The sequence below is a fragment of the Salvelinus namaycush genome, chromosome 5 (genome assembly GCF_016432855.1).
Source record: "Salvelinus namaycush isolate Seneca chromosome 5, SaNama_1.0, whole genome shotgun sequence".
Lineage (NCBI taxonomy): Eukaryota > Metazoa > Chordata > Actinopteri > Salmoniformes > Salmonidae > Salvelinus > Salvelinus namaycush.
This window is the reverse complement of record NC_052311.1, coordinates 64628633-64769072: the sequence shown is the minus strand read 5'-3', so window position 1 is coordinate 64769072 and position 140440 is coordinate 64628633. Positions and strand designations below refer to the sequence as shown.

General features: G+C 44.3%; 10 protein-coding genes across 18 annotated transcripts; 3 read left to right on the top strand and 7 right to left on the bottom strand.

Annotated features, from left to right (window-relative positions):
- Window positions 1–9265: 9265 nt before the first annotated feature.
- LOC120048731 (U4/U6 small nuclear ribonucleoprotein Prp31) lies at window positions 9266–14161 on the top strand. The gene is made up of 13 exons (XM_038994911.1): window positions 9266–9374; window positions 9911–10114; window positions 10400–10460; window positions 10711–10794; window positions 10894–10991; window positions 11101–11207; window positions 12189–12358; window positions 12443–12600; window positions 12691–12780; window positions 12862–12989; window positions 13097–13169; window positions 13286–13585; window positions 13760–14161. Exons 2-13 carry the CDS (start codon window positions 9911–9913, stop codon window positions 13874–13876), a joined length of 1590 nt encoding a protein of 529 aa, XP_038850839.1. The 5' UTR covers window positions 9266–9374; the 3' UTR covers window positions 13877–14161.
- A 1809-nt stretch (window positions 14162–15970) lies between these two features.
- On the bottom strand, window positions 15971–26874 carry LOC120048728 (CCR4-NOT transcription complex subunit 3-like). 7 transcript variants are annotated; one of them, XM_038994902.1, is made up of 19 exons: window positions 26795–26874; window positions 26042–26096; window positions 25800–25867; window positions 25626–25700; window positions 25402–25491; window positions 22335–22463; window positions 22084–22179; window positions 21253–21550; window positions 20850–20983; window positions 20670–20726; window positions 19661–20549; window positions 19447–19552; window positions 19216–19357; window positions 18574–18687; window positions 17818–17917; window positions 17441–17639; window positions 17213–17345; window positions 16985–17110; window positions 15971–16849 (listed from the first exon to the last, which is right to left on the bottom strand). In XM_038994902.1, exons 2-19 carry the CDS (start codon window positions 26064–26066, stop codon window positions 16751–16753), a joined length of 2880 nt encoding a protein of 959 aa, XP_038850830.1. In that variant the 5' UTR covers window positions 26067–26096; window positions 26795–26874; the 3' UTR covers window positions 15971–16750. The 7 variants fall into 7 exon arrangements, with proteins under 7 accessions (XP_038850830.1, XP_038850829.1, XP_038850828.1 ...); XM_038994901.1 differs by lacking the exon at window positions 26795–26874 and adding an exon at window positions 26624–26754 and having other exon boundaries at window positions 26042–26133; XM_038994900.1 differs by lacking the exon at window positions 26795–26874 and adding an exon at window positions 26624–26754.
- A 45-nt stretch (window positions 26875–26919) lies between these two features.
- LOC120048729 (TCF3 fusion partner homolog) lies at window positions 26920–29925 on the bottom strand. Of its 3 annotated transcripts, none has more exons than XM_038994908.1 (7): window positions 29816–29925; window positions 29216–29317; window positions 28825–28971; window positions 28361–28431; window positions 28161–28230; window positions 27747–27899; window positions 26920–27470 (listed from the first exon to the last, which is right to left on the bottom strand). In XM_038994908.1, exons 1-6 carry the CDS (start codon window positions 29822–29824, stop codon window positions 27774–27776), a joined length of 525 nt encoding a protein of 174 aa, XP_038850836.1. In that variant the 5' UTR covers window positions 29825–29925; the 3' UTR covers window positions 26920–27470; window positions 27747–27773. The 3 variants fall into 3 exon arrangements, with proteins under 3 accessions (XP_038850836.1, XP_038850835.1, XP_038850837.1); XM_038994907.1 differs by having other exon boundaries at window positions 27747–27905; window positions 29816–29924; XM_038994909.1 differs by lacking the exon at window positions 29816–29925 and having other exon boundaries at window positions 27747–27905; window positions 29216–29729.
- LOC120048730 (NADH dehydrogenase [ubiquinone] 1 alpha subcomplex subunit 3-like) lies at window positions 29882–31903 on the top strand. Its single transcript, XM_038994910.1, has 4 exons — window positions 29882–29975; window positions 30754–30828; window positions 31537–31614; window positions 31703–31903. The coding sequence occupies exons 1-4, from the start codon at window positions 29969–29971 to the stop codon at window positions 31792–31794; spliced, it is 252 nt and encodes an 83-aa protein (XP_038850838.1). The 5' UTR covers window positions 29882–29968; the 3' UTR covers window positions 31795–31903.
- Window positions 31904–36522: 4619 nt separating this feature from the next.
- LOC120047266 (brain-specific angiogenesis inhibitor 1-associated protein 2-like) lies at window positions 36523–41893 on the bottom strand. Its single transcript, XM_038992793.1, has 15 exons — window positions 41846–41893; window positions 41583–41658; window positions 41273–41359; window positions 40647–40708; window positions 40412–40483; window positions 40133–40270; window positions 39406–39558; window positions 39132–39308; window positions 38402–38914; window positions 38269–38347; window positions 37949–38153; window positions 37727–37792; window positions 36917–37118; window positions 36739–36779; window positions 36523–36595 (listed from the first exon to the last, which is right to left on the bottom strand). The coding sequence occupies exons 1-15, from the start codon at window positions 41891–41893 to the stop codon at window positions 36523–36525; spliced, it is 1992 nt and encodes a 663-aa protein (XP_038848721.1).
- A 14387-nt stretch (window positions 41894–56280) lies between these two features.
- Window positions 56281–70426, top strand: LOC120047265 (neuronal pentraxin-1). Its single transcript, XM_038992792.1, has 4 exons — window positions 56281–56967; window positions 58025–58687; window positions 69032–69211; window positions 70217–70426. The coding sequence occupies exons 1-4, from the start codon at window positions 56281–56283 to the stop codon at window positions 70424–70426; spliced, it is 1740 nt and encodes a 579-aa protein (XP_038848720.1).
- Window positions 70427–75538: 5112 nt separating this feature from the next.
- LOC120048727 (cytohesin-2) lies at window positions 75539–83706 on the bottom strand. The gene is made up of 12 exons (XM_038994899.1): window positions 83530–83706; window positions 81763–81913; window positions 81244–81310; window positions 80954–81072; window positions 80780–80860; window positions 80504–80616; window positions 80279–80427; window positions 79890–80001; window positions 78736–78812; window positions 78513–78584; window positions 78274–78428; window positions 75539–78160 (listed from the first exon to the last, which is right to left on the bottom strand). Exons 1-12 carry the CDS (start codon window positions 83594–83596, stop codon window positions 78073–78075), a joined length of 1251 nt encoding a protein of 416 aa, XP_038850827.1. The 5' UTR covers window positions 83597–83706; the 3' UTR covers window positions 75539–78072.
- Window positions 83707–90563: 6857 nt separating this feature from the next.
- Window positions 90564–121524, bottom strand: LOC120047263 (sphingosine kinase 2-like). Its single transcript, XM_038992791.1, has 8 exons — window positions 121448–121524; window positions 112899–114621; window positions 107144–107293; window positions 102256–102350; window positions 102046–102161; window positions 95277–95480; window positions 92837–94427; window positions 90564–92422 (listed from the first exon to the last, which is right to left on the bottom strand). Exons 2-8 carry the CDS (start codon window positions 113359–113361, stop codon window positions 92360–92362), a joined length of 2682 nt encoding a protein of 893 aa, XP_038848719.1. The 5' UTR covers window positions 113362–114621; window positions 121448–121524; the 3' UTR covers window positions 90564–92359.
- A 416-nt stretch (window positions 121525–121940) lies between these two features.
- LOC120048726 (60S ribosomal protein L18-like) lies at window positions 121941–131453 on the bottom strand. The gene is made up of 7 exons (XM_038994898.1): window positions 131369–131453; window positions 130548–130634; window positions 130207–130314; window positions 124719–124817; window positions 124222–124345; window positions 123867–123936; window positions 121941–122073 (listed from the first exon to the last, which is right to left on the bottom strand). The coding sequence occupies exons 1-7, from the start codon at window positions 131369–131371 to the stop codon at window positions 121998–122000; spliced, it is 567 nt and encodes a 188-aa protein (XP_038850826.1). The 5' UTR covers window positions 131372–131453; the 3' UTR covers window positions 121941–121997.
- Window positions 131454–135228: 3775 nt separating this feature from the next.
- LOC120047262 (mpv17-like protein) lies at window positions 135229–136356 on the bottom strand. Its single transcript, XM_038992790.1, has 4 exons — window positions 135936–136356; window positions 135588–135658; window positions 135450–135479; window positions 135229–135363 (listed from the first exon to the last, which is right to left on the bottom strand). The coding sequence occupies exons 1-4, from the start codon at window positions 136354–136356 to the stop codon at window positions 135229–135231; spliced, it is 657 nt and encodes a 218-aa protein (XP_038848718.1).
- Between the last annotated feature and the right edge of the window lie 4084 nt (window positions 136357–140440).

The window sequence follows — 140440 nt, the reverse complement described above, 5'->3', positions numbered from 1 at the left end:
TGGGGCCAGACAGAAACACACAGATGTGGACAGAGGTGGAGAGGGTGAGGAAAGGCTCCATCCAGAGAGATCTATTCCTCACTGAGATCACAAACACAGGAAGGATGGATGCAGGCATGGAGAGAGATCCGGTGAAGTTCCTCCACCCTCCTGGCTCCCGATCGCGTCTCTACACCTACACCTGCGCCCCCGGCCTCCCGTCCTACGCTGAGGCCGAGGAGGCATACTCCAGGGGCATGAGGAGATCCCGATCCCTCCTCTCCGAAATCACAGTGGGGAGGCAGGAGTCGGAGTCACAGGAGACAGAGAAGGAGACAGAGAAGGGACAGATGACCAGAGAGGAGTTCCTGAAGGAGATCCAATCAGCAGAGACCTTTTTGACGGAGATCATATCCAGACAAAATGCAACCGCCTCCAACAAGCATTGCGAGGACTTGTCTCAGTCACCCACTCCAATGTCACCAGAATACGAGTCAATATGCATAGATCCTGACTCCTCTCAGACCATCCGTTTCCAATCAGAGAGTTCCATACGTACATCAAACAGAGGCAAAGACGATGTAGCACCGGAGGCCATTTACGCCCAAGTGACTAAACGGGCAAAAAAGAGTGAGATAAAGGTCACTATACGGCCTGAGATTCCAGTACTGCAAATAGGATCAAATAAACAGTCTGTCAAACAGGAAGAGGAATGTCCCACAGACACGACCTGCCTCAAGGACTCACCCAGCTCACTCACAGATCCCACCACTGACACCAACTCTCACCCAGACTCTCAGCCCCAGCCTGGTGACTTTGTGTTCTCAGAGATAATGCCAAAAAATGGCCTCCTCCTTTACCAAACATTCCCCAGTACAAAAACAGAGGAGAACGTTTCAGAAGGTCCAGCCTTACCTGTAAGAGAAACACAGAGAGTCAGAGAAAGGGTCGAGCTCTCAAGACAAGCTCAAGTTCAGTCTTTATCTCAAGACAGTGTTACTGGAGAAGTGGAAGAATCTGAAAAGAAACCCTGTGATGATGAGTCACCTATTTCTGTAGATGAGAAAGAGAGCAGGGGTCAGAATAATGTTGGGGAAAGGAATTGTGAGAGAATGAAAGGTGATGCTGAGGTCAGAGATACAGGGCAAGGATGTCAGAAGCAGGAAGTTGTTGATGACATTTTACATGACTTAACAACAGAGACATCAGAAACAGATAGAGCATGTCAAATTGAATCTAAAGATCACAAGGAAGAAGGGTCAGAGAGTTCAAAAGGTTGTGACAGTCAAATGAAGAACGACACATCACATTGTTCTACTGCTCAGTCACATAACCCAAATGTTGAAAGCTATTTACAAATCAACAAACAGAATTCACAGATCAACCAAAAAGGAAGGTCAGACCCAAGTCAAAAGAGCCCTGCAGCCGTTCCCACCACCCCAGACTGGGACCCATCCTCTGACCTCTCTCTCTCCACCATGACCCCCTCAGACTCATTCCTTTCATCTTTGACCCCCAGTTCAGCCGACTGTCTGACCCCAGGTGACCCGTGTGTTGGAGGTGAAGGACCAGGTGGTTGGAGGGTGCTGGGGACAGAAACCCCCCACAGAGACTCCGCCTACTTCTCTGACAGTGACTGGGAAGGGGATGGGCTTAGCAGGAAGGGCAGTGATGGACTGAGCGTGACCAGACCCGGCAGCGGACGAGGCGGAGAGAAGGGGACGCTGACAGGAATAGAAGAGAAGACAGAATTAGAGGATGAGGGAGAAACCGGGGGAAAGAGTCCCTTGAAGAGGATTTCAAATAAGGGAATTGACATTGAGAGGGAAAAGGAGACAGTTCTTGAACAGAATGCTCATGTGCAGGATATCTCTCAAAACAGTGATGGTGGATATAAAGACATGTCAAGTATTCAGGAGAATGATCTCAGTCTGAAAGAAGTAGAACATAAAACAGGGTTAGAATCAGAACAGAGAGAAGATTCTGGAATGTTCCACAATGAGAGTGGAGAGTCAGATGAAAAAGGCCTAGTCCATCCGGGACTACTGTCTGATAACTCACAGACCAAGGAGAACAATGAGTTTATAGCTAAGCTGTTCTCTAATTTAGATGATACACCTCTCAAAGGGTTCTCTTACAATGATGGAACTCAAATTTGTAATCATTACACAGAAGGTGTGATTTCTCATGTGGAGTCGAATGATTTTAGATTCCATGACTCCACAGACAAAGACTTGACATTGCCTTCTAATAGTACCACTAAGACAGATTGTTTGAAATTAATATCTGCCATTCAGACAAAGGATAACAAACTTGAGAATGAAGAACTCCAAGGTATTGAAGAGAGAGAAAATGATAATTCCATGAAAGACACTACGGAACCAGTGACGGCGTTACATGGCGACCATGATAACAGAGAATCCAGGCTATCTAGGTTCTACGGTATTCAAACCAGCGAGGTCAAACTCAGTGAAGATATTCCAGTAGTACTGGATCCCAACGACGGAGAGAGCACCAATGACGAAGAGAGCAAACTGGCCTCTTCTTTCTGGGCCGAGGGGGACACTGAGGGGACTGAAAGAGAAGATGGGCAAGGTCTAGAGATTCAACACACAGACGCCAATGAGCTTGGCCTGAGAAACTTGTGTTACTCAGAGGAAAGCGAAGACGAGAGGGCCAAGGCCAAATCAGAGACAGGGAAACAGCTTGCCGCTGGAGAGCTGTGTAATGCCATGAAGGAGAAATCTCCTCAAAGAGGACCAGTGACGGGGAGCCAGAGTGGGTCTTTGAGCAGGGATGGGTCTGCTGAGACTGTGGACAGGGAGTCGCCTGAGGATCTGGAGTTGAAGGCTAAAGAGCTGTGGAACACTCTGGAGGAGGGGGAGGGGAGTGGGGGAGGAGTGGTGAGGGGCGAGTTCGACTGTCACCGTTTCCAGCAGGGAGACCTGCACCTGTGGCCATCGGAGAACGACCAGTGGGCCTCGCCGGAGAACAGAATCCAGGAAGCTGAACTCGGATTGGAATTCTTCTCAGCGTTCGGAAAGACCTGGGAGGAGAGGGAGCAGCTGGTGGTAGGCCGGGAATTCTGGGAGGCTGAGGAGAACGATGAACTGGCGGGGAGTGAGCCTCATCCAGCCGTCCTCCAAGATAGTGAAGATACTTCTAATGACGAGAGGCAGGGACGGGTAGCCTACCTGGAAATAAAGGGAGAGTTGTCCCAGAAACAGGCTCTCTCCAGTAGCATTGACAGCCAACTATCCCAGGCACTGGATGTACAGCAAGAGGAAAATATAGAAAATCCAGATAGGTTTGATGATAATGATGAGCAAAATGTTGAAGGTGATCAGCTAGTGGTTGAGGTGGAAAACCGAGAAATCCCAGAGCATGAGACCTTTGCAAGAGGGAGGCAGTTCAGGTCACTCACTGAGACGGGTGGAGACAGTGAAAGTCACACTGCATCTCTTCTAAACGACTTGGACGGAAACATTGCTCAAGATGAGGGAAATCAGAACTTCAACAGGTTGAATCATCTCAGTGAAATCCAAATGGAAGAAGGGGCAATGGCCGAAAATAACATAGAAAAAGAACAGGACTTTGAATTAGACAACCATCTTGCTCCCACAGTAAAGAGTATATATTTGGGTGTATCTATCTGCCTCACTGGAGTACCACAGGTAGATTTGTCAGGATTACAACATATTGAGCCAAGCATACGCATTGAAGAAGCTGACTCTACTCGCCAGCTTGTGGGGGAGGACAAAGAAGGGGGAGTAGACATTGTAAACACAGGTGAGGATTTGATAGACATATCTCTTCTATGTGACCCGGTGTCTTATCCCAATGATAATGACTTGGAGGATATAGCCTCTTGTACAGATCTGTCTGGTTCACAAGGAGACAACTTTCAGTTCAGTTCTGTAGACTTTCCCAGCCCTCCTCCTAGTATAGATATTGATATGCAAGAAGACAGGTTGCAGAGTTTAGATGATTCTTTTCCTAGTCCCCCACCTTCTGTCATAGAAATAGACGACGATCGCGGTCTTATAAACCTTGATTATTTAGGCTCAGATTTCATTACCAGTGCTGAGAGAGACCCAAAAATCGACCCCACTCCTCACACTGACATCCCAGAGCCGCCCCCCTTACCACCCACCACAACCCACAGCAGAGGGATCTCTGCAAACCTCGACCTTTCACCTGTACATCCAACACTTCCATTATTCTCAGCTGAAAGCCAGAACCAGAGCCGCCTTACATCAAACATGTCCGAGGATGACAGAAATAACCTGTCCCAGAAAAACACAACCACCACCTCCACCACACTCCCGTCATTCCCCCAGAGTCCCCTCAACACCATCCCAGAGCTGTTGATCTCTGAGTGGAAGGATTTGGATGAGGAGCCTCTGGAAGATTTTGAGAAACTGGAGCAGCTGTGCTGCATATCTGGGGATGAGGAGGACACCCTGGGTGACCTCTTCCTGGGGAATCTGGAGCTGTTGGAGTCTATGAAGAAGATGCCTGAGCAGAAAACTAAGGGTTCTGGAGAGAGCGATAAAGGTGAAGAGACCTGTGGGACCTCCATGCCTGAGGGGAAGAGGAGAGTGGAACTGAAAGAGGAAGTTGACGGAATCTCTGAGAGCGCTGACTGGCTGGCCAGGTCGGTTCCATCGGCGGTCCAGGACATCCCAACTGGGGCTAAACTTTCACCTCAGGAGGAGAGGTGTGAACTACAGTTCCCATCAGCCATTTCACCATGTCATTCTCCTGACTCCAAGGAGCAGAGGTCGCTTTCCAAGATGCCCACTAAAAATGGCCTAATGATGCAGGTGAGCATTAGCCTTGCATTTTAACCCCAAGTTGCACAACTTTGTAGATGTATGAAAGTATAAGCCTACACAATTTACAATATCCATTATCCTGAATATGTTTAAACATTCATACACCTATTATCTTCTTCTGTTTCCCTTTCTTCAGGTGTGTGAGGAGAGACTGCAGTTCTCTCTCTGTGAGAATGTTAAAACGAACGTCCTCCGGGGGGCGACAGTGAGCGACAGCGTCATTCTCCGCCCATGGGGGGACCAGCCCTTCGATGGGGGCGGAGACACAGTCAGTGTGAAGGATGTAGGAAGGTATGCTCTCTCTATCACAGGAGGTTGGTGGCACCTTAATTGGGGAGGAGGGGCTTCTGGTAATGGATGGAACAGAATCGGTGGAATGTCATCAAATACATCAAACACATGGTTTGATGCCAATCCATTGGCTCCGTTTCATCCATTATCATGAGTTGTCCTCCCCTCAGCAACCTCCACTGCCCTCTATGTAGTTTGAGATTTATCAAACTGTTGTGTTGAATGATGGCAGGCAGACAGATAATAAAATAATATATCTTTTTTTCTGTTCTTAGCGAAGAGGAGCCGGACACCGAACCCAATTCTGAACCCCAGAGTGAGTCTGATGCGACTGACAGTGAACCACTGACTGTGATCCAGCAGCCAGAAGTTACACCCCCTCAGCCTGTGGCAAACCAAGCAATGAAAGGTACCTCCAGACTTTTTTCTGTGTGAAAATGTGTATGAATAGGATGCAGCATTGTTCACATTCTCCCACTCTGCAGGTGTGTAAATGACATGTTCTAATGGATAGATTGGTGCTTTCTGACACCATCTTTCATGTCTCACTTTATCTATTCCTCTCTTTTCTTTCACAGCCAAACTGGCTCGCCTGTCTCTCTCCCTCTCCCTCCCTCCTCTCCCTCTTGCTCTCCCTCTCTCCTCCAGTCCCAAGGGAGGGTTCAGAGAGGGCGGGCTACACCGAGACAGGAGTGGGAGACGGAGGGGTGCGTCCCCAGGAAGTGACCCCGATGAGGATGAGGAAGAAGAACAGGAAGACGAAGGCTCCAGGAGGGTGATTGTTGTCACGGAAACAGACGTTGGCAAAAGGGTGGGGCTCAGGAGTCTGCTGAAGTCGCCAAGGGAACCGATAGACAAAGAGAAAGACAGAGGGAGAAACGTGTCCTTTTTTGATGATGTCACTGTCTATCTCTTTGATCAGGTGTTTGTTTAGTTTCCCCCCCCCTCATATATTGAGTCCCATGTTACTCTTGGGATTTTATCACTTTCACTATATTGGATGTACATGTACTGTCTCTGCTCCTTTTCAGTCCCTGACTCTTCCTCTCTGTTTCTGAAACAGGAAACTCCAACCAGTGAGCTGAGTAGTTCCACCCGCACCAGTCCAGCTCCAGCTCCTAACAAAATCACTAAATTTGATTTACATGGTACGTACTACGTATGCATGCATGTTGCTATTAGAAACCATATAACGGTCCTGTACATCATTCCCTTCTGAGAGCCAATAGAAAGCTTTTGATGAAATCACTACAATAACAAGCACCCATTGGAAAGCTCCCATCTGATCCCCACTCACTGAAATTGAGAACCCCTCACACCAACCCCTTTTCTAAATATGCACCCCCAAAATGTATCTCTTGTAATTATCCCCCACACGCTGTGACATGGGGAATGGAGTGGGGACATAAATCTGGTGCTCAACAATGCACGTCTAAGATGTGTTTTCCACCCTATCTCCAGAAGCCGTCCGCTCTCAGTCTCTCCCACTGATCGCTTCATTTCACAGAATAATGAGAGTTTTGGCTGATCCCCTCTGGGTGTTTTGAATAGACTGTATATAGAAAAGCATCAACACCAAAATAATCTACTTTCATGATCTCTGTCAGCCTGCAGAGTTGAACAGTTCAAAGCTTTGCAAGGAGAGAAAGTTTATTTTTAACTTGGGAGTGTGGGCCTTTTTCTGCTTCGGTTCTACAAGAGGATGTTTGTACACACGTATAGAGTATATTAACTAATGATATACCATTTGTGTAATGTTTTTATCGTACATATATTTTTTAAATAACATTTACAGTTGTATGCTTTTGTTTATGTCTTGTGCCACAGGGGTCAATTCGATTTCATGAAATGTGTTAGAATGTATCCCCTGAATTCAAATAGTATTTACTCCAACCCTAGTACAGTATGTTTGTGTATGGCATAGTTGTAGTATAGTAATTCCTTAATTCCCTTACTTACACCATGCTCCTGTCTTTCTACCAGGAGCAAACAGCAAAGGCAAAGACTCCAAAAGAAAAGGGGACTTGTCAGTCAAACCGAGGTCGCCCGTGGGGGCCAACCCAGTGACATCCTCGCGTTTTACAGTCAGCCCAGCCGATGACCCCCACTTGGTGTGAGGCAGGGTTCCGGAATCCTCTGAGTTGTTCTGTAACCCTCAGAACAGGAACCTTCTGAGAGTGGCCAGTGGATTCCCCTCCAAACATAACCATTCTCAGAGGCTATTTTTTTATCGATCAGGCAACGGAAAGAAAAGACTCCCGTTCTAAAAGCTGGACACATTCCAGGTTTAACCAGCTACCAGTCCTTGTACGAGAAAGGTTGTTGATATAATAACTCCTCCCTGTATCCTAGGGTCGATTTATAGACACTGGCTGGAAGTGGTTGATGGCAAAGTCAGTTTGTCCTCGGCGAAGAAGAATCTGGAGCTTTGTAAAATCTGAAACGAATTTGACGGCTATGCAATGGGAGTCATTGTGTACCAGCTTACCTTCTCTTTACCTGCTTCTTTCGGTTGTCTTTACCCAGTATGTACTGGGGGATGCACTTTCTTTTAGTCATGTATCTGTCTATGTGTAAGCTTGGATTGAAATCTTAACTTTGTAAAAACGATTTTCATTGCAGTCAGTCATACTTGTAGGCAGCAGTTGGGGCCAGAAAACAATCTTAACTCCTGTATTTGAGAGTACTCATTCAACATTTGTACAAAGATAGTGATACAAGTGTATACAATATAATTTTAGAGCTGTTTAATTTAGATGTATTCTTAGACTGCACGAAAAGATGAAAACAAGCTATGTTTCTATATACTTTTATTTTATAGCTATTATTTATTTAATTGATTCATTATTTATAAAAAAATTGTTTCCATGCTTTGTAAATATTGTTTAATTATTTTGTTGCAATTCATTTATCTCTCAGAATTGTTTGGGACAAAATGCATCGAAGTAATAGCTTCTCGATTTAATTATTCTTCATAACAAATAAAGCAAGATATTTTCCCCAACCCCAAAAAAATATTTTGTATAATTTCATGTCTTTATAACTGCCATTCTGTGCTTAACTTGTGTCCTTAACTTGTGTCCTCAGCAGGATTTCCAAAACTCGGTCCTGGGGCCACCCTCTGCGTGCATGTTTTGGTTTTTGCCCTAGCACTACACAATTGATTCAAATAACCAACTCATCATCAAGCTTCGATTATTTTAATCAGCTGTGTAGTGCTAGGGAGAAGATCAAAACGTGCACCCAGGTGGGGCCCCAGGACTGAGTTTTGAAAACCCTGCTCTAATATATATATATATAACATGTTTCATTATTTTCTAATATGATTCAATGTATAGTTGTCTTGTCATAATTTTACTTTGTTTGAGGACAATTGATGTATCTTAGCATGATAAAATGGAAGCTTCTCATCGGTAAATATCTCCAAAAGTTAATGTATTTGTTGATTTACATTCATTTTCTACTAATAGCAACCCATCATGCAGTCAAGCTCCAACTAGTCCCTTTGTTTAGTCTGTTTCAACATCCGTTTAAAACCTGTATTGTTTAAAGAATGGGTTTCATGGGATACTGTATAAAACCAGGGGAAATAAAAACAACATACAAACTGTGAAACATTTATTGAACTGTTTGATGAAAATAAATTGTACTGTCTTATATTCTTAAGTCAGAATATTCCTTTTGCTGTCAAAGGAGACTGGACTGGTGTTCAAAGAGTAGGTCTTCTCTAGATGCTTTATTGCATTTTTTCTGAAATGAAGGATCAAACTACTGTATTATGTAGCTAACAATGGATGGCTCAAGGGATGTTGCATAACAATAGCTAATCTTATTTCCCATCCCCCATCTCTGGTTATGGAGGCCTGATGCTTATTATGAAATTGGGACAAAGGATGGTCAAGGATAGGGTGAATAACTCATCTCCAAAATACTCTACCCAAAGTAAAACACGGAATGACTAGCCATTAAATATAGAAAGCATTAAGACTGGAAATATGAGTGAGATAAAGACCATTCACATTTATCCAGGTCTGATACTGGCATATACTACGGATAAAAACAGCAATTCCCATAAAGCCTTGCTCAAGGCTCAACGTTACAAACCTCTGACCACCCATTGGATTATTTATGGTGATGCCTTTCGTCTGCGACTCGCTATAGAGGCGACGTTGATAACGGAAGCAAACATTTTTAACGTCGAACGCATTTCGAAAGTTGTTGGATTTGTAGGGTTTCTTTTGACGGTAGGAGTTTCGAACTCCGAAGGTAAGTTCTTATAAGTTTGTGCCGTATAATTTCAGCTAACTTGTGAACGTTTCCCTGTTATATTATAGACTTAAGCTAGCTAACTGCTGTTATAGCCACGGTTATCCAGCGTGATTCAACCTTTATTTAACTAGGCAAGTCAGTTAAGAACAAATTATTATTTACGGCCTAACCCGGGCGACGCTGGGCCAATTGTGCACCACCTTATTGGACTCCCAATCACGGCCGGTTGTGATACAGCCTGGAATCGCACCAGGGTCTGTAGTGACGCCTCTAGTACTGAGATGCAGTGCCTTAGAACGCTGCGCCCAGCTAACGTTAGCTAGTTATAAATTAATCAATTAACCATAACCAATTGTTTTTATGGTAAAGATTCTAGATTCTCACATTTAGCCTTTGCTTACATTTTTACTCTAGGTCATTTACACTCGTGTGTGCGCGCGAGTGCGCGCTCAGCTGTGGGCTAGCTAGGAATTGACTTCATATCCATCCCCATGTCACATAGCCTTGTCCCACATTGTCTTCCTTTCCTGCAGATGTCTCTGGCTGATGAGCTCCTGGCTGATCTGGAGGAGGCGGGGGATGAGGGGGAGGATGGGCTGTACCCGGGGGAAGAGGGGGAGAGTGATGGGGAGGGACAGGCAGAGGGAGGTTTGGAGGACATCCCAGAGGAGATGGAGGTGGACTACAGCGGAGCTGAGAGTGTCTCGTCCATCGCTAAACTACGCAACAGCAAACAGGTCAGGGCAGTGTGTGTGGAGCTGCTTGCAGTCAATATACTGGAACGGGGTTTCCCAAACTGGGTCCTGGAGCCCCCCGTGGGTGCATGTTTTAGTTTTGCCCTAGCACTACATGGCTGATTCAAATAACCAACTCTGCAAGCTTTTATTTAATCAGCCGTGTAGTGCTAGGGTGAAAACCAGAACTTGCACCCAGGGGAGGCCCAGCAATGGGAAACCCTGTTCTAGAACATATAAGCTATTTCCAAGGTTTGTTTTGAAAACCCACAATTTGTTTGTTTACAGTTCTCAGAGATCATGGACAAAATTGCAATCTATGTCGAGAAGCAGCGCAAGAACTCTGAAGGTGATTGTTGACTGTTTATGTTTTTGTTGTCACATACACCGGATAGGGTTGTTTTACTGGGTCAGTTACTTTGCCAATGCTCTAACCGCTAGGCTACCTGGCGCCCTATTGAAGACACAGCAGTTCTATGTTTGGATGTCTTGTTCTGTGGTTTATGTTCTACTCTGAATACAATGGATACTGATTCTACTTCAATGGTTTCTGATCCTCCATCTTGTGGTTTTACTGACTCTCTTCCCTTTCTCTTCAGTCTCCGGGCCGGTGGAGGCAGACCCAGAATATAAGCTGATCGTTGCTGCCAATAACCTCACAGTAGAAATTGAGAACGAGCTGAGTGAGTCCACTATGTCCATAAGTGATTGTGTGTCAATATGCTGCTGTAATTTGCTTGCATTGCGTTATGTCTAACGGTGTCTTTGTTTGTCTTTGTCAGACATCATTCACAAGTTTGTACGTGACAAGTATTCTAAGAGGTTCCCTGAGCTGGAGTCCCTGGTGCCCAACTCTCTGGACTACGTCCGCACTGTCAAGGTGAGCTGATGTTAGAGGAGAATTCTCTTCCACATCAAAATGTCTACATTGTTTAAACTCTTGTCTACTATTCATGTCCCTGCTGTTGGGCTGAACACCGTGTGTGTAGGAGCTGGGGAACAACCTGGACAAGTGTAAGAACAACGAGAATCTGCAGCAGATACTGACCAACGCCACCATCATGGTGGTCAGCGTCACAGCCTCCACCACACAGGGGTAAGAGCAGGGACACGTCACAGCCTCCACCACACAGGATTAAGAGCAGGGACACATCACAGCCTCCACCACACAGGATTAAGAGCAGGGACACGTCACAGCCTCCACCACACAGGGGTAAGAGCAGGGACACATCACAGCCTCCACCACACAGGGGTAAGAGCAGGGACACGTCACAGCCTCCACCACACAGGGGTAAGAGCAGGGACACGTCACAGCCTCCGCCACACAGGGGTAAGAGCAGGGACACGTCACAGCCTCCGCCACACAGGGGTAAGAGCAGGGACACGTCACAGCCTCCGCCACACAGGATTAAGAGCAGGGACACGTCACAGCCTCCGCCACACAGGATTAAGAGCAGGGACACGTCACAGCCTCCGCCACACAGGATTAAGAGCAGGGACACGTCACAGCCTCCGCCACACAGGATTAAGAGCAGGGACACGTCACAGCCTCCGCCACACAGGGGTAAGAGCAGGGACACGTCACAGCCTCCGCCACACAGGGGTAAGAGCAGGGACACGTCACAGCCTCCGCCACACAGGGGTAAGAGCAGGGACACGTCACAGCCTCCGCCACACAGGGGTAAGAGCAGGGACACGTCACAGCCTCCGCCACACAGGATTAAGAGCAGGGACACGTCACAGCCTCCGCCACACAGGATTAAGAGCAGGGACACGTCACAGCCTCCACCACACAGGGGTAAGAGCAGGGACACGTCACAGCCTCCGCCACACAGGGGTAAGAGCAGGGACACGTCACAGGGGTAAGAGCAGGGACACCTGGGTTGATTCAGTTGGAGAGGTCCACCAATGGGACCGAGAACTTATTTGGTGGAGTACACATTTACAGAATGTTCCGATAGAAATATGATCAATAGACTTTACATTATCTACACAAAAGGGAACTGTAACATCCATTTAGTTGCAGACCACCTTTCCGTCTCAATGATGTTGTATTATCAACATGACTTGTTTCCAGGACGATGCTGGGTGAGGATGAGCTGAAGAGGTTGGAGGAGGCCTGTGACATGGCGCTAGAGCTGAACCAATCAAAACACAGGATCTATGAATATGTGGAGTCCAGGATGTCGTTCATCGCTCCTAATCTGTCAGTCATCGTTGGTGCCTCGACTGCAGCCAAGATTATGGGTCAGTGATTATAAGGATTTTGTTTTTTATATAATTTACAGGATTCTCACAATCATAAGGTCGTCTTCCTCCCTGTGGTGGTAGGTATTGCTGGGGGCCTGACCAACCTGTCTAAGATGCCAGCCTGTAACCTGATGCTACTGGGAACCCAGAAGAGGACCCTGTCAGGGTTCAGCAGCACCGCTGTGCTCCCACACACCGGCTACATCTACCACTGTGATGTGGTCCAGACTCTACCCCCGGTCAGTGCACCACACTTGGCGCTATGTTCCCAAGAGCTTTGTTTGACTGTGGCTTTACCTAAGCTAACAAGAGCTATCCCTGTGTTGTAGGACCTGAGGAGAAAGGCAGCACGTCTGGTTTCAGCTAAGTGCACTCTGGCATCCCGAGTGGACAGCTTCCACGAGAGTGCAGACGGCAAGGTGAGGACTGGAAGAGGGAAGAAAGAAGGGCTATATAAACGTCTGTTACATATTAACTCTGGTCTTATTCTCTCTGTGCAGGTGGGCTATGACCTGAAAGAGGAGATCGAGAAGAAGTTTGATAAATGGCAGGAGCCTCCACCGGTGAAGACTGTCAAACCCCTGCCAGCACCGTTGGACGGACAGAGGAAGAAGAGAGGAGGGCGGAGGTATTTACTGTAGGGATGTGTAGATAACTGGTTCAGAGTTGTAATGTTTTTCAAAGTGCAATGTTAAACAGTATTGATGGTCTCATCTTTTGTCTGTCCTTGTCCAGGTATCGTAAGATGAAGGAGCGTCTGGGTCTGACAGAGATCAGGAAACACGCCAACAGGATGACCTTCGCAGAGGTCAGAACAGCTAATCTGTCTTTCAGGACAGCTGCTACTATATTTTACTATGTGTAATTACAATAAATATGTATTGGTCTTTTTAACCAACCACCCTCTGTCTCTGTTTCTCTCAGATTGAGGATGATGCGTACCAGGAGGACCTGGGTTTCAGTCTGGGCCAGCTGGGGAAGTCGGGCAGCGGACGCGTCAGACAGGCTCAGGTCAACGAGGCCACCAAGGCCAGGATATCCAAGTCCCTACAGAGGAAGCTGCAGAAGCAGAACATGACGTACGGCGGCAGGTCCACAGTCGGCGGCAGGTCCACAGTCAGCAGCAGGTCCACAGTCGGCGGGAGGTCTACAGTCGGCGGGAGGTCCTCGGTCAGAGACAACTCCTCAGGAACAAGTTCCAGCGTAGCCTTCACTCCACTACAGGTAGGCCTAATTGGTTTTTGTTTTCACATGAAAAAAAGCTACACGTATTTAATTTTATAATTTCAACAAACGAAGCACTTCATCACCAGTAACGTTAGCATTTACCAGCAGGGGTGGACTCCTCGTTTCTGTTTGTGGTGGAATTGTACTTGAACTGAACTCTGTGTTCCTCAGGGACTGGAGATCGTGAACCCGCATGCAGCAGAGAAGAAGGTGGCTGAGGCCAACCAGAAATACTTCTCCAACATGGCAGAGTTCCTCAAGGTCAAGAAGGAGGGAGAGGGAAAGTGAGGAGTACACATCCAATTTATCATACACATCCACACATATACTTACACACAGGAGAGACTGATATACAGACATACCAACTTGTATTTCAAAATGAATGCAGATGGAGTAAAATGCATTCACACTGACTGATTGATCAGGCGTCATTGCATAACCATGGGGAGAAGATTGACCATGACAGTGAAGAAAATATATTTAGATTGTATATTTGTTTTAGAGCATGTTGTGCTTTTTTAAAAACGTTTTGACTCCATTTTGTTCCATTTTAATAAAATGAAACTAATACTTCCTTGTCTCATTACTGCAAAAGTGCTTTCGGAAAGTATTTAGACCCCTTGACTTTTTCCACATTTTGTTACGTTACTTGTTCTAAAATAGTTTCCCCCCTCAATTTAATAAATCTACACTCTACCCCATAATGACAAAGCAGAAATGGGTTTTTACAAATGTATGTCTGTGTACACAGAGTACCAGTCAAGTTTGGATACCTACTCATTCAGGGATTTTCATTATTTTGACTATTTTCTAACATTGTAGAATAATAGTGAAGACATCAAAACTATGAATTAACACATGGAATCATGTAGTAACCAAAAAAGGGTTTATCAAATCAAAATATATTTGAGATTCTTCAAAGTAGCCACCCTTTGCCTTGATGACAACTACACACTCTTGGCGACTTTGAAGAATATAAAATGTTTTGATTTGTTTAATGCTTTTTTGGGTTACTACATGATTTCATATGTGTTATTTCATAGTTTTGATGTCTTCACTATTATACAAAATAGTAAAGAACAAGGAGGTGTCCAAACTTTTGACTGGTACTATATATTTCAAAACTGTTTTCGCTTTGTCATTATGATATATTGTGTGATGAGAATTTGTATTTAATCCATTTTAGAATAAGGCTGTAATGTAACAATGTGGGGAAGGGGTTTGAAAGCTTTCTGAATGCACTAGCATTGGATTGCTTTGTAAAAAAAAAAAAAAAAGTATATTTAACCTTTAACTAGGCAAGTCAATTAAGAACAAATTCTTATTTACAATGACGGCCTACCCTATGTTGCTTTGAGCAACATCGAATAGTGTTTTTTGGAATTTGCTATTTATGAAATAGGTTTATGGATCTTCTAATACAAAATAATTGATGTTACACATGACATTTATAGTCGTCACAATTTCAGAAAAGTATTTTATTGAAATTTTACAATCCTGTTTTTACCCACATGACTTCATTTGATAAAACAGCCTGTAAATAGTTTTTCTTGGGAAATTAAAATTTCAGCCTTCCCTTTCTCAAAAGCCCAAAAATAGAATTTATAAACGGCAAAACTCAACTTCTCTCGATTCCTTTTTCCAAAAATCTTTCAGGAAAAACCTCTAAATGAACTAAATCACCGGAGACCGCTCATGATGGATGAATCAATTGTGTATGATCTAACCACCAAGTTAAATTCACCACCAGCTTTTTCAGAACATTCTAGGTTGATGCATGCTTCATATTTTATGAAAACAGTATTTCAGTAAACAATTTAACTTGGTATCAACGAGTAGTAAATTGAATGCAGTGTTGCAATCAGTGAATGACGCTCTATTCAATCTACCGCTGAAGTGTTACAAATTGCGCAGTAAAAGTAATTCCGATTGATGCGACATGTGCAGCATTTTATCGTGAATGCAGTCTCTGCCAACGCGGGAACATTTTTATTAGACTCTAGCGCTGAACTTTTGAGATACTGATTGAACAGAGCACCGAATAGCGGAATCAGGAGGTTTTGTTTCAATAAGGGTCTTTTGGAAGCGATTTAAAATAACACAGAATAAAATTGTGTTGAACAGATGACTACATGCAAGGCTGAGAACTGTTGACACCCTTTTGAGTAAATACACTGACTCAAAGGGAATTATCCTATTTCTACTGTTCTCATCCTTCCACTAGTAGTTATACTTTGAAGGGCAGTAGTGGCTGGTGCTTCATGGTATAGAAACCAGGAACATTATCAGGCAGAGTTCATGTCAACACAACTACTTCTTTCAGGTACAAATCCTTTATTAGCTAATCTCACAAACATAATGCCCCAATGACGATGCGTTTCCTTTCACAGTTAAACTTTAAAATATTTTATTTGTAAAGAGAGAGGGAGGCAGAGACCAGTTCAATTGCATAGCAATTTAATCCAATGTCCAATAATGCCTCTCTATCCCCATCAAAAGGAAGAGGCCATGTGGTCATTCTCAATCAGCGTTTTATCGACCAAGACAACATCAATAAAACTATTGATAATCACTCACTATCCCTAATAGTGACCTTAATCAACAGGCATCATAACATCTTAAAAGGAGCCCAGTTTGCCCTGTCTGCTGGCTAGCTAGACAACTGTATGTCTCCATTCTAAACCACTAATTACAGTCAATTCAAGCAAGATGGGCTTTTTTCACTTGTAACCAAATCCAATGTATGTTTGCTTGTTGTTTAGTCCAAGGCTTCTATACTCCAGTTGGGGGCAGTACAGTTTGTTGTTGAAACAGAAAGAAAAACAAAAACAACATGGGGAACATGCGTGGAGCTTCCTAATGTAATGCCACAAACTGAGTGCTCAGACAGGCACAGATCTGTAACTACTCCCTACTCCCCCCTAGTACACTACTTCTGACCAGGGCCAGTTATAGGTAGGGGGTTCTATTCCCCACGTACTGTAGTGCACTACACTATGTGGGGAGTAGGGTGCCATTAGACGCAGCCTATACAGACAACAGCCTCCATTTTAGGAGCAGGGTTCTACTACACATCACAATCTCTATCCACAGCATGGAGTTAGTTCAGTCTCGGAATGTCAACAGCAGCACGTTTCTCCTCCCTCTTTCTCCGCCCCTCTGTCACTGCAGGTCTCGGTCTTCCAGGTACCTGTACTCAAAGGTGAACCCCTCCTTCTTCCTCTGACCCCACTTCTCATAGTCAAAGTAGATGTAAGTGCCCTGAGGGAGGAGGACAGTATTAATCACCCACTCTTTATTACTCTTTATGTTGGCTCATCATTGGCTCATTGTTCTATACAGACCCATGGTGCCTCCAACACTAACAGCACAGGAGGTACCAAGGTTCTACTGTACCTGTTCAAACTCATCAGTGATAGTCTTGGGTTCTTCGTGCCTCTGGAACCACATCATGTACTTGGTGTGGAACCTCCACGACTGCTTCTTCAGAGCCTTGGCTGACAGGTACTGAGCTTTAGTGCCCTGAGAGAGAGTAAACGAGAAACACAGAAAGGAGAGAGTGAGCAATTGGACCCCACAGTGGCAAAGCAAGAGCAGACAGATGGGGGATGGTGTGTGTGTTACCTCCAGGTAGTAGAAGATGAAGAAGAGAGTCTCTGTAGACAGTCTCTGGTAGAACTCTATAGAGTCTGAGTGGTGGGGGGGCATCTGATGATGGAATGGCAGGGTGGGGCATGGGTTCCTCATCAGGTATTGCCTACAGGAGAGAGTAGCACGACGTGCATGTTAATATCTCCTCAGAGAAAGCCCAGTGTCTACACCCCAGTAGTCCGGCGGACGGCGTTCTGTTACCTGATCCTCTCGGAGTCTGAGGGGTGCGGCATGTGTGTCCAAGCAGACTCCTGCATGGTCTGCTGGTACACCTGGTCCTTGGAGAGCGGAGTGGGACCCAGGGGACACACCCCCAGGGAAGGGGGGATGCTCACCTCCGACAAGGAGGGCTGGGGGGCCGCGGGTGTGCCGGGGGCAGCCGACGAACCAGAGAAGATGTCTGAGGAGAGACAGGAGGGGATTGGTTGAGTTACGGCTGGTGGGGATATCAACACAGACAGACAATTAGAAATTATGTCACCTGCAACTGGCATGTGCTTTGTCAAATTGCATGAATGTTTATTTGTGTAATGCCTTAAAGATGGGATTTGAAACTTGTTAATTGAGTTGATTCTGACCTCTGTCTGTGAGGTGCAGGTTGGGGATCTCTCCATCCAGACCTGATCCTAATGCTGCTCTCTCAGCCATCGCCTTCAGAGAACTCAGAGGCTCCGGGGCCTGAGAGAGAGAGAGATGGGTGGAGGGAAAAGGAGCGATGGATGGAACAGAGAGAGAGAGAGTGGGGTGAGGGAGAGTTTGGAAGAGCAAGGGGCAAATATAAAAACGGTGAATTTATGAAAACCAATACACCATTCAACAGTTCTTCCACCATGAGATACTAGTAGAAGCTTGGTACTAGTCCACCATCCATTCCCTGTATGGTGTGAAGCAACACACTCCTACCTGCAGCTAGAACCCCCACGGCCAGCCACAGTGACTGCACCAACAATGACCAAATAAACCTGCCAATTCAAGATCCCATGGAGTCCTTACTAATTCAACACTATACACAATCTTTACAAATACAGGCTCTTCAAACATATATCTTGTATGTTCTTGGTGTGTGGTGGAGGAACTAATCCAGCCACTTGGTAATGTCCATTTCCCTGTGACACAGATTTTTTTTCTTCTAGCACTGATATCTGGCTACCTCAAACTTCTTCTATATTTTTGGTGTGTAAGAGTGTCTGTGTCAGAGTTAGAGATTGTGTGTATTTAAATCTGTGTCAACTTTCTGTTTCCTGTTTTAGTGGCTTTGTGGATGTGTTTAGGAGTGAGAGTGTGTGTAAGTTGAGTATGAATGTGTATATTTCCGTGTGTGTGTGGGTCTCTACCTGACACTGCTTTCTCTTTCGTGTGTTAGTGGCTGTAGCCATGGCCCCTGGTGGCTCTGGGGCCTGCGCTGACATTCTGGTCTCCATCAGTATCTGACGGAGGTCTGTAGGAAGCTGGGGACAGAGGGCAGTCTCTACAGGTTATTCTAACCTTATTACAATGCTATTATACATGTTAATTAACTAAGAAATAACAGAAACAAGGTCATTTAGGAGATGCTTCATCATTGGAAATCTCCTGAATAGCTGACAATTTGGTGTGAATGGTGTGGGAGTTGTGTGATCTACAGCACATTTTGTGAATTTATTTTTCTTATGCTGAGAAAGTTTTGAAAATTGTGTTAATTTCCAAACTATCAGTATTTTTGTGAGTTTGTTTGTTTCCAAGTTGTATTCGTATTATAGACAACCACAATTGGGTCAAAATGGCTGCCGTGGAGGTTCTAGTGTTCACTAAACACTGTGTTCTCATACTGTTAAATGGCCAACTGTCTCCATCCATCTGTTGAACTGTATAAAACCTCTCAGAGTCGAAGGGAAACAGTGGTAGGAGAGGAGGCCATTTAAGAACATCAGGACAAAGTGCTCATCTCTTAGCCTCACACCCCTGTCTGTCTGTCCTTCCCCTCTGTCTCCCCTCACCTTGAGGCCCTCAGAGGCCTGTGTGTAGGAGTGGGGTCCGTTGAGGAGACTCCCACCACCGGGGATACTGTCTGAAAATGAGGGGGACGGAGAGCTGGGGGGCAAGGTGATGGAGCTGATGAGGCTGGGACCGTTGTCCATACTGAAGGAGAGAGAAGACATAAGGACATTTTTATCATCTAAAAAAATGAACAGATGATTGTGGTCTTGGATGAATTTGATATCACTTACGGCTGACTGGCTGATGAGGTCAGCGAGGAAGGCTGGCTGCTCTGTGATTGGCTGGGTGTGCTGAAGGCAGACTCTGCTGTGCTCTCTGCCACCACAGCACTGTAACCTGGGCCATGGGAAAGACGGCGGGAAACATTACTACTAATGGTCAATCCCAAATCCAGAAAAGGTGCATAAAGAAACAGACAAACCCAGACAGCCACAGTGAACATACTTGTGCTTCCGTTCTGCTTCAGTCCACTGGGCGGTCTGGCAGGGGCTGCGTTCGACCCAACTACTCCTCCGATTGGCCCCATGCTTCCTCCGTTTCCTCCCATCATCCCCACTGCCCCCCCAGGGGCAGCACCGACCGGGCTGAGAGGGATCTGAGGGGGCCCAGGGATCACACTCTGCCCAGGCACCAGGCCCAGGATCCCCCCAGTCAGGGAGCCGTGTGCTGGGCTGGACCCCAGCAGGCCCAGGCCTGTCCCAGCCCCGTTGGTGGTCACTCCACTGGAGCAAGAGGTGGGGATGGAGGAGCTCTCCATTGAGACACTGGACTGGGTGGTGGTACTCAGACCCAGGCCTCCCAACGCGGCTGCCTGGGCGTAAGGGGCATGGGTGGACCCAGAGAGCAGGCCTGCCATGGTGTTCAGAGAGGCAGACATCCCAGTCAGGCCCAGACCAGACATTGAGTTGGCACTGCTTGTCCCCGTCATGCCAACTTTACCCAGGCCCAACCCAAGGCCTAGGCTGGAGTTGAGGATATGACCAGACGAGACCTGGGGCAGGGAGTTTGGGGAGGCTGAGATGGGTGTAGTGGGTGTGGGGAGAGAGGGGGCGGTGGAGAGGAGGGGGTGGCTGGGTGGGCTGGGGGTGCAAGGTTTTGTTTGGGGTTGTTGTGGTTGTAGCAGTGGCTGCAGGACTGGTTGCTGTGGAGGTTGAGGCTGATGTTGTTGCACGGCGCTGCTGAAGCTTCCTATTAGACTGTTGCTTGTGGGAACCCCAGGGTTGCCTCCGACAACGGTGGCCATGGATACAAGAGAGGAGGAAGAAGAGGACCCGGAATTGGCGGACGAGGAAAAGGACAACAACAAGGAGGAAGTGCCGTTCTTCGCAGGAGACTGAAAATGACAGAGCATCAGTTTAGTACAAACAGAACAGGGAAACAGAGAAACTACATTTCTGAAGAAATCCACTTCTCTATTGAGCTATAAACAGATATTGTAGAAGCTCGGTCTCACCTGACTAACGTCACTGTCTGTCGACCGCCCTCTCTTCTTATCGTCCTCAGAGTTCTCCTGCAAAACACATGCAGGCACAAACAGTGCATGTGTAAGTATCAATGTACTTTATGACACTGATCAAGTAAGTGATTGTAGTTTCTATACAAACGACCAATCAGTGAAGGCAGATGTGCTTACAGCAGTGCAGGTGGCCGGGGATGGAGGGATGGGGGAAGAGGAGGTGGTGGAGGTGGGAGTGCTGCTCGAGTGGAGGAACATCTCATCCTCTATGTTCCCCATGCCCGTCGGAGAGGTGGCCACCAGCGCTGCAGCTAGAGAGGGAGAGAAAGAGGGATAGAAAGAGTGAAGGGCATAAATCAGGGAGAAAAGGCTACTGGTTTATTTCAATGATAAGATTTTCAGGGGAAATCTAATATATAAATGTTGTTTTTTAACAATCATCAACATCCAGAGCCACAGAAACACCACAGATCAAGCTCTTCTAAACCGACAGTCAACCCAGCTAACAGATGTTGATTAAAGAACATCCATCCACCCAGACCCAACAGACGTTCATGAGGGACCATTCATCCAGACCCACAGCTGATAGCATGAGCATCATCATCATGATCATCCCAGGACTCGTCATCGAGCTCCTGGCTGTCCATGGGCGACTCACGGATGTCCTCCAGATCCAGGTCGTCGTAAATGAACTCGTTCTCCTCAAAGTCTGGGTCCTGTGACGACTCCATGTAGTACTCCACGTCGTCCTTGATCTTCTGGATGGAGTCCACCTGCACCGAGTCGTTGTCTAGCATGCGCAGGATGGTCTCCAGCATGCGAATGTGGTACCTATGCCTTTCTATAAACCTCTTTAGCTCCTCAATGCGATCCTGCTTCTACGAGACAGCCAGAGAAACAGGCACACGTGGTTATAAACTGTTCGGGTGACTTTTGTAATGCAGGTGGAAGTCATTCTTAGGCACAGATGTCAGATCAACTTGCCTTCCCCAAATCCTTTTAGGGGGAAATGCAAGACTGACCTTAGATCAGAGTCTAGGAGCAACATCATCCAACCCAATATCTGATTCATTATTATAAACTGGGTGGTTTGAGCCCTGAATACTGATGGGCTGACAGCTGTGGTATATCAGACCGTATACCGCAGGTATGACAAAACATGTATTTTTACTGGTCTATTTACGTTGGTTACCAGTTTATAATAGCAATAAGGCACCTCGGGGGTTTGTGGTATATGACCAATATACCACGGCTAAGGGCTGTATCCAGGCACTCTGTGTTGCGTCATGGCTAAGAACAGCCCTTAGCCATGGTATATTGGCCATATACCACACCCCGGGCCTTATTGCTTAATTAGACTACATACACAGCAAAAGTTAATGTATAGGGAATGAGATGGAAGGAGACTGACCTCTTTCTCTCCTTTCTTCTTCCTGGTTTGAATGAAGAGGGATTCCACCTCACTCTCAAACTGGTCCACCTGCATATTTAGAGTGTCTATCGTATTCTGGGGGAGAAAAAGAGAGAATGGGGGAAAAGAAGAACAGATCACCACCCAGAAAATAAGGCAGAGCCAGTGTGAACCATCCACCCCTGACCCATCGTTCAGGAGACACTACCACTATGCATGAGTCAAAATACCAACGGCTCAGAGGCTGTTACCGTTAGCCAGTTTCCCGTCTCTTCTTTCTCCCTCTGAGCTGGGTCCACTTTCAGGGCGAGCCCCAGGCCTTCTTTAGAGTAGGCCTTCGTCTTTGTCTCCCGCTCTACCACCTTAAACCGCTCCATTTGCTAAGGAGAGAATGTCAGATGTTATGTCAGACAGGATCGCATACCCTCTCCATGAGCACTGAGATGAGTTGAAAGTAGAGCTGTGATGATACCAATATCACAATTTTTCCATGGCAAAAATTTTAAAAAACTAAAGCAGACCAAACTCTTTGGTCAAATCAAATTTTATTTGTCACATGCGCTGAATACAACGGGTGTAGACTTTTCGTAAAACGCTTGCTTACGACCCCTTCTCAATGATGCAGATTTGAAAAATAATAATAAAAATAGTAACACAGGAGGAATAAAATACACAAGAATGAAGCTACAGTAGATGACCAAAAGTATGTGGACACCTACTCATTGAACATCTCATTCCAAAACCACGGCCATTAATATAGAGTTGGTCCCCCCTTTGCTGCTATAACAGCCTCTACTCTTCTGGGAAGGCTTTTCACTAGTGTTAGAACATTGCTTCGGGGACTTGCTTCCATTCAGCCACAAGAGCATTAGCGAAGTCTGGCACTGATGTTGGGCGATTAGGCCTGGATCGCAGTCGGCGTTCCAATTCATCCCAAAGGTGGTCGATGGGGTTGAGGTTAGGGCTGTGCAGGCCAGTCAAGTTCTTCCACACCGATCTCGACAAACCATTTCTGTACGGACGTTAATTTGTGCAAGGAGGCATTATCCTGCTGAAACAGGAAAGGGCCTTCCCCAAACTGTTGCCACAAAGTTGGAAGCACAGAATCGTCTAGAATGTATGCTGTCGAGTTAAGATTTCAATTTACTGGAACTAAGGGGCCTAGCCCAAACCATAAAAACAGCCCCAGACCAATATTCCTCCTCCCATCAAACTTTACAGTTGGCACTATGCAATGGGGCAGGTAACATTCTCCTGCCATCCTCCAAACTCAGATTAGTCTGTCAGACTGCCAAATGGTGAAGCGTGGACTCATCACTCCAGAGAACGTGTTCCACTGCTCCAGAGTCCAATGGCGGCAAGCTTTACACCACTCCAGCCGACGCTTAGCATTGCACATAGTGATCTTAGGCTTGTGTGCGGCTGCTTGGCCATGGAAACCCATTTCAAGAAGCTCCAGACGAACAGTTCTTGTGCCGATGTTGCTTCCAGAGGTAGTTTGGAACTCGATAGTTAGTGTTGCAACCAATGACAGACGATTTTTATGAGCTACGCGCTTTAGCAATTGGCGGTCCCGTTCTGTGAGCTTGTGTGGCCTACCTCTTCACGGCTGAGCCGTTGTTGCCCCTGGACGTTTCCACTTCACAATAACAGCACTTACAGTTGCCCCGGGCAGCTCTAGCAGGTCAGAATTGTGACGAACTGACTTGTTGGAATGTCACTGAGCTCTTCAGTAAGGCCATTCTACTGCCAATGTTTGTCTATGAAGATTGCATGGCCGTGTGCTCGACTTTATACACCTGTCAGCAGCTGGTGTGGCTGAAATAGCTGAATCCATTCATTTGAATGGGTGTCCACATACTTTTGTATATATAGTGTATATACAGGGAGTACCAGTACCAGATCAATGTGTAGGGGTACAGTACAAGGTATTTGAGATAGATGTGTACATAAAAGGCAAAGTGACTAGGCATCAGAATAGATAGTAAGAATAATGAACAGAGTAGCAGCAGTAAATGATGAGTGTGAAAGTGTGTTGTGTTGATATGTGTGCATATGTAGTATATGTGAGTGTGTGTGGGCTGTGTGAGTGTCAGTGTAGTGTATATACACTGAGTGTACAATACATTAGGAACACCTGCTCTTTCCATGACAGACCAGGTGAATGCTATGATCCCTTATTGATGTCACCTGTTAAATCCCCTTGAAATCAGTGTCGATGAAGGGGAGGAGACAGGTTAAAGAAAGATTTTTAAGCCTTGAGACGGATTGTGTATGTGTGCCATTCAGAGGGACAACGGGCAAGACAAAAGCTTTAAGTGCCTTTGAACAGGGTATGGTAGTAAGTGCCAGATGCACCGGTTTGAGTGTGTCCAGAACTGCAACGCTGCTGGGTTTTTCACACTAAAAGTTTTCCTGTGTGTATCAAGAACGGTCCCCCACCCAAAGGACATCCAGCCAACTTGACAACTGTGGGAAGCATTGGAGTCAACATTGGCCAGCATCCCTGTGAAACCCTTGACACCTTGTAGAGTCCATGCCTGACAAATTTAGGCTGTTCTGAGGGCAAAAGGGGGTACAACTCAATATTAGGAAGGTGTTCCTAATGTTTTGTACACTCAGTGTATAGTGCGTATATATAGTCTTGTGAGTGTGCATAGTCAGTGCAAGATAATAATAGTTAACCAATAGCTACCCGGACTATCTGCATTGATCCTTTTTGCACTAACTCTTTTGACCCAACACATACGCTGCTGTTACTGTTTATTATATATCCTGTTGCCTAGTCATTCAATAATTTCAAATATTTTACTAAGCTACAGTTCATATAAGGAAATCAGACAATTGAAATAAATTCATTAGGTCCTAATCTATGGATTTCACATGACTGGGCAGTGGTGCAGCCGTGGTTGGGCATATGCCCACCTATTTGGCAGTCAGACCCACCCACTGGGGAGCCAGGACCAGCCAATCAGAATAAATTTTGACAGAAATACTCCGCAGCCCCCCCCCCCCCAGATAGTCCATAGAACCATTTATTTAACTATTTAGCAGTCTTATGGTTATGGTCCTTTAAAACCCTGCTGTATGTAAAACATTGTGTGCTATAGCTTTGAAAATAAATAAATGTCCCTCTGGACAACATAATGATATATATATATATTATTTTATCCGCTTCGTATTTTGTTTCCTTGCCACAGTATCGCAATACTGGTATCATCCTGGCCCTAGTTGAAAGGTAAACACAATATGGTGGAGACCTATCCGCTCTTTTCTCCTATCAGTGTTAAACAAAGAAGCTATTTTGGAGAGTATTACCGTCTCTATGACCTTGCGATTCTCCACTAGCTGCCTTTTGTCTTTGATCTCATTTGATGCCACCCATGTTTTTATCTGATCCCTCAATCGCTGCAGGAGAGATGACAAGAAAACAACAATTAGAACTTAAGTAAAGACCCATAGCTTTATCAGTGTAAGCAGACAACATGGGATATTAAGACAGCTTCATATATTGCTTACTATTAGTAAGCAATTAGTCTTACCTGTAGCTTTTTAATCTCTTTTTTAAGGTCTGCCTCATATTTTTCCTTTTGGTTGGCATTGGCTGCATTGTGAAGCTGTGAAACAAAGTGACAAAGATCAGTTTGTTTGATAGGAGACAATTCATTGTTTCGTGCACAGTGAATATGCAATGCATAGTGTTAAGGAGTCCTCACCTTCTGCCAAATGTCTTCAAACTGTTCTACGCCTTCAGCGACCTTTTTCAAACATCTGTCAATTTCACCTGGGGAGAGGAAAGAAAGAGGTCATTATGAAAATATGCCATTCTATTTTACTGGACTAACATATTACATTGAATCTCAAAGATTAATCCAATAATTTAAATAACTGATAGTCGAAAGAGTGTGAGAGGTCAGTGTCCAGCCCATTACGTCCATCATCGCTCTTTGCTAGTTACCTTGGAGTTTTCTCTTATCAGCCATGGCTTCACTACGACAATGTCCTCATACCGTCTTTCATTGCAAGAAGCAGATAACAGATTAACGTTAGCTAAAAACAATGCAAACAGACACAATGAACATTGATTGCATTGTATCATAAGTCCCTAGCTAGCTTCCTAGCATCAAGTAGCTACAGATAATACAAACACTTGCAGCGAAATGTACCTCGGTTTAGCAAAGAGTTAACATGCGGATAATTTGAGCGTACATCACTATTTTCATCAATCGTAAAACAGTTCAATAGATGTCTAGCTGGAAATGTCAGCAACATTAGCCAGCTAGTTAACGTAGCCAATTCACATGCTGTTTGGCAGGTTTCGACAACTCATTCCAATGCAATTGCTATTCGATGCATTATTATGCATGAAGTGTATATATTGCGATTATATTTTGGGCACAGTTGACGTTATGTTGATAATTGTTATAATGCTAGCAAATGTAGCTAGCTACTGCAATCACAATGCTAGCTAGCTGGTAATTTATGAAAATTAGGGAAACTGTGTCAACCAGCTAAATTCACATTTGTTTTGGACATTTACCTAGGGTTTGGGCTTTTCGTTTGTCTCTTTCAATTAGAACTAAAACTATTTCCCCAGTCTTCTTTACTTCCAATTTGTGTTTTCTTTTCGTCAATCTGGCTGTACAGTACACTAAAGATGGACGGTAACTAAATCCCACCCACAAAATGTGGATTCCGCCCTAAAACTTACCTCCAAGCTATGATAGGACCAAATTCTCCACCGTCGTTGGACAACTTCCGCAGGTATACTTTCCTGTGATTGGTTTATCAGATGATGGGTCAATGGTAAAATATATAAAAAACTGAATCCTGAAGTTCTGAATAAACATTTTATACGGAACATTTAGTAAGCATCACGTCGACAAACAATCATAAAACATGTTCAGAGTATCCTGATAAAAGGTTCACATCAATACATGTACTGTCAATGTAACTTCCGCAAGGACCGGACCATGCATTCTCTACCCGAGCAGAATGGGTGGATTACCATGGTCAAGACCTTCAGCCATTTCCATAGACCATAGTTGTGCATAAATTATAATCTTATCCACTATGTTTTTCATTTCTATCTGCAAGGTTCTGTAGACAGCATCCACGTAGTAGAACCTTGGATCAGGTGTAGCTTCATCCTATTCCATTATTTCAGAACTCAAGCCCAATACAACTTTCAGAACATCCCAAAGAGCCCTGGCTGTATGTGTTTCAGTGACATCACGTCTGGGGAAGTGGGAGTCCAAGCAACAGAATGCTGCCTCATTTCTCCTCCCACTAGCAGCCGGCCATTCCCCTGGTCAGTGAGACAAAGCGGTTGGGCTGGGAAAGTCACTGAACTGCGTCTCTGCCAACATGGAGATGTCTGCTTCAGTCTGTGGAGAGGAGTGAAGATGGTGTTAACAACAGAACCATTGTAGGGAAACAGACTGACAGATCTGTCGTCTGCCAGATTGGAGAACGCTGCAGTGCAATCTGTTCCATATGCACAGAATAGAATACGCAATGCACTGTCAGTGTAAAGGAGAAGCCGTCACCTTTCTCTGCACATAGTCGCACAAACATTTCACCATTACAGTCTTTGTTCATTCATTCAGTTTGGGTGTGCACGTTAATTTCACACTCAAGGTTTATGAGTGCGTCTCACACACCTGTGGGTCTTTCTCCTGTTTTAGAACTCAATGCCTCTTCTTCTTGGATCCCACTGTGGATTGGAAAGGGACAGAGGGGGAGGAGCTAGGAAGGTCATTCAGCCTATCACCTTCTGCTCCAGGGCAGATGTCTAAATGGGCACCAGACTCTTCCTCTTCCTGAAACAACAACAGTGTTGCTTTTAGTATAAGGATATAGTATGTGGGGGGGGGGAACTCAGTTTCAGAAGAGTTCTCCAGTTTCATGCCAACAGAAAAGCACCCAGTTGACATCTTCTGCATCACCATCAAAGTTAATGGTGAAAGATTGAATAACGAATCGTTGTTACATTTCAATATACTATAAAATCATGGAACTCTGCTGGTTTATTATTAAAGAAACACTTTTTAACTTTTTGAAAATCTCATTCTCACCTCAAGCGATATGGTGAGCTGTGCATTTCTATAGTCATCTCCATGGGCGTCGAGGGTCTTCATTAGGAACCTACAGTAGGAAAGTTCAGTTGCTGTTGTAGTTGAGCTAGCCTGTATTTACAATGGAGAGGCCAATAGACCATAGACTGAAAAAGACATGAACAAATGAAAGGACAGACAGAGCTTCAGTCCTTTTTTACCTTCTCTCTTTCTTCATGCGACGTGTTAGTCTTTGTACCTGGTGAAGGCGACCAAGGATCTTCTCATTCACCTGCAGAGAAAATGGTGAAAGGATTAGGGTGGCAAAATTCCTGGAACGGTCAATAAATGCCCTGGTTTGCCCAAAATCCTGGTTGGAGGATTCCCAGAATCAGGAGGGAATAAGCAGGAAATCCAGAAACCTCCAAACAGGATTTCTGGAAAACCAGAATATGTATTGAACATTTTGCAACCCTAGAAAGGATTCATTACCATGCATTTCTTTATGTTACATGTGTGAACTGGCATTACCAACAGCAAACTATATGTTCACAGATGCACATCCATATAACTTGGTTCTTAAATAGAGCACTACCTGAAGATACGATAGTAAAGTCACAATAAAAATCCACACTTGGCAGGGTCGTACAATCACACACACAAATGATTCCCCACAGTCACTCACCTGTTCAAACTCCTTACACCTCTTGATCAAAGCCAGGTACTTCCTTTTCTCCAATTCTCTCCTCTCCTCCTGCTGCTGCTCTGGCCTTGCTCCTGACCCTTGACCTCTGCCCTCTAGCAACTCGCTGACCCCAGGGCCAAGCTCTACCTAATGATAAAAACTGTCATTTAGCACACACCATTTTTGTTTCTTTCATCGTTCCCCTCTAAGCAGGAACTGATTTAGACCTGGGACACCTGGGGTGTGCAATTCATTATCAGGTAAACAGAAAACCAGCAGGTTCTGGACCTCGTTGAGTAAGAGTTGAATACCCCGGCTCTAGCACCATATTCCATTTCCAACCAACCGAGCCACTGGAATCATAATAGTCAGACTCAGAACTCTTACTTACCTCCCCTGGGCCCAGTTCCACCCCACCTGGCTCCAGTTCTGCTTCCAGGATGTGGCCCCCAAAGAGAGGCGGCAGGGCCAGGCCGGAGAAATCCTCCATCATCTGGGTGAGGGGCGGAAGGAGGAATAAGATCGTTCACCCCCTCATAAATCACGTCCTAGACAGTGTCACGAATCTACACTACATTTGACAAACAGGTAGGGTTACTTTCTTGACTCAACCTGACAGCATATTTTCTTTAGCCCAACACTAAAGGACGCCTCTCCTATGTGGGGCTAATCTTTAGGAATGTTATAGTTGTTACCATAATAACTATTTGCTTGCAGACAGCGTTAGCTAATCAGCAACACCTTCCTCAACCCCAAATAAAACTACATTTAGGTGACCTAAGTTTGATTTGGTTAACGAAATCAGAACTCGTTAACGTGAGCTTTTCTTGAAAACGATTAAACCGAGATGACAACACATTCGACTAGCTAATGTTAGCCTAACTTGCTAACGACGTTACTGAAAAGCATCTAACATGCGCAGCATTTTTGAAGATTTACGACTAACTACTGTATCTGGATGGTCTGACTGAAACTTTAAACATATGTTTACCCGATCCATTGACTGCAGCGCTCAATGCATCACCGCAGATTTCACGCTGTCAAACAACCTTTTTGTGTTGTTGCAACTGGCGCAATAATTATACGACATTATGTAGACTACAGTTCCCATGTTCCCCAGCCTGGCAAAACTACAAACAGCAACATGGCAGGTGGGTGAACTTTGCTATTAGCAAGCTAGCTAGCTGTTTTGTTTTATGCTTGATTCCTCTGTCAAGCAAACATTGGTGTTCTGATAATGCTAGTGTATGATTAATTGTAACTAAATATTGTATTCAACTCTAATTTTGTATGCATATTTTAATTTACCATGCCAAACGAATAATGTGACCTTGGACCAACATAGTGTTAGCCGATTTGTTTTAGCTGCATGTCGCGTCTCCACTTCATTCTTTAACTTTTTTTTTAGGTCAAAGCTCAAATCAAAATGTAATAGTTTGGTCATTAAATATCTCCAATCTGAATCGCTTCCATTCCACAGTCCGCCGCTCTCTTCTGACTGAGCTGAGTGTAAACCTGGGCCACGTTCAGTTGTCGAACTTTGCAGATAGAAATCCCATTAATTAGAGCTGATGGGATTCTTATTCTACATGTCAGAGAGGCATGTTTGTTGTACATAACGTATTTCTATCTGAACGATCCAAAACGTTGTGTCCTGCTTACCCTGGTGTAAACAGAGCAGTTGGATAGGGTTGATCTTCTAGCTTCATCTTCAGTATTTATCTGCCCAATGCTGTCATGTTTACAATACTGTATAGACTCAAATTAATGGGTATATGACATGTAGTTTCAAGTCATATAAGCCCAGCTAGCTATTTGTACCTAGCTATGTCCTTAATACATAAATCAATCACTGGATCATAGATCATGCATAACACAGTGTGCATTTGTGCCACTGTAACTTAAATGTCTGTTTGCTTCTCCTGCCAGGAATTGGAGCTTTCCTGAAGAATGCGTGGAATAAGGAGCCAGTGGTATTGGCCGCCTGTGCAATTGGACTTCTTGGTCAGTACATCTCTCAAAGTATACATCACAGGTTGTAATGCTCATATCTTACAATATGCTAAATTCAACTGTAGTTACACCTTATGGATTCTGACATTACATGATACTGTTAAAGGAATTTTATTCCTATGTTTATCAACCAATTCAATTAAAACACTCTGCCCATAAATAAGAATTTGTAAGATAATTATCAGCATTAAATGGACAGAAACCAGTCTTAAAATCAATCAATCAATAGCGTTTATTCTCGAGAGTACTGATCATAATACAATTTACATCAGGTTATATAATAAAGATGATGTCATAGGTTTTAATGTCCATCCTCCTCTAGAATACAATGGCAGTATAGTTAGCGTTCTCATTACTGTCTGCCACCTGTTAAACTATCTGCAACCAACCCAAGGTCTTTCCCCTCCCTGGGTAGAGACAAAATGTCCTGTAAGGAACACAGCATTCCAGCCTGTCTGAAGATAACTCCATTCTTTCTAATAAGGAACACATAATATTTAGCATTATGATTATAATAAGTTTCATTCATACAGTAACATCTAAGTTAAATGTATACATATTTTAGTCATTAAACACAAAAATCCCATAACAGATACACATAAAATAAACTTGTGTGCACTGCCCTTCAGCCCTCCCTGAATTGAGTTGTGTGTTCACTTGGTGTAACATATCATTGATATTTCATGTATTTCTTCCCAGCCGTTACTGTTCCATTAGTGAGTCCCTTAACGAAGTACTCAGGCATGATGAATGCAGCTGTGCCATACAACTACCCAGGTAAGCCATTAAACCATTATGAGCAAATCATTAAGTCTGGCCCTAGACAGTTGGTGGCATAAACAAAACCTTTTTCCTCTCTCCCCAGTCCCTGTGCGAAACAATGGCAAGATGGACGATGTCCCCAGCCACCCTTGTGACCCTAAAGGACCAAACCTGGACTGGATTAAAAGCCTGTAACCGTCCACATTCCCTTTCCTGTACAGACCACAGCCCATTGTTCCTGTCTCTCTGTGTCTGCTTCTCAGTAGATGGCCCTCAATAAAGATTATCTATTTAATACCACCAACTTTGCTCTTGGATTCTGTTGGGATGTTATTTGTTGTCAATATGATTTGGCCATTTTTATGAATATTGTAGCATGTGTATTGTATTGTGAAACACAACACATATTTCCTTTTTAATAAAATGACTTATTCAAAAGGTATTCACAACCTCATTGGATTAATACACTCTTAATTCAATTAAGAAATTAATGTTAGGAAACCTACTAATTTACAATGTATACTGCATTAACCTATTTTGTACTTTTATACAATAGGCAACAAACTTTAGAACTACAAGCTACTAGCCCTACACACACTTCAGACATTACACAAGAAATGTCTGGCAGTCAAGTGGATTTGAGATGATGGATGACCACAAAAAAGGGGTGGGAAATTAGAATTTTAAATGTGGCTTTGACATCCAGAAAATGTATTAAAAAAAATAAAAAAAAATCTGATTACAAAGCCCTTTGATATCATCCCCCGTTTGGGAAGTATTGGTTAATTATGGCACCTTTGGTCTGTGCTTTGTGTCCATAAAGCTCTCTGCTCTCTCTTATCTATGGGTCTCCTGGGGGTGTCTCTGTCTGTGTTCAGGTTACACCTCTTCCTCACAGGGCTGAGGACCCCTTTATAAACCAACCTCAGGTCACTGAGGAACTCACATAACTTGGCAACAGAGAGAGCTTGAAATTAACACCTGCTCCAAATCTAGAATCTACAATCACTTGTTCTCTTTTCTCCTGGGATATGATGTGGAAAGCAGTGGTACTAGTGTGTATCTGCTGGTGGCTGGGCTGCAGGCGATAGACAGAAAAACATATAGAGTGCCGCTGTGTGGTTGAGAGTTCATTCGAGTGGTCATCTTCACCTGTGGAGGAAGACAGTCACTCAGTGCAGATGAGGCATGCTGCTGGCTGGAGAAGCTTTATCTTAGCTGGCTTATAGCTCAGTGTTTCTAAGTGTTGCACATTTTATTCTAGCCCAGCACTAATACACCAGATTCAGCTAATCAATGGCTGTAAATGTTTAGTTGAGTAGCTGAATCAGGTGTGTTGGGCTGGAACAGAAGTGGTGCAACTCTGGTGCCTGGAACTGGAATACAGTATCTGACTGTACCTATTACATCCTGTTAGAGACAGTTAACTGGTTTGATGAAAGAAGTTTGAATGCCGATCCAGCTAGTTTTTAGTTACGGAATTACAGCAATCTTTGAGTTTTGAGCAGCATGAGAAACAGTCAAGATGCTACACTGTATTTCAGGAGACTTCCCTAAAGACCCCTTCAGCTCCCATGACGAGGACTCATCTGAAGGCTGGAACCCAGACTCGGCCCCACAGGGTCCCTTCCAGCAGGCCACCTCCTTGGGGGCCCCTGGCTGGTCCAGAGAGTTCCAGGAGGCTGGGATGTTCAGCAGTCCAGCCCGCACCCTTATCTTAGAGGAGGTGCTGGAGGCTCTTCGTACATCTGACTTTCTATGTTTCCCCACCAGCCACATATATGGCCACACTTATTAAGAATTAAATATGTTTATGAAATAGATTACATTAGAAAATTTGTATTGTCCATGCAATGTGGAAATTTGCTTTTACACATAAAAACATAATCAGGGCATCAGAATGCTTTATCATCAAGAACATAGACTACTGGGGCCTCCCGAGTGGCGCAGTGGTCTAGCTGCCTAGCTGTGCCACTAGAGTCCAGGCTCTGTCGCAGCGGGCCGTGACCGAGAGACCCATGGGGCGTGGCACAATTGGCCCAGCGTCGTCCGGGCTCAGGGAGGGTTTGGCCGGCAGAGATGTTCTTGTCCCATTGCGCTCTAGCGACTCCTGCGGCAGGCCGGGCACAATGCACGCAGTGTTTCCTCCGACACATTGTTGCGGCTGGTTAAGCGGGCAATTGTGTCAAGAAACAGTGCGGCTGGGTTGTGTTTTGGAGTCCGTACGGGAGTTGCAGCGATGGGACAAGACTAACTACCAATTGGATACTGTAAAATCAAAAAAAGACTACTGAGACTATTGCCTACCGTAAAATTGTACTGATTATGTGCATAGGGACTTATGGATTAAGGAGTATAAGGCATTTGTGGCCACTCAATTCAACTGAAGCCGAGGAGATTTTAAATCAAATACCTGCAAAATGGTTTGGTTGTTCAATGCGAAGATGAACACTGGGTATAGTGATTAACATACAGATACAAATGAAGTAACAAAAAAAGAATATAACAAAACAAATTAAAAGACTGAAATAAAAGTAGGGGCAGAGGCAATTGTTTCATTCTTAAACACATATTTAAGACAATCCTACTAACAGAGGCATCCTGAATATAAGATCCTGAATAGTCACCACAGCATCATTTTTCTTTTGCCTTTTACAACTGGATCCCATTCTCATATAGCTAGATTGACATTGAAAGGTCATATTTTGAAGAAGGTTAGGATGGTGAAAAGAAAAGGTGCAAGGTTAAGGAAAAACAAAGTTAAACAAGATCAAAAACATTTTTTTGTTGTTGCAATTTGTACAAACATAAGTAAACTTCAACTATGTGATTTCAATATACTCAGTATTTAAATCAACAGCAATGTTATTTATTGAGTGTTAGAATTACCATAGCAAGAAAGTCAATCATTTCACAGGCTAGGTTAGAGATGCAACTTAATACGATACAGAAACATGAGAGAAGGAACTATACACTGTAAGGTCCGGAAATCAGAATAAAGATCATACAGAGAAACTCAACTTTCCTAGCCACATATTTCCACCCTGAATCTCTCAACTGCAGTTTTCTAGATGACAGAGACACTAGTGAGATACCAGATGACAGACTAGAGAAATACCAGACATGGAGAAAGCGAGAGAAAAATACTACTTTCTACATCTAGTTTACCATTGACACTTGCTCACACACTGTTCCACTTTCCAAATACTTTCCTCAACACTTTCAAAGTTTGACTTCATAAACACAATCAGTCTTCACCCTTTAAATAAGGTTCTGTACGGTTTGCAATTGGTAAACGTGCAGCTAAAATCTGCTAGATATGAACAATCTGTTGGAGTCAAATTCTAAATCAATCGAGAAGACACTAGTAAAAACAAACGAGCTGAATCCATCTCTTTTCTTATACATTTATCCCTCAACACAATGCCAATTTCTCAAACCTACTTTCCAGGAAAACCCATCCTCCAAACCCTCCACTGTTTCTTTCCTCTTCTACCTGTCCAATACAAATAGGAGTACAGTTCACCCCACAGGGATGCATTGTTAGATGTAATATCTTCATTTTAGCCAGTTGCAGGAAAATAATCCTGCAGCAACAAGAAATGTGAATTAATCTACATTTTTGTAGGGGTTGATAGACACACTTTAGAAGCCTTTTTAAAACTAAAATACACTACAAGTTTGCATTTCCTGCAATGCAGGAACATTCTCACCAACAAAAGAGTGATCAAATAAAGATCCTACATCTGTACTGTTGCTCCTTCTTACTTCTATTAATACGTTTCTGTAGATAACAGAGACTCTTGAAGGTAAACGTTCAATACAATCTACACATCCCAAACTAGCAGCAATAGCTTTGCAATGCAACATATTTCTGTATATAACATATCATATCAATTGCCTTTGTAAAAAGTTAAAAATATAATTCCTTATACAAATCCTACCTCACATTAAAACAAATTATTTAAAAAATATTGGTGTTTAAACTTGATCTATTTCCTACCCAGCATTGTGCTGATGACATCAGTAAGCAACATCAATACACTTTTCTTTAAATCTTCATTCAGAGAACATGTAAATTAAGTTGTACAAAGTGATTGGTAGGTCTGCACTTATCATGAAAATACATCTGCCTAGCTAACAATGTGTTTACACATACTCTTATTGAATCCCAACAATGAAAAAAAAAATATGACAATTCTTCAACATGTTTGGATTTTCCTGGATCATACACACATATCTCTGCACAACTCTTCTCAAAAATCCTCCTCAATGAAAATACTGATAAAACAGGAGCCTGTCCTTTAAGACAATTCCTAATGGTACAAGTAAAGTATGCTATAATTCATTAAACTATTACCCGACTACAGGCTGCTACCAGGAACCAGTCCCTGAATGGGTACAGACAAAAAAACATAATAAACATTTTCTATCAAGGTTACTTCTAGAAAAGTGTTGTAAAATGAAAAGAACATTATACAATTATCAGTAATGCCCAGGGCTCAAATGTTAATGTTGGACATGCCGACAAAATGGCCCTCATCTGTTTGTGTTTTTACTAACATCACAGAGCTTTTCAAATTCCAACTCACACTCATCTTTTTACTCTATAATTCTCAAATACTATGGTGGATTTTTATTCAAGATCTCATTTTGTCCAAAGGGTCACTCAAATTTCAGCTTTGATTCTTCAAAATAACACCACATAAGTGTCTGTATTTTGACTTAGGCCTGATTAATACACATCTAATCAGCACTTGTAAATAACCAACATAAACAGAAAGGTTTACTTAAGGCTTTCTCTTAAGGCTCAACAGTTGAGAACTCAACCAACACAGTTACTGGACTGAGAACAAATTCCAAACACATGAATGTTTCCTATTAACACCTCTCCATTGGTTGCCTGTTCAAGGAGACCATGTCCTATTCGATGATGGGTGCAGAGCGATCGTTGGTCACCGTCTTTCTGAGCCGGACATGGGCAAATGGGTTGGTCCTGCCAGGGAGACAATGTGCATATCAGGCATGACAGAAGCTTAGACACGTTTATCGACAGTCATCTATCTAAAGTGGACCAGGGTTGGTGACTACTGCAATGCAGTATGTCTACTGTTTAAATAATATAATGAATGCATTTACCAGGTTGGGGAGGGTGGAGGAGAGGCAAAGTCTGAGGAGAGCTGTAGTAAAAGCGATGAAGATCCTAGTGTTATTAACCCATTACATATCTACATTATATTCTGTCATTATAAGCCATCTATACCTCTTGCATCAGCATTGACAGAGCCGGTCGGTCAGGGGGCCCTGCCCACTCAACCCCTTCACCTCTGACCTTCGGCCTCAGGCTGACCTGGTTGGAGTCGGCCATGCTGTATGGGCGCGGGCGGAAGGTGCTGACCCTCTGAGGGGGGAATGAGCGCTCCTCCTCGGACTCAGGGGTCAGGGCAGGCAGACCAGGGGAGACCAGCTTATCTAACTGACCCGTACTGGTACTGTTGACCTTAGAGAGGAGCGGGGAGCTGGAGAGAAACCATTGGTAAATGGTTCATTTTCCAAGTGTCTTGCTCAACTCAATATCCTTAATGACAATAGCAGGCATATTGTTCTGACATTTCAGACTGAGGATAAATGGAGGAAAGTGGTCATGCTAACTCATCAACTGTACTGTTGATCTTGGAGAGCAAAGGAGACCTGCGAGGTGGTAGAAGATTAGGACAGAGCTTAGGCAGATGGAAAGAATGATGGTCATTAATTTTTATTCCTCTCTAAAAGCCCGGTCTCTTCGCTTGGCATGGACACATCAAAATGACAATGACACTTAGAGAAAAAAAACAGCATATCTGTGTCAGTGGTCTCTCTCAGCTTCCTGTGAATAAGCCAAAATCACCACTGCCAGTTTGTAGACATCGCTATCGTACTGACAGACAACGTTGTTGGCAGCGCTGCAGCTAGGCTGTTAGATCAGAGTCAATACAGGGAAGGGTGGAGAGCATAGCGGAAGGATTTCTAGAGTTACAGTGTCAAGATTTAATCATAACCCTACAAGTTGACTTCCATTTAAGACAATAACATTTTGAGGAATGAAATGACAATATCATAACAGTTTCTTGTTTCTATGGTGACAGACCTGCTGTCGAGGGGATCCAAGGTGTTGGGGTAGGGCTGAGTGTAGGAGAAAGGGAACCAGCCTTTCCTGTAAGGTAGAGAGAGAGGAATTGTTTTGGTATTATCCGTATATAACCTAGAAAACCCATGGATTGGCTGAAGATGTAATTTCAGAACAGTCCTCAGTTGGTGTTTGAAGAATTGTAGGCTTTTGTACAGCCGAATGGTGGGTTCTAACTCTTACCGTCCCGTCCGTTCGTTCTGGCCATAGTGCCACCCGTCTCTGGGCTCAGAGATGAGGAGGCTGAGAGCGTCGCCTGGCAGGAAGTGAAGTAAGCAGGCCCCGCCCACTCCACTGCCCTCTGAACCCCCAGGAGCGTGGGCAAATATGGCTTCCACACGAGACGGGCTGGAGAGAGGGAGAACTCGGTCTCTGGGCAGAGTGGAACCTGGAAGATAGAGAGGGACAGAGCAGAGAATGTGAAATGAATTAAATAGACATCACATTGGGAAAGAAATGGACAAGATGGCAAATAAAAAGTGAAGGGGTGTATCAAAACCTACCCATAAACCCTCCCACCCGGGCCTCGCTGACTGGTCTCCTAGGCAAAGGCAGCGTAGATGTTCCATACATCTCCGCTGCCTTCATCAGCATGGGATTATGGGACAGCAATGGTGTGTTCCCTCCTCCTAGCACTCCCTGGTGGTGCAGCGAGGGGGTTATGGCTCTGGAGAGAGGTGCACTGTGGGGTAGTGGAGGACTGTGAGGGGCACTGAGGGACAGCGGCAGGGCCAGGCCCTGTAGGGAGGAGTAGGATGGGGAGCCCTGGCTGAGAGAAAGCACAGTGGAGGGGATCAGACTAGGAGAAAGGCTGGAGGTGCTGTTGGCCAGGAGAAGAGAGGTCTGCTGGGCTTGGCTGGAGCCAACCGTGGAGGAGGTGGTGGGAGTGTTAGCAGTAGTGATAGCATTAGCACTTATGTTGTTGTTAGCATTGGGGCTAGCTGAGACACTAATAGGCGTGCTGGTCTGCTGAGGGGAGCCTGCCCCACTCCCTCCAATAGCCCCTCCAGTGGCAGCGAGGGAGCGGAAGGTCTGGGGTCCGGGGGAGTTTTGGGGAGGGGGGATGTCACTCTGGGAAGAAGAGGGGATGGGTCTCTGCTGCTGGGAGCCACCATTCAACAAGGGAAGCACCTCCTGTACTGACAGCCTCTGAAAGAGAGAAATGGTAAGAGAGCGAGATAAGACAGAGCGATGAGAAGAAACAATGGAATTTTGCTAAATGACTGAAAACCATCTGAATGCTGTCTAAATAACAGAATACCCTAATCTTATAATAATTTCACTTTATCTTCTTAAGTACATGTAATTCAGACATTTGTCTGTGAATTCCTACTAATGAACTGAAACTGAAACCCCTTGCCCTCACCTGTTCTGGCTGTGCAGCGCCCAGTTTAGCATGTCGGAGGAGATCAGCTATCCCAGATGCCCCAGAGCCCTGAGGGGCGGTGTGACGCAGCAGGTTGAGCGCCCGTTCAGGTAGTCTGGTTGGCTGGGAGCATGACTGTTGCCATGAGGACAGCTTCTGTGACAGGAGCTCTCTCACCTGGACACAGGGAGGAAGGAGAGGCAGGTTGGCAGATGGATGGGGGTCAGGGACAGTGTGTGTGTGTGTGTGTGTGTGTGTGTGTGTGTGTGTGTACCTTGCAGTGGTAGTTGATGAGCAGCTTGGTGACGGAACACTGGCGGTCCACAAGGAAGCAGTATCGTCTCCTCTCCTCCGTCAGCGCTGAGCGGTAACCCACAGCAACCAGCGTGTCCAGCTCAGCCTGACGACGACTCATTAGCTCCACATACTGACAGAGGTTAGTAAACACACACATAGAAACGAATGCAGCATAACAGAGACAGTGGAGTAGGAGATATGTGACCTTTATAATACACTGTAGGGAGAGAGGCACAGCAGAGGGACCAAAAGGAAGAAGTGACATCATATCCTGTCTGCTGAGCAGCGATAAACTAAATCCTAATCACAAAATATTATCCCTCACCTTCCTTAACCTTTTCTTCCATTGTACACCCCTTCTTATTTCCTGTTTTCTCATTCCTAAGATTTCTCCTCTTTCTCTTCCCTATCCCCCTTTTTTACTTCAGTAAGGACTGGAAGCCAAATCAGCTGAGCCAGATTTCTGTTTAATCTCATCCATACTTCCGCACACACAGACTGTACATACACACACACAAACACTTGACTGTGCCTTGTAATGCTGAGTAAGATGCTTTAGTCTGGTGGTGTTTCCAAGAAAATCCCACACAAATCTCAAGTGTCAAAACACAATTGTAAGTGTTTCAAAAATACACAAATGCATCGTTGAAACCTTACACTCAAAGCACTACTGACACAAAATGGTGTTGTTGGATGCCAGTTACCTGCATCTCCCTATCTCCGTACTTGTTGGGGTGGCGACTGCCCTGGCTCTTCCTGCGCAGCTTCTTGAGCTGTGATTGGCAGCGCTCGATAGATTCCGACTTCGACTTGCGCTCACTCTGATATTTCTTCAACGTGGCCTGAGATCGAGAGAGAACAGGAGCGAGAAAATCCGATTGAGAGAGAGACAGAGCAACAGATAGAAAAATAGTTAGTCAGAAAAGTGGTTGCGCTGTAGAGAGAAGGAAATATGTTAAAGGAAAATGCTTAGATAAACTCACGGTAAGATATTTAATGTCCAACTCCAGCTTTTGCTCCAACTGGGACAGCAGCTCAGAATGGAACAGCTTCAACTGTAGATCATATTCCACCATCATTCATACAGCATCACAATATTTAACAATCAATCATATCACCACACACACACACACACACACACACACACACACACACACACACACACACACACACACACACACACACACACACACACACACACACACGGTAAACACTTACCACGTCCTCCAGTTGAACCTGAATCTGCCTGTGCACCTCAGCCATCTGGAATAACGTGTCTCCTGGAATCCCCAAGAAGACACAGGATACAGAGAATACGTCATCAACACAGGGATACAGAGTGGGATAAAAGGGCTGGGGAAAAAACACTTGTTGTGACTTCACGTTGTCTGTATGTGCAATATTGTGTCTGAGGTGTCAGATCAATAAAGTAGTATCTTATCTCACCTGGAGCTGTTAACTGACTGAATGATTGTATCTCTCAACTTCTCAGCCTATGATGTCAGCTGTGAGTCTGCCAATGAGGTAAAGGCTGTGTGTGTCTCTCTCCCACAGCACAGTAGTTTGTGGTGTCTGGCATCTCTCCCTCCCTCCCCGACTGTTTGCAGCATTACAATGAGATCATGTGGTGTTGTTAATCTCTCAACAATCACCCCACTCTCTCCCTCTTCCTCAGTTCCCTCACGCTCGCTCTCTCTCTCTCTCAGTTCCCTCCCTCACTCACTCACTCCCTACTTTCTCTCGTTCCTCCACTCTCTAGCTCGCTTCTTGTCCCATAGTCCCTTAGTGTTTCTCACCCCACCCACCGGTCTCTCTCACTCTCATACACCCACCCAGTCACTCACCCAGTTCTTTGGACCCTTGGCTGTCGCTGGCCAGTTCTCCCAGTTTGACCAGACCATCGAAGTATCCCTTGGCTGCTACCGTCACTCCTGAGAGGAAAACACCTTTCAGTGAGGGGCACCATGTAACAAAGACCCTCTAAATGGGCTTTAGGATCGGGCCTGTGTGGAATGCAGCTTCTATGCCAGAAACCAGAGAGCCATCATTAAAATGTCTAAACAAACATGCCCTACCAACATGCCCACCCAACGCCACTAGACATACTATACCACACATTATACAGTATACTGTGTACACACCACTCTCTCTCACCTGTCAGGGCTTTCTCATAGTGTTTCCCCATGGTCACAAAGTTCTTCAGACTGGGGTTGAACTGGTCCAGAATCCCCTACAACACACATGACAACAAGAGACAATATTCATGTCTCCTCTTCAACTTACCACTTAGTCACAGTCTGTGATCATTGCTGCTAGCAGACTGAGTTTCAACAAAAGCGTTATATAGGGCACTCGCCTGACTACATCTACAGACTAATTCATTGCTCTTGGAGACAACAAACCTACACACACTGTACCTTATACACGTTTTCTGTCATCTTGTTGACCTCGTCTGAACGAGACATGGTGTTTCAGAATGTTTATGTTTTGTAGTCTCCTCCCCTGTATCTTAGGGTATTAGGCTTTACAACAGCAGACTGAAGTCCCCTGGAAACACAAAGATGGAGAGAAACAAGTGTTGGCAGGTAGCCTAGCGGTTAAGAGTGTTGGGTCAGTAACCAAAAGGTTTCTGGTTCAAATCCCAGAACAGACTAGGTGAAGAATCTGTTGATGTGCCCTTGAGCAAGCACTTATCCATAGGAACATACAGGAGCAATTAGGGTTAAGAGTGTCTGTTAAATAACTGAAATGTATAATTAATTCAAGTATAAAGAACTTCTGAGAGGTCTAACCAGACAACCAAGAGAGGTATTCAGGCCGAGGTGTTTGGAGGTGACCTGGCAAATCAAACTCACCCATACCGAGTGAGATGGAGGGTTTTCATCAGTGGTCTATGATCCATACAGGAGGCAATGACCAGACAGCTTATTCCTAAACTACCACCCTGCATACCCAACATGCTTGTGCTGTGACCCATCTTTTACAGTTGTGTTAAGTCTATCCCCAAGACTTCTAGCCGTGACCCAAGAGGAATAAACCACAGCCCACCAGTGGGTCCGGAGCCAGTCTTTGGGAACCCCGGCTGCTCCTCATCAAGAGGGTGACCTTCCAGAGCTAACGACTGGAAAAGTTGACTTTGTCCTGCTCCATTATCCGATATGGGTCAACATTTTTCATGTAATCTCTGTAGGATAACAAAGGAAGGGGAAAAGCTGAGTTGAGCGTGACTTTAGCCATTTAATCCAGGGGGGAATTCTGTCACCGAACAGCTTGGTCAGTTCAGCAACGGTTCTCTCTCTGTGGTCCAATGTTTATTCAGCGCCATGACACTTGTGCCTGGTGTTGGAAAAGTCCATTGTTCTTATCTGAGGGGTTATGACTGGTCTGAAACAAACTGATAGCAGAAACCTTTGGGTTGCCCTAATGTAGGGTAGTGATAAAGTAATTGGTGGACTCAATCGCAAAAGTTAAGAAGTGCTGTGTTATTCACATCCATATGGAAGCAGGACATACAACCTCAGGGCCTGGAATCAAAGGAGGGTCTGACTGCTGTTTTAAGACACGTTTTGGTAATAATGTTTTATGGGGGGGGTTTTACGTTTTTTTTTTACTTCATAACTCAGACGCAGAAGTAATAACAGACGTCCAGATGTATCACAGATCACATGACCTAAGCAAAATACACCAGGGTATCACTGTATAATACATGGTGTCTGCAGTGGTGGAGCACCTACTGGAAAAAACAGCATTTGTTACTCTAACATATAATCCAATCAAATCAAAGTATTTGTCACATGCACAGGATACAGCACGTTTAAACGGTACAGTGAAATGCTTACTTGCAAGCTATAGCACACTGAGTAACAGGCCATTCTAACTGCTCCACTATAATGCCTAACTTATTATATGACACAATCAGAAGATTGGTAATATAGACCACTTTAGGCAATACTTGTGTCATGCCTATGACACTTCATTACATGGGTTGGTGGAAATAGAGTGGGCAGAATAGACATAGTTCTGATACGGTATTATAGAACGTCTCAGAAATAATTCTAGTCATTCAAGTTCTATTCTGTAAACCTACAGTACTCTAGCCATGATGAATGTACAGTGGCTCTCACACAAGCCTCCTCTCTCTAGTGTTACAGCACGGTGGTCCTCGTGTGGGACAACAACACACACACATCTGACCTCACTCTACACTAAGGCTCACACATGCTCCTTTCAGACAACATCCTGTGTGTATGGCATTCTGCAGCATGTCATGCATTGGCTCACTTGTTGATGTCAGTGGATGGTCATTGGGTAGACAGACATGTGTTGGGTAACACTGACCGGTCAGGCTGCTGTTGAATAGACCTGATGATATCATTTGATTCCACAGATGTATGGGTTACAGCTCTGTACAGTACAACTGACCTCCTATGGACTTTTTGCATTGTTACCAATGTTCAAGGAGGCTCTGAGCTTATGTTAAAGATGTCCTCTAGCAATTTGACGTTTTCCTGTTGAATATCCCAAGTATAAATACAGTAATGTACACACACTTGAGGGTCATTTTTGGGGAGCAAAATAGTTTTTTTTTTTTTTAGACACAACTGCAAACGTCAAGGAGTAGGGCATTCAAGGAGTTACCCTTACAGAAAAAAACACGTGTAAAATCTTGATTTCAAGTGAAATTTCACATAAGAAATCATGTGAAAATGTGTTTTTGGACAACTTCAAATGTGATCACGTTTTCACATGCATAGTTTCATGTTATCACATATTGCTTTCCATGTTGTCACACGTTATCGCATTAACTTCACAATTCACATGTGATCACGTGAAATTCATGTGGTTTTTCCTGTAAGGGTTGGTCTGAGGTGATGTCATTGGACTCCCCCCTTGTTTGAGGAACAGTAGAGGAGCAATAGAGAACCAAAGAGGAAAGGCCCACACCCCACTTGTCATGTCATATCTGAACCACCTATTGAGATGTGCCTTTTGGTAAGTAAATCAGGTGTTGTGTGAGGAGAAAAGGAGACTGGAGTAAGCAGAAGTGCACAAAGAACTTATCAATATCTGAAGAAATCCAATGAAGAATTTCCTTGATCAATATCCTATTGTTGACCGGGCAGAAACACATTTTTTTGGGGTGTCGGGTAGCCTAGTGGTTGGAGCATTGGGCCAGTAACCGAAAAAGTTGCTGGATCGAATCCAGAGCTGACAAGGTAAAAATCGGTCTTTCTGCCCCTGAACAAGGCAGTTATTAACCCACTGTTCCCATGTAAGCTGTCATTGTAAATAAGAATTTGTTCTTAACTGACTTGCCTAGATAAATAGAGGTTCAATTAAAAACCCAGGACTTCTTTCTAGCCAACTCAACACACTACCTCTGGTTCCCCACGAGAGCTGATCTACAATCAGTTATGCTTGTTATGTCCTGATGGTTAGGATTGGGGTTTGGTAAACTGAAAAGTTAATCTGCAGATGGAGGCACATTCTCAAGGTCCAATTTATTTATTAATTAATTTCTTGTTATTCAAACCAGGTTGGTCAATTGGGAACCAATTTTCATACGCAATGACAACATAGCCAAATATAGAATTACACAGCAAAACTATAATCAATGTACTAAAACACAAATGACCTGAAACAGCTTTTGTAATATAGGTATTGAAATACAATTTTTACATTTTGTTGCCAAAGATGTTTCAGAAACAGCTACTAGGCCTACATAACGTCAACAACTGAAAAACTCCTGCAGAGCTTGTCAACAGTTAAGTGATTCCACTGGTTTTGGCAACAATTACAAATGTGACAGAGATGTAACATCATCGGTGAAACAAATGTCACAAACAAATGTCTGTGAAACAGGAACATTATAAACAGATTGGAGGATGTGAGGTTGTGTTTATCACTTTGACTCTTATTGGCATACATAACTAAAATACGAGACATCCTCTCTAAACCAAGTTAAACGAATTATCGAGACGTAAAAGTGGACGAAATGAGAGACATTACTCTCGAAGCAAATCAGTATCACCAGTCAAAAGCCTCATTCAGCAACACCTGTTGATCTCTAGGCCTACATATAAAACTCACCGCAATTCATTCAAAGTTAGATAAGCAGCAAAATAGTTGATACAAAGTGGAATTGTACCTTTTCTGAGCTCATTGTTGAAAAAAAAACAGATGACCGAAACGCCGTTTGTCTTTTGTCTTTTTTTTTCTTTTCTTCTACTGCTTTCCCCTTCGTTAGTGGGGGGTTGTTCACCCAGCAGCGCACTAAATCTCAATCTCCCCCCGCCTTCGCTCTCTCTCTCTCCCTTTTTTAATTTTTACTCACACAAATCGGCGTCAGACTTTTGGTGCTGTTCTGTACCTCTACTCACTGTTGAGCCGATTAGCAACATGCCTTCACGCGCACACCCCGACAGAAAATTCACCGCGAATTAACCCCCTGACCGCTGCATCAAACTCCCTACGGTTAGAAGCCTCAGTTCTCTTCCGTTCTCTGTCTCTCTTTACCACTCTGTCTCTCTTTATCACTCTCCCTTTCTCTCACAATGTCCTCACTCTCGTTCACTCTCTCGCTCACTATCCCTCTCTTTCTCCCTCTCCTTCACTCACTCACTCGGGCAGAATAACAATGAGTAAACGGGACCCGGGCTGAATAGCGGTAGAGAGAATAATGACTTGAAACTTTTTAAAGCAAGGATGGCAGACCCCGCAATCACGTATCATTGGCCTACATCCGCCACCCCCTTCTCACATTCCCTCCATTCATTCTCTTAAGTGGGCAGTAGCCCTTTGGTTTATTAATCACATAATATTAAATATGTTGCCTATAGCCTATTACTTTAAACATGTTTTTGGGTGAGAGTGATAAATCAATAGGAGTAAAACATATTTGGCTAAAACGTTATCATTTTTTTTTTTCTTTTTACAAAAACATTCAATACTTTTCAGGTGATTCATCTATTTGGTATGTCAAGGGGTTGAGCCAGGGTTGAAGATCAGTCTAAAGCAAAGGTTAGTGTTAGAGTTATGCCAAGATTATGGTTAGAGTTAGGGTTATGCAAGGCTAGGGGAGGGATCCCATTTCCTTGTGCTGCCCTCAGGAGGTAATTCCTTGAGTGAAATCCATGGTAAAAAAGGTGAATCATTATGCCAAGATTAGGGTTATGGTTATGCCAAAATGGGTTAGGATTAGGGTTAGTGTTAGGAGTGTTAGGGTTGTGGTTGAGGCTAGGGTTAGGGTTAAACATATAGCTTTGGGTCAGTTTAATTGGGTTGTAGTAGCTACCACTGACCAACAGATGGCAGTTGTGTGACGATAATCAGTGCAGTGCAACAAGCAGAACAGAAGCTGCTCATGAATTGGTCCATTTGGTAACTACAGTGGGAATAGATGTGAAACTGGGTTTGTGGTTCTGTGTCATTAGGTCTAGCTCTATGGAGGTGTTGGCCTGCTAGTATAGGTGGTTGATTGTCTGGTCTCGTGAGCCGGTGCCCTGGCACCTTGTATCTGAGCTGTAAAGCGGTTTGTCTCTGTTCACTTCCTCAGGCCTACTTTAAGACTGATTGACGCACAACATATTGACAAACGGCAGCACTACTGGCCTAATAAACACCAGAATAACTCATCTAGATCTCTCTTTCTCTCGAGGTCTCTCACAGTCTTTCTTTCTCTGTCTGTTTCTTATTCAATTCAGTTCAAAGGGCTTTCTTGGCATGGGAAACATATGTTTACATTGCCAAAGCAAGTGAAATAGATCATAAACAAAAGTGAAATAAACAATATAAAACGAACAGTAAATATTACACTCACCAAGGTTCCAAAGGAATAGAGACATTTCAAATGTCATATTATGGCTATATACAGTACAGTGTTGTAAAGATGTGCAAATAGTTTAAGTACAAAAGGGAAAATAAATAAACATAAATATGGGTTGTATTTACAATGGTGTTTGTTCTTCATTGGTTGCCCTTTTCTTGTGGCAACAGGTCACAAATCTCGCTGCTGTGATGGCACACTGTGGTATTTCACCCAATAGATATGGGAGTTTATCAAAATTGGATTTGTTTTTGAATTCTTTGTGGGTCTGAGTATGTCTCTCTCTCTATCTAGCTCTTACTAGCTCGGAATTATTATGTCTCCCTCTGTCCCTCTCTCAGTCACATCCTGATCGCACACATCCGCTGCATCAGTGTCACGTTCTACTGACGCTGACTTCTCTCTTGGAACTTGAAGGAAGTCTACCGTGTGTGACGCTAGATGTGGGTCACCTAGAGCTGTTTTCCTGGACAATGTCCCAGTGTGTCAAATGTGCACCTAAGGCCAATCTCAGGTATCTTGGATCAAACAGTCAATTATTATAAAGCCACATTTAGAGGGGGGGGGTCAATGTTCAAACCAAAGCAGGGGGGGACTCCACATGATTATTGCATTTCCATTCTGGGTTTCTTACTGTATGTTGTGTTTACATTCAACAGCAGCTAGGCATCACATGATCATGCATAGTGTTGACGTCAGACAGAAGGACCAAGGACACGGATGGTAAACACATGATTCTGCCAGTGTCTGTCGGTGCTGTTGAGTATCTTCGACTAAAATGTTAGACTCAACGTTCCTATTTGTTGATAATATTGGCATCAGACTGCTGAAGGCACATGGACCAAGGACAGCAATGGTTGCTGTTATCGTATCCTCTAACTTCCTGATGTTGTGAGATTCTCTCTGGTGTTTACAGAACACTGGTGCTGTGAGATCAGGATACCAGGGCTGGCTTAGAGAAGCAGTTTTAGCAGTGGTACTTCTGTCCTTGAGCTGTTCTTGTCTATTAATGTTCTGTATTATGTCATGTTTCATGTTTTGTGTGGACCCCAGGAAGAGTAGCTGCTGCTTTAGCAGGTATAAAAAATACTAAATACTCATTATATCACACAATCACCAGTATGCCTGACCCGGGGTGAGAGTTGTATCGAAGGACATGATCTAACAGTCTGTTATTATAAGGTGGAGGGTAAAGAAGACCAAAACAAACACAGGGCCAAATGTAGCACCTCAGACACTATAAATACCACACAGGCCTCAGATTGTGAATTTGACTTACAGGTCAATGTCACCTACTGTCTCAAATCAAATCAAATCAAATTTTATTGGTCACATACACATGGTTAGCAGATGTTAATGCGAGTGTAGCGAAATGCTTGTGCTTCTGGGTTCCGACCATGCAGTAATATCTAACAAGTAATCTAACAATTTCACAACAACTACCTTTTACACACAAGTGTAAAGGAATGAATAAGAATAAGTACATATAAATATATGGATGAGCGATGGCCGAACGGCATAGGCAAGATGCAGTAGATGGTATAGAGTACAGTATATACATATGAGATGAGTAATGTAGGGTATGTACACATTATATAAAGTGGCATTGTTTAAAGTGACTAGTGATACATTTATTACATCCAATTTTTAATTATTAAAGTGGCTAGAGATTTGAGTCAGTATGTTGGCAGCAGCCACTCAAAGTTAGTGATGGCTGTTTAACAGTCTGATGGCCTTGCGATAGAAGCTGTTTTTCAGTCTCTCGGTCCCAGCTTTGATGCACCTGTACTGACCTCGCCTTCTGAATGATAGCGGGGTGAACAGGCAGTGGCTTGGGTGGTTGTTGTCCTTGATGATCTTTTTGGCCTTCCTGTGACATCGGGTGGTGTACGTGTCCTGGAGGGCAGGTAGTTTGCCCCCGGTGATGCGTTGTGCAGACCTCACTACCCTCTGGTGAGCCTTATGGTTGTGGGCGAAGCAGTTGCCGTTCCAGGCGGTGATACAGCCTGACAGGATGCTCTCGATTGTGCATCTGTAAAAGTTTGTGAGTGTTTTTGGTGACAAGCCAAATTACTTCAGCCTCCTGAGGTTGAAGAGGCGCTCTTGCGCCTTCTTCACCACGCTATCTGTGTGGGTGGACCATTTCAGTTTGTCCGTGATGTGTACGCCGAGAAACTTAAAACTTTCCACCTTCTCCACTACTGTCCCGTCGATGTGGATATGGGGGTGCTCCCTCTGCTGTTTCCTGCAGTCCACAATCATCTCCTTTGTTTTGTTGACGTTGAGTATCTGTAAGTATGTAACCAGGCATTCATCTCTCATTATGTAAGGAGATCACAGTGACTTATCGCTTCACACTGGGATTGACTCATTGGGTTATATGTACGAAGTTCTATGACAAAATTCCACCAGGGATATTTTATGGCAGAATTGTCATGGTGTTCCAGAATTCTCATGATGTTCTATGGCAGAATTGTCATGGCGTTCCAGAATTCTCATGATGTTCTATGGCAGAATTGTCATGGTGTTCCAGAATTCTCATGATGTTCTATGGCAGAATTGATGTCATGTGCTTATAGGTGTGTCTCTCTCTTTTTCGGTTACAGTCCTCTGTGACAGTGCAGTGTCGTGTGTGCCTGTTACAGTGCAATGTCGTGTGTGTCTGTGTAACAGTGCAATGTGTATGTCTTTGTCTGTCTGTGACAGTGCAGAGTGTGAGGTATTTCCTGAACAGTCACCCTGAGTGTACCATGTGTTGGAGGATAATAAAAGCTAACCAGGTTGTTCACCACCTCTCAGAGAGGGATTCTGCTTCAATCTGCCTAATCTGATCAAATGGGATATGATTAAGTGTGAGTGCTGGCACGGTGTCTCAACGCCAGCTGGCCTGACCAGATGGCATCTTATATAGTAAGGCATCTACAGAATTCTACTTTCATGTGGAATAAACTCTGTAATTATTAGATACAATTCAACCTTGGTCTCTCTTGGAAATGTGAAATGTGAACTCAGTTTGATTAAAGCACCTCTCCAATTCTATGATTAATTATCATTATAGTTCAATTCTACTCCATTATGTATTCCAGTGAATGACAACAGTCGTGGCAGTCAGGACGTCAACATCATCATCAGTTAGAACTCTAATAAATGTTTACTTGTTGAAGACTAATCTCGGTTAACACAGAGCTAAAATCTTGCGTAATTTGGTCAGATGCACAGTTTGTGTTTAGTCTGTCCACAAGAGATTAGTTGAAGACCAAGAGTTAAACATGGCCAGCTAGTTGAGTGTATAGACAGTCGTATTTAACTACAGTGCATTTGGAAAGTATTCAGAACCCTTGACATTTTCCACATTTTGTTACATTACAGCCTTATTCTAAAACATATGAATACATTTTTTCCCTCATCAATCTACACACAATACCCATAGCGAAAAGAAAAAAACCCCGAAATTCCTTATTTACATAAGTATTCAGATCCTTTACTAGGAAACTCGAAATTGAGCTCAGGTGCATCCTGTTTCCATTGATCATCCTTGAGATGTTTCTACAACTTAATTGGAGTCCATCTATGGTAAATTTAATTGATTGGACATGATTTGGAAAGGCACACACCTGTCTATATAAGGGCTCACAGTTGACAGTGCATGTCAGAGCAAAAACCAAGCCATGAGGTTAAAGGAATTGTCCGTAGAGCTCCGAGACAGGATTGTATCGAGGCACAGATCTGGGGAAGGGTACCAAAAAATGTCTGCAGCATTGAAGATCCCCAAGAACACAGTGGCCTCCATCATTCTTAAAATGGAAGAAGTTTGGATCCACCAAGACTCTTCCTAGAGCTGGCCGCCCGGTCAAACTAAGCAATTGAGTGAGAAGGGCCTTGGTCAGGGAGGTGACCAAGAACCTGATGGTCACTCTGACAGAGCTCCAGAGTTCCTCTGTGGAGATGGGAGAACCTTCCAGAAGGACAACCATCTCTGCAGCACTCCACCAATCAGGCCTTTATGGTAGAGTGGCCAGACGGAAGCTACTCCTCAGTAAAAGGCACATGACAGTCCGCTTGGAGTTTGCCAAAAGGCACCTAAAGAACTCTCAGACCATGAAAAACAAGATTCTCTGGTCTGATGAAACCAAGATTGAACTCTTTGGCCTGAATGCCAAGCGTCACGTCTGGAGGAAACATGGCACCATCCCTACGGTGAAGCATGGTGGTGTCAGAATCATGCTGTGGGGATGTTTTTCAGCGGAAGGGACTGGGAGACTAGTCCGGATCGAGGGAAAGATTAACGGAGCAAAGTACAGAGAGATCCTTGATGAAAACCTGCTCTAATATATATATATTTTTTTATACACTACCGGTCAAAAGTTTTAGAACACCTACTCATTAAAGGGTTTTTCTTTGTTCTGACTATTTTATACATTGTAGAAAAACAGTGAAGACATCAAACTATGAAATAACACATATGGAATCATGTAGTAACCCCAAAAGTGTTAAATAAATCATAATCAAATATTTTTCTTCAAATAGCCACCCTTTGCCTTGATGACAGCTTTGCACACTCTTGGCATTCTCTCAACAAGCTTCACCTGGAATGCTTTTCTAACAGTCTTGAAGGAGTTCCCACATATGCTGAGGCCAGGTCATCTGATGCAGCACTCCATAACTCTCCTTTGTCAAATAGCCCTACACAGCCTGGAGGTGTGTTGGGTCACTGTCCTGTTGAAAAACAAATTATAGTACCACTAAGCCCAAACCAGATGGGATGGCGTATCGCTGCAGAATGCTGTGGTAGCCATGCTGGTTAAGTGATGAAGTACTGCATCAGATGACCTAGCCTCCACAATCACCTGACCTCAACCCAATTGAGATGGTTTGGTATGAGTTGGACCGCAGAGTGAAGGAAAAGCAGCCAACAAGTGCTCAGCATATGTGGGAACTCCTTCAAGACTGTTGGAAAAGCATTCCAGGTGAATCTGGTTGAGAGAATGCCAAGAGTGTGCAAAGCTGTCATTAGGGCAAACGGTGGCTACTTTGAAGAATCTCAAATCTAAAATACATTTTGATTTGTTAACCCTTTTTTGGTTACTACATGATTCCATATCTGTTATTTCATAGTTTTTATGTCTTCACTATTATTCTACAGTTTAGAAAATAGTAAAATGAAGAAAAACCCTTGTCCAAACTTTTGACTGGTACTGTAAGTAGTACTTTAAAGTATTTTTACTTAAGTACTTTACACCACTGGATTTTATTTGGTTTGAGTGTATATCTGGCCTTTGCCTGAGTCTTGTTTGTGTGTGCTGAGCGTGTTCCTCTAATTGACCTGAATATGAGCAGCCATCTGTTGGTCTGAAGGCTCTGTGCTGGACAGGGCTGGGCTATAGGCTATAGGCTGCCAGTCAGACTGCCTGGAGTATACAGGCAGATTAATCAGGCCAATTATCATGTTAAGATGTAGGTGAACCACCCCGTGTGGCAGTGAAGATAGTAGAGTGTGTGTGTATGTGTTAGTGTTTGTGGATGAGTACATGGTCAATTTCAAGGATTGACAATCTGTAAAGTTGACAGCGGGAAATGAAAAATGCAGCAGGTGTCTTCTGAGCATAATGCAATGTATTATCAACACCAGTGTTGTTGGGGTTATTTTCATTTCAACTACAAAAGTTCACTAAATTAATCGTAATTCAATTTCTCAATTGAAAATCCATATTGACTAATTAAATTAAATTGCCTTTTCAATTCCTGGTATGAACTTTCCAGAATTGACAGAATCTAAATGGAATTGATCCCAACCCTGCAGCATGTAGTATAGCCTACAGAGAAAGAGACTGTGGAAAGGTTGGGGTGAGCCGAGAGAGAGAGAGATGTGTTAACACACTCCCCTAGAGTAAATCTCACAATCTGATCAGTGTATGTGGTGAGGTGGATTAACTAACTGACCAACGGAACAGGAGCAGGACACACAGGTTCTCAGGTAAGGACACTTTCTTTCTGTTCAACAATGTGTAGATTATGACCATTCAGGTTGGATTTATTGACTTTCATTCCAAAATGAATTAGATTATTTCAAGTTCAGTTTGATGTTAGATACAGGTGTATTTCTCTCCAAGGTGATGCTTTCTATCCATTACTACAAGCGTTTCTATGGGTCTCTGTCATTACATTCTGACTGACCGAGGGGTCATCTACAAACTTTGTAAACCTGTCTAGTGAAATTCAACTCAATTGATATTACTTTTACCCATTTATCAGATATACTCTGGTTGTGCTGTGTAGAGGCCAGGATTGGGGTCAATTGTTCTTCAATCTAGGAGATGACTGGAATTCAAATTTGTATAAATCCTCAATTAGATTGGAATTGACAACCCAACCCTGAAAATTATATTGTCTTGCTTCGGTGGTCTCCTTCTGGCTTTGGTAAACTCTACTTAATTGCAAACATAGCCACCATATGAGCAGATATTAGGTTTTTGTTGGTCAGCCCTTTTCTAATTAGTGTTAAATGTGCCAGTCAGCTTTAAATGTATCAGTAATCACTGACTTCAATGCACACTTTAACCATATGGTGCCCGTAGGCCTACTATAAAGTTAAGCTCCCCCTCCCACATACACACACACACACACATACACACACACACACACACACACACACACACACACACACACACACACACACACACACACACACACACACACACACACACACACACACACACACACACACACACACACACACACACACACACACACAGCAGAGGAAAATGTTCTTGTCTCTCGACTCTGTCAGCCTAATAAGTATTTGTAATTAGGTTAATTGGAAGATCTGTGAAAGATAATAAAGGTAGGGCTAAAAAGGCCAAAGAATTGAGATTGGGTGAAACAGGGTTGTGTGGCTCGACAATCTGGCTCTCCTCTAAGCCAGTGTTTCCCAAACTCGGTCCTGGGGCCGCCCCTGGGTACATGTTTTGTTTTTTGCCCTAGCACTATGTAACAGTATAACTTTATGGCGTCCCCTCGCCCCGACCCGGGAGCGAACCAGGGACCCTCTGCACACATCAACAACTGACACCCACGAAGCATCGTTACCCATCGCTCCACAAAAGCCGCGGCCCTTGCAGGGCAAGGGGAACCACTACTTCAACTCAAGGTCTCAAAGCGAGTGACGTAACCAATTGAAACGCTATTAGCGCGCACCACCGCTAACTAGCTAGCCATTTCACATCCGTTACACTCACCCCCCTTTCGACCTCCTCCTTTTCCGCAGCAACCAGTGATCCGGGTCAACAGCATCAATGTTACAGTATAACTTTAGTACGTCCCCTCACCCCGACCTCGGGCGCGAACCAGGGACCCTCTGCACACATCAACAACGGTCACCCACGAAGCATTATTACCCATCGCTCCACAAAAGCCGCGGCCCTTGCAGAGCAAGGCGAACCACTACTTCAACTCAAGGTCTCAAAGCGAGTGACGTAACCGATTGAAACGCTATTAGCGCGCACCACCGCTAACTAGCTAGCCATTTCACATCCGTTACAACTACACAGCTGATTCAAGTCACAAACTCATCTTCAAGCTTATATTATATTAGATATTATCTCTCTCTCTCTTTATGGCCATATGAATGACTGTCAGTTGAACTCTGCAGTTGAACAGGGTCAAACAATGTCTGGATTGGGAGCGACAGGTGGCCATCACGGTTTTAGCTGTCACCCCACCTGCCCACACATCTTTATTTACGGTACATTAAAAATACATCCAATGGTGATTAGATGTGATTAGGAGTGTCTGATTGCTATGGTAGACCGTAACGCCTCAATAGAAAACTGTCGATCGGGCTGGTCATAGAAGTAAGAGCAGCAGACGCTTGAACATGCATGACAAGGTGTGAGTGATCATCAAGAGATTTCTTAAGCAGCCAGTAAAAACGACATTATAATTTCAGAACATACTCTATTCTTAATAATGTGAAGGCTTAGATGCTCACTTTATTTCTTACTGATTTACTTATTTTTTGGTGTTTTTGTTATAATGATCTGGTGTGCATGCTATCGGTACTCTGTGATTTTGTTTTATTCCAGGCCAATCCCTTGATTAATCTCTCAAAAGCCAATTAATGCATCAACCCTGCAGATGGAATACTGCACTACAGTCAGGCACGTGCGTGTAAAAAAACAAAAAAACAATGACTTTTTATTTGATTTAGTCTATTCTCTCTCTTGTAACTTCAAATGCAACGAATTGCCTATCGGTTTACAATGAGTACCGCCAGTAGTAGATTAGTAGCATGTGTTGCCTCACGGTCAGGGACAGGGAAGACTGCAGTTTGACTGTTTGTTAGCAGAACAAATTTAAAATAAGACAGCATAGTCTAGCTAACTAGCTGATCCATCTAGTCTACATCAGCGATTATCAGATACTATATAGACCGCGGTAGTGGTTCTAGCAAGATAATTAACTAACTTCCTTTCATCTTTGAGCTGGCTTAGTCTACAATGTATGATGAGTGAGTGTGTTTTGGTAGAAAAGTAAAGCCTATGTTAAAACAAATCATGGAGAAGTTGGCTACAGGAGCAGTAGAAAAATATAAATGGAATGACGGTCATTTTGGAGGGGGGCCCCCTTTTTCTCACTTTGAGACCACCAAAGATCTGTGCACGGCCCTGCCTAGAGTACAGTACTGGCTTCCACATCTACAACTGCAGCCTTGTAGTCTTCCAAACAGCATCCACAGCAATAGAAGGGGAACTACCGGTCCCTGCTACTTTGTGTGCTGTCCTAGACCAAAAGTTACTCAGCTGCATTCTAAACCTCATACTTTTCTTGCAGGTGCTTTCCACAACAGCCCTGGTTCTCCCACACCATAAAATAAGACACTTTCAGAGGTATCAGACCACAGAGCTATTGGAATATAGCTTTTCTGGGACATGCTGCTTTTAATTCAAAAGAGATAAACTTACTCACATCAGACATTTTAAAATGGAGTCTATTTCTTCAACCTCAAACCATACTCAAAGAGTGCTGAAAATGGGACACAAGTGCATCTCTAAACCCTCGCCGTTACAAACACTCATCCTCTCCACCATCCTCCTCTTCATCTCCCCTACCTCTGCCATGCCAGGGCCTGACTATGGAGGCCACCCGCGGTTCATCTGCATTCCCGTCCCTGCCGATACCGACCCTGCCTGCTTCCCCTCTGGGGGGCCAGTCATGGGGCCTAGCGGGGCAGGGCACCACGCGCCTCCTGTAGGGCCCCCGAACAATAATGGCTGGTGGGGAATGACAGAGGAGGCTAAAACCACTATTTTACACCTGAGAGAGAGCCTGGTGCAGCAGAAAGAGACCATCCTGGATATGAGAGAGACCATCAGGGAGCTGACCGCCAAGCTCACCCTGTGTGAGGGCTCTGGGCCGGGCATCGGGGCTCACAACGACCACCATGAACCTCCATCTCATCACGGAGGGGCTGTCAGCCATCTGCCTTACGCTGACAACGGTCACCATGGCAACCAGCAGGGTCACCATGGAAACAACAACCATGCCTTGGATGCAGCCGAACACTACCCTGGGAATGGGGGGCACCGGTTGGACAGTGGGCATAACAACAGGGGGAAGGATAAACACTCAACACCAGAGGATATGATATCATCAAAATCGCCGGAGGAACTGGGCAGGATGCTGCAGGCCCTTAAAGAGAGAATGGATAACCTGCAGGTGAGAGAGAGTTCCGTTTAGTACAGAAAATAGATCATAGAGATAGGATGGGGTCATGAGGAAAGAGATAAAAGAATGACAGAGGGATAAGAGACAGAGACTAAAATCAGGATTAAGGGATTACTTTAAATTGTTTTGGATAAAAGCGTCTGCTAAATGGCAGATTACTATATTATAAGAAGTGGGGTGTAATGTGTTTTCACGTGTCACTTCCTTGTCTTGTCTCAGGTCAGGTGATGCACATGCCATTGGACTTTTTGGTCAAATAAACAAATCAAGCTGAATAAGAGCTCGGGATAATTACATCTGTTAATCAGTTAATCACATGAAAGTACCACCCTGCCATGCGAGACACCATCTGCCACAGGCAGACAGAGTTCTACATCTTGTTTTCTGGCATCAAAATCCTTGATTTGTAAAAACAATCAAGGATCACCATTGTCCCTTTCCTCTGCTACACTGCCAGCCCTGTCTGACTGTCTGGAGCAGAACAGTGGGGTTGGATGATCACCCTGTCAAAGTCCAAATGGTCACACTAGACAAGGTTATTGAGCACTGACGGTTTAAATGGATTCTGCTTGAGTACGCTTGGTAGGGTTTGGTATGGTTGGGTGGGTGGGTTTGAGATGAGCAGGGCAGAGCTAGCTGGGCAAGTTTAAGATTGGTAGAGAGAGTTAGGTTAGCTTGGTAGATGGGTAAAATTAGTGTAGCTGGATGGAGCTGGGCAGGGCACATCATTCCTACCTGTTCTCTCTCTCTTGCTTTCTCTCGTAATCCAGGCTTTGTCGTCCAGGTTTGTGGCCTGATTATCAGGCTGTAAGTGGAGATCATGATAATTGACACTGATCTCAGATCTGTACCCTCTGCTGCCCGTGCCATCTGTCTATCGTCACGGTCCCACAGAGAGACCACAAGTCAACGATGTAGAAACTGTCAAATAGCAATACTTTTCTCACTTATCTCTCAATCTGTTTCTCAATCTCAACCATAATAAAAAAAGAATGTACGTACTGTAGTCAACAGTAAATAAGGGTAGTGTTTGTGTCTCCCTCCCCAGCAGTCACGGAACACCTCCACCACCTACTCCAGCTCTCTGAAGGAGCTCCTCCAGAGGAAGATCAGTGCTCTGGAGCAGCAGATGCACCACACCGCTGCTGCCCTCAGCAGCAGCCCCAATCACCATGACGACAGCGATCACCACGATGACGGGCACCATGAAGACCACGACGATGACGGGCATCACGATGACAGTCACCATGACAATCACCATGACAATGACGGGCATCACGACGACAGTCACCATGACGACCACCCCGATGATCACCATGATGATGGGCAACACGACAACGAGGCAGATAGCCATGGTTACCTGCAGAGAACGGGTTTTCGCATACCAGGGCCCAAGGCTGGCCTGCACTCCAACAACAAACTGGACTCTCTACTGAATAACCTGCACCATACAGGTACCAACAGCAGGAAGAAGACCAAGACCCCTGATGCCTTCCAGATCGGCTTCCCAATGAGAACCAACTACATGTACGGGAAGGTGAAGACGACCCTCCTCCACGAGATCTTTGCCCTCACCCTGTGTCTGTGGATAAAGGGGGGTGCAGGCCCCGGGCTGGGGACCCCCTTCTCCTACTCTGTACCAGGACAGGCCAACGAACTGGTGCTGATCGAGTGGGGCAACAACCCCATGGAGCTGCTGGTGGATGACAAGGTGAGACAGGGAGAGAGAGGGTTGAGTAGAGAGTGGCCATGTCTGAATACCCATACTAGTGTATTACAGACCTAAACTGCATACTCATTTCGGCTTTGGTCTAGTGGAATTCACTCGTCTTTTCATCTTTTCCAACGTGTTTGACAACAGCTGATAATCAGAGAAATTGACGTGCTGTACCAAAATTAACGAATTGTGGGAGTCTATTTTTGAAATGTCAGTCTATTTATAAAACTGTATTTTTTTCTGCATACTATTTACACTGAACAAAAATATAAACGCAACGTATAAAGTGTTGGTCCCATGTTTCATGAGCTGAAATAAAAGATACCCATACATTTTCCATACTCACAAAAAGCTTATTTCTCTCAACTTTTGTGCAGAAATTTGTTTACATCCCTGTTAGTGAGAATTTTTCCTTTGCCAAGATCATCCATCCACCTGACAGGTGTAGCTTAACAAGAAGCTGATTAAACAGCATGATCATTACACAGGTGCGCCTTGTGCTAGGGACAATAAAAGGCCACTCTAAAATGTGCAGTTTTGTCACACAACACAATGCCACAGATGTCTCAAGTTTAGAGGGAGCATGCAATTGGCATGCTGACTGCAGGATAGTCCACCTGAGCTGTTGCCAGATAATTGAATGTTCATTTCTCTACCATAAGCCGCCTCCAACATTGTTTTAAAGAATTTGGCAGTACCTCCAACCGGCCTCACAACCACAGACCTCATGTATGGCATCGTGTGGGCGAGCGGTTTTCTGATGTCAACGTTGTGAACAGAGTGCCCCATGGTGGTGGTGGGGTCATGGTATGGGCAGGCAGAAGCTACAGACAACAAACACAATTGCATTTTATTAATGGCAATTTGAATGCACAGAGATACCATGACGAGATCCTGAGGCCCATTGTCGTGCCATTCATCCGCCGCCAAGGATCTGTATACAATTCCTGGTAGCTGAAAATGTCCCAGTTCTTCCATGGCCTGCATACTCAACAGACATGTCACCCATTGAGCATGTTTGGGATGCTCTGCATCGACGTTTACGACTGCGTGTTCCAATTCCTGCCAATATTCAGCAACTTCGCACAGCCATTGAAGAGGAGTGGGACAACATTCCACAAGGCCACAATCAACTGTCTGATCAACTCTATGCGAAGGAGATGTGTCGCACTGGATGATGCAAATGGTGGTCACACCAGATACTGACTGGTTTTCTAATCCACACCCCTACTTTTTTTTTAAAGGTATCTGTGACCAACAGATGCATATCTGTATTCCCAGTTGTGAAATCCATAGATTAGGGCCTAATGAATTCATTTCAATTGATTGATTTCCTTACATGAACTGTAAATCAGTAAAATAATTAAAATTGTTGCATGTTGTGTTTATATTTTTGTTCAGTATAGTATGCTAGAATGGGTATTCGGACATGGCCAGAGTGCATGCTATATAACGCTCTTGGCTTTAACACTTCAGCTGTGAGAATAAAAGCCATGTAAGCCATGTCTCTGTAGCCAAAGGATTAGCCCAGAAGGCCTGTTGGACTCAGTAGCTCAGATGCTCAGTATATAATAACTAGGCTACACTGAAGAGCATTGTAACTCCGAAGGTTAACCGAATGGACTTTCTGACACCAGTGATCCGTCTTAATGGCGTGACGATGACGTCAGAGAGCAGCTTACTTAGACAGCAGGTGGAGAGAGTCTCAGCCAGAGTGTGAATTACACCATGACTTTCGTGGGTCTCTATCAATTTAGATTTTTATTTTTTATGGGACTAATAATAGACATAATTTAAACTGTAAAAAATGTATTACCTTTTAATGTGACATTAACACAACCAGTCATGATATTTTCATCTGATTGTCAAACAAATCACTTCTAAATGTAGGCTACCTATGCGTGTTCATCCACTCCAAAATAATTCCAGCATCCAAACTGCATGTACAGTTGAAGTCAGAAGTTTCCATACACCTTAGCCAAATGCATTTAAACTCGGTTTTTCACAATTCCTGACATTTAATCCTAGTAAAAATTCCCTGTCTTAGGTCAGTTAGGATCACCACTTTATTTTAAGAATGTGAAATGTCAGAATAATAGTAGAGAATTATTTCTTTCAGCTTTTATTTCTTTCATCACATTCCCAGTCAGAAGTTTACATACACTCAATTACTATTTGGTAGCATTGCCCTTAAATTGTTTAACTTGGGTTAAACGTTTCGGGTAGCCTTCCACAAGCTTCCCACAATAAGTTGGGTGAATTTTGGCCCATTCCTCCTGACAGAGCTGATGTAACTGAGTCAGGTTTGTAGGCCTCCTTGCTCAAACACGCTTTTTCAGTTCTGCCCACAAATTTTCTATAGGATTGAGGTTAGGGCTTTGTGATCGCCACTCCAATACCTTCACTTTGTTGCCCTGAAGCCATTTTGCCACAACTTTGGAAGTATGCTTGGGGTCATTGTCCATTTGGAAGACCCATTTGCGACCAAGCTTTAACTTCCTGACTGATGTCTTGAGATGTTGCGTCAATATATCCACATAATTTTCCATCCTCATGATGCCATCTACTTTGTGAAGTGCACCACACCCTCCTGCATCAAAGCACCCCCACAACATGATGCTGCCACCCCTGTGCTTCACAGTTGGGATGGTGTTCTTTGGCTTGCAAGCCTCCCGCTTTTTCCTCCAAACATAACGATGGTCATTATGGCCAAACAGTTATATTTTTGTTTCATCAGACCAGAGGACATTTCTCCAAAAATTACGATCTTTGTCCCCATGTGCAGTTGCAAACCGTAGTCTGGCTTTTTTATGGCGGTTTTGGAGCAGTGGCTTCTTCCTTGCTGAGCGGCCTTTCAGGTTATGTCGATATAGGACTTGTTTTACTGTTGATATAGATATTTTTGTACCTGTTTCCTCCAGCATCTTCACAAGGTCCTTTGCTGTTGTTCTGGGATTGATTTGCACTTTTCGCACCAAAGTACGTTCATCTCCAGGAGACAGAACGCGTCTCCTTCCTGAGCGGTATGACGGCTGCGCGGTCCCATGGTGTTTATACTTGTGTACTATTGTTTGTACAGATGAACGTGGAACCTTCAGGTGTTTGGAAATTGGTCCCAAGGATGAACCAGACTTGTGGAGGTCTGCAATTTTCTTTCTGAGTTCTTGGCTGATTTCTTTTGATTTTCCCATGATGTCAAGCATAGAGGCACTGCGTTTGAAGGTAGGCAGGTACACCTCCAATTTACTCAAATGATCTCAATTAGCCTATCAGAAGCTTCTAAAGCCATGACATCATTTTCTGGAATTTCCCAAGCTGTTTAAAGGCACAGTCAACTTAGTGTATGTAAACTTCTGACCCACTGGAATTGTGATACAGTGAAATATAAGTGAAATAATCTGTCTGTAAACAATTGTTAGAAAACATATCTGTACACAAAGTAGATGTCCTAACTGACATGCCAAAACTATAGTTTGTTAACAAGAAATATGTGGAGTTGTTGAAAAACACATTTTAATGTGTCAACTGTATACTTGCGCCATTTGATGAATGGAAATGGACATGTGTTACAAAACACCAAGAAGTGCGCCTAATGAAATTCAGCCATTGCCATTGATTAGGCCTACATTAATTGATGCTTCTTGCTGACAAATTGACCTTTTTTGTAGCCTGACAAGTCTGGACACCTGATAAACAGGATGGTCTGGTCATTCTAACACACGGTCAACTTACCAGACTAGGCGACAATGTGTAAGCCTATTACCATGAACTTCAAATAGATCTACCGGTAGACAATTATGTAGTGTTTTTTTAATTTATTGCCGGTCACAAAAAAAAAAGTAATGCTCCCTATACATTCAGTTGCGTTTTCCTTCCAGTAGGCTTACATCACTTCTGGTAGCCGACCCTCTCAGCAGAGGCAATTTTACACACACGAACACACACAGAACAGGTAGCCTACATCCAATATAATACATGAGTTAAATAAATCAAAACATGTTTTCCACCCTTGTTCATGAGTTAGTCAATAGTTAATGAGTTAATGCTTGGAGTCTTCACAGATCGTGTGACATAAAATACTTCCTTTCTGTCCTTACATTGATGAAAATGATGACAGTGTTATTTATCATTATTAAGCATTTAACAATTGAATTAGAACATTGAACGTTAATCATTTATCCTCTTCTAACCAAAGAGTCACCTTGTAGGCCTACTGTCATTAACGTATAGCCTACTTGTTGGACGGATTGGATGCACATTGGTGTCTAGCTGGAGACTAGTTGTCTAGTGATATTGTCTACCATCATCAGCTGATCCAGGAAAGAAAACAAATATTGATAGAAAATAATAAAGCGAAATAAATGGTCTACTACTTTTGGCCACGGATGGCACAGAGAAACCGAGGTAAAGACAGTTTCAAGTCGGATATTCAACGGATATTCGTGCTTCCAAACCTCAATAGCTTTCAAACCACTTGAGCCACAAACTCCAAATAAGTATCATTATGTTGGAAAAATTGCGCACAAGTCTTATTTTCACGATTTGGATATTAATTCGCTTTCCAAAGCTCATAAACGTGGAGATGTGAACAGCATTTTGTATTCCTAGTTGAATTAGTTAGGGAGCATAAACAAAGTACAAACTTTTTTCAGAATCTACATTCAGTGGCCCTACACATTGCACACCCTTTAGTTTATCCATTTTCCTCTCGCTCGATTTTACATAAATGTCTCAAACTTTCTAATTTCAATAGCTCCTTGGTCATGTGACCTACTGACCTCAAACAAGGTTCAGAATGTACACTCGGTGAGCCTACACATTGCACACCCTTTAGTTTGTCATTTTCGTCTCACAAGATTTTGCATACATTTTTCAAACTTTCTAATTTGTTACCTACTGACCTCAAACTACTTTCAGAATGTCCACAGACTGGCGGAGATGGGCGCCGCGAGGCGTCCAGTGCGGTAACGTGACCGATCCCGGAGAAGCTGGCGGGAGCCCCGGGGAGAGTTCTCTTTTCTTTGTGAAGGGCAAGACGCCCTGGAATGGGAATGGGAATGGGATCGACCCAAGAGATGGGCCCAAGCCCTGGAAAGTGTTGCGGTTCCGGCGGCGTCCTGTGAGCTCTCGCTGGCCCTTGAAAATCCGGGGGAGAGGGTGTAAATCTCACGCCGGGCCGTACCCATATCCGCAGGTCTTCAAGGTGAACAGCGTCTGGCATGTTAAAACAATGTAGGTAAGGGAAGTCGGCAAGTCAGATCCGTAACTTCGGGATAAGGATTGGCTCTAAGGGCTGGGTCGGTCGGGCTGGGGTGCGAAGTTGGGTTCAAGCTGCGGCTGGGGGAGCAGTCGCTCCGTCGCCCTCCTCTCGCCACCGTTGGAAGTTCGTTATGCGGCCCATCTCGCGGTTTCTCGTGCGTGGTCTCGCAAAGGGCTGTGTGCGGGGCTTCGTCGGGTGGTGTCTGTCAGCAGGCCAAAGGCAGACCTGTGGGGGACTGGGTTCGGCAGTTGGTGGCAGCGACTCTGGACGCGTCCTGGGCCCTTCTCGCGGATCTCCCCAGCTACGTCGCTCGCCGGCCCTATTCACGCTGGGTCTCCGGCGGGTTGCATCGGCTGGCGCCTAGCAGCTGACTTAGAACTGGTGCGGACCAGGGGAATCCGACTGTTTAATTAAAACAAAGCATTTCGAAGGCCCGAGGTGGCTGTTGACGTGATGTGATTTCTGCCTAGTGCTCTGAATGTCACAGTGAAGAAATTCAATGAAGCATGAGTAAACGGCGGGAGTAACAATGACTCTCTGAAAGAGTCCTTAGCCTTAGTAAGGGAGATAACGAGGTAGCCTTCTAGCAGGGCTCTTCCAATCCCTCCCTGTATGTCACCTGTTTTCAGGTGTCGCTAATGATGCAAGCCAAACGGGAGTTACCTCGGTACTAGTCCGTACACAAAGAGAGTCCTGCAGATGGTGACGGCTGTTGATCGTTAACGGAAGGCGGCAGTCGGTCCTGGAATATGGGGCTTTCGGTCAAGCATGATAATGTGAGGGCGGCTCCACCAAACTCAATGATTTGCTGCGGGGCTCTTGTAAACAAATTCTGACCCTGACAGGAAGCCAATCAGAGAATGACATCTCGAACGCATCCCTGGCTTTGGCTGGGAGGGGGGAGTTAAGTCCTGGGAGAAGGCTGATGAAAGTGTACTACTCGCATCAGTCTGATCACAGAGCGGCTATGGTGAAACATTTAAACACACGTCCCCCGTATACTTAGCTAACTGTAAACCGCAAAGGTTTGAATCGAAAGCTGGCTTCGGCTGGACCCGCTAACAGTGGAACACTAAATGGAGATGGAATGTGCTTAGCGGTTATGGACACTGCCAGGTCTCAGGTCTGCCTGGGTGCAGAACTCTACACATTCTATGTGGGAGGAGAGCATGTGGAGATGGCATGTGCCTTACCATTAGCTGACACTACCAGGCCTCAGGCTTTCCTGAGTGCGGGACACCCCACATTGTAGATGGGGAGGTCTCACCCACGCTCACTAAATTCAAAGCGGAGTCTAAATCAGAATCCCCCCTAAACGTAACGATACCGTAGCACCACAGATCTTCGGATGGCCCAGGATAGCCTGCCTCTTTTGGCAGGTGAGTAGAGCCGTTCGTGACGGGGTTGGAGTGCGGCCGGATGAGTTGCCACCCCTCTCCTGATGCGCACAGCATTTTGTGGGAAACCTGGTGCTAAATCACTTGTAGACGACCTGATTCTGGGTCAGGGTTTCGTACGTAGTAGAGCAGCTCACTCGCTGCAATCTATTGAAAGTCGGCCCTCGATCCAAGCTTTTGTTGGGGACGGAAAACATTTTCCTCCACCATACCCCTTCTTTACTTACAGGTTACCAGGTGCACACAGAAGGGCCAGGGACCAGAGGCCAGACACAGAGTGTGAGAGAGCCCAGGCAGGCAGGTAGAAGGCGTAAGACATTGACATGGGGCTCTGGATAGGTAGGGGGCTAGGTGGTGGTCGCCCATCCGGCCAGGCTCGTCCTCTGGTGGGACTGTGAGTCAGGTTGGGACTCGCTGTGGAAGTCAAAGGGTCACCAGGTGCACGAGGAGGCCTCCATCAAGGCGGTGGGCACTCAGAGTTTGAGCATGGGCGGCCGGACTTGGGGGCCATGGAGGTTGGAGTGGGGACTTAGTCTCTGAGTGGAAAAAAGCGGGCGGGTCACCAGGTGCATAGAGCCTGTTTCGGGTTACCAGGTGCACAGAGCCTATTTCAGGTTACCAGGTGCACATGGTTCCTGACAGCGGGAATATGACGTCTTAGTGTCCGGGGAGGGGTGCTTAAGTGTGGGTGTCCCAGTTCGCCTGGTGAGCAAGGCTGAGCCCCGGCCGTGACGCGGTGATGGGTGATGCCCAGTGAGAGGGGTGTTGACTGGGTAGGGAGAGTAGGTGTGGAGGCCTGGAGGTCTGTAGTTCCAGGGAGTAAGCTATACACTCTCAGACCCAGGGAGAGGGCAGGCAGGCGGGCAGGGAGTGTAGGCCTAGAAGCCTCGAGTCAGAGGTCACCAGGTCAATGGGGGCCTGCCTGGAGTTCAGGAAGGCCCCAGGGAGAAGGCCCAAGTGAATAGGTGTGAGTGACACTGTCCTTCTGGGGAGCAGAACAGGCAATTAATGTAAAATCGTGTGAGATGAAAATGGACAAACGAAAGGTTATGCTACATATAAGGCTATTCAGTGGATATTCTGAAAGTAGTTTGAGGGTTGTAGGTCACATGGCCAAGGAGCTATTGAAATTAGAAAGTTTGAAACATTCATGTCAGATCACCTGAGATGAAAAGTGACCAACTAAAGAGTGTGCAATATAGAAGGGTAGTCAGTAGACATTCTGAACCTTGCTTGAGTCTAGTAGGTCACATGACCAAGGAGCTATTGACATTTTAAATGTAAATAAATTCATGTAAAATCGAGTGAGATGAAAATGGACAAACTAAAGGGTGTGCAATGTGTAGGCCCACTGAGTGTACATTCTGAACCGTGTTTGAGTCCAGTAAGTCACATGACCTAGGAGCTATTGAAATTAGAAACATTGAAAAACATTACAAATTAATGTAAAATTGTGTGAGATTAAAATGGACAAACGAAAGGTAGTGCTACATTTAAGGCTACTCAGTGGATATTCTGACAGCAGTTTTAGGGTTGTAGCTCACATGACCAGAGAGCTATTGACATTTGAAACAATGAAAAACAGAACAATTCATTTAAAATCACCTGAGATGAAAATGGATGAACTAACGGGTGTGCAATATATAAGGCTAGTGACTGAATGTTCTGAAAGTAGTTTGAGGGTTGTAGGTCACATGACCAAGGAGCTATTGAAATTAGAAACATTGAAAAACATTGAAAATGTATGTGAGAAAATGTATAAATTGTGTGAGATGAAAATGGACAAACAAAAGGTTGTGCTAGATATAAGGCTATTCGGTGGATATTCTGAAAGTAGTTTGAGGGTTGTAGGTCATAAGACTAAGAGAAGCTATTGAAATTTGAATCTTTAAAATATTCTCGAGAAATCTCATGAGATGCAAATGGACAAACAAAAGGGTGTGCAATGTGTAGGCCCACTGAGTGTACATTATAAACCTTGTTTGATGTTAAAATAAAGAAATTTAAATAAATCATTTTAAATAGTGTGAGATGTAAACCGACAAAAAAAAAGTGTGTGCAATGTGTGTCTATGCCATGGAGTTAGCTACAACCCGTTTTGAAGTTTTAGGAGAAATGGTTAAAGAGCTATTGAAATTTGAAAAATGTGATTTGTCACTATGTTGATGGTCCCTAACTGCTGTTGGTGGACGTAAGGAAAACGACAGGCAAATATCTGTTGAATATCCAACATGAATCTGTTTTTACCATCGGTCACAGAGAACACCAGTACCCACGCGCACCTGAAAAACAACGAATGAGCTAAACAGCTGACTGACAAACGCAAACAATGATAAATCAACGGATAAATCTAATGATTGGAATAAAGGCTATTTTTTATCAAGGACACATGGCAAACAAATGGCGAAAATTAGGAAGTACAAAGAAAAATCTATGCATAAAGGAACTCACCTTAGGCCGAAAGTCAGCACTACTGAGTGACAGTGCTGCCACATATAAATAAATGGTTTAAACCATGACAGAGAGGTGAGGGTATTTGTTTCATTTGTAAGCATTTATTTACATATTTACCATTGTAAAACATATTTACCACTACATTTTAAACAAACAGGAGAGTAGTTAATTTGCATAATTTAGAGACCCCCCCCAGTAATTCACAACCTTGGTCTCAGCCCTCATGAAAAAATACTACGGAGTTACTACTCAGCAATACTACACAAGATCTACACAACCCTACTGATTTTACTATTTGATTGCTATTGAGATGTGTAGTAAACCAGTAGTGATTTATGTAGTCATTTAAATAGTAAATGAGTGACAAATTGGGACCTTTCATCACTGGTGAACAATGCATATTTCCTATTGAAATCACTATATAATTCTCCCTTAATGACTTCTGTGTAACTTCTGAACTTTTGGGTATTTACTACTTTAAACCTACACATACCTACACAATTCCTACATGTTCACTATTGAATTACTACACAAAGCCTACTGCTGTATGCCTACTCAATCCCTATTGAATTACTACACAAAGCCTACTGCTGTATGCCTACTCAATCCCTATTGAATTACTACACAAAGCCTACTGCTGTATGCCTACTCAATCCCTATTGAATTACTACACAAAGCCTACTGCTGTATGCCTACTCAATCCCTATTGAATTTCTACTGCCATTTGTGCGTGTAGTGTCACTACTGATCACTACTGAATTTCTCCTGATCCTTTTTCATTTCCTAAAAAGTTATATAAACAGCTGAACAACGACATGAAAGTATTCATAAAACTTAAAGGAACTGGTGCCAGCATAAGGGCTAACTATGAAAGACAGGATGACGAAGGACGGAAGAGAATTACATTCAGAATTTGCAAAAACAGTAGCTAGCTAACAGCCAACTACTTCCTGTCTTGTCTTTTGTGGTCACGAAAAGCCGGTGTTGTCTGCCTGTAGTGTTTTGACCACTTATGTACTACCAACATCAAGTAGTAAAAACTCTACTTGATTACTATTGACAAGCCTGTGTAGTAAAGCTGTAGTGTTTCAACTACTTATTTACTACCAACATCAAGTCATCAAGTAGTACAAATCTTTACCTGTTTACTACAGGAAACACACAAGTTATCTCCTTGTGCTGTCAACTTGGTGGTACTCAATCCCTACTCTCCTCCCTTCCCCCCAGGCAGTGACTCTGCCCCTTTCTATCAGCGATGGGAAGTGGCACCATGTGTGCGTGACGTGGTCGACGAGGGACGGTGAGTGGGAGGCGTACCAGGACGGGGTGAAGAGGGGCTCTGGGGAGAACCTGTCCGCATGGCATCCCATCAAACCTGGAGGGGTCTTCATCCTCGGACAGGAACAGGTCATCTTCAAATTCTTTCAGTTGGTTGTTGAGTGTCTACAAAAAGCTTCTGCATTACACAAGACAAGAAAAGTGCACACTAAGCCATTTTCCCTGCGACCTCACTCATTAACCCCCAACAACAAACTGCTCCCCGGGCGCCTATGCAGTGGACGTTGATTGAGGCAGCCCACCGCGCTTCTCTGATTCAGAGGGGTTGGGTTAAATGCGGAAGCCACATTTCAGTTGAATGCATTCAGTTGTGCAACTGACTAGGTATCCCCCTTTCCCTTCCTTCCTTCCCTCCTCAGCCCATAAATTCACCTATTATTGACTGAGTCCCTTATCCTACTATAGCCTCCCTTTATGTATCATGCCACAGCTGTCTAGAACTCTAAGGCTATATTTACACAGGCACACCAATTCTGATCTTTTTTTTTACCACTAATTGGTCTTTTCAGCTATTTACAATAATTGGGCAAAGGATCAGAATTGGGCTACCAGTGTAAACGCAGCCCAAGCAGAGGGACTGTTGTGCGCTTGCCCTTAACCAACCACAAAAGCAGTCACTTCACTAGCATGGGCTTTCTCTCAGAAACAGTGGTCGTGGTTGTGGTTAAGGTCAGAGTCATTACTGTGTAATCCTCTGACCTCTGAACCCGGACCATGTCTCATTTAGAGCAGCAGATAGGTTTTGTCATATAACGAAGGCAGACTACCACCTACTACTACACACCATACATACAAAGCACAGGATGTTGGGGAGGACAGGCTCATGGTAATGGCTGGAGCAGAATAGGTGGAATGGTATCAAATACATCAAACACATGGTTTTCATTCGATCCCATTCCATTAGCTCTGTTCCGGACATTATTATGAGCCGTCCTTCCCTCAGCAGCATCCTGTGATCCAAAGCTAGCCACAAACAAACCCCATTATTTAGTTTAAATGCATTTATGGCTCCTTTCTTAAGTCCAAATCCTAACTTTAGAATGAGCCTAACATGACCTTGTCTCTCTCCTCCAGGACACTCTGGGAGGTCGTTTCGACGCCACGCAGGCGTTTATGGGGGACATCTCTGACCTCCAGATGTGGGCTAATGTCCTCACGGCCCATGACATCTACAGCCTGGCCTCCTGCAACAGCCACCTCAGCGGGGACGTGATCACCTGGTCCGAGAACGTGGTGGAGCTCCACGGAGGGGTCACCAAGTACCCCTTTGACCCCTGTCACTAAGGGCAACCAACTATTATGACATTACCAATGGATCCATATCACACACATACTTAAAAGTGCTCCTATCGAAGAAGGATTTTTTTACGATCCAGAGTGACTATGAGATCACACGGGATAGAGGATCCACTCCACTTAATATTACCACCTGACTAAAACTATGCCTTCCTTTTATTCTGAAAGACTGAAGACCTCCATTCCCAGAGACTGTGTTATGACTATTATGGAATTAAAATGTTTTGATAATGAAATGGACTATATATACAGTGCCTTCAGAAAGTATTCATACCCCTTGACTTATTCCACATTTTGTTGTGTTACAGCCTGAATTCTAAATGTATTAAATTATAACAAATGTTCACCCATCTACACATAATACCTCATAATGACAAAGTGAAAACATGTTTTTAGAAATTTTTGCAAATGTATAGAAAATAATATACAGAAATAATAATTTACACAAGTATTTACACCCCTGAGTTAATTCTTTGTAGAAGCAACTTTGGTAGTGATTACAGCTATGAGTCTTTCTGGGTAAGTCTCTAAGAGCTTTCCAGACCTGGATTGCGCAATATTTTACAATTCTTTAAGCTTTGTCAAATTGGTTGTTGATCATAGACAACCATTTTCAGGTCTTACCATAGATTTTCAAGTAGAGTTAAGTCAAAACCATAACTTGACCACTCAGGAACATTCACATCTGCTTGGTAAGCAACTCCAGTGTAGATTTGGTCTTGTGTTTTAGGTTATTGTCCTGCTGAAATGTGAATTAATCTCCCAGTGTCTGTTGGAAAGCAGACTGAAACAAGTTTTCCTCTAGGATTTTGCCTGTGCTTAGATCTATTCCATTTATTTTTAATCCTGAAAAACTCCCCAGTCCTTAACGATTACAAGCATACCCATAACATGATGCAGCCACCACTGTGCTTGAAAATATGGAGAGTGGTACTCAGTAATGTTCTGTATTGGATTTGCTCCAAACATAACACTTTATATTCAGGACAACAAGTTAATTGCTTTGCAACATTTTTTGCAGTATTACTTTAGTGCCTTGTTCCAAAGAGTTTGGAATGTTTGGAATATCTGTATTCTGTACAGGCTTCCTTCTTTTCACTGTCAATTAGATTTGCATTGTGGTGTAACTACAATGTTGTTGATCCATCCTCAATTTTCTCCTGTCACAGCCAAATTCACTGCTTAACTGTGAGGGACCTTACAGATGATTGTTTGTGTCGGGAACAGAGATGCGGTAGTCATTTAAACAATAATGTTAAACACTTTTATTGCACACAATAAAGTCCATGCAACTTATGTGACTTTTTAAGCAAAATTGTACTCCTGAACTTATTTTAACTTGCCATAACAAAGGGGTTGACTATTTATTGACTTAAGACATTTCAGATTTTCATTTTTTATTAATTCGACATTATTGGGTATTGTGTGTAGGCCAGTGACAAAAAATCTAAATGTAATCAATGTTTTATTCAGGCTGTAACACAACAAATGTAGAATAAGTCAAGTGGTGTGAATACTTTCTAAAGGCACTGTATATGTATCTATTTTTCTAGCTTCTATTTGACCCTTTATTAGTGTTACTAAAATGTTACTGCTGTTTTAATGTCACAACAAGGATAATATGACATATTGTCATATAGTTGATAAAGATCACTAGATATTGTTGTTATGGTACACATCCTTATAGTGGGACGGTATAATTGACTTTGAAAGTGGTTACATAAGTAGGAGAGAGTGAGGTTGACCAATGGATTCTCTTTGAAAGAAGATTCATTGAAACATACAGCTACTATACCAAAGAAACCAAAGAAAAGTTAGGCTAATTCATTTGTTTAGTCTTTTAATTTTTTTCCCTATTTTCCTGTGATATAAGTACATTGAGTACATTTTCTTAAAGCCGGAGTCCTTAGTTGTTACATCCATTTTTGGACTTATAAATTAATGATATATACCCATTGATTCTTTAAGAATATAACTTAGAAATTAATCATGAGCTTAGTTCAAATGTCATACCATATCAGAACCCAAAATATAAGCTTGTTTTACTCTAATATTTGTAAACAATGTAAATGTAAACGAACACTGTATAGCCTCCAAACATTAAAACTGATAATGTTGATGTCATGGGTGGTCAGTCTTTGCATCCACAGCTCTGTCTATGAATTTAAGAGTGGTTACATTTCTCCAGGCCCATATCTCAGTTTTTATACCAAAACAGAGGTGGGGTGACCTCTTTGTTATTGTTTCAGTTCAGGATTCTAGCTTTGTGTTATTGTTTTGATTTCAGAAAAATGTTTCAATGATTTACCTGAGACATGAATTCCCAGCAAAGAAATGTGCTTTATGAGTCTTTATATGTATACTGAACAAAAATATAAATGCAACATGCAACAATTTCAAAGATTTTACTGAGTTACAGTGTATATAAGGAAGTCAGTCAATTGAAATAAATTCATTACGCCCTAATCTATGGATTTCACATGACTGAGCAGGGGCGCAGGGACTTGGGAGTCAGGTCCGCCCACTGGGGAGCCAAGCACAGCCAATCAGAATGAGTTTTTCCCCACAAAAGGGCTTTATTTCAGACAGAAATACTCCTCATCCCTCAGCGACTTATGGTAGAGAAACTAACATTAAATTCTCTGGCAACAGCTCTGTTGGACATTCCTGCAGTCAGCATGCCAATTGCATGCTCCCTCAAAACTTGAGACATCTGTGGCATTGTGTTGTGACAAAACTGTACATTTTAGAGTGGCCTTTTATTGTCCCCAGCACAAGGTGCACCTGTGTAATGATCATGCTGTTTAATCAGCTTCTTGATATGCCACACCTGTCAGGTGGATGGATTATCTTGGCAAAGGAGAAATGCTCACTAACAGGAATGTAAACAAATTTGTGTACAAAATTTGAGAAAAATAAGCTTTTTGTGCGTATGGAACATTTCTGGGATCTTTTATTTCAGCTCATGAAACATGGGACCAACACTTTACATGTTGAGTTCATAGTTTTGTTCAGTATACATACAACACATTTTAAAGCTTGATTTAATGTATTATGAATTATGCTACGTAGGGGAGTGAAAATGTAAGGGAGTTACCCCACATTTCTCTTTACCTCTCTTTTTAATGTAGGAGTCAAGTTTCACCCCTAGACCAAGAATCAGACAAGCAACAGATTTACGACTTTATTTATAATGCACTTTGTATTTAGCAGGTAAGAACGTTCCATTGAAATTGAGTTCTTGTTATTTAGTGATATTGAACAGAAGTGTGTGTTCATTTGTACTACTTTATTTGACAATGTATGTACCTTTTTATTTGAAATCGTGTTGTTGTTTGATGGCCAAATTTACAAAACATTTCTCAAATTCCTTTTTTATTCAAATGTTATATTAGGCTAATATAACATTTGCTGTAATAACATTGTGGCTTTGGAAATGTTTGATCTGGCTGTGTTTCTATCAGTAGACGTTGTCTGTGAATACTGCACACTTGATACTATTTGTAAATAAAAACCTTGATGTTTCTGTTTGAATGTTTATTTACTAATCAATTTATGTTCTTGAATCCCATTCTGACCTCAGACTGCACCTGATGTCTTGTTTGACCTGTCTGCTTTCCTCACTGCTGATAGCCTGCTACTAACACCCATCACACACAAACAATCTCTCAGCAACCCAATGTGGCCACACTACAGTACCCACAGGTCACCACATCAGGGCAGGCAGCACTAGAGATGGGGTGGCCTATAGAGGGCTGCTGAGGGGAGGATGGCTCATAATAATGGCTGGAACGGAGTGAATGGAATCAAACTATGTGTTTGATGTATTTGATACTAGTCTACTCATTCCGCTCCAGCCATTACAACAAGTCCGTCCTCCCAAATTAAGGTGCCACCAACCTCCTGTGACCTATACAATGGAGATTTGCTTGATTGACCCCATTTTACCTTGTTATCCATGATGGCATGCACACACTCACAGCTCAGGTGTGAACTTAGACCACACATTTAAGCCTGAAGATCTTGCTCCACCTAATGCAGGTGTCAAACTCATTCCATGGAGGGCCTAATGTCTGCAGGTTTTTGTTTTTTCCTTTCAATTAAGTCTTAGACAACAGGGTGAGGGGAAGTTCCTTACTAATTAGTGACCTTAATTCATCAATCAAGTACAAGAGAGGAGTGAAAACCTGCAGACACTTGGCCCTCCGTGGAATGATTTTGACACGTGCCCTAATGTCTCTTCCTGCCCTTCCTTGTTGGAACATGCAATCTCCTCTGAGTACCAGCATCACTCAGGAGATAGGCCAGACTGTCCCAGTCACTGATTCCTAAACGGTGGGTCAAGACCCAATTGGGCCATGGCCAGCTTGTCATGGGTCATGGCTGGATTTGGTCTGGGTTGTAGGGTTGTCTATATTTGGTGGGTCACACCATAGATTTAGATCAACCTCGCATCATTGAATCTGTCCCATTACAACGTCTGTGAGAGCATGGACAGCGCCATTGAAGCCATCTCCATTTTGAAGCAGTCCATTTTCTGTGGACACAAACTGAGTGTCCACACTGCCACCTGTACTGTGTTGTTAAAACAGATATAAAGCCAAGGTTGGCGATTTACTGTCACCTGCAGTTATGGAATGCTTGCTCACAAGTATAATTCATTGGCTGATCCCACCTGATTACCCAGATGGAATCATGTGATCCTTCCTTAACCCATAGAAAGTCCCACCCAGTTGACTACTTCAAAATGGTGCCGCCCATGCTAAAACGACCTTTTGGGCCCTAGTCATTCTCTATGGGTCACGCAAACACTTGGGCTATAAGTGGGTAACAATTGGGGTTGCAAAATTCCAGGAACTTTCAATAAATTCCTTGGTTTTCCACAAATCCTGGTTGGATTTCCTGCTTATTCTGGGAAATCTCCAACTGGAATTTTGGGAAAACCAGGGAATTTATTGAAAGTTCCCAGAATTTTGCAACCCTAGTCACAATGGAAAAAAAGGTCTGGGGAATACCGTTCACTGTAACAAAAACATTTAGAATTTGATCTGCCGACATCTGTAAACTAAGTCAAATAATAATCACTCAAACACACAGGAGTATTGTCTCAGTTCACTTTTTATTGTTTCACAACAGTTGACTGGCACCCGTGTACCGTGGTTTTGTTTTTGCTACATATAACACAGATGACCTATCCATCTTTACATTGCTGTAAAACAAAAATAAATAAATACTAAATCAAACACTATCCCAGGAAGTAGTGGTGGTGGGGTCTGGGGGACAGAAGTAGTTTTGTTGGGGTCTGGGGGACAGAAGTATTAATTTAGTGTCCTTTCTCACAAAAGTCTGTCTCTTTGTTGAGTTGGAACAGTGTGACATCCCAACTCCATTTTGGCAACTTTGCACTTCAAGAATACCCAGATAGGTCTACTGTGATTCAGTATCGTGTAGTGTACAGCAGCCCTGCCTGTAGGTTGGCTCACTGCTGTGTGTCTGTCACACCAAACACTCAGAGAATAACTAGAGAAGACTAAGAGATCATTTTTTTGTACCTAGACTTTCCTATGTAAACAACATTTAGTAAAACTTCTGTAGTTGTCAGAGCTGGAAGTGATCAAAATATGGATTTGTAAAGCCTTCATCACAACCAGTGAGGATGATGCAGGACAGCCTGGCCACCACTGGAGGCTACTACAGATGCAGTTAGTATTGCCAATCTAAAAGGTACAGCTCTTTAAAGCCTGTATAATGCTTAAATATTGATAAAGTGCAGCAGACAATCCTAATTCTGCATTTTCCATATTCAGTCTAATGAAACGTTAATCCAATGACAAACAACTAATGCAAATATCTACGAGTCAATTCAGGCATAATGTATCATTAGACATGTATCCTTAACATTGTTATTCATTCAATACATTTGAATATTTCAGCGATTACATAATATTGAAAGATATATTAGTGCTCCATGTTTGTTGTCCTTTTCAATTCAATCACATTAAGAGGAATCTGATGCCTTTTCCTGGCTTGACTGATGATTCAGGTCGTTTCAGACTTATCATAGGGTGATGTCCCAATAACCACCCATAGCTTGCTTTCCTTTTAGATCACAGATCTGACAGGATTGGATGGGCATCAGTATTATGAAGGACACCTATCCAGCCCTTTCACATATCCATGATGGTTATGGTTGAAAGAAAGCCATTACAGGCATCTGGGACACATGTTTGTACTTCAGTGAGCCTCATTCATTCAGGCTCTTAGAGGGTAATAGAGGTCCCTTCAGGACGGTGCAACATTATCAACAATACAGATAGAAATAGAATGTATAGAACTGACAGGATTCCCTGTTCCATACCACACAGAACCACGCCTGTTCTAAACATTTCAATCCAAAATGTTTTGTGATGTCATCACTCTCCTGTCATGAATAATCTAAATGTTCCAATTGGAGGTTGATTCTATTGTGTCAACAGGGAACACTAACAATCTTTCTCAAATGCACCCAACACTAACACGAGTCTGGTCCATCTGTGTGTATGGAGGATTAACCCTCATCTCCACATGCAGTTCTACAGTAGCTCTTACAAAACAGAAGATGTAACAAACAAAAATAAACAATAAATTAAATCTGTGTGTTGCAAACAATATTCTAACAAGAATTTACAAAAAAAAGAAGTATACGTTGTAATAAGCTGCCGTTGTAACTTCTTAAAACCCACTGTAGCGTATTATAGAGTTGGGTTTAACAGTCTTGTGAAGGAAACGCCAGTGGTCATTGACATGAGTCGTCGTCTTTAGTGTTCACTGCTCAATTGTTGCCTTATTGGTCAGTTTTTCTGGGAACATTTCCCATAGATGGTTGATCATAACAAATTTAACATGAGAATGACATTTTTATGGTCTAAGGCTAAGCAGTAAGGACCAGCGTCATCTCCTTCATAGAGGCTACAGTATTAAAGTGGGACTTTGATAATGCTGATAGAGACATGCTAACCTGGAGCCAAGAAGTTAGAGTACAGCACAGCAGACAACTAGGGCTGCATCTTAACAGGTTAAAGTAGCTTCCTCAGCCGCCGGGCATTCTGTCCTTCACACAGTGACCGGTTAGAACTGGACCGGTTGGAAACACACTGGTCCGTTGCCCCAATGTTAGATCAGTTACAGATGGAGAGGAAGTCACTTCAGACTGATGAGTTGCAGCCTGTTTGTGATGGAAGGTTGTGGCCCTGCTTGCTACCCTGAATAAAATACATATTTATTTCACAGTTCACTTCAACGTCACGGAAAAGAAGGGAGGAGGAGAGGTATAGTGACGAGAAGGGGGCTTTGAGTGAGTCAACTAACTGTGCAGTATGTAGGGTAGTAGTGGACACTTCGTAGTGTGGTAGCGTACAGATCAGCCGCTAGCAGCAACAGACAGTAGTGGATGAGTGGTGAACTCCTGAACTGCCTGTTTGTGCTGGCCAGTCTCTTAAACAGGATAGCAACAAGTCCTCCTCACAAAGAAAGAGGAAATAAAAGTGAGGAATGGAATGAATCTAGGGAGGAGAAAAAGGCTTGTGTCCCATGTTGGAATGAGAGATGAAGAGGTGGAGGAGGGGATGAAGACGAGAGAGGAAGAAGGGAATGTTCTACGGTTGTTCCTCATTCTTCTTTAAAGATATGCGTTTCTTCCTGGCAGCCAGCATCTCATAGAAGGGGTCCACGCTGACCGCAGAGCTGGAGAGTGGGATGGAAGAAACAGAATAGAGGAATGTTAGTCTGATGCATTTCTAAATGTATCCATCCATACACCCTACTCTCCCTTCATGCCTGCCTCCCTCCCTACGTACTTGATGTGGTGGATCCATTCGTCTTTCTCCTCAGGTGTGGGGGCAGAGATGCGGTACACGTTGTGGTTCCCCTCCACCACTCTGCCGTCTGCCTCCGTCTTACAGGCCTTGATCAGCTGACCACGGTTGTTGGGGATGTACAGCTCAAAGCAGTTCTGGGAGGGAAGAGCAGGAGTCAGGAGAAATGGTGCAGTGATCATGTCCTATGTTGACATTCTAAATGTATTGATAAGACTCACAGGTTTCCTGGGGTCTTCAACCTCCCGGATACTCAGGTTCTCTAGGGGAATGATACCTCTGGGCTCCTTATCCTGAACACACACATTATACACACACTGTAGTACAGAACACTGATCCACGTTACAATGTTCTGTTACATAGCTCTTTACCCTCTCTGTACTGGATTACATTTCCATCACATTGCTCTACAATGGCACTTTGACAGCTATAATGTTGACTTACTGTAGTATACTCAAAGTAGTAAAGGCAGTTGTCTGTGAGAATGAACCATCTTCTTTTCCAGGTCTTCACCCGTCCTCCTGAAATACAAACAGACCAATAGAGGCATGAGACAGGGTGGTATCTGGAGGTTAGCAGAATACCAACTGGACTGGAGAAACTCATTCCATTTGACTGCTCCACATACTGAAGTAAATATTCCATTACTACACATCACCTTCAGGATATTACAGCTATTCAGACAGCTTGTATAGCCTTACATGTCCAATGTTACTGTGCCTTTGTATGTCAATTCATCTCACACGGTAATATGTGACACCTAATGTCTGTCAAAAGGCATATGTGGACAATAACTTTTCTTCTATACTGCCTGTTGGCCGTTTTGGTTCCATAAGAATGATATTGTTTCTCATGGACCCATTCTCCCAGTACATACCTCCTGAGAAACAAGCGGCAGCAGCAGTATGGAAATCACAGGGAGAAGCAGAGACAACAGGGACCAGAGGTTTCGGGGGGAGGGAGAGAAGGGTCGGGAGGGAGAAGACGGCAGAGATATTAGTGACAAACAGATCACAGACCCCACCATGCAAGAGAAGACAGTTCAGACTGCCATGATGCAAGAGAGTGAGGTACTGAGGGAAGCTCCATGTAGAAGTCGCTCATAGACACATATCTAGGATCAGTTTACTGTGGCCCAATCCTAAACTTAACATAGTGGAGAAAACACAAACGGATCTTATATGAGAATCCAAGGGCAGCTCCCTCAGTATGGACAATTCTGTCTATTTACCCATCATGCAATGGCAGTCTTAAGATCATAATACATGGACGATGTTTTAGGCAACATTGCTGGACAACAAGTCTGGCAATATTGCCTCAGAACATTGGCGGTGTATCATTATCTTTAGTGTAAACCTGAGAGAGAAGGAAGCAGGCACATAACAGCACAAAGCCTTAGGAGAGAGAGCACACAAGTTTACGCTCACTATCCAAAAACCCTGGGGCTGATCAGGACGGTTACAGACATTACAGAACGTTAATATGTTTTTAAGCCATCCAAATAATCCATATTTGGTTTTGAAACTACCTTGAGGTGATCGGCAGAGAGAAGCTGCAGTACCCCCTCCCACCACCCGGCGTTGCCACGGCCAACTCACCTAGTTTGAGGAGCCAGCCCTCTCTGTCGGGGTTGAAGAAGGTGTGTGTCAGGTCGTTCCCATCATCCTCAGGGATCTTGAAGGGCTCGTTCTTGATGCTGTCATAAAGATTCTGTGGTAGACAGAGACATTCAGAGGGGTTGGGTTAAATGGGAAAGACAGATTTCAGTTGAATGCATTCATTTCCTTTCCATTGAGGAGAGACAAACAGCAGGGAGATTCACTATAACATACTGATATTTTATCTGAACTAGAGCTTCATTCTGAACCCCTCCAAACTGATGAAAAAAAGATGAACAATCACTCAGTCAAGAGCCAACGACAACTCACTTCCACAGAAACTCCCCTAGCCCCTCCCCATAGCTCCTAGGTTCCCCTCCCTCACTCACTCTGAGCAGGTCCTCTGGCAGGTCTCCACCCTCGTTGATGCCTCTGTTCATGGAGATGAAGCGGTCCAATCCAGGCTTGTCTCTCACATTGGGGTTGTGGAGGCTGGTGTTCAGCATGATGATAGCAAACGACAGCACATAGCACGTATCTGAGGAGAGAGCGGAACCATAGGATGAGAAGTGGCTAGTAGACCTCGGTGTTATAACGACGGTAAGTGTGTGTACCAGTGCTCTGAAAGACCCCAGGGTTGCAGTGACAGTATCTCTGGGCAAAGGCCTCCATCATCCTGTCAATCTTTTGAGCCTCGCCAGGCAGACGGAAACTCCACAGGAACTGCCTGCAGGGGTCACACAAAGGTCAGAGGTCAAAAGGTCAGAGAGAGCACTGGCTGCCATGGTAACAAAGTCACTGATGTAGTGTTTTTATCCTCTAGAATTTGAAATTGATGTACTGTTTTTTATTAAATGTCAGAGCTTATCATAGAGGACACCCCAGCTTACCGGAGAGCCTGGACCAGGTTGAGATCAGTGAACTCATGAAGGTCAACAAATGCCTGCAGAACCTTGAGATTAAAGTCCTCCCTACAGAAGAGAAGAGGAACGTAGACTTCTGATGCTGTTCAGCCCAACAATAACAAAGAATAAAATAGCAAGGTAGAGAGAGGGAATGGTTACCTCTCTCCCAGGTAGTCTCCTATAGCAGTCTTGTTGAGTCCCTCTCCTTTGTACAGGAACTGGGCAACATCCTCTTGAGTGTGTCTGAGCAACTCATTCTCCACCAGGAACACAATACCCTACACACACACACACACACACACAGAGAGAGAGGGTAACTACAATCAAAAGAGAGTAAACGCTCAAGAGATTGATGAGAAGACAGACAGTAAAAGAGAGGGGTTGGGGGGGGGGGGGGTGTAGAGTGAAGCTGATCAGATTTATGTATCCATTCCATGTCCCCTTTTCACCTTTTTGGGGTCCATGTTAAACTTCTTCCTTCCCATGGCCACATGCCTGTTCTTCTGTAGAGTTTTACTGCAGGGAGGAGAGACAAGGAGTGGATCTCATTCAACACAATACCTCTCCATCAATTATACATACAGATAGAGGGTAATGGAGGGGACAGAGTGGGGAAGTCACACTAAAATAGCTCTTAGAAATGCTAAATTGACTGAAAACACAATCTCATTTGCAGCTATGACCTGGGGAAGTTGCCGGGGAGAGGAGAATAGTCGAAGAAGCCAATAGGAAGCTATATATTTTTACATAAACTTAAAAAGTGAAATTTCCATAGATGCAATATTGAGTAAATGCAGAGGTAACCTGAATGCATAGGAAGTTATTTTGGGAAACACGGCTGTCACATGGACTCTCTCTAATCATCCCATTATAATTCAACTTCAGATACACCAGGGGGGAGGGACTGTGCTACACACTGAATAATGGAACTGAAATATTCAGGGGAACAATCTGTGTGTTTTTCTCACCTGCCCTCTGTGCTGGTCTCCAGTCCCTCCACCTCTATGATGGCCTCTCTGAGCTCATCTCTGAGCCTCTGGATCTCCTGCAGCAGAGCTCCCTTCCTCCGACGGATGTCCTCCAGCTCAGAGCGCTCCTCTGGACTCAGGTCTACCGGGACTGTAGGAAAGGAGGGAGAAGAGGGGTGAGAGAATAAAGAGATGGATGGGGATAGAAAAACAGGGAGCATGGAAATGGGAGAGAATGGGAAAATGGTGGGGACAGAGAGAACTAAGTTAAAATTGACCTGAAACATGACAGTATTCAAAGTCTGTTTGCTACTGTGCATTTCCAAAATGCTTTGAGTTTCTTACTGAAAACAATAAGAAGTTTGAGTAAAAACCATGTTTTCCAAAACACAAAACTAGTCATATCCAATCCCATGTTCCAAACCATTGTTCAATTTCCTCTGTCTCTCCCCTCTCTATTCTTGCTTGTTTCTCCACTCACTGACCTGTACCTAATTCCTCCATTTCGCTTGTCTAGTCAAATGGAAACGTGTGGAAAATCAGGCGGTTGATGACGTGCTTCTCATTGCAGCCTTGATATACTGGAGCACTCAACCTTACAGCCTATTCATCGATAAAGAAAAGTTCAGAGCTCAGAAAACCAACTTGTCTTGCACAGAAGTAGCCTATCCACACGGAACAGAAGTACTGTAAATAAGAAAAACAAGTTCAAAATCAAATAAGCCGAAAAACTGGCTGCAGGGCTTTCACTCTGAAACATTCCATGGAATCCTGACAATCTCTAATGTGACAGTGGGAGTGGTTAGACATGACAAATACTAGTTGGGGACAGAGATAAGAGATCTGCATAAAACAAATATGTTTACTGTTGGTGCTGCATATGTGAACTATGCAGGACAATTTGTTTAAAAGAAAGTATTAATTCCAAATGACACTTCTCTCTAGCTACTGTCAATCTTCAGATGTTTTCAACTAAAGTAACTAAATGGATTAGGTGTGTTATCAGTGCTGCACTGATTTTTGTAGATTCTTCGCTCAGAGGATAGATTTTTTTCCTAACACAGCACTAACACACCTGTTTAGACTAATTATCAAGCCACTATCTAATTAGTTGTATCAGGTCAGGTGTGTTAGTGCTGCAACAACGATGTGCTGTCCTTTGGGTCCCCAGCCTGGACTGGAATTCAAAAATAGAGGCGACAGTATCGCTGCAAACCACAGTACTACCTCGGTAGAGTGACCAGGCCGCGATCAGGTTCATGTGTTTAGGATGCTAAATGACATCTGCAAGTCAACAACAACCCCGTTACCCCGCCCCTCAGAATGAGGTGAATAACTAACGAGCTAGCTAAGTTATTCAATGTTTTGATTATTGACGGACAGTGGGTAGGTTTAACATGAAATAGTAACCAATACTGTAATGAATAACGTTAGCTAGCTATTTGGATGAGTGGTCAAACTACAAATAGTTAACTACAACTAGTTACCCAGTAAGCCTAAAAAGAGTTAGCTAGTTTGCTAACTAGCGAGCTAACGGTAGCCAGTACTGTATTATTAGTTTACGTTGACTGCGGTTGTATGGGACTCTCATATGAGAAACATTGTATAACAAACAAAGATGACAACCATGCAGTACATTATAATGCAGACAACGTTAATATTGTTTAGTGACAACTATGCTCTAATTGTGTAGTGAAATACCTGCTGTTATAACTAGCTGGCTAGCTGAGTGTGTTATAAGCGAAGCGTTAGCGTAGAAATACTTACTGTAGTCCAGGTCATCCATTTTTGGCGCTTTGCTTTTAGGCATAAATATTTCAGAGTCGACTGTCATTCAATAAATGAAAAAGTAATGGATATATATGAAAATATATCCTCCAAATAAAAAGGAAATAAATAAATAACCAGCCTTGCGTACCGAAACCTGGGGCACAGACAAAGGAGGTGGTGGTACAGGAAGTGACGCAAACTTTTTGTTATAAATAAACACGTCCTCACTTTCGACCATGTTTGTAAGGAACTTTTGAACCCAGAAAGAAGCCACACAACCAAAGACACTGATAACAAGCCACTTTCATCTGTGACACAAACATCTGATGTTGTTTTGGCCAATATAGTAGAACTTGGTTTCTTTCCCAGTAACTGCCTGGAAAAGGGGTCACTATGTTTTTTTATTAAAGGCTCAAAGCAGCCGATTTTATCTCAATATCAAATCATTCCTGGGTAATAATTTAAATCAAATCAAATTTTATTGGTCACATACACATTTGTAGCAGATTTTATTGTGGGTGTAGCGAAATGCTTGTGTTCCTAGCTCCAACAGTGCAGTAGTATCTAACAATGCTCAACAATACACACAAATCCTAAAGTAAAATAATGAAATTAAGAAATATATAAATATTTGATTGAGCAATGTCGGAGTGGCATTGACTAAAATACAGTAGAATAGAATACAGTATATACATATGAGATTAGTATATTAAGTACCTTACTGTGATCATCAAGTTTACTTAATCATCAAGTTTGCGGACGACACTACAGGGGTAGGCTTGATTACCAACAACGACGAGACGGCCTACAGGGAGGAGGTGAGGGCCCTTGGAGTGTGGTGTCAGGAAAATAACCTCACACTTAACGTCAACAAAACAAAGGAGATGATTGTGGACTTCAGGAAACAGCAGAGGGAGCACCCCCCTATCCACATCGATGGGACAGTAGTGGAGAAGGTGGAAAGTTTTAAGTTCCTCGGTGAACACATCACGGACAAACTGAATTGGTCCACCCACACAGACAGCGTTGTGAAGAAGGCGCAGCAGCGCCTCTTCAACCTCAGGAGGCTGAAGAAATTCGGCTTGTCACCAAAAGCACTCACAAACTTCTACAGATGCACAATCGAGAGCATCCTGTCGGGCTGTATCACCGCCTGGTACGGCAACTGCTCCGCCCACAACCGTAAGGCTCTCCAGAGGGTAGTGAGGTCTGCACAACGCATCACCGGGGGCAAACTACCTGCCCTCCAGGACACCTACACCACCCGATGTCACAGGAAGGCCATAAAGATCATCAAGGACAACAACCACCCGAGCCACTGCCTGTTCACCCCGCTATCATCCAGAAGGCGAGGTCAGTACAGGTGCATCAAAGCAGGGACCAAGAGACTGAAAAACAGCTTCTATCTCAAGGCCATCAGACTGTTAAACAGCCACCACTAACTTTTAGTGGCCGCTGCCAACATACTGACTCAACTCCAGCCACTTTAATAATGGGAATTGATGGAAACTATGTAAAAATGTATCACTAGCCACTTTAAACAATGCCACTTAATATAATGTTTACATACCCTACATTACTCATCTCATATGTATATGTATATACTGTACTCTATATCATCTACTGCGTCTTGCCATCTTTATGTAATACATGTATCACTAGCCACTTTAAACTGCCACTTTATGTTTATATACCCTACATTACTCATCTCATATGTATATACTGTACTCTATACCATCTACTGCATCTTGCCTATGCCGTTCTGTACCATCACTCATTCATATATCTTTATGATTCTTTATCCCTTTACACTTGTGTGTATAAGGTAGTAGTTGTGGAATTGTTAGGTTAGATTACTTGTTGGTTATTACTGCATTGTCGGAACTAGAAGCACAAGCATTTCGCTACACTCGCATTAACATCTGCTAACCATGTGTATGTGACAAATAAAATTTGATTTGGATAATTTTTGATAATTTTAATTGAAAACAAACTAAAATAACTTTTTAGCAAAGAGTCATTTCACAAACAAGAATTTTGCTTGGACTGTCTGGGAGTGGTCTGAGTGGGGCGGAGTTTTTTAAAAACTTGCTGTTATTGGCAAAAAAGTTTGGAACTCTCTTTCTTATTGATCTTTCTTGTTAAGATTGAATCCTACTACACCGGCTCGGACGCTCGTCGGATGTGGTAGGACTTGAAAACTATTACGGACTACAAAGGTAAACCCAGACGCGAGCTGCCCAGTGACGCAAGACTACCAGACGAGCTAAATGCCTTTTATGCTCACTTCGAGGCAAGCAACACTGAAGCAAGCACGAGAGCACCAGCTGTTCTGGACGACTGTATGATAACGCTCTCGATAGCCAATGTGAGCAAGACCTTTAAGCAGGTCAACATTCACAAAGCCACGGGACCATACGGATTACGAGGACGTGTACTCAAAGCATGCGCAGACCAACTGGCAAGTGTCTTCACTGACATTTTCAACCTCTCCCTGACCGAGTCTGTAATACCTACATGTTTCAAGCAGACCACCATAGTCCCTGTGCCCAGGAAGCGAAGGTAACCTGCCTAAATGATTACAACCCCGTAGCACCCACATTGGTAGCCATGAAGTGCTTTAAAAGGCTTGTCATAGCTCACAACAACAGCATCCTCCCGGATACCCAAGACCTACTCCAATTCGCATACTGCCCCAATTGCACTCCACAATGCCCTTTCCCACCTGGACAAAAGGAACACCTATTTGAGAATGCTGTTCATTGACTACAGCTCAGTGTTCAACACCATAGTGCCCACAAAGCTCATCACTAAGCTAAGGACCCTGGGACTAAACATCTCCCTCTGCCACACTGATCCTCAACACTGGGGCCCCTCAAGGGTGTGTACTTAGTCCCCTCCTGTACTCCCTGTTCACCCACGACTGCTTGGCCAAGCACGACTCCAACACCATCATTAAGTTTGCTGATGACACAACAGTGGTAGGCCTGATCACCGACAACGATGAGACAGCCTATAAGGAGGTCAGAGACCTGGCAGTGTGGTGCCAGGACAACAACCTCTCCCTCAATGTGAGCAAGACAAAGGAGCTGATCGTGGACTACAGGAAAAGGCGGGCCAAATAGGCCCCCATTAACATCGACGGTGCTGTAGTGGAGCGGGTCGAGAGTTTCAAGTTCCTTGGTGTCCACATCACCAACAAACTATCATGGTCCAAACACACCAAGACAGTTGTGAAGAGGGCACGACAACACCTTTTCCCCCTCACGAGACTGAAAAGATTTGGCATGGGGTCCCCAAAGATCCTCAAAAAGTTCTGACCCCCTCCAATTGTTTTGTACACTGTTGCTTCTCGCTGTTTATTATCAATGAATAGTCACTTCACCCCTCCCTACATGTACAAATTACCTCAACTAACCTGTACCCCCGCACATAGACTCGGTACCGGTATCCCCTGTATATAGCCTCATTGTTATTTTGTGTTACTTTTTACTTTAGTTTGTGGTAAATATTTTCTTAATTCTTTCTTGAAGTACACTTGGTTAAGGGCTTGTAAGTAAGCATTTCACGGTAAGGTCTACACTTGTTGTATTCGGCGCATGTGACAAATAAAGTTTGATTTTGATTTGTCTATTAACTAATTTACCACATGGTGACGTCACCATAGAAAGGCCAAAGCTCCATCCCACCAAAACAGTCTGAAATTTTTTGCAGTATTTTCAAACAGCTCTTTCACTAAAAGGGCATTATCCACATTTTGACAGTATTATTCCAACTTCAGCGTGGAAATATATGTAAAACACCGAAAAATTAAGTTTTTGACTGCACTAGGCCTTTAATGATTAGGTGAGGGACAATGTTCAGCACTTACTTCCTTATCATCACTGAGAAAAGGTCAGGAGATGTGACCTCTCACAGGGCAGACCTGCAGATCACATGGGCAGCTACATGATTATGTAATGTACTCTGGAGTGTCAAATAACTCCTAATACAATTTGGACCTAGGGAAAACATATGCCAATATAGGTTTTTGCCTGACAAATGTCCAACACAAAAGGATGAGACATTGGTCTTTATAAAGACCCCCACCATGGATGAGTGTCAAGGAAGGGAAAATGCATCCTTTCTCCTCCCTTTCTTCAGGTGATCCAGAAATGATCGTATTGTGAGAAGGCAAGGTTGCCTCCCTGTCACGTGCTTGCAATCCAACCTTGTCAATTCAGTGATTACCTAAGGAAGGTAGCATTTCAATATATTTGATCAGGCTCTCTGAGATGCAACAAAGACAGAGACATATGAGTTTCAGGCTGGTTCAGGGATCAGATATCAAAAGGAAGGAGAGCCTACTTCAAAGAAGAGAGGAAGGAGGGAGGCCATGGGAAGCTTCCTTGTTTATCAGCGGACTGACACTTATTAAATCAGCGGACAGGCACTAGGGCTAGACTTTGTTATTAAGTCACGTTTCAAACAATGGTCTTCCAGATAAATATGCTAAGAATGTTGTCGGTAGGGTTATTTTTCCTCTGTTAAAGCAAATCAATGCCACATGTACTAAACAGATACGCCGAGTCTTTCCGTAAACAACAAAAACATGTTGGGTACTCCTGGGGGGGGGGGGGGGGGGGGTCGATGCAAGAGCAAGAACAATTACATTTTGTAGAGATAGACAAGTTTAAAAACATTTTAAAAAACATTTTAAAAACAATATATAACTATGAACTGTACATTATATGTATATATTTTCATTTTAGTAATAATTACAAGTTTATTACAGGCCAATCCATCTATAGACAATACATTTTACTGGCATTAGCAAGGGGTCACACCTTGGGTTGAAAAATTCAGTTAACCAGGGAATTTATTGAAAGTTTTCCCGAAATCCCGGTTGTAGGACCCTGGTCACAGACACTGAGCAGTACATCAGGTTTCAATTGTCACAGCGAGTCACTTAAAATTGAGAGTGAATAGTTTTGTAATTATTTGTCATAATGCACTGACACCAGCCCGAGAACCACCATCCAGTCTTGTGAAATGTTTTATCCTCAGGCCATAGATAGAAGGAAGCTTGGTGTATATCCTGTCAATTTACCTTGCATGACCAGGGATGGACAGCTTCAGTCTAGGGACCAAGGCCCCGTTTGAAATGAAATATTTTCCTTCCTTAAAGTAATCACTGATAAACTAACTGATTAGCAACACTGCATCAGCAAGGATTATATCACATAGCCTTCACCTATCAAGTCTTGTGATATCAGGGATTACTAAGAGGAAGGAGTAAAGGTTAAATAAAAAAATTAAGGGAGGATGGGCTGCATCAAAGTATTTGAACAGGGCCCAAAATTAGCAGACAAGAGAACACAGAGGCCTTGAATTACTCACACATGACTAATTCATATCAAGCGGCAGGGGTACTGTGGACCAAACAGCCCCAAGCAGTCAAACATGGCATAATTGATTGATACATGCTCATAAGATTAAATTCCTGACATATTAAATTTGTTCCGGTCACAAACACATAAGAATCGTGTTTTTGAGGTTAACAAAAACACCTGTTCAACATAGACATACTAGGTACAGTTGAAGTCGGAAGTTTACATACACCTTAGCCAAATACATTTAAACTCAGTTTTTCACAATTCCTGACATTGAATCCTAGTAAAAATTCCCTGTTTTAGGTCAGTTAGGATCACCACTTTATTTTAAGAATGTGAAATGTCAGAAAAATAGTAGAGAATGATTTATTTCAGCTTTTATTTCTTTCATCACATTCCCAATGGGTCAGAAGTTTACATACACTCAATTAGTATTTGGTAACATTGCCTTCAAATTGTTTAACTTGGGTCAAACGTTTAGGGTAGCCTTCCACAAGCTTCCCACAATAAGTTGGGTGAATTTTGGCCCATTCCTCCTGACAGAGCTGGTGGAACTGAGTCAGGTTTGTAGGCCTCCTTGCTCGCACACACTTTTTCAGTTCTGCCCAAAATGTTCTATAGGATTGAGGTCAGGGCTTTGTGATGGCCACTCCAATACCTTGACTTTGTTGTCCTTAAGCCATTTGCTACAACTTTGGAAGTATGCTTGGGGTCATTGTCCACTTGGAAGACCCATTTGTTGCTTCAATATATCCACATCATTTTCCATTCTCATGATGCCATCTATTTTGTGAAGTGCACCTGTCCCTCCTGCAGCAAAGCACCTCCACAACATAATGCTGCCACCCCATGCTTCACGGTTGGGATGGTGTTCTTCGGCTTGCAAGCCTCCCAAACCTCCCCATTTCCCCTCCAAACATAACAATGGTCATTATAGCCAAACATTTCTATTTTTGTTTCATCAGACCATTGGACACTTCTCCAAAAAGTACAATCTTTGTCCCCACGTGCAGTTGCAAACCGTCGTCTGGCTTTTTATGCCGGTTTTGGAGCAGTGGCTTCTTCCTTTCTGAGCGGCCTTTCAGGTTATGTCGATATAGGACTCGTTCTACTGTGGATATAGATACTTTTGTACCCGTTTCCTCCAGCATCTTCACAAGGTCCTTTGCTGCTGTTCTGGGATTGATTTGCACTTTTTGCACCTTCCTGAGCGGTATGACGGCTGCGTGGTCCCATAGTGTTTATACTTGCATAGTACTGTTTGTACAGATGAATGTGGTACCTTCAGGCATTTGTAAATTGCTCCCAAGGATGAACCAGACTTGTGGTCTTGGCTGATTTGTTTTTATTTTCCCATGATGTCAAGCAAAGAGGCACTGAGTTTGAAGGTAGGCCTTGAAATACATCCAAAGGTACACTTCCAATTGACTCAAATTATGTCAATTAGCCTATCAGACGCTTCGAAAGCCATGACATCATTTTCTGGAATTTTCCAAGCTGTTTAAAGGCACAGTCAACTTAGTGTATGTAAACTTCTGACCCACTGGAATTGTGATACAGTGAATTATAAGTGAAATAATCTGTCTGTAAACAATTGTTGGGAAAATTACTTGTGTCATGCACAAAGTAGATGTCCTAACCGACTTGCCAAAACTATAGTTTTTTAACAAGAAATTTGTGTAGTGGTTGAAAAACTAATTTTAATGACTCCAACCTAAGTGTATGTAAACTTCCGACTTCAACTGTATAGGCTACATCCCATTGAGAAATCCATTTCTGAAATGTAAGCTATGATTTGAGTTGGGAGGCACAGCCTTGTCTGTGACTAGCTAAATCCTCAAGATGGTAATCAATCATTTACTGAGTTTATGTTGTCTGTTTAAGATTATAATGGTCTCCTATGGAAACAATCTGCTTGTCATGTGGTAAATAACACCAGCAAGACAAGTACATCTTGTTCTTTTCAACAGCAATCTTTAAGAGATTCTAAGAGATAGAATCCGATCTAGTGTTGATTTTCTGCAGCTGCATAACACATCAGAATCTACTCACAATTATATCAATTACAACCGACTACACCAGAGCTATGTAAAAAGGCAGTTTACACATGTGGAACTAGTGACTATTTGCTGAAAACAACCAGCATTCTGGGTCTTTGTGAGACTTTCAGAGGATTCCGTGACAACATACATGAAACTTGATCAAGCAACAGTCTCGTGTTCACTGTGTTGCAACTTCATAATCTAGCATCATCATCATCATCATCATCATGCACCCTTTTTGCTAAGAAAAACAGGCAAATGCACTATACACCATGATGGCTACTGTTCAACAGTCCCGTCTATCCTACTATTATGGAATACCCGTGTAAAAGGACTCAATGAGCTTTATATTTATTTCAGTGTTGATCTAACTTTACTGGTTTATTCTAGGAGTAATCATCTCCATGAGATTGCTAATAAACTTCCTTTGTTCACAGATATTTCATACACACCAATACAAACTTAACTAACACCACAGTATGCTCATCAGCTTTGCTTTGTTGTTCCTATAGTGGACGGTTCCCTCTGATATACCTGGATGGCAGAGGAGGCTAGTGGGAGGAGCTATATGAGGACGGGCTCATTGTCATGGCTGGAGTGGAATAAATAGAACGGAGTCAAACATGGGGTTTTGTATGGGTTTGATACCGTTCCATTAATTCCATTCCAGTCTTTACAATGAGCCCGTCCTCCTATAGCTCCTCCCACCAGCCTCTGGTGAATGGAGATTTGCAGAGTCGCAGGTTTAGGCTTCTTATATAAGACAGAAAGGGAAAGGTCACAGGAGTTGTACTTTAAGGCATTACAGGGAAGGACGGAGGTTCCAATACGGAAGGGGATCTACATTTGCATGAGGGTGTGGCTCCCTCTGAAATAGTTCTAGAACTAGGACATTTTTGATAGTTCTGATATAGAACTAGAACTGTTCTAGGACAGCTTTGATAGTTCTGATATAGAACTAGAACTGTTCTAGGACAGCTTTGATAGTTCTGATATAGAACTAGAACTGTTCTAGGACAGCTTTGATAGAGAACAAAGAAAACTGAACTCTCTCTGTAAGGCAAGGTCAGGAAATGTGCATCTCTGCATTCCATTTGTGCATACTAGAATGTATACACCACACACATGCACTGAATACACACTCCCCCATACACATTCAACTTGTCCCCCCCCTATTTTGTTCCCATGGCTATGCAGGTACAGGCTTCTCAGGATAAACGGAGTGTAATCCAACAGCTGTGCAACAAAGCTCGTTTTCATCCGTTTTTAAAATTCTCTATTAATCCCTCGGCTTGCGTCCTGCACCGCCGCTCTGCTCAGCAGGTGATCCCTTCCATTAAACCCCAGAAATTATTTGGGCTATTTTCAGTCTCTAGAGCGCCGTATCAGCTGATCTGGTCAGCCAATCCCTTGTCAGAATCGGGTGATCTTCACTCCAGAGTCGCCGACAATGAGCCGGGACATAGAGGGATGGACCTGAGGGAGACAAACCGATAGATTAATTAGTATAATACTTTAGAGAAGGGAACTAAAGTGTATAGAAGTGTATAATGTGGTTATTAATATACAAGAGAAAACATGAAAGCTAAACACAGAAGTCTAACAGCTTTAGTTGCACTGAAGTGATAGGCCATCATCAAGGGTTTAATATAATACAGGCAGAATACAGAGGGTAACATCGTACCAAAGACAATACACCAGTTCAGTACTATAGATGTGGAGTGGATTTACATGCACTTACGAGCTGGGGTTGTTAGTGAAAAGATATATAAAAAAAGCTTTTCGAAATCTGTTTTAAAATTGTAGCAACTGCTTTTATCTTCCAGTGTACATACACTTTTACACACTCCCTCCAGCCCTCCCCACTCCACTTTCTCCCACTCTCTCTACCTGTGCCTGCAGTGGGCCGTATGGCACCAGTTCCCCGTCCACAGTGAGTGTTCCTCGTGGGGAGAGGGGCTGCAGCCTGAAGGCCCTGGCTGGGACGTGGCTCACATAGGGGGAGCTGAGAGACAGGTGTGCCCCCCTCTCCATGGCCAGGAACAGACGGAGCAGGGTGGCTCTGGAGATCCCTGCCCGCACAAACGTCAGGTGGATCAGCCCGTCGTCAAACCTGGCTTGGGGGGCGGCATGGAGGTCTGCCCCGAGATGGGACTGGTAGATGGCCAGCACAAGCACAAAGTCCCCCTCGATGGTCACCCAGTCCCGGGTTGGCAGGGCCTGGTCCAAGGGGGGCAGGAGGTCATCCCTGGGAGGGTTGAAAGGGAGTGAGACGGGGGGGCGGTTCTTGAGGGGTCCGGCAGGCTCTGCAATGTCAAAGGTAAAGGAGGGGGACTGGAGAGACGGGGAAGGGGAGGTGGAGTTGGGGGTGTTGGGGCGCGGAACGAGGTAGGAGGAGGAGTGGGGGGAGGCACAGGACGGGGAGGAAGGGGGCGTGGGAGAGAGGGAGAGGGACAGGGAGGGGAGTTTGGGGGGTAGGGAGTTGGAGTGGGGGTGGTGGAGGAGGGATAGGGGTCTGGGGCGGGATGCGTTCTGGTCCAGAGATTTGGGCTTGAAGGAGAAAGGAGAGTGTCTGAAGGGAGAGGATATGGTGAGGGCTCTCTCCCGGGCGATGTCCAGCGGGTAAGCTTCTTTCTGGAAGTATGTTCCGTTCAGATCCATCTCTTCTGCCCTGTACGAGGCTCCAGACACGGGGTCAGCCTCCTGGCTGAGGGGCTGGCTAAAGAAGGCGTTAGCTATCTGGCTAGAAGGGGCAGAGTTCTTCCTTAGAGCCAGTCTGGTCTGCTGGAGGTTGTCTGTGTACGAGTAACACCCCTCTGGGTCCTCGTTGGCCTCTCGCCCCATGTCCACCCCGTACCCCTCTCCAACCTCCTTCGCTTCCATCACCCCATCCATTGAGCCGCTGCTGCCTTCCCCATTCCTCACTCTCTCCTCTAAATCCTCTATCACCCCTGAGTCCTGCTCCATCGTTCCGTCTTCTCTTTCCTCATCTGGCTTTTCTTCCATGTTCCCCGTCATCCCATCCTTCCTTCCCATCCTGCAATCTTCCCTTTCGTTCGACTCCGAACTTGTCCCTGACCTCCCCGCCTCTCCCTCCATCTCTCTCTCTCGATCCTCTGCTAAGCTACTCGCCCTGACCACCCCCGTTCCCCCTCCCCTGGCCCTCTCCCTCCTCCTCTCCCTCTCTCTTTGCCTCTCCATCTCTCTCTCCCTCTCCCTTTCCGTGTCTACCCTCCTCAGACTCCTCTGTTCGCTGAGGCCCATGTCAGAGCTGGTGCGTTGGATGGGGGTGTGGCAGAAGCCCTCCAGGCCCTCAGTGATGCTGCGGGACAGGGGTCTGCGCAGGGGCGGAGGGATGGCGTCTGGGGATGTGGCGACTATGGAGGGGGGCAGGTAGGACAGACGGCCCTTATAGGAGCGCAGGGAGGCCAGGCGGACCAGAGTGCCCAGGGTGAACCGTGCCGAGCCCAGACCCCGGTACCTGCAACATCACACCATTACAGCATTTAGTTACCAGGGCAACAGAGAACATAACACATTACTTATTCATTAGGAATAAGTGTGATCAAGGAGGTACAGTGAAATATTGCATGTACTTAATTTAAGGATGAGTGACCGAAGGCAGGCGCCCTGTCCCGCCACTCACACCTCTTCCCCAGAGTTAAAGAACCGAATCACGTTCCGCCCATGTGTTAGTTTACAGACATCCACCTCCCTTCACATTTCTCACTTTACTCAGCCTCTTCTGAACCCTTCCTATCAACCTTTTTGATAGAAATGACAGAGCCAACATCTCTGCCTCAAATTTCTGAACAGCTGATATAAAACCTGCAGCTATTTGAACCAACATTCCAAATATATATAAATATTTATAGTATGTTAATTTAGGATGTAGGCTACAACTTAGTCTGTTGTAACTAAGGATATTGCAGTAGCACATGTAGGAAGCTGTCTACACATTGTATTGGGGCAAAAACAATCTGCATTTAAACCACAAATCACGTACAACTGTAATTTCACTTCTCAATGATCATGCAAGTACTGCAAGATTTGACAATGACTTAAATTTGCCTGAGTAGCCTGTTCCACTTCTGGGCAGCCGACCATTCAACTACTACTTTGACTGCCTCCTGCTTAGCCAATGTTTGCAATGATGATGGAAAAAACGTCCCTTCAGTGTACTGCTTGTGTTTGATAAGCTGTGTCAGCAGAGGGAGCAGTAAAATAGAGAATCCTGCACATGTGCAGAAGCTTCGGTTGTTTAGCTATCGGGAAGAGGACTCCAGAGAACTCGGCACCGCAGCCACGCCATTAACTTAAACACACACACCTCTCACTCTCGATGTCCACGTCAGACACAAAGCCCCAGGCCACAGACAGGAAGGAGAACATCCTTCTGGGAAGACCCGGACGACCATTTTGAGAAGGGGCGGGGCTGGTTGTCACAGAGACCAAATCCATGGGCTTGACTCCGCCACGGCAGAGCTGAAAACAGCAGTTGAGGAGGAGAGGCTCCCGAAGGCACATGTCATAACTGGGATGAAGAGAAAAGTAAGAGGGAAACAGTGGATGGAAGAGAATGGAGAAAGGGTGAGAATATGGAGAGGGAGAGGAATGGAAAATACAGAGAGGAAAGGTGAGAGGAGAGAGGAAATTAATACTGTGTAATATAAGTTAACATAATGTTTATGACACACACAATCAGTGAATGTTATGTAGGTGGCCAAACAAACCATCGTAAAGACAACACAAGAGATAAGAAGGAGAGAGAGATGAAAGAACAGACTGAACTATATTGACTGGACTCATTTATCGACGTGTCTTCCAGAGATAAAGGAGAGAACTCTAGAAATAACAGGACATGAAGAGTGGGAGGGAATAATGGGGGTAGGAGAAAGAGGGAGGGAGTGGGGGGCAGGAGAGAAAGGGAGGAAGAGAGAATTTCTCTATCAGTCTCAGTCTCGATGGGTCATTGAAACAGCTGATAAAGCAATATTAGAGGCATAAGGATTAGTTGAAGATGCTAAAGTCGACAGTACAACAAGAAACTACAGTCTAAAGGTTGACCGTGATTAGAATTAAGGTTGGGTGATATTTGGGGAGACCTCTTCTACGATATGCTACTCAAACTATTGTGATATCCGATATAATTGTTTGGCGACTTAATTTGTTTATTTCCTCTTTTTTATTTAACCTTTAACTTTTGGGGCAGCAGGTAGTCTAGTGGTTCGTGTGTTGGGCCAGTAACCAGCAGGTAGTCTAGTGGTTAGAGTGTTGGGCCAGTAACCAGCAGGTAGTCTAGTGGTTAGTGTGTTGGGCCAGTAACCAGCAGGTAGTCTAGTGGTTAGAGTGTTGGGCCAGTAACCAGCAGGTAGCCTAGTGGTTAGAGTGTTGGGCCAGTAACCAGCAGGTAGTCTAGTGGTTAGAGTGTTGGGCCAGTAACCAGCAGGTAGTCTAGTGGTTAGAGTGTTGGGCCAGTAACCAGCAGGTAGTCTAGTGGTTAGAGTGTTGGGCCAGTAACCAGCAGGTAGTCTAGTGGTTAGAGTGTTGGGCCTGTAACCAGCAGGTAGCCTAGTGGTTAGAGTGTTGGGCCAGTAACCAGCAGGTAGTCTAGTGGTTAGAGTGTTGGGCCAGTAACCAGCAGGTAGCCTAGTGGTTAGAGTGTTGGGCCAGTAACCAGCAGGTAGTCTAGTGGTTAGAGTGTTGGGCCAGTAACCAGCAGGTAGCCTAGTGGTTAGAGTGTTGGGCCAGTAACCAGCAGGTAGTCTAGTGGTTAGAGTGTTGGGCCTGTAACCAGCAGGTAGTCTAGTGGTTAGAGTGTTGGGCCAGTAACCAGCAGGTAGTCTAGTGGTTAGAGTGTTGGGCCAGTAACCAGCAGGTAGCCTAGTGGTTAGAGAGTTGGGCCAGTAACCAGCAGGTAGTCTAGTGGTTAGAGTGTTGGGCCTGTAACCAGCAGGTAGTCTAGTGGTTAGAGTGTTGGGCCAGTAACCAGCAGGTAGTCTAGTGGTTAGAGTGTTGGGCCTGTAACCAGCAGGTAGTCTAGTGGTTAGAGTGTTGGGCCAGTAACCAGCAGGTAGCCTAGTGGTTAGAGTGTTGGGCCAGTAACCAGCAGGTAGTCTAGTGGTTAGAGTGTTGGGCTAGTAACCAGCAGGTAGTCTAGTGGTTAGTGTTGGGCCAGTAACCAGCAGGTAGTCTAGTGGTTAGAGTGTTGGGCCAGTAACCAGCAGGTGGTCTAGTGGTTAGAGTGTTGGGCCAGTAACAGCAGGTAGCCTAGTGGTTAGTGTTGGGCCAGTAACCAGCAGGTAGTCTAGTGGTTAGTGTTGGGCCAGTAACCAGCAGGTAGTCTAGTGGTTAGTGTTGGGCCAGTAACCAGCAGGTAGTCTAGTGGTTAGAGTGTTGGGCCAGTAACCAGCAGGTAGTCTAGTGGTTAGTGTTGGGCCAGTAACCAGCAGGTATCCTAGTGGTTAGAGTGTTGTGCCAGTAACTAGCAGGTAGCCTAGTGGTTAGTGTTGGGCCAGTAACCAGCAGGTAGCCTAGTGGTTAGTGTTAGGCCAGTAACCAACAGGTAGCCTAGTGGTTAGAGTTGGGCCAGTAACCAGCAGGTAGCCTAGTGGATAGTGTTGGGCCAGTAACCAGCAGGTAGCCTAGTGGTTAGAGTATTGGGCCAGTAACCAGCAGGTAGTCTAGTGGTTAGAGTGTTGGGCCAGTAACCAGCAGGTAGCCTGGTGGTTAGAGTGTTGGGCCAGTAACCAGCAGGTAGCCTAGTGGTTAGAGTGTTGGGCCAGTAACCAGCAGGTAACCTAGTGGTTAGTGTTGGGCCAGTAACCAGCAGGTAGCCTAGTGGTTAGTGTTGGGCCAGTAACCAGCAGGTAGCCTAGTGGTTAGTGTTGGGCCAGTAACCAGCAGGTAGCCTAGTGGATAGTGTTGGGCCAGTAACCAGCAGGTAGCCTAGTGGTTAGAGTATTGGGACAGTAACCAGCAGGTAGCCTAGTGGTTAGTGTGTTGGGCCAGTAACCAGCAGGTAGCCTAGTGGTTAGAGTGTTGGGCCAGTAACCAGCAGGTAGCCTAGTGGTTAGTGTTGGGCCAGTAACCAGCAGGTGGTCTAGTGGTTAGAGTGTTGGGCCAGTAACCAGCAGGTAGTCTAGTGGTTAGAGTGTTGGGCCAGTAACAGCAGGTAGCCTAGTGGTTAGTGTTGGGCCAGTAACCAGCAGGTAGTCTAGTGGTTAGTGTTGGGCCAGTAACCAGCAGGTAGTCTAGTGGTTAGAGTGTTGGGCCAGTAACCAGCAGGTAGTCTAGTGGTTAGAGTGTTGGGCCAGTAACCAGCAGGTAGTCTAGTGGTTAGTGTTGGGCCAGTAACCAGCAGGTATCCTAGTGGTTAGAGTGTTGGGCCAGTAACTAGCAGGTAGCCTAGTGGTTAGTGTTGGGCTAGTAACCAGCAGGTAGCCTAGTGGTTAGTGTTAGGCCAGTAACCAACAGGTAGCCTAGTGGTTAGAGTTGGGCCAGTAACCAGCAGGTAGCCTAGTGGTTAGAGTGTTGGGCCAGTAACCAGCAGGTAGCCAGGTGGTTAGAGTGTTGGGCCAGTAACCAGCAGGTAGCCTAGTGGTTAGTGTGTTGGGCCAGTAACCAGCAGGTAGTCTAGTGGTTAGAGTGTTGGGCCAGTAACCAGCAGATAGTCTAGTGGTTAGTGTTGGGCCAGTAACCAGCAGGTAGCCTAGTGGTTAGAGTGTTGGGCCAGTAACCAGCAGGTGGTCTAGTGGTTAGAGTGTTGGGCCAGTAACCAGCAGGTAGCCTAGTGGTTAGTGTTGGGCCAGTAACCAGCAGGTAGCCTAGTGGCTAGAGTGTTGGGACAGTAACCAGCAGGTAGTCTAGTGGTTAGAGTGTTGGGCCAGTAACCAGCAGGTAGCATAGTGGTTTGTGTTGGGCCAGTCCAGCAGGTAGCCTAGTGGTTAGTGTTGGGCCAGTAACCAGCAGGTAGCCTAGTGGTTAGAGTGTTTGGCCAGTAACTAGCAGGTAGCCTAGTGGTTAGAGTGTTTGGCCAGTAACCAGCAGGTAGCCTAGTGGTTAGAGTGTTGGGCCAGTAACCAGCAGGTAGCCTAGTGGTTAGTGTTGGGCCAGTAACCAGCAGGTAGCCTAGTGGTTAGAGTGTTGGGCCAGTCCAGCAGGTAGCCCAGTGGTTAGAGTGTTGGGCCAGTAACCAGCAGGTAGCCTAGTGGTTAGTGTTGGGCCAGTAACCAGCAGGTAGTCTAGTGGTTAGTGTGTTGGGCCAGTAACCAGCAGGTAGCCTAGTGGTTAGAGTTTTGGGCCAGTAACCAGCAGGTAGCCTAGTGGTTAGAGTGTTGGGCCAGTAACCAGCAGGTAGCCTAGTGGTTAGTGTTGGGCCAGTAACCAGCAGGTAGCCTAGTGGTTAGTGTTGGGCCAGTAACCAGCAGGTAGCCTAGTGGTTAGTGTTGGGCCAGTAACCAGCAGGTAGCCTAATGGTTAGAGTGTTGGGCCAGTAACCAGCAGGTAGCCTAGTGGTTAGAGTGTTGGGCCAGTAACCAGCAGGTAGCCTAGTGGTTAGTGTTGGGCCAGTAACCAGCAGGTAGCCTAGTGGTTAGAGTGTTGGGCCAGTAACCAGCTGGTTGCCTAGTGGTTAGAGTGTTGGGCTAGTAACCAGCAGGTAGCCTAGTGGTTAGAGTGTTGGGCCAGTAACCAGCTGGTTGCCTAGTGGTTAGAGTGTTGGGCCAGTAACCAGCAGGTAGACTAGTGGTTAGAGTGTTGGGCCAGTAACCAGCAGGTAGCCTAGTGGTTAGAGTGTTGGGCCAGTAACCAGCTGGTTGCCTAGTGGTTAGAGTTTTGGGCCAGTAACCAGCAGGTAGCCTAGTGGTTAGAGTGTTGGGCCAGTAACCAGCAGGTAGCCTAGTGGTTAGTGTTGGGCCAGTAACCAGCAGGTAGCCTAGTGGTTAGTGTTGGGCCAGTAACCAGCAGGTAGCCTAGTGGTTAGTGTTGGGCCAGTAACCAGCAGGTAGCCTAATGGTTAGAGTGTTGGGCCAGTAACCAGCAGGTAGCCTAGTGGTTAGAGTGTTGGGCCAGTAACCAGCAGGTAGCCTAGTGGTTAGTGTTGGGCCAGTAACCAGCAGGTAGCCTAGTGGTTAGAGTGTTGGGCCAGTAACCAGCTGGTTGCCTAGTGGTTAGAGTGTTGGGCCAGTAACCAGCAGGTAGACTAGTGGTTAGAGTGTTGGGCCAGTAACCAGCAGGTAGCCTAGTGGTTAGAGTGTTGAGCCAGTAACCAGCTGGTTGCCTAGTGGTTAGAGTGTTGGGCCAGTAACCAGCAGATAGTCTAGTGGTTAGTGTTGGGCCAGTAACCAGCAGGTAGCCTAGTGGTTAGAGTGTTGGGCCAGTAACCAGCAGGTGGTCTAGTGGTTAGAGTGTTGGGCCAGTAACCAGCAGGTAGCCTAGTGGTTAGTGTTGGGCCAGTAACCAGCAGGTAGCCTAGTGGCTAGAGTGTTGGGACAGTAACCAGCAGGTAGTCTAGTGGTTAGAGTGTTGGGCCAGTAACCAGCAGGTAGCATAGTGGTTTGTGTTGGGCCAGTCCAGCAGGTAGCCTAGTGGTTAGTGTTGGGCCAGTAACCAGCAGGTAGCCTAGTGGTTAGAGTGTTTGGCCAGTAACCAGCAGGTAGCCTAGTGGTTAGAGTGTTTGGCCAGTAACCAGCAGGTAGCCTAGTGGTTAGAGTGTTGGGCCAGTAACCAGCAGGTAGCCTAGTGGTTAGTGTTGGGCCAGTAACCAGCAGGTAGCCTAGTGGTTAGAGTGTTGGGCCAGTCCAGCAGGTAGCCCAGTGGTTAGAGTGTTGGGCCAGTAACCAGCAGGTAGCCTAGTGGTTAGTGTTGGGCCAGTAACCAGCAGGTAGTCTAGTGGTTAGTGTGTTGGGCCAGTAACCAGCAGGTAGCCTAGTGGTTAGAGTTTTGGGCCAGTAACCTGCAGGTAGCCTAGTGGTTAGAGTGTTGGGCCAGTAACCAGCAGGTAGCCTAGTGGTTAGTGTTGGGCCAGTAACCAGCAGGTAGCCTAGTGGTTAGTGTTGGGCCAGTAACCAGCAGGTAGCCTAGTGGTTAGTGTTGGGCCAGTAACCAGCAGGTAGCCTAGTGGTTAGAGTGTTGGGCCAGTAACCAAAAGGTTGCTGGATCGAATCCCTGAGCTGACAAGGTAAAGGTCTGTCGTTCTGCCCCTGAACAAGGCAGTTAACCCACTGTTCCCTGGTAGGCCGTCATTGTAAATAAGAATTTGTTCTTAACTGACTTGCCTAGTTAAATAAAGTTTCATTTAAAAAAGTCAGTTAAGTACAAATTCTTATTTACAATGACGGTCTACCCTGTACAAATCCTCCCCTAACCCGGACGACGCTGGGCTATAGTGCGCCGCCCTATGGGACTTCCGATCACGGCCGGTTGTGATACAGCCTGGAATCGAACTACTCGGGAGCCACCAATATTGACTAGATAATTCCAGGCTGTGCAAGTTTTGTCCTTATATGATTTTCTCGTCCCATTCTCATGAAATAACCTTAGTAAGGCAAAAAAAAAAGTCTTAATTTATTTAGACTTAATTTTCAACATATTGTTGCAGCCTAACATATAAGACTACAACATTAGATTTTTAAAGTTCAAATACAGAAGTCTTGCACATCCCGATATACCTACCATCTTGGACTTCACATATTTGGCAATGTCAAACATCCCGATATTCGATAGAATCATATATCGGCCCAATGCTAATTAGACTGCACACCTTTTATTTTCAATGAAAACTACTGTGGGTGTGTGTGTGACTGTAAAGGTGCGTGATTATCTACATCAGCAATGAGAAATGTATCAAGTGGTTGAGGAATGAATTTGAGGATGAGAGAAATGATTAATTCAATCCAGACACACCATGGGACCAGAACCCTGAACTGGAATAACCGATTCATTCATTTCAATGCTTCTACTAGTATCTCCAGCATTCTCACCATTGATCTAACAAGAAATTCTAAAATATTGCATGTTTAGGTTTGAATCAGTCTCATATCTCTGGTCAAGTCATTACATGTGTCACATAGCTGGTTGGATGTGTGTGTGTGACCCACCCTGCATGGTGGTTGATGGAGCCAGCCAGGGCATTTCCAGAGCCACAGGGCAGGATGCCTACAGGTGTCTTTATTGCTAGTTCCCAGTCTGGACGCTCCATCAAACCATTGATCACCTGGCGAGAGAAAAGCAGAGCAGAGTCAGACACACACACACACCCCCACACACATATACACCCCCCCCACCCCCCCATACACACACCCTCACACCTCGTGCAGCAGGCCATCTCCAGAGACGATGATGATGCCGTCCCACTGTGAAAGGGAGATCTCTTTGATCAACTCTCTGGCATGGTTCTGTCGCTCTGAGAAGAAAAGGAGACGTGTTGTTAGGAGGTTGTACCTGTGTGTGTGTGTGATACCGGTTAACGGCTGAAGTTGCAGAGCTGATGTTACGGTGTGTGTTACCTGTCTGTATCAGGTTGTAGAGCTGACATTACGGTGTGTGTTACCTGTCTGTATCAGGTTGTAGCTGATGTTACGGTGTGTGTTACCTGTCTGTATCAGGTTGTAGAGCTGACATTACGGTGTGTGTTACCTGTCTGTATCAGGTTGTAGAGCTGATGTTACGGTGTGTGTTACCTGTCTGTATCAGGTTGCAGAGCTGACATTACGGTGTGTGTTACCTGTCTGTATCAGGTTGTAGCTGATGTTACGGTGTGTGTTACCTGTCTGTATCAGGTTGTAGAGCTGATGTTACGGTGTGTGTTACCTGTCTGTATCAGGTTGTAGAGCTGATGTTACGGTGTGTGTTACCTGTCTGTATCAGGTTGTAGAGCTGATGTTACGGTGTGTGTTACCTGTCTGTATCAGGTTGTAGAGCTGATGTTACGGTGTGTGTTACCTGGCTGTATCAGGTTGTAGCTGATGTTATGGTGTGTGTTACCTGTCTGTATCAGGTTGTAGAGCTGATGTTACGGTGTGTGTTACCTGTCTGTATCAGGTTGTAGCTGATGTTATGGTGTGTGTTACCTGTCTGTATCAGGTTGTAGAGCTGATGTTACGGTGTGTGTTACCTGTCTGTATCAGGTTGTAGAGCTGATGTTACGGTGTGTGTTACCTGTCTGTATCAGGTTGTAGCTGATGTTACGGTGTGTGTTTCCTGTCTGTATCAGGTTGTAGCTGATGTTACGGTGTGTGTTACCTGTCTGTATCAGGTTGTAGAGCTGATGTTACGGTGTGTGTTACCTGTCTGTATCAGGTTGTAGCTGATGTTACGGTGTGTGTTACCTGTCTGTATCAGGTTGTAGAGCTGACATTACGGTGTGTGTTACCTGTCTGTATCAGGTTGTAGAGCTGATGTTACGGTGTGTGTTACCTGTCTGTATCAGGTTGCAGCTGATGTTACGGTGTGTGTTACCTGTCTGTATCAGGTTGTAGAGCTGATGTTATGGTGTGTGTTACCTGTCTGTATCAGGTTGTAGAGCTGATGTTACGGTGTGTGTTACCTGTCTGTATCAGGTTGCAGCTGATGTTACGGTGTGTGTTACCTGTCTGTATCAGGTTGTAGAGCTGATGTTACGGTGTGTGTTTCCTGTCTGTATCAGGTTGCAGAGCTGACATTACGGTGTGTGTTACCTGTCTGTATCAGGTTGCAGAGCTGATGTTACGGTGTGTGTTACCTGTCTGTTTCAGGTTGTAGAGCTGATGTTATGGTGTGTGTTACCTGTCTGTATCAGGTTGTAGAGCTGATGTTACGGTGTGTGTTACCTGTCTGTATCAGGTTGTAGAGCTGATGTTACGGTGTGTGTTACCTGTCTGTTTCAGGTTGTAGAGCTGATGTTACGGTGTGTGTTACCTGTCTGTATCAGGTTGTAGAGCTGATGTTACGGTGTGTGTTACCTGTCTGTATCAGGTTGCAGCTGATGTTACCTGGCTGTATCAGGTTGTAGAGCTGATGTTACGGTGTGTGTTACCTGTCTGTATCAGGTTGTAGAGCTGATGTTACGGTGTGTGTTACCTGTCTGTATCAGGTTGTAGAGCTGATGTTACGGTGTGTGTTACCTGTCTGTATCAGGTTGTAGAGCTGACGTTACGGTGTGTGTTACCTGTCTGTATCAGGTTGTAGAGCTGATGTTACGGTGTGTGTTACCTGTCTGTATCAGGTTGTAGAGCTGATGTTACGGTGTGTGTTTCCTGTCTGTATCAGGTTGTAGAGCTGATGTTACGGTGTGTGTTACCTGTCTGTATCAGGTTGTAGAGCTGATGTTACGGTGTGTGTTACCTGTCTGTATCAGGTTGCAGCTGATGTTACGGTGTGTGTTACCTGTCTGTATCAGGTTGTAGAGCTGATGTTACGGTGTGTGTTACCTGTCTGTATCAGGTTGTAGAGCTGATGTTACGGTGTGTGTTTCCTGTCTGTATCAGGTTGTAGAGCTGATGTTACGGTGTGTGTTACCTGTCTGTATCAGGTTGTAGAGCTGATGTTACGGTGTGTGTTACCTGTCTGTATCAGGTTGTAGCTGACATTACGGTGTGTGTTACCTGTCTGTATCAGGTTGTAGAGCTGATGTTACGGTGTGTGTAACCTGTCTGTATCAGGTTGCAGAGCTGACATTACGGTGTGTGTTACCTGTCTGTATCAGGTTGTAGAGCTGATGTTACGGTGTGTGTAACCTGTCTGTATCAGGTTGCAGAGCTGACATTACGGTGTGTGTTACCTGTCTGTATCAGGTTGTAGAGCTGACGTTACGGTGTGTGTTACCTGTCTATCAGGTTGTAGAGCTGATGTTACGGTGTGTGTTACCTGTCTGTATCAGGTTGTAGAGCTGATGTTACGGTGTGTGTTACCTGTCTGTATCAGGTTGTAGAGCTGATGTTACGGTGTGTGTTACCTGTCTGTATCAGGTTGTAGCTGATGTTACGGTGTGTGTAACCTGTCTGTATCAGGTTGCAGAGCTGACATTACGGTGTGTGTTACCTGTCTGTATCAGGTTGTAGAGCTGACGTTACGGTGTGTGTTACCTGTCTGTATCAGGTTGTAGAGCTGATGTTACGGTGTGTGTTACCTGTCTGTATCAGGTTGTAGCTGATGTTACGGTGTGTGTTACCTGTCTGTATCAGGTTGTAGAGCTGATGTTACGGTGTGTGTTACCTGTCTGTATCAGGTTGTAGAGCTGATGTTACGGTGTGTGTTACCTGTCTGTATCAGGTTGTAGAGCTGATGTTACGGTGTGTGTTACCTGTCTGTATCAGGTTGTAGAGCTGATGTTACGGTGTGTGTTACCTGTCTGTATCAGGTTGTAGAGCTGATGTTACGGTGTGTGTTACTTGTCTGTATCAGGTTGCAGCTGATGTTACGGTGTGTGTTACTTGTCTGTATCAGGTTGTAGAGCTGATGTTACGGTGTGTGTTACCTGGCTGTATCAGGTTGTAGAGCTGATGTTACGGTGTGTGTTACCTGTCTGTATCAGGTTGTAGAGCTGATGTTACGGTGTGTGTTACCTGTCTGTATCAGGTTGTAGCTGATGTTACGGTGTGTGTTACCTGTCTGTATCAGGTTGCAGAGCTGATGTTACGGTGTGTGTTACCTGTCTGTATCAGGTTGCAGAGCTGATGTTACGGTGTGTGTTACCTGGCTGTATCAGGTTGTAGAGCTGATGTTACGGTGTGTGTTACCTGTCTGTATCAGGTTGCAGAGCTGATGTTACGGTGTGTGTTACCTGTCTGTATCAGGTTGTAGCTGATGTTATGGTGTGTGTTACCTGTCTGTATCAGGTTGCAGAGCTGACATTACGGTGTGTGTTACTTGTCTGTATCAGGTTGTAGAGCTGATGTTACGGTGTGTGTTACCTGTCTGTATCAGGTTGTAGCTGACATTACGGTGTGTGTTACCTGTCTGTATCAGGTTGTAGCTGATGTTATGGTGTGTGTTACCTGTCTGTATCAGGTTGTAGAGCTGATGTTACGGTGTGTGTTTCCTGTCTGTATCAGGTTGCAGAGCTGATGTTACGGTGTGTGTTACCTGTCTGTATCAGGTTGTAGAGCTGATGTTACGGTGTGTGTTACCTGTCTGTATCAGGTTGTAGAGCTGACGTTACGGTGTGTGTTACCTGTCTGTATCAGGTTGTAGAGCTGATGTTACGGTGTGTGTTACCTGTCTGTATCAGGTTGTAGAGCTGATGTTACGGTGTGTGTTACCTGTCTGTATCAGGTTGTAGAGCTGATGTTATGGTGTGTGTTACCTGTCTGTATCAGGTTGTAGAGCTGATGTTACGGTGTGTGTTACCTGTCTGTATCAGGTTGTAGAGCTGATGTTACGGTGTGTGTTACCTGTCTGTATCAGGTTGCAGAGCTGATGTTACGGTGTGTGTTACCTGTCTGTATCAGGTTGTAGAGCTGATGTTACGGTGTGTGTTACCTGTCTGTATCAGGTTGTAGAGCTGATGTTACGGTGTGTGTTACCTGTCTGTATCAGGTTGCAGCTGATGTTACGGTGTGTGTTACCTGTCTGTATCAGGTTGCAGAGCTGATGTTACGGTGTGTGTTACCTGTCTGTATCAGGTTGTAGCTGATGTTATGGTGTGTGTTACCTGTCTGTATCAGGTTGCAGAGCTGACATTACGGTGTGTGTTACTTGTCTGTATCAGGTTGTAGAGCTGATGTTACGGTGTGTGTTACCTGTCTGTATCAGGTTGTAGCTGACATTACGGTGTGTGTTACCTGTCTGTATCAGGTTGTAGCTGATGTTATGGTGTGTGTTACCTGTCTGTATCAGGTTGTAGAGCTGATGTTACGGTGTGTGTTACCTGTCTGTATCAGGTTGTAGAGCTGATGTTACGGTGTGTGTTACCTGTCTGTATCAGGTTGTAGAGCTGATGTTACGGTGTGTGTTACCTGTCTGTTTCAGGTTGTAGAGCTGATGTTACGGTGTGTGTTACCTGTCTGTATCAGGTTGTAGAGCTGATGTTACGGTGTGTGTTACCTGTCTGTATCAGGTTGTAGAGCTGATGTTACGGTGTGTGTTACCTGTCTGTTTCAGGTTGTAGAGCTGATGTTACGGTGTGTGTTACCTGTCTGTATCAGGTTGTAGAGCTGATGTTACGGTGTGTGTTACCTGTCTGTATCAGGTTGTAGCTGACATTACAGTGTGCGTTACCTGTCTGTATCAGGTTGTAGCTGATGTTAGCCTCTCTGATCATTGGCAGGATGTGTGTCTGACACCACTGCATAGCCTGGCCTCTCCCACTGAAGGGGTTCACCAATAGCAGCAGCCTTCGGGGACGGGGCAGTAGACATTTGCCAATTTCTGAGGGAAAGCAGCCAATCATTAGAAACAAATTTATTGATTGTTCTATCAAAAATACAAGGCTTCATCTTCACAGTGTACAAGAGAACAACAAACGTACGTGATACCATAAAGCAGGGTTTCCCAAACACAGTCCTGGGACCCCCCCACGTTTGAGCTGATTCAAATAACCAACTCAACATCAAGCTTTGAATACTTGGGGAGGACCGAGTTTGGGAAACCCTGCCATTAAGCACAGTGTTTCCCACCCTTAGACCTTGAGTGTATCTGTGACAAGGCAAACCTCTTTCAGCTCATCTCAAAGGGACTATCTCTGACCAGATAAGTAATAATGATTCCATTTGACTAATGGCTCTACATAATTAAATCTTCTAGAATGAAAAGGCACTCAAGGCCCAGGACAGGGAAACAAGGTACTTAACTGAACACTTCAGTGCTCAGTCTTCCACAAAACACCTAGTAATAACAAGCAGAGCCCTATCTACACAGCAGCACCTACTGTATAGGGTTGAAGTGGACCAAACACTAACTGCACACATCTCTGACTAAAGCCATTCTAGAAGCAGAACCAGCAGCTATGATGTTGTCTAATTCACACTGCAGGGGAGAGCAACAGATTAGACAGAGTACAATGAGTTAGAGAGATAAGGAGAGAGAGATAAGAGAAGAGACAGAATTACAGACAAACAGATAGAGTGGAGAAAGAGTTAGACAGAGAGAGAGTAGACAGAGTTACAGACATACAGAGTGGAGACAGTTACATACAGAGTGTGTGATGAATAGAGCAGGAGAGTGAGAGAGAGCAGGAGAGAGAGCAAGAGAGAGAGAGAGAGCATCATCCTGGAATATCCAAGGCCTGAGGTCATCGGCCATTTGTAATGTCTTTATTGTTTTGAAACTTCTGTATGTGTAATGTTTACTGTTCATTTTTATTGTTTATTTCACTTTTGTATGTTATCTACCTCACTTGCTTTGGCAATGTTAACACATGTTTCCCATGCCAATAAAGCCCCTTGAATTGAATTGAGAGCACTAGAGAGAGAGCAGGAGAGAGGGGACAGAGTGAGAAAGGGGTAGTAACTGGGAAAGGAGAAAGAGGGAGGACATTGAAAGAGGAAGACAAATAAATGCAGACAGCAGGAAGGGAGGAGGTACAAAACAAAAGAGGACAGAGGGCAGATAAATGGATGAGAGGAGACAGGAGTAGAAGAGGAGACGAGACTGAAAAAGGTGTAAAGACAGCAAGGATGAAAGACTATGGGGGGAGGATGTACAGACAGACACTGAGGGTGTAGACTAAGGCACAGAGACAGTGAGAAAAGAAGAGTGTTTGGGAGAGAGGAAGGAGACAAGACAGAGCGAGATAATGAGTGAGGGAGAGTCAAAACAATTGGAAGAAAATGGAATGTTGAAATAGATAATGGATGGGCTTTACGTAGGCCTTGGGGTTCTTCCAGGTCCTCAAAGTGCTAAAACGAGACAGCAATGTGAGAAAGGCTGACGATGGAAAAAGCAAAAAGGAGAGTGCAAGACAGAGGGACACAGAGAGAGAAAGAAGGAGAGCATATACTGTATATAGATAGAAAGAACCACACAGGCCGTGGGTAAACAGTGGTGTTGCTATTTGGGCAGAACGGGAGCTAGTGGGAAGGGAGGGATACTGTGTTGGTGAGGGGTGGGAGTTAGTGGGAAGGGAGGGATACTGTGTTGGTGAGGGGTGGGAGCTAGTGGGAAGGGAGGGATACTGTGTTGGTGAGGGGTGGGAGCTAGTGGGAAGGGAGGGATACTGTGTTGGTGAGGGGTGGGAGTTAGTGGGAAGGGAGGGATACTGTGTTGGTGAGGGGTGGGAGTTAGTGGGAAGGGAGGGATACTGTGTTGGTGAGGGGTGGGAGTTAGTGGGAAGGGAGGGAGGCCGTGTTGGTGAGGGGTGGGAGTTAGTGGGAAGGGAGGGATACTGTGTTGGTGAGGGGTGGGAGTTAGTGGGAAGGGAGGGAGGCTGTCTTGGTGAGGGGTGGGAGTTAGTGGGAAGGGAGGGATACTGTGTTGGTGAGGGGTGGGAGTTAGTGGGAAGGGAGGGAGGCTGTCTTGGTGAGGGGTGGGAGTTAGTGGGAAGGGAGGGATACTGTGTTGGTGAGGGGTGGGAGTTAGTGGGAAGGGAGGGAGGCCGTGTTGGTGAGGGGTGGGAGTTAGTGGGAAGGGAGGGATACTGTGTTGGTGAGGGGTGGGAGTTAGTGGGAAGGGAGGGAGGCCGTGTTGGTGAGTGAGGGGTGGGAGTTAGTGGGAAGGGAGGGAGGCCGTGTTGGTGAGGGGTGGGAGTTAGTGGGAAGGGAGGGAGGCCGTGTTGGTGAGGGGTGGGAGTTAGTTGGAAGGGAAGGAGGCAGTGTTGGTGAGTGAGGGGTGGGAGTTAGTGAGAAGGGAGGGATACTGTGTTGGTGAGGGGTGGGAGTTAGTTGGAAGGGAGGGAGGCCGTGTTGGTGAGGGGTGGGAGTTAGTGGGAGTTAGTGGGAAGGGAGGGAGGCCGTGTTGGTGAGGGGTGGGAGTTAGTGAGAAGGGAGGGAGGCCGTGTTGGTGAGGGGTGGGAGTTAGTTGGAAGGGAGGGAGGCCGTGTTGGTGGGGGGTGGGAGTTAGTGGGAAGGGAGGGAGGCCGTGTTGGTGAGGGGTGGGAGTTAGTGGGAAGGGAGGGAGGCCGTGTTGGTGAGTGAGTGGTGGGAGTTAGTGGGAAGGGAGGGAGGCCGTGTTGGTGAGGGGTGGGAGTTAGTGGGAAGGGAGGGAGGCCGTGTTGGTGAGTGAGGGGTGGGAGTTAGTGGGAAGGAAGGGAGGCCGTGTTGGTGAGGGGTGGGAGTTAGTGGGAAGGGAGGGAGGCCGTGTTGGTGAGGGGTGGGAGTTAGTGGGAAGGGAGGGAGGCCGTGTTGGTGAGTGAGTGGTGGGAGTTAGTGGGAAGGGAGGGAGGCCGTGTTGGTGAGGGGTGGGAGTTAGTGGGAAGGGAAGGAGGCTGTGTTGGTGAGTGAGGGGTGGGAGTTAGTGGGAAGGAAGGGAGGCCGTGTTGGTGAGGGGTGGGAGTTAGTTGGAAGGGAAGGAGGCAGTGTTGGTGAGTGAGGGGTGGGAGTTAGTGGGAAGAGAGGGAGGCCGTGTTGGTGAGGGGTGGGAGTTAGTGGGAAGGGAGGGAGGCCGTGTTGGTGAGGGGTGGGAGTTAGTGGGAAGGGAAGGAGGCTGTGTTGGTGAGTGAGGGGAGTTAGTTGAAAGGGAGGGAGGCCGTGTTGGTGAGTGAGGGGAGTTAGTTGGAAGGGAGGGAGGCCATGTTGGTGAGGGGTGGGAGTTAGTTGGAAGGGAGGGAGGCCGTGTTGGTGAGGGGTGGGAGTTAGTTGGAAGGGAAGGAGGCAGTGTTGGTGAGGGGTGGGAGTTAGTGGGAAGGGAGGGAGGCCGTGTTGGTGAGTGAGGGGTGGGAGTTAGTGGGAAAGGAGGGAGGCCGTGTTGGTGAGGGGTGGGAGTTAGTGGGAAGGGAGGGAGGCCGTGTTGATGAGGGGTGGGAGTTAGTTGGAAGGGAGGGAGGCCGTGTTGGTGAGGGGTGGGAGTTAGTGGGAAGGGAGGGAGGCCGTGTTGGTGAGGGGTGGGAGTTAGTGGGAAGGGAGGGAGGCCGTGTTGGTGAGGGGTGGGAGTTAGTGGGAAGGGAGGGAGGCCGTGTTGGTGAGGGGTGGGAGTTAGTGGGAAGGGAGGGAGGCCGTGTTGATGAGGGGTGGGAGTTAGTGGGAAGGGAGGGAGGCCGTGTTGGTGAGGGGTGGGAGTTAGTGGGAAGGGAGGGAGGCCGTGTTGGTGAGGGGTGGGAGTTAGTGGGAAGGGAGGGAGGCCGTGTTGATGAGGGGTGGGAGTTAGTTGGAAGGGAGGGATATTGTGTTGGTGAGGGGTGGGAGTTAGTGGGAAGGGAGGGAGGCTGTGTTGATGAGGGGTGGGAGTTAGTGGGAAGGGAGGGAGGCCGTGTTGGTGAGGGGTGGGAGTTAGTGGGAAGGGAGGGATACTGTGTTGGTGAGGGGTGGGAGTTAGTTGGAAGGGAAGGAGGCTGTGTTGATGAGGGGTGGGAGTTAGTGGGAAGGGAGGGAGGCCGTGTTGGTGAGGGGTGGGAGTTAGTGGGAAGGGAGGGAGGCCGTGTTGGTGAGTGAGGGGTGGGAGCTAGTGGGAAAGGAGGGAGGCCGTGTTGGTGAGGGGTGGGAGTTAGTGGGAAGGGAAGGAGGCAGTGTTGGTGAGTGAGGGGAGTTAGTTGAAAGGGAGGGAGGCAGTGTTGGTGAGTGAGGGGTGGGAGTCAGTTGGAAGGGAGGGATACTGGGTTGGTGAGGGGGGGAGTTAGTTGAAAGGGAGGGAGGCTGTCTGGGTGAGGGGTGGGAGTTAGTGGGAAGGGAGGGAGGCCGTGTTGATGAGGGGTGGGAGTTAGTTGGAAGGGAGGGAGGCTGTGTTGGTGAGGGGGGGAGTTAGTTGAAAGGGAGGGAGGCTGTCTTGGTGAGGGGTGGGAGTTAGTTGGAAGGGAGGGAGGCTGTCTTGGTGAGGGGTGGGAGTTAGTGGGAAGGGAGGGAGGCTGTCTTGGTGAGGGGTGGGAGTTAGTTGGAAGGGAGGGAGGCTGTCTTGGTGAGGGGTGGGAGTTAGTTGGAAGGGAGGGAGGCTGTCTTGGTGAGGGGTGGGAGTTAGTTGGAAGGGAGGGAGGCTGTCTTGGTGAGGGGTGGGAGTTAGTGGGAAGGGAGGGATGCTGTCTTGGTGAGGGGTGGGAGTTAGTTGGAAGGGAGGGAGGCTGTCTTGGTGAGGGGTGGGAGTTAGTGGGAAGGGAGGGATGCTGTGTTGGTTAGACGCTGAATGATACAGACCGTGTGCGCAGGACAGATAAGATAAGAGCAGAGACAGAGAAAGTAGAGGAAATAAGTGTTCAAGGGATAACCTAGCCCACACACACACACAGCCAAGAAAGATTAAATAACATGTTTGTTCACATAAACAATTAAACCCTTAAACAATACTTTAGACTTTTAATAGTAAGGGGTCCTGACTGAACATAGCATGCTGTATGTATGTACGAACAGTACAGTACAATAGCATTGGCCTATATCCATTCATTCCTTATCACATGGCCATTATACAGTAGCCTATATCTAGCATGGTCAGAAATGAACTGAACTGGCCTGTATCTGTTAGAACATGCATGGTATTCATACAGTAGCCAGGCCTATATTCACTTGTATCCTCTGGCCTCCTACATCAAAAGGACCTCAGGTCACCCCGTATGACTCCAGTTAATAATAACTAACGTAAACGCTCTCATTTATGGAAACAAACTTTATGGAGTGAATGGTGCTCATTAAGTTAATGAAGGCACAGTTAAAGTCTGTACACAGGATAGGAAGTAGTCGACGCCTAACGCCATAACAAGTGCTGATTTGGCTTCATTCTCTCTCACGGTGACACTGTGCCTGTCTTTATGATGGGCATTAGGGGACATCAGACTGATTCCAACAACTGGGATGTTACAATAACCTCCGAACCTACACATATTGTGCCTGGACTGTAACATAGCATACAAACAGACAAGATAACTGATTGTAGCTGTGTTAGTGGAACACACACTCACCCGTGTCAGCAGTGATGGCGACTCCCCTGAGCAGACATTGTATAGCAGTGGACCACCTCTCAGCCTCCACCCTGGCCTCAGCCAGGTACGCCCTCACCTGCCTCCTCCTGGACACCCCCTTCCTCCGCCTCCCCGGGGGATACCAGTATAGAACCAGCAAGGGGGGAGCAGGGGCACGGGGACAGCTGCACCCTGCCAGCTCTGACAGGGGTAGTATTAGACGTGCCTCTTTACCAGGGCGGGGGGCCAGGCGCTGGACGTGGATGTGGGAGGGGGTGAGGGTCAAGGCGTAGCTGGAGGCAGGAGAGGGGTTGGGGGAGGGAGAAGGGGACGACAGACCCCCAGGACCTCCAGGACTGTTGGGGCAGCTGTTGTTGCAGCTGCTGCCCGTTGTCCAGCCCCCGAACTGGCAGTGGAGTAGCGCCTCAGCTGGGGATGGGATGGAGGGCTCTGGGGAACGCATCCTTAGTGTGGGGGGCTTGACGGGAGAGGACTTCCAACCCTCAGGTTTAGGGTAGGTAAGGTCTGTTTCCTGACAGGTGGACGGTGTGTGAGTGTTTCATGCAGTTGGCAGTTTGTTGGATGGAATAAGTCTGTTTAAATTCAGGTAGTGATACACATGTCAGTTCATTTGGCCACTGATGGCCACCTTAAAAAGGAGAATCAAATGGAAGCACCTCTCCTTAGGATCTGCTAGGAAGACGAAAATATAACTATAGACCTGTCAGTCTGTCTTAAAAACTAAAAACACAAGTTATTTATCCCTGAAACCTCCTTAAAATCTTTCTTCCACTTCAGTGCTTGAATTTCAAAGGCAACGCCACAAAAGCACCTCTGAGTTTGACGTGTGAAATCCATCTGCACTCAAAGGAGTATTGTACGATCCAAGAAAAATAACTCCCACTGGCCTTCAGATGGAGATTCTTCTCTTTAGTGTGTCAATCCAACAGAGGAACATAAAAACAATGAAAAACACCAGCCTTCACAAAGCAAATGCCGAAGACAAGGATCGATCTTAGATCTGTCAATTCCAGATTATGTCTGCCTTGTCCTTAAATGCTATCAGATTCTAGATTTGTCCATTTCGGAATGATCGACAGACAAGGCTTGTAAACAAAAACTATATACTTTTCCAGTTTAAAATTAAAACAGAATATATATACCCCTAAAGATGAAAAAAAATATATAACTCAAAGATATGCTTAAAATACAGTTTAAAATATCTTAGTGATGATATTTATCAATAAAGTGCAGCTTAGAAAAGACGGCTACATGTCAAACAAGTTTAAATAACATAAAATAAAACAAATCTTAAAACTATGAATCAGACAAAAATGAACACACCTTGGTCTTGCAAGGAGGCTATAGCAATTTAATTAGCACTAGATTGCAGTGGAATATTGCGTGTTAAGTGCTGACGTCAAACGTCCCGGTCTTCCACAGAAATGAGAGATATGTGGAGGCAGTAGTGTCAAGGTAGAATTTAAATACTCTTCAAGAGACAAGCAGGCTTTACAGTAATGAGATAGCTACGCGATCAATGTCCAATTCTAAGTGTCATCCGAATGAAAAATGCCACGTAATCATAGTTGTTTTCCATCAAAGCGAGATGGAAAACCAAACAGAAAAAACTCAAATTTTACTAGATGGTGCCGGGGGGGGGGGGGGTCATTCCTTGAGTTCAAGGGTCCATGTTCATGTTCCTTCACATAGATATGTATACCTAGAGAGAAACACTGGTATTAGTAATCTATTAGCTTCCAATGTGTTCCAGCAGAAAATACTCAGGCTATGTATTCAAGTTTTGAAGAAGCATAAAGGAAGGGACTAGTATCAATTTTATTTTACCTTTATTTAACTAGGCAAGTCAGTTAAGAACAAATTCTTATTTTCAATGACGGCCTAGGAACAGTGGGTTAACTGCCTTGTTCAGGGGAAGAACAACAGATTTTTACCTTGTCAGCTTGGGGATTGGATCTTGCTCGGTTACAAGTCCAACACTCTAACCACTAGGCCACCTGCCGCCCTCCAATAAATATGTCCCTTTAAAACTAGTACTACTAGTTTGATGGTTGTAGCCATCAATTGTCCCATTATCAATCACCCATATTAGCAAACTTATTTCATTTCAAACTACACATTTCTCTAGTATAGGCTAGTACTTATCGTAATGAACAAAATCAGTAAAATGCCTGCGATAAGTGATTGGTGTCAATAATTTTTTATAATTAACCCTAACCCTGAAATTTCCATCCCTAACTATAACATTTTCCGCCAAGATAGAAATGCCAAAGGGGGCGGTGTTGCAATCTACTGCAGAGATAGCTTGCAGAGTTCTGTCTTACTATCCAGGTCTGTACCAAAACAATTCGAGCTTCTACTTCTAAAAATTCACCTTTCCAGAAGCAAGTCTCTCACCGTTGCCGCTTGCTATAGGCCACCCTCTGCCCCCGGCTGTGCCCTGGACACCATATGTGAATTGATTGCCCCCCATTTATCTTCTGAGCTCGTGCTGCTAGGTGACCTAAACTGGGACATGCTTAACATCCCGGCCATCCTACAATCTAAGCTTGACGCCCTCAATCTTACACAAATTATCAATGAACCTACCAGGTACAACCCCAAATCTGTAAACACGGGCACCCTCATAGATATCATCCTAACTAACTCGCCCTCCAAATACACCTCCGCTGTTTTCAACCAAGATCTCAGCGATCACTGCCTCATTGCCTGCATCCGCAATGGGTCTACGGTCAAATGACCACCCCTCATCACTGTCAAACGCTCCCTAAAACACTTCAGCGAACAGGCCTTTCTAATCGACCTGGCCGGGGTATCCTGGAATGACATTGACCTCATCCCGTAGGTAGAGGATGCCTGGTTATCCTTTAAAAGTGCCTTCCTCACCATCTTAAATAAGCATGCTCCATTCAAAAAAGTTTAGAACTAGGAATAGATATAGCCCTTCGTTCACTCCAGACCTGTATGCCCTTGACCAGCACAAAAACATCCTGTGGTGTTCTGCATTAGCATCGAATAGCCCCTGTGATATGCAACTTTTCAGGGAAGTTAGGAACCAATATACACAGGCAGTTAAGAAAGCTAAGGCTAGCTTTTTCAAACAGAAATTTGCATCCTGTAGTACAAACTCAAAAAAGTTCTGGGACACTGTAAAGTCCATGGAGAATAAGAGCACCTCCTCCCAGCTGCCCACTGCACTGAGGCTAGGAAACACTGTCACTACCGATAAATCGACAATAATTGAGAATTTCTATAAGCATTTTTCTACGGCTGGCCATGCTTTCCACCTGGCTACCCCTACCCCGGTCAACAGCCCTGCGCTCCCCACAGCAACTCGCCCAAACCTCCCCCACCCAAATCCAGATAGCTGATGTTCTGAAACAGCTGCAAAATCTGGACCCCTTCAAATCAGCCGGGCTAGACAATCTGAACCCTCTCTTTCTAAAATCATCTGCCAAAATTATTGCAACCCCTATTACTAGCCTGTTCAACCTCTCGTATCCTCTGAGATTCCCATAGATTGGAAAGCTGCCGTGGTCATCCCCCTCTTCAAATGGGGAGACACTCTATACCCAAACTGCTACAGACGTATATCTATTCTACCCTGCCTTTCTAAGGTCTTTGAAAGCCAAGTTAACAAACAGATTACCGAACATTTCGAATCTCACCGTACCTTCTCCGCTATGCAATCTGGTTTCAGAGCTGGTCATGGGTGCCTCAGCCATGCTCAAGGTCCTAGACGATATCATAACCGCCATCGATAAGAGACATTACTGTGCAGCCGTATTCATCGACCTGGCTAAGGCTTTCGACTCTGTCAATCACAACATTCTTATTGGCAGACTCAACAGCCTTGGTTTCTCAAATGATTGCCTCGCTTGGTTCACCAACTACTTCTCCGATAGAGTTCAGTGTGTCAAATCGGAGGGCCTGTTGTCCGGACCTCTGGCAGTCTCTATGGGGGTGCCACAGGGTTCAATTCTCGGGCCAACTCTCTTCTGCTGAGAGGTATACACCATTCTGTATACCTCTGGCCCTTCGTTGGACACTGTGTTAACTAACCTCCAGATGAGCTTCAATGCCATACAACTCTCCTTCCGTGGCCTCCAACTGCTCTTAAATGCAAGTAAAACTAAATGCATGCTCTTCAACCGATCGCTGCCCGCACCTGCCCACCCGTCCAGCATCACTACTCTGGACGGTTCTGACTTAGAATATGTGGACAACTACAAATACCTACGTGTCTGGTTAGACTGTAAACTCTCCTTCCAGACTCACAGTAAACATCCAAAATTAAATCTAGAATCTGCTTCCTATTTCGCAACAAAGCATCCTTCACTCATGCCGCCAAACATACCCTCGTAAAACTGACCATCCTACCGATCCTCGACTTCGGCGATGTCATTTACAAAATAGCCTCCAACACTCTACTCAACAAATTGGATACAGTCTATCACAGTGCCATCCGTTTTGTCACCAAAGCCCCATATACTACCCACCACTGCAACCTGTACGCTCTCGTTGGCTGGCCCTCGCTTCATACTCGTCGCCAAACCCACTGGCTCCAGGTCATCTACAAGTCTCTGCTAGGGAAAGCCCCGCCTTATCTCAGCTCACTGGTCACCATAGCAGCACGCGCTCCAACAGGTATATCTCACTGGTCACCCCCAAAGCCAATTCTTCCTTTGGCCGCCTCTCCTTCCAGGTCTCTGCTGCCAATGACTGGAACGAACTGCAAAAATCTCTGAAGCAAGAGACTCTTACCTCCCTCACTAGCTTTAAGCACCAGCTGACAGAGCAGCTCACAAATCACTGCACCTGTACATAGCCCATCCAATCCACCTCATCCCCATACTGTATTTATTTATCTTGCTCCTTTGCACCCCAGTATCTCAACTTGCACATTCATCTTCTGTACATCCTATCATTCCAGTGTTTAATTGCTATATTGTAATTCATTTGCCACCATAGCCTATTTATTGCCTTACCTCTCTTATCCTACCTCATTTGCACATGCTGTATATATACACTGCTCAAAAAAATAAAGGGAACACTTAAACAACACAATGTAACTCAAAGTCAATCACACTTCTGTGAAATCAAACTGTCCACTTAGGAAGCAACACTGATTGACAATAAATTTCACATGCTGTTGTGCAAATGGAATAGACAAAAGGTGGAAATTATAGGCATTTAGCAAGACACCCCCAATAAAGGAGTGATTCTGCAGGTGGTGACCGCAGACCACTTCTCAGTTCCTATGCTTCCTGGCTGATGTTTTGGTCACTTTTGAATGCTGGCGGTGCTCTCACTCTAGTGGTAGCACGAGACGGAGTCTACAACCCACACAAGTGGCTCAGGTAGTGCAGCTCATCCAGGATGGCACATCAATGCGAGCTGTGGCAAGAAGGTTTGCTGTGTCTGTCAGCGTAGTGTCCAGAGCATGGAGGCGCTACCAGGAGACAGGCCAGTACATCAGGAGACGTGGAGGAGGCCGTAGGAGGGCAACAACCCAGCAGCAGGACCGCTACCTCCGCCTTTGAGCAGGAGGAGCACTGCCAGAGCCCTGCAAAATGACCTCCAGCAGGCCACAAATGTGCATGTGTCTGCTCAAACGGTCAGAAACAGACTCCATGAGGGTGGTATGAGGGCCCGACGTCCACAGGTGGGGGTTGTGCTTACAGCCCAACACCGTGCAGGACGTTTGGCATTTGCCAGAGAACACCAAGATTGGCAAATTCGCCACTGGCGCCCTGTGCTCTTCACAGATGAAAGCAGGTTCACATTGAGCACATGAGCACATGTGACAGACGTGACAGAGTCTGGAGACGCCGTGGAGAACGTTCTGCTGCCTGCAACATCCTCCAGCATGACCGGTTTGGCGGTGGGTCAGTCATGGTGTGGGGTGACATTTCTTTGTGGGGCCGCACAGCCCTCCATGTGCTCGCCAGAGGTAGCCTGACTGCCATTAGGTACCGAGATGAGATCCTCAGAGCCCTTGTGAGACCATATGCTGACACATGCACATTTGTGGCCTACTGGAGGTCATTTTGCAGGGCTCTGGCAGTGCTCCTCCTGCTCAAAGGCGGAGGTAGCGGTCCTGCTGCTGGGTTGTTGCCCTTCTACGGCCTCCTCCACGTCTCCTGATGTACTGGCCTGTCTCCTGGTAGCGCCTCCATGCTCTGGACACTACGCTGACAGACACAGCAAATCTTCTTGCCACAGCTCGCATTGATGTGCCATCCTGGATGAGCTGCACTACCTGAGCCACTTGTGTGGGTTGTAGACTCCGTCTCGTGCTACCACTAGAGTGAGAGCACCGCCAGCATTCAAAAGTGACCAAAACATCAGCCAGGAAGCATAGGAACTGAGAAGTGGTCTGTGGTCACCACCTGCAGAATCACTCCTTTATTGGGGGTGTCTGGCTAATTGCCTATAATTTCCACCATTTGTCTATTCCATTTGCACAACAGCATGTGAAATGTATTGTCAATCAGTGTTGCTTCCTAAGTGGACAGTTTGATTTCACAGAAGTGTGATTGACTTGGAGTTACATTGTGTTGTTTAAGTGTTCCCTTTATTTTTTTGAGCAGTGTATTTTTCTACTGTATTATTGATTGTATGTTTGTTTATTCCATGTGTAGCTCTGTGTTGTTGTATGTGTCGAACTGCTTTGCTTTATCTTGGCCAGGTCGCAATTGCAAATTAGAACTAGTTCTCAACTAGCCTGCCTGGTTAAATAAAGGTGAATTAAAAAAATTCAGTGTATCGTCCCAGCTCTAGTATCAATGGCACTCTACCCAAAAGTTCCTTCATGTTTCGTTGACAAAAACATGTGCAGTAGCACCTTGTAAGGCAGTCATTATGAAAACAATAGAACTGTAGAAAACGAGGAAATGACTTTCAAATAAAATGTTCCAACAATCCAGCCGAGTGACTGAGACAGGCTCCCTCCACATGTCCTGCTTCTAAGTTTAGAGTGATGTGTATGCTTGTTTCACAGTCCGATACAGTTTTACATTGTTCCAAAAGGTGAGTGACTCTTTGGCCAGTTGCAGAAGTGAAAGCAGGGCAGCAAACTCGTGACAGATTGTAGTTCAAACTGGATTAGGCAATCTGTGTGCATGCATTATCCCCATGTCCAGTATTCCTTGAAGTCATGCCATGATGGCTAAACCACACTGATTTAGAATCACACGTTCCTGAAATCTGTGCTCACTGACTCGACAACCTAATTTGGGTAAATGAACTGGTCTATTACCAGGTATGCCTAATGAAATTAACCGAGTTTGGTGGACACATTGACAGATGGCGTTTGTCCAGACAGTCTTGAGTCTACCTACTTACTCTCTTTCACAATTTGTAACCAGTGGAAGTATGATTCATTGACGGATTCTTGCCCAGGACTGGCTTCGGCAGGCATAACTTGTAGCGACCTTCAAATATAGTTTACTCAGTCATCACCAATTGCTTCTTTACATTTTTACTAGTGAAATACTATGGACTGAAAACACAATGTGCTGGTTAACATGTAACCTGGAAAACCTTAATTCAAAGGAAAGTGTCTATCATTCAGATTCAGCTATCATAGACGATATAACATAACGGACCCATAAGAGGCTTCCCTATAAGTACCAACTGTTATGTTCAGTCGATAACCTTTATCTAAGGTGCTGACACAATCAAGACTTATCAGATATGCAGCCTCTGATTAAAGAAAAATACTTGGTGCATTTGCTCGTGCGGGTACCTTGGTGCAATACTTGGTGCATTTGCAGGGTGGCGGGTATCGCCGCTCTAATTTTGTTTTACTATGACCGTGCTCTCAACATTTAAGATTCATTTGGCAGTCTTGCACACAACATTATTTAGAAATGTGTGATCCTTTCTCAGGTGGCTAGCTAGTGGGATAGAGCTACTGACAAATAACGTTGTCTTAGAATGAAGCCATCGAGCTACTAGTATCGTAGCGATCTAACGTTAGCAAATGACAAGCGTTAACGTTAGGAATATTAATCATTGCTCAGCAGTCTACTCTATGTAACTCTTACAAGCTAGTTAGCTACTTCTCAGGTTTCAAATTGTTATATAGTTAGCCATGTTGATTGTGTTGACTGGTAGCTACAGTAGCCATCGCCAGGGAATACAGTATACAAACACAAAGCAGTTACCGTTCGATTGGGGTTAGCAGCAAGCTAGACTACTTAAGATATCCCAACTTGTTACAGTAGTGGATAGCATGCTAGCTAACAATGCTGTTGAAAATCATGTATTGGCTAGCTATAACGTTAATAACGCAACTGGTTGTTTATCCTGGATAAAAACTCGGTCTAGCCACCATATCTAACGTTAGCAGCGAGGCGCTAGCCGGATAGCCATCATTTTGTCGTTAGCTTGCTAAACAATGTCATTTCACTAACGTCAGCTAGCAAAAATATGCTGGCTAGCTAGGAGGTAACGTAGCTACTTAATAGGTAAAATAATAACCGTGGGAATATTAACTGTATAGACTGAAAGACTCAAATTACCTCATTCTACCTCCCCGGCTTGCTTGCTCCGTAGGAAGGCTATGTGGTTATCCTCCAGGAAGCGTGTATGAAACACTGGAGGACTGGATAGTTTGAGCGGCGGGGAGGAAGTCCAATCCTGATAAGGAAAGACATTCGGGACCTACGGACGTTCTCCAATAGTTAACCGCGCCAGTGCACCGCATTGTGTAGGCCACAGATAATGTCACGATCGACTGAAAGTTACTGAGGACAAGACTGGACTCAAGCAGTCTAGTCAATACTGTCCATATTCCAATGCACTCATCACCTGTCTAAATAAAAATATTACACAAGGCATTGAAAAACAATTGTATTAATAGTACTAAATGTTATAAAACTGGGCCTAGGAGTGAATAGTAATTGTAGCTTGATTCAAGTTGTCCATCAGGTTTGCACAAGATAATGTCTACAGAGTGAAGTGCTACGCAAGCGCAACAAAGCTCAGAAAAAAACAAATGGACAGAGACATCGATTCATTTTGTATCGCTATCTTTATTTGTATTAGATTCCAAGGAAAACAAAAGAGACTTTAGGCCTTGTATCCACGGCTGGATCTGCGCCCACGAGCACGCTCAAACTTCCTGCCCTTGGAGCGAATGTAGGGCCTGAGGGAGAGAAGAGATATGCCATTAATTCAGTGTTTATAAGTGTTTCAAACAACTTCCTAGATTGTGCAAATCTGCCAGATTTGCATTAATGTTGATTATGTGCATTGTCCACCAACTCAATGTAAACCAAAGCAATAGTCTGGGGACAAAACTAGCAAAATACAGCTAGGCCTAATGCATTTAAAAATTATGCATTTTTCCTTCTCCGTTCCTTGAAGTAATCACTGATATGATATAACTGGGTTCGAGAAAATGAATCTAGTGGAACCCAGGCGTATACATATTTTATATTTCGTAAATAAGCATTGAGTCCATCAAATTTCTCTACACCAATAAATGTTTTGTTTGGATCAGAATGATCCGGATTCTGGACTCCTCCGTTTTGCAATTCAAGATATGGACATTTTTGAAAAATAAATAGAAAATAAAAATCAGATGGATCATTCTGATCAAGACGCCACAACATCAAGATCACTGAATCCAGATGTTCAGTGCTTTGAACAGGCCTACCTACACCTCGCCATCTACTGGACAGGTTATGGCACTACCACTAAACTGTCAGGGAACCCGAGAGGAGTAAACTAATGTATATAGTGCTATTTGTATTTATATAAGGTTTGTGCTATTTGTATTTATATAAGGTTTGTGCTATTTGTATTTATATCGTAAGATTTTCACTGTACCCTGCAATTACACCTGCAACCCCTGTAGGTGACGATTAAACACGGAATCAAAAAGGTACATGCATTTACTTGCAGGGATGCAAACTGGTGAGGGCCAAAAACGTGACAACATTTTGTTACTCGCGATTTTCAACAATGTAGTCGCATGCGTGACTTTTTCCCTTTACGGCAGTGTCTCTCAGCCTAAGTAACCGCAAAGCCTAGTCAGACTGGCCTGTGCTCTTACAAACGAAATGAAAAGATTCATTAATCCAACGTAATAGAAGGACCATCACTGTCCGCACACCGCAACTCACCATCACGGCTAACATGTACACCCCCCCGCCCCCAAATTTAGTTCAGATCTACATGATTCACGTGGATGACCTATTTTGAAATCCTTGTATTTGACACTTCTCAATACAAACAAATTGCAACATTCAGTACCTATACTGCATTCAAATTAATTCAGATGTAAGAGTATTTTAAACCTCCTCACCTTAGTTATATTGACATATCTTGGTTGCAGTGCCTTTCACCTTTATAAACCCACCCTGAATGCACCCTTCTAGTGGGATCAGGATTATCGCCAACTAAAACAACCCTAATCACTACCTTTTGAGTTTTGAAAAACGCACAAACAAATTATCCTGATTAAAGGTCAGATTGGATTACAAAATCCAAATCCCTATACAGAGGATCCAAATCTCATTTACCAGTTTTGAAATACTAAATTCTAACAATTAATTAAATCCGAGTGCCGTTTTTTAACACTGGGCTCAGGGGCTAATTCAGCGAGGTGCAACATATAGATTAGAACACTGCAGACAAACTGACAATTGTTTCTACATGACAAGAGAAACATGTTTGTCCTTCTCTACACAATGCACATCTAGTATCCTCATTCTAAAGTAGGGCCCTCCACAACAAGCCCCTGTACTAACAAAACATCTTATCCAAGTTCTCAATATTCAGAAATTGTCCTCCGTTTAAAAACATTGGTGATTTTCAGTGAAAACCAAACTGGAACGAACATGTCAAACAATTTGGAAAACATTCTCTAAGTTGATAGATATTGAATGAAACCCTAGGAGAGCAGCAATCTCAAGAAAGGGGTACAATACTCACTTGGTGTGGCTGTGGGGGGTTCCACAGGCTTTCCCAAAATGCCTGTACACCTCTCTGCCCTTACGGGGTCCTGAAAGAAGGAAAACAAGTGAGTTTCAGACCAGAGTAACAGGGTTGTCACTACTCAATAGCCACAAAGCCAAAATTGCCTATGATGTAAAAAAAGAATGAACACAAAATTAGCCTTTTGGCCTTAATTTAGGCAGATTTAGGTTAGCAGTATGGTTAAGGTTAGGTAGCCATAATTAGCCATAATCAGACTGTGGCAGTGATAACAGTAACAGGACTGTAGAGCAAAGGTATTTCCCAGAATAACTTTAAACTTGAACATTGTTCAAACTAGCAGTGTTCTTACCTGACAGCAGCACTGTGCCCTGTCCTTTCGGGGCAGCCAGAGCCAGCTGGTCAAAGGTCATGACCTGACCTCCGGCCTTCAGGATCCTGCGGCGAGCGCCGTCAGTCACCTTCAGAGCGCACACCTGAGCGAAGGGAGAACAGAACACGTTTAGCAAATCATGTTAACACTTAATTCATTTTCAGTGAAGTAGTCTAACCCTAGCCCGGAAGAGCTACCTAGTTACAGGGTGGGAAGGCTTTTGTTGTAGCCCAACACCAGATTAAAATAGTCAGGGGTGTATCTACTCCGCCGATTGTTGCAAAACATTTCTTAAACTGGAAGCAAAGGGAATGGGGAGGGACCTACCTGAATTTGTCCAATAGAAACGCTAGTTTTGTTTCCATTTGGCTCTTAAACAGTTTCCGCAATAAATACACCCCAGGTTAAACCAAGTGTTACTGCTGGAGCAAAAGCCTGACCCAAACAGGCATCCAGTAAGTTAAAACATCCTTTACCTTGAGCTTGGGGATATCCTGAATTCTGACATCATCAGTGACGGTTCCCACGACAACTGCGGTTCTGTTCTCACGACCAGGCAGTTTCATTTTACGGATCTGAAAAGGACGGCAAATAGTTCAGAAGAAGAACAACCGCCACACAGTAAAGATAAATACTAAGATGCTTTCACTTTGCTGTGTATTCATATCAATAAATCTGGAAGGACATTGTCCCGGTTTCCCGATAGCAACGGAACTTGGGCTAACGAGGGTTAATTGATGCATCGTTCCTACAAACTGGCAAATATGTAACACCAGTATCCCAAAAACACCACTCGGAGAGAACGTTCGCAAGTGCATGGTTGGAGCTGCCTCGATACTGATCGGAACGAAAGAAAGGCAGCTCTCAGATCAACTTTCTCCATTCAAATCATACTGACGACAGATCAGACCCTAGAGGGATATTACCACCGTTGACTACAAATATTTAGGAAGTTTTGTCTAATGCTGACCCAATAATAATGCACCAAATAAGATTTGTCATCATTGCACACGTTACACATGAAATATTGAGGCAAAAGCCAAACTATAAAAATATAACTAATTAATCAAATAAATTTAGATGACTGAAATAGGCATATGTTTTATATGTAGCCTGTGTGTTGTCCTATCCTGTGTGACCTGGCTGGACTCAAGCCTGGGGGGGGGGGGGGGGGGTGTACAGTTCAAACACATACAGATTATTAATATATTAGGCAAGGCTCTTTGATTTACATATATTCTTATAATGTCCCAGAGACCCGCTAGAGTCTAGACCGTTGTCATAGTCCTGGAGGGCTGATGACACTCTTTCCATAGTCAACAAATCCATGACTTCCATGCTGGAGCACTGTGGATTACACTCTCTCCAATTCAGAAGAATTGTTGATTTAACTGATAGGAAGGCCAGTACAGTGATGTTGCGTGGTTCTAGGTTAGATATTGTCCACCCTACTTCCTAGCAGTCACACTACAGGACAGACAACATATCTACCTCAGTCCACAATCTCTTGACATTTCCATAAAATATGCATTTGTGTACCAACCTCACCGCAGCCATGCCAACACAATTCTGAAAGGCTTTGATCCATTTTTTTTCAACCTGTGAGGTGTAATATAAGCCTATGTAAGACCATTTGAATAATTTTATACCTGACACGGACCCGATGGTGCGTGCATACATTTATTTTGTCCCCCTACACCAAACGCGATCACGACACGCAGGTTAAAATAGCAAAACAAACTCTGAACCAATGACATTAATTTGGGGACAGGTCGAAAAGCATTAAACATGGATGGCAATTTAGCTAGTTAGCTTGCTAGCTAATTTGTCCTATTTAGCTAGTTTGCTGTTGCTAGCTAATTTTTCCTGGGAAATAAACATTGAGTTGTTATTTTACCTGAAATGCACAAGCTCCTCTACTCCGCCAATTAATTCACACATAAAACGGCCAACCGAATCGTTTCTAGTCATCTCTCCTCCTTTCAGGCTTTTTCATCTTTGATCTTATATGGATTGGCATCTAAACTTTCATAGTATTACCACGACTACCGGCAAAACAGTTAGTCTTTTAATCACCCACGTAGGTATAACCAATAAGGAGATGGCACATGGGCACCTGCTTCTATAAACCAATGAGGAGATGGGAGAGGCAGGACTTTCAGCGCGATCTGCGTCAGAAATAGAAAGGAGTTCTATTTTAGCCCTTGGGATCGCAGATGCTCTTGGCGCGAGCAGTGTGGGTGCAATAATGGAATAACATGGATTTCTAAATTTATTTTGCAACGCTCACGCACGTGACCGGTCTGGTCAGCATGTTACAGTTGGATATCAATGTTTATCCATATTGCATCCCACTGTACTGCGGTGTGAGATACACCCAAGTCCTGTTCCCAATGTAACGGAGTAGGGATGTTGCTGTTTGGGGAGGAGAGACCAACCAGCTTGTATAAGGTGTAAACCGTTCCTTTCCCATTAGCAGCACCCCTTAGTTTGTTGTCCATCACTTTTAGATCCCACATCAACACCATGAGGAAATAGATTATTGATTTAAGTTGCAAATAAGGTAGAATTGCCATATTATTTAAGACAAACTTTGCTATCAACTCTTTAAAAATGGTTTGATATCACCATCCCTTACGACCTGCCCCACCTGACTGATGTTTTGGCATAGCCAGGTAATATTAGCCAATGTCTTTCTCCCTGTAGTAAACAAGGGGTTGTTCCATATTGGACATGAGGGATGCTTCATAGATAACCTTTTATGAAGTATCTTTGCCACGTCACATGAAAACTCAAGTGGGTTATCTTACAGTAGCACTTGGGGAAATACCATAATGATGATATAGAGATCAAATTACTGTCACAAGATAAGTAATACAAATAAACAAGAACAGCTAATCCACACTTGCTTCTTGACATGGACAGTTTATGGTTAATTATTGGTTTCGTATCTTTCCACAATAAGCCAGAAAATAAACTACACGTCTCTTTAAACCAGTACTGAGGGAATTGAAGGGGTACAGCGGACATAAGGAATGGTAGCCTAGGGAGTATGTTCTTATCACCTCTGCTTGTCCCCATAGTGATAAAATCTCTTAACGTCATCCCTAATGAGCTGTAGGACCCTTGGTATCGTACAGCTGGGATTTGACAGTGTTTGTAGTCAACTTTGTTCTGAAGTTATCTGCGGTCATAAACATCTTGATTCCATGTTTAGTGGAGATCGTGTGTATAAAGTGACGCAGATGGGCAAAAAAAAGCATCCAACGGACACTCGGTAAATAACGAGCGGTTTCAAGTCCAATTTTAGTTAACGACGGTTTTGGGTCTTAAGATGCATTTAGTCTTAACTTCACCTGAGTAGGGTGCAGCCTTCAGAATTTTGGATGAAAAGCGTGCCCAAATTAAACTGCCTGCTACTTAGGCCCAGAAGCTAGGATATGCATATAATTAGTAGATTTGGACAGAAAACTCTAAAGTTTCCAAAACTGTTAAAATAATGTCTGTGAGTATAACAGAACTGATATGGCAGGCGAAAACCTGAGGAAAATCCAACCAGGAAGTACTATTATTTTGAAAGGCTGTTTTTCCATTGAAAGCCTATCCACCATACAAAGACTTAGGACCCAGTTCACGATATCTATGGCTTCCTCTACATGTGGCCAGTCTTTAGGCATTGTTTCAGGCTTTTACTCTGAAAAATTAGGGAGATACAGCACTTTCAATGAGAGGCCAGTGGAAATTTCCAGCCATGAGTCCTGCGCATGATCGGGAGCGCGCATTTCTTGTTTCTCCTTTTCTATAGACAAAGCTTTTGTCCGGTTGAAATATTATTGATGATTTATGACAAAAACAAGCTGAGGATTCATTTTAAACATCGTTTGACATGTTTCTACTAACTTTAATTGTACTTTTTGACTTTGTCTTGATGTTGAGAGCGCGCATTGTGCCTTTGGATTTCTGAACTAAACGCACCAACAAACCTGTGGTTTTTGGACATAAAGAGGGACATTTTCGAACAAAATGAATATTTATTGTCTAACATGGAGACCTGGGAGTAACACCAGATGAAGATCAAAGGTAAGTGATTCATTTTAATGCAATTTCTGACTTTTGTGAGCCCTCTCCTTGGCTGGAAAATGGCTGTATGGTTTTTGTGGCTAGGCGCAGACCTAACATAATCGCATCGTGTGCTTTCGCCGTAAAGCCTTTTTGAAATCTGACACAGCGGTTGCATTAAGGAGAAGTGTCTTTAAATGTATGTTAATCTCTCTGGGATATGTGGGACACTAGCGTCCCAACATCCAGTGAAAATGCAGCACGCCAAATTCAAATAAATTACTATAAAAAATGTACTTTCATGAAATCACACATTCAATATACCAAATTAAAGCTACTTGTTGTGAATCCAGCCAACGTGTCAGATTTCAAAAATTCTTTACGGCGAAAGCAAACGATGCTATTATCTGAGGATAGCACCACAGCAAACAAACACAGACCATCATATTTCAACCCTCCAGGCACGACACAAAACGCAGAAATAAAGATATAATTCATGCCTTACCTTTGACGAGCTTCTTCTGTTGGCACTCCAATATGTCCCATAAACATCACAATTGGTCATTTTGTTCGATTAATTCCGTCGACATATATCCAAAATGTCCATTTATTTGGCGCGTTTGATCCAGAAAAACACCGGTTCCAACTCGAGCAACATGACTACAAAAGTTACCTGTAAGCTTTGTCCAAACATTTCAAACTTTTTTGGTAATACAACTTTAGGTATTTTTTTACGTAAATAATCAATACAATTAAAGAGGGGATGATCTGTGTTCAATACCGGAGGAAAACAAAGTGTAGCTAGCTTTCAGAGCACGCGCCTCTAACAAAGCGTACACTTCCCTCGAGCCTCATTCTGAACATGGCTACTTCTTCATTTATCAAAGGAAAAACCTCAAACAATTTCTAAAGACTGACATCCAGTGGAAGCGATAGGAACTGCAAGAAGGTCCCGTAGAAATCTGGATTCCCAATGAAAACCCATTGAAAAGAGAGTGAGTAGCAGGCAGTTTAATTTGGGCACGCTTTTCATCCAAAATTCCAAATGCTGCCCCCTGTCCTAGAGAAGTTAAACACTTGTATCTTAGATCAATGTTTATGATGAGTATTTCTGTAATTTGATGTGGCTCTCTGCAATTTCACCGGATGTTTGTTTGAGACATGCATTTCTGAACATAACACGCCAATGTAAACAGATTTTTGGACATAAATATGAACTTTATCGAACAAAACATACATGTATTGTGTAACATGAAGTCCTATGAGTGCCATCTGATGAAGATCAAAGGTTAATGATTAATTTAATCGCTATTTCTGACTGTGTGCCCTCTCCTTGGCTGGAAAATGGCTGTATGGTTTTCTAACGTCCCACTTGTACCAGAGAGGTTAAGATGCATTTGGGAAACTGGGCCATTACATTTAAGTCATTTAGCAGACGCTGTTATTCAGAGACACTTAGAGGAGAAATAAGTGCATGACAGACTTTTCATCTAGTGGGCTTGGAACCAGCGACTTTTTGGTTACTGGCCCAATGCTCTTAAACCACTAGGCTACCTGCCACCCCAACTGGGACATGTTCAAGAAGCCACGTAAGAGGTGGAAAGATCTCCAGCTCACTCAAAAGGTACCAAATCATCAGAAGGGAAATTAACCATGACATAGGAGTCAAAGGTCAAAAGAGTATCATAACTAGAATGTTTGAGCAAGGAAGTGTAAAAACAAAAAGCATTGTAGCTCAACAGACATAAGCAGGAGTACCAGCTGAAGTTGTCCTCCCACTTGTACTGTTGCCCTCTTAAGTCTTTGAATCTATGAACTTGACTGCCATTCAATTGAGTTGATTGTAGCAATTTGATTCTGTAGCATGTTAAAAACACAGCAAAGTGAGGGATAGGTGTAACTCACCATGCGAGACACTGATATCGGAGGCCTGTGGGTCCTGCTCATGAAGAGCCTCCTGAGGACCACCTTGTTGAAGGGAGCAGTGGAGCGACGGGCCAGGAATCTGTACAGCTGTGGGGACGAGAACATACATTTTTTAAAGTAGAAACTATTGACTACTCAATGTAAATGTCCACAAGGGTTACTCTGCGCTATGTGCTGCATAGATTTTTTTTTTACAATTAACCAAAAAAAGGCTAACATTAAGATGGGAAAATCAACAACTTAGTTGTCGGACTACTTGTTTACATGACAATGCCTTAATGTGAACTTGAATCACAATGTATAAAGGTTGTGACACTTACCTTGACCAGGAGCCTCAGGTAGATATCCTGACTCTTGGGCTCCTTTCGGTGCACCTTACGGTCCTTGTTGTGTCGGACGTCGACTCCCTGTGAATAGAGATGGTGCAGGTAAATACATGAGAGCTTGCCATGCACTGATCAATTAAAAACCTAATTATTAGTTACAGTGTTAATGACATTTCTGATCACTGTGCCAGGAAATGTACCTTTGCATGCTTCTGAACCCTATGCTTTATGGCTAGGCCTCAAACGATAGACCACGTCTACTAACGTTACAGTGTAACCCATACCTAAACAGCACCCAAATCATTCATACCCAACTTGAATTTGGCAGCATAGCGTCAAGCATAACGTTGCCGTCTCATACACAGCGGCTAACTAGCGAGCCAGCGAAGTAAGCAGCATAGTTCACCAACACTGGTCAAATGGCACGTTTTCAATTAGGGCCATCTTACCTAGTCAGGTAGCCGATAAATTCTAACTTGGAGAAGCCCCAAAACGAATATACAAAAGTTACCGACATTTCTCGAACAGCAGTACCATTATTTCAATATCTTGTGTCTAAGTTACACGCTGTCTTTCAGGAATTAGTGAGAATACCCGGTAGCAAGCTAACTACTGTGACGCTAACCACCGGTAGTGAAGGACTGAACCGTATCATTAAAACCCCAAATAGTATTGCAATACCATCCGGTTTTCAAACCAAAGACATCAAGGCAATAAGATACATGGAAATGGTTGAGTTGTGCTACTGGAAAAGTGAGGATGGACTAAGATTATCAAGTCGGAGCATTACCGATGTTTTCAGAAGCTGTACCTACCATCTTGGACTCAGAGTGGAAAGGGAAAAGGAAGAGTCGCTGTCTCGCGATAAACACTTCTCCGCGATTACGGAGGTCACACTTGTTTTCGTTGGCTGTTTTGCTATTACTTCCTGTGTGATCATCACGTCGTCAAAAAGTCATTATATTTCTATTTTATATTATTCTATTCGGTAATTAATTTAATCCATTCATCATTTGTGTATAGGCTAGTGTGAAGTGACTTTCTAACCAATAAACACACTATGTGAAAAACAAATTAAATTTCAAAATACTTATATTTTATCATGTGATTTACATACAATTAATAGCCAATTTTCTTAACAAAACAGAAAAGTGAACTCACTTCTCTTCTTGTAATTTGTCAGGCTCTTATTTTTTTAACTTTATAAAATATTGAAATAAGTATGTTTTGTGTCAGAATTCATAGCTCCAGCTTTGAGAGAAAAAAAAAATGCATTTCTCATATATACAGTACCAGTCAAAAGTTTGGACACACCTACTCATTCAAGGGTTTTTCTTTATTTTTTTTATTATTTTCTACATTGTAGAATAATAGTGAAGACATCACAACTATGAAATAACACATATGGAATCATGTAGTAGCCAACCGGAATGCATTTAAATGAACAGGTGTGTCTTGTTTTTATTTATTTAACCTTTAGTTAACTATGTTAAAAGTTAATTTCTGGAATTTCTGCCCTTCTTAATGCGATTGAGCCAATCAGTTGTGTTGTGACAAGGTAGGGGTGGTATACAGAAGATAGCCCTATTTGGTAAAAGACCAAGTCCATATTATGACAAGAACAGCTCAAATAAGCAAAGAGATATGACAGTCAATCATTACTTTAAGACATGAAGGTCAGTCACTGCGGAAAATTTCAAGAACTTTGAAAGTTTCTTCAAGTGCAGTCGCAAAAACCATAAACTATGATGAAACTGGTTCTCATGAGGACCACCACAGGAAAGGAAGACGCAGAGTTACCTCTGCTGCAGAGGATACGTTCATTAGAGTTACCAGCCTCAGAAATTGCAGCCCAAATAAATGCTTCACAGAGTTCAAGTAACAGACACATCTCAACATCAACTGTTCAGAGGACACTGCGTGAATCAGGCCTTCATGGTCGAATTGCTGCAAAGAAACCACTACTAAAGGACACCAATAAGAAGAAGAGACTTGTTTAAGCAAGAAACACGAGCACAAGCAAGTCTCGTGGAAATTTGTTCTTTGGTCTGATTTTTGGTTCCAACCGCCGTGTCTTTGTGAGACGCAGAGTAGGTGAACGGATGATCTCCGCATGTGTGGTTCCCACCGTGAAATATGGAGGAGGAGGTGGCATGGTGTGGGGGTGCTTTGCTTGTGACACTTTCAGGGATTTATTTAGAATTCATGGCACACATTACCAGCATTCCTACCACAACATTCTGCAGCGATACGCTATCCCATCTGGTTTGCCCTTAGTGGGACTATCCTTTGTTTTTCAACAGGACATTGACCAAAAAAACACACCTCCAGTTATGTAAGGGAGAGAGTGATGGAGTGCTGCATCAGATGACCTGGCCTCCACAATCACCCGACCTCAACCCAATTGAGATGGTTTGGAATGAGATGGACCACAGAGTGAAGAAAAAGCAGCCAACAAGTGCTCAGCATATGTGGGAACTCCTTCAAGCTGGTTGACTGTTGGAAAAGCATTCCAGGTGAAGCTGGTTGAGAGAATGACAAGAGTGTCATCAAGGCAAAGGGTGGCTACTTTGAAGAATCTAAAATATAAAATCTATTTTGATTTGTCAACACTTTTTTGGTTACTACATGATTCCGTATGTGTTATTTCATAGTTTTGAGGTCTTCACTATTATTCTACAATGTAGAAAATAGTAAAAATAAAGAAAAATCCTTGAATGAGTAGGTGTGTCCAAACTTTTGACTGGTACTGTATATATATATATATATATATACAGTTGAAGTCGGAAGTTTACATACACTTAGGTTGGAGTCATTAAAACTCGTTTTTCAACCACTCAACACATTTCTTGTTAACAAACTATAGTTTTGGCAAGTCAGTTAGGACATCTACTTTGGGCATGACACAAGTAATATTTCCAACAATTGTTAACAGACAGATAATTTCACTTATAACTCACTGTATCACAATTCCAGTGAGTCAGAAGTTTACATACACTAAGTTGACTGTGCCTTTAAACAGCTTGGAAAATTCCAGAAAATTATGTCATGGCTTTAGAAGCTTCTGATAGGCTAATTTACATAATTTGAGTCAATTGGAGGTGTACCTGTGGATGTATTTCAAGGCCTACCTTCAAACTCAGTGCCTCTTTGCTTGACATCATAGGGAAATCAAAAGAAATCACAAGTCTGGTTCATCCTTGGGAGCAATTTCCAAATGCCTGAAGGTACCACGTTCATCTGTACAAACAATAGTACGCAAGTATAAACACCATGGGACCACGCATCCGTCATACTGCTGAGGAAGGAGATGCGTTCTGTCTCCTAAAGATGAACGTACTTTGGTGCGAAAAGTGCAAATCAATCCCAGAACAACAGCAAAGGACCTTGTGAAGATGCTGGAGGTACAAAAGTATCTATATCCACAGTAAAATGAGTCCTATATCGACATAACCTGAAAGGCCGCTCAGCAAGGAAGAAGCCACTGCTCCAAAACTGCAATAAAAAAGCCAGACTACGGTTTGCAACTGCACATGGGGACAAAGATCGTACTTTTTGGAGAAATGTCCTCTGGTCTGATGAAACAAAAATAGAACTGTTTGGCCATAATGACCATCGTTATGTTTGGAGGAAAAAGGAGGAGGCTTGCAAGCCGAAGAACACCATCCCAACTGTGAAGCACGGGGGTGGCAGCATCATGTTGTGGGGGTGCTTTGCTGCAGGAGGGACTGGTGCACTTCACAAAATAGATGGCATCATGAGGCAGTAAAATTATGTGGATATATTGAATTAACATCTCAAGACATCAGTCAGGAAGTTAAAGCTTGGTCGCAAATGGGTCTTCCAAATGGACAATGACCCCAAGCATACTTCCAAAGTTGTGACAAAATGGCTTCAGGACAACAAAGTCAAGGTATTGGAGTGGCCATCACAAAGCCCTGACCTCGATCCTATAGAACCTTTGTGGGCAGAACTGAAAAAGTGTGTGCGAGCAAGGAGGCCTACAAACCTGACTCAGTTACACCAGCTCTGTCAGGAGGAATGGGCCAAAATTCACCCAACTTATTGTGGGAAGCTTGCGGAAGGCTACCCGAAACGTTTGACCCAAGTTAAACAATTTAAAGGCAACGCTACCAAATACTAATTGAGTGTATGTAAACTTCTGAACCACTGGGAATGTGATGAAAGAAATAAAAGCTGAAATAAACGATTCTCTCTACTATTATTCTGACATTTCACATTCTTAAAATAAAGTGGTGATCCTAACTGACCTAAGACAGAGAATTTTTACTCGGATTAAATGTCAGGAACTGTGAAGAATTTAGTTTAAATGTATTTGGCTCCGACTTCAACTGTGTATCTATATATCTTTTTTTTGCTTTCATTTAGCAGATGCTCTCATCCAGAGCGACTTACAGGAGCAATTAGGGTTAAGTGCCTTGCTCAAGGGCACATCAACAGGTATGTCAGTAGGCTCGGGGATTCGAACCAGCGTCCTTCCAGTTAGTGGCCCAACGCTCTTAACTGCTTGGCTACCTGCCATCATGCAAAGATGAAAAACACATTCTTTAAAATAACTACTTTAATCAAGTTATAAGCATGCAACACATAAAAGCTATTCAATTAAATAATTGTCACATTTTCTCATCACACAACTCATCCAATAACATCCATATCAGTGAGAGGGGGGTTTGGTTTGTGTATCATCTTTCTGCTGTCTGAAATGGCACAGGAATACTGTCCACACCAGCGTGATGCCACCCACAAACACTGTACGAGCAACTGGGGGAACCAGGGAGAAATTCAACGCCTGAGAGAGAGAGAGAGAGAGCGAGAGATAATCAGTGTGTGTGTGTGTGTGTGTGTATGCATATAATGTGTTGTTATTGTTTCTACCTGCATTGTTGACCAGTAGACCACTCCAGTCTGTCATACACAACAAAAGAGAGGGAGACAGAGAGACCATTAATGTGGTTGTGCTGACCTAGACTGTCCTCTCTCCTTAAGCAACGAATTCATTCTCTGCATCCTTACCTTGTATGAAGTCCAGAATTTCTCCCTCCAGTTTTCCAATGGGTCCTCTTTGTTTTCTAATACACTAAGACCTTAAAAAGATTAACTCATATTATAGGACAATATTTAAGTCTTACACATTGAAAGTTATATCACACCAACAGATACACACACACACATGCATGCACGTGTAGCACTTGGGGATGTGTGCAACTTACTCCTCAGCCACACACACACACACACACACACACACACACACACACACACACACACACACACACACACACACACACACACACACACACACACACACACACACACACACACACACACACACACACACACACACACACACACACACACACACACCTATGAAGAAGGCACTGATAGTAGCGGGGGCAGCAACCAGTTGATCCAGCACTACCTTCCCCGACACCCTTTTGGCCCCTCCCCCTGGCAACATCCTCTCCAGCCCCTTTAGCCAATGGTAGTTGAAATTGGCATGGAAACAGAACCCAACAAAGGCCACTCGAGCGGTCTGGGACCAGTCAATATCAGCCCATGTTGTGACACTTTTAGTACCAGTGGAATTATTGGTTCCCTCCATGTTAAGCTTGGCCCCCTCTAAGTCATGGATGGTGAGTGTTCCCTTGTCTGTGTTTAATCCACCACTCTGTTTCCCTCCAAGCATGCTTTGCTGTATGAGGTCCGCGGATGCGAACAGGGTTGTGTATCCGACCACGTTGCTGATGTAGGGGTGGGCCTTAAACAAGGCCCAGGCTCGACTCATGGTTACTGGTGAATTCAGGGGAGAAACAAAGTGTTAACATTATGGAATGAGAAAGAAAACATTCCTTACGACTAATGGATTATATTTCACTTACTTATAGGCTATTAGTGTCACAAGCTAGATTCAATGATCATTTTATTTTGGATAAAAGTGGACTTTTGATTTCATTACACCATATTTTCTAAGGTCCCACCCAATCCTCAAAGCCAGTGGGCTATGATAGATAAATTAAACAAAATAACCTTGATAACCTTGTTTTGCCTTGTCAAATTGAGCTATGACTCCTTGCTTTAGGCAAAGAGAGAGACAACTTACCTCACAACTTAGTTGTCTCGTCCACCGCTTGGAACACAGCAGTGGCAGAGGCACAAGATTCACACTGCTTGCTTCTGGAGGACAGGGAAGGGTGGGGTCAATGGAATTCTCAGCCAATAAGAGGCAGGTTCTCAGAGGTCAGAGAGGTCTGCTTGGCTGGTCAAAGTTCTGTCAGAGGGAGTGTGATAAGGCTTTACCTAGTAGCCTTCTTTTGCAATGAAAGCATGTGAGAAAAGCACAGATGGGGAAAGCAGGAGGGAGAGTGAATGGATACATGGAGGAAAAGAGCTAGAGGGATACAGAGTGTAGTGTTTAGAACATGAATTAGACAGATCTGATGAATAGCAGGAGTTGTCATACTGGTACAATACCACCAATCAACATAAATACAGTATTACTACAGTGCTACTACCACTATGGTTCTAAGGTAGCCTACTGTACTAGCCTATTAAATGCACGTCCACTACATTTGACTGATGCTCTCAGATCGTGTGTTTATAACTGACTTTGGTGGGAGAATGGTATTACGTTTCTCAACACATTCCCATTCATTGCCACATCCATGTGTCTGTGGCTACTTGCTGCAAAACTGCCAATAGTGACAACAAAGATCCACACTCCTACTCTTTACTGCTGGAAAAAGGGTTATGAATGATGTCACTTACCAAAGTAATGGTCCACAGTATAAGTCAGCAAATCTATACCAACAACATGCTGTTTCTCAAAGGCAGAGTAGACCCTGGTCTCATGCATGTGGCTGCACTAAAAATAGATGCCACTCCTGAAACCACACTTCCCTCCTTTGGTTACCCGTGGTAAGTTGAATTTACAATGATAAGCACAGTGTATATATTTAAAGGAATAGTTCACCCCAAACTCCCAATTACATGGAATAAGATGGTGGCAATCATTTCTGCTCCCACTTTGGGATAGAGGCCTATAGATTTTCCTATTTGAAATAGCACACACACACACACACACACTACCCGTTATTCAGTTATGCGGTGAGGATAGTCTATTCATTCACTGTGCTGCCATAGATATGTAAAATAGAGTGCTAGGACAGACCTCTGCAGACCCTTAAGGGCAATGTGCCATTAGCAACCACCTCAGCTCTGAGCTCAGAAAATGTGATAATGAACAGCTTGTTAAGTACCTCAACTGGTGCGTTTGTGTCTTTCAGTAGTTAACAAGCTGCCTTTAGTGTTCCTCACAATGGAGATGTGCGCCTACGCTTCTACAAGCAGTTGACTTCTCAGATAATTGCCCTCTTTCTTGTCTCTGTCTCTCATCCCTCACTTCCCCAACCACTCTTAATTTGTCGGGCTGTTCTGTCTCAGAGCAGGGGATTGATGTGTGACGTTCAGCATTGACTCATTGAAACACATACACAGACACACAATCAACCACGAAACCCCACCTCTCTCTCCATCTGTACCTCAACCTGTCTTTCTGACACATTATTGGAGCCAGTCTGCAGAGCTAGAGATAGCCACAGCAGTGCCACGGTGAGTTTTCTTTGTATTGTTCTATATTGTAGAATAGTATTTGTTTAATAAGTGGTTTTGATGGTCCAGCTTGTTGGAGCATGATGCTGGCGTCCCTAATGTTATGGGTTTGATTCTTGCATGGACCGTTATTCTGTCAGCTAAATGACCATTATTTAGTCATTCCAATTACACCTTGGACAGAATCTTCCCTGAAAATAGTCAGCTGGACCAATTATTAGAGGGTTTTGGTTATTGTTTTAAACCAATGTAATATCTGAACAATTATGGGATACCCTAATATGTTACAGGAGTGCCCAGCCCACTCGTGTGGGTTTTGTTTCTGTAGGTCCAGTTTAAGACTTAGTGAAGTTGTAGTTTCACAATTGTGGCAACAGATTTCATGTGTCATGCAGGTTGACATGTTGTTGTTGTTGCATTCTGGTGTTCCACTGAAAATGTGAAACTGAATAATTCTAACTTAGACATTGTGGATAGGCCTTCAAGATTACACTATGAGTTTCCCATATTTCAATGGTTCTGTTACATGTCATATCTGCTGTCACTTCTAGTGGTATATGCTCCCATATGGTTGGAAGCTCACAAGAAATGTCTTTGGACTTCAGAAACTCATATTTTACCTTATCACTGTCTCCTAATGTTGATACTTCTGTTACCCCTCCCACCTCATCCTTCTCTCTCACCACATCCCTGTTTAATACCCCAGACCTGTTACTCCTCTCTTCCCTTCTCCTCCTTCCAGCCATGCGTCCATCCAACTCTGTGACCTTTGAACCCAGGGTGGAGCGAGGTGTTCCCTGGGGTCGCGACCTCTTTACCTTTGTGACATCAGCAGCAGGCCACATGATGCGGACACTCCAGAGACCAAGGAAGAACAGGCCGTCCAAACGTCAAGTCAACCACCGTCGCTTCCTACACAACATGATCCAGAGGTGTGTGTGTACCGTATGTGTTTCTGGTGAGCGTGAGTGCCATTCTAAGATGCCCTAAACTGAAATGTTATACTGCCCCTTCTCTCAAACAGGAAGTTTGCAGAGATAGAGGCAGCCAATCACCAGCTTGTGTCTGTCCTCTTCTCAACGGAGGTAGCGAATAGCGACACACCTTCCCCATCACGACAGCCAATAACCACTGACCAATCTAACAGCACCTCTAAAGAAGGTATTCTCTCTTTAATTATCCAGGTGACTTGATGCATAAATTAAGCAAACTGGGCTCCTATGATGTTTATACTTATATTCACCTTTTGTCCTTTCTCCTCCCTCTGAATGAACCACCATGTTGACTCAGACTCCCCTCCAGCTCCTGTAAGTGCAGAAGCAGACCTTTCCCTTTGTTCACATGAAACTGAAGCCCTTGCAACAGAACAGAAAGTCCCTGGAGACCAATGGAGGAGACTCTACCCCAAACATCTCCAAATGGACCAGCCCAACAGCAACACTCCAAGTAAAGGAACATACCAAACGACTCATAAACAGTGGGGCAGAACAGAAAATCAAACTGACTATAGATCATCCATAACATCAGAGAAAACCATTGCCTTAGAACAAGAGGAGGAACACTTTCACACAGAACCCTTCAGTTGTGATGTCACTTCAGAGGAGAGCCTTTATAGCTGGATAGACAGCATTAGAGAGAAATATGAAACACAACTCAGACGCGACTCAAATTCAAATATCATGGCCCCAACTCAAAACCAGAGGGCTCTACCTCTAAACTTGGATACCTCAACTTTCAACCCAACTCCCCTCTCGCCCGGACTATCCCTTCTGTCCCTAGATTCCTGTGACTTTGGGGTCACAACGGTCGCAGACAACTCCGCTTGCTTCCAGTCCCAAAACAATATGGCAGACAGTGACACAGTGGAGAGCCAGAGAATGGACGTGTTGAGGCTGTGGGACTCAGAGGTTGAACCACAGAATGATGGGGATCCTCCGGCCCATCTAGAGACCATCTGGGGGTATCCTGGTGATGAGAGGAGCCTAGGTGATAAGCCGCACGTTGATGACATCACGTATCTGAACCAATCCGAAAGTTTCATAGAGAAGTTGATGCTCCACACCAGCAGCAGCAGTGACGGTAGATCTGAGATGGAGCGGATTGACTGTGATGGAGGGCAGTATGAATACGGATCTGGATACGGATGTTCTATAGATCCAGTAACAGCCATAAGAGACTTCATTAGTGGCCAGGGCAGCTCACAGTGTATGTTGGAGAGTGCTGTGGGAAGACAAGGTACAGATAGGCACTTCACCTGTTTA

What these genes read in the sequence shown, in the direction of transcription:
- LOC120048731 (XM_038994911.1), top strand. Translation starts at nt 9,911, where the DNA reads ATGTCTCTGGCTGATGAGCTCCTGGCTGATCTGGAGGAGGCGGGGGAT. An exon ending in GCAGCGCAAGAACTCTGAAG is followed by an intron (nt 10,461 to 10,710) that starts GTGATTGTTGAC and finishes CTTTCTCTTCAG; the next exon opens with TCTCCGGGCCGGTGGAGGCA. An exon ending in ACAGGATGACCTTCGCAGAG is followed by an intron (nt 13,170 to 13,285) that starts GTCAGAACAGCT and finishes TGTTTCTCTCAG; the next exon opens with ATTGAGGATGATGCGTACCA.
- LOC120048728 (XM_038994902.1), bottom strand. Translation starts at nt 26,066, where the DNA reads ATGGCTGATAAGAGAAAACTCCAAG. An exon ending in CCCCGGCCACCTGCACTGCT is followed by an intron (nt 20,727 to 20,849) that starts GTAAGCACATCT and finishes TGTGTTTTGCAG; the next exon opens with GAGAACTCTGAGGACGATAA. An exon ending in CCTGCACCTCACAGACAGAG is followed by an intron (nt 17,640 to 17,817) that starts GTCAGAATCAAC and finishes GTCTCTCCTCAG; the next exon opens with ACATCTTCTCTGGTTCGTCG.
- LOC120048729 (XM_038994907.1), bottom strand. An exon ending in GGTGTAAGGAGTTTGAACAG is followed by an intron (nt 28,432 to 28,824) that starts GTGAGTGACTGT and finishes TTTTCTCTGCAG; the next exon opens with GTGAATGAGAAGATCCTTGG. An exon ending in CGCATGAAGAAAGAGAGAAG is followed by an intron (nt 28,231 to 28,360) that starts GTAAAAAAGGAC and finishes TTCCTACTGTAG; the next exon opens with GTTCCTAATGAAGACCCTCG.
- LOC120048730 (XM_038994910.1), top strand. An exon ending in CTGTGCAATTGGACTTCTTG is followed by an intron (nt 30,829 to 31,536) that starts GTCAGTACATCT and finishes ATTTCTTCCCAG; the next exon opens with CCGTTACTGTTCCATTAGTG. An exon ending in TGTGCCATACAACTACCCAG is followed by an intron (nt 31,615 to 31,702) that starts GTAAGCCATTAA and finishes CTCTCTCCCCAG; the next exon opens with TCCCTGTGCGAAACAATGGC.
- LOC120047266 (XM_038992793.1), bottom strand. Translation starts at nt 41,893, where the DNA reads ATGTCTCGTTCAGACGAGGTCAACAAGATGACAGAAAACGTGTATAAG. An exon ending in TGACAGAAAACGTGTATAAG is followed by an intron (nt 41,659 to 41,845) that starts GTACAGTGTGTG and finishes TGTGTGTTGTAG; the next exon opens with GGGATTCTGGACCAGTTCAA. An exon ending in TGGACATTAAATATCTTACC is followed by an intron (nt 40,271 to 40,411) that starts GTGAGTTTATCT and finishes TCTCGATCTCAG; the next exon opens with GCCACGTTGAAGAAATATCA.
- LOC120047265 (XM_038992792.1), top strand. Translation starts at nt 56,281, where the DNA reads ATGGGACACAAGTGCATCTCTAAACCCTCGCCGTTACAAACACTCATC. An exon ending in AGAGAATGGATAACCTGCAG is followed by an intron (nt 56,968 to 58,024) that starts GTGAGAGAGAGT and finishes CTCCCTCCCCAG; the next exon opens with CAGTCACGGAACACCTCCAC. An exon ending in AGCTGCTGGTGGATGACAAG is followed by an intron (nt 58,688 to 69,031) that starts GTGAGACAGGGA and finishes CCTTCCCCCCAG; the next exon opens with GCAGTGACTCTGCCCCTTTC.
- LOC120048727 (XM_038994899.1), bottom strand. Translation starts at nt 83,596, where the DNA reads ATGACAGTCGACTCTGAAATATTTATGCCTAAAAGCAAAGCGCCAAAA. An exon ending in AATGGATGACCTGGACTACA is followed by an intron (nt 81,914 to 83,529) that starts GTAAGTATTTCT and finishes CCTTTCCTACAG; the next exon opens with TCCCGGTAGACCTGAGTCCA. An exon ending in TGGGGTCTTTCAGAGCACTG is followed by an intron (nt 80,428 to 80,503) that starts GTACACACACTT and finishes CTCTCTCCTCAG; the next exon opens with ATACGTGCTATGTGCTGTCG.
- LOC120047263 (XM_038992791.1), bottom strand. Translation starts at nt 113,361, where the DNA reads ATGCGTTCCCCAGAGCCCTCCATCCCATCCCCAGCTGAGGCGCTACTC. An exon ending in GAGATGGCCTGCTGCACGAG is followed by an intron (nt 102,162 to 102,255) that starts GTGTGAGGGTGT and finishes TTCTCTCGCCAG; the next exon opens with GTGATCAATGGTTTGATGGA. An exon ending in ACGGCCCACTGCAGGCACAG is followed by an intron (nt 92,423 to 92,836) that starts GTAGAGAGAGTG and finishes TGTCTCCCTCAG; the next exon opens with GTCCATCCCTCTATGTCCCG.
- LOC120048726 (XM_038994898.1), bottom strand. An exon ending in CGATATCAGTGTCTCGCATG is followed by an intron (nt 124,818 to 130,206) that starts GTGAGTTACACC and finishes CGTCCTTTTCAG; the next exon opens with ATCCGTAAAATGAAACTGCC. An exon ending in GGGCACAGTGCTGCTGTCAG is followed by an intron (nt 123,937 to 124,221) that starts GTAAGAACACTG and finishes TCCTTCTTTCAG; the next exon opens with GACCCCGTAAGGGCAGAGAG.
- LOC120047262 (XM_038992790.1), bottom strand. Translation starts at nt 136,356, where the DNA reads ATGAGTCGAGCCTGGGCCTTGTTTAAGGCCCACCCCTACATCAGCAAC. An exon ending in TATCAGTGCCTTCTTCATAG is followed by an intron (nt 135,659 to 135,935) that starts GTGTGTGTGTGT and finishes AATCTTTTTAAG; the next exon opens with GTCTTAGTGTATTAGAAAAC. An exon ending in AATTCTGGACTTCATACAAG is followed by an intron (nt 135,480 to 135,587) that starts GTAAGGATGCAG and finishes TGTGTATGACAG; the next exon opens with ACTGGAGTGGTCTACTGGTC.